The 134,305-nt window shown below is 36.1% G+C and overlaps 13 protein-coding genes across 18 annotated transcripts; 8 read left to right on the plus strand and 5 right to left on the minus strand.

The window, feature by feature from the left end:
- The first annotated feature begins 1,447 nt into the window (after positions 1-1,447).
- On the plus strand, positions 1,448-11,500 carry LOC130722574 (calmodulin-binding transcription activator 5). Of its 2 annotated transcripts, none has more exons than XM_057573338.1 (14): positions 1,448-1,576; positions 1,656-1,829; positions 3,289-3,414; positions 3,879-3,994; positions 5,015-5,103; positions 5,210-5,255; positions 5,824-5,941; positions 6,317-6,433; positions 6,510-6,568; positions 7,646-8,011; positions 8,338-9,038; positions 9,240-9,789; positions 10,756-11,064; positions 11,152-11,500. In XM_057573338.1, exons 2-14 carry the CDS (start codon positions 1,766-1,768, stop codon positions 11,212-11,214), a joined length of 2,724 nt encoding a protein of 907 aa, XP_057429321.1. In that variant the 5' UTR covers positions 1,448-1,576; positions 1,656-1,765; the 3' UTR covers positions 11,215-11,500. The 2 variants fall into 2 exon arrangements, with proteins under 2 accessions (XP_057429321.1, XP_057429322.1); XM_057573339.1 differs by having other exon boundaries at positions 1,473-1,576; positions 1,737-1,829.
- A 1,185-nt stretch (positions 11,501-12,685) lies between these two features.
- Positions 12,686-15,148, minus strand: LOC130723848 (GTP-binding protein SAR1A). The gene is made up of 3 exons (XM_057574984.1): positions 14,853-15,148; positions 14,621-14,752; positions 12,686-13,294 (listed from the first exon to the last, which is right to left on the minus strand). The coding sequence occupies exons 1-3, from the start codon at positions 14,979-14,981 to the stop codon at positions 12,974-12,976; spliced, it is 582 nt and encodes a 193-aa protein (XP_057430967.1). The 5' UTR covers positions 14,982-15,148; the 3' UTR covers positions 12,686-12,973.
- A 2,063-nt stretch (positions 15,149-17,211) lies between these two features.
- On the plus strand, positions 17,212-33,476 carry LOC130722858 (uncharacterized). Its single transcript, XM_057573711.1, has 24 exons — positions 17,212-17,494; positions 18,371-18,451; positions 18,934-19,033; positions 19,151-19,235; positions 19,336-19,385; positions 22,479-22,558; positions 22,861-22,920; positions 23,218-23,317; positions 23,389-23,466; positions 23,628-23,695; positions 23,829-23,897; positions 23,981-24,058; positions 24,146-24,241; positions 25,591-25,661; positions 26,577-26,654; positions 26,762-26,855; positions 27,793-27,891; positions 29,866-30,083; positions 30,182-30,296; positions 31,597-31,728; positions 31,808-31,915; positions 32,008-32,114; positions 32,194-32,298; positions 32,378-33,476. Exons 1-24 carry the CDS (start codon positions 17,471-17,473, stop codon positions 32,892-32,894), a joined length of 2,613 nt encoding a protein of 870 aa, XP_057429694.1. The 5' UTR covers positions 17,212-17,470; the 3' UTR covers positions 32,895-33,476.
- A 1,115-nt stretch (positions 33,477-34,591) lies between these two features.
- Positions 34,592-37,134, plus strand: LOC130722859 (outer envelope pore protein 16-2, chloroplastic-like). The gene is made up of 7 exons (XM_057573712.1): positions 34,592-34,803; positions 34,901-34,952; positions 35,108-35,191; positions 35,347-35,378; positions 35,553-35,586; positions 35,897-35,964; positions 36,779-37,134. Exons 1-7 carry the CDS (start codon positions 34,663-34,665, stop codon positions 36,920-36,922), a joined length of 555 nt encoding a protein of 184 aa, XP_057429695.1. The 5' UTR covers positions 34,592-34,662; the 3' UTR covers positions 36,923-37,134.
- Positions 37,135-38,059: 925 nt separating this feature from the next.
- LOC130722861 (pentatricopeptide repeat-containing protein At4g33990) lies at positions 38,060-43,689 on the plus strand. Of its 5 annotated transcripts, none has more exons than XM_057573714.1 (5): positions 38,060-40,795; positions 41,135-41,276; positions 42,034-42,111; positions 42,215-42,308; positions 43,630-43,689. In XM_057573714.1, exon 1 carries the CDS (start codon positions 38,281-38,283, stop codon positions 40,741-40,743), a length of 2,463 nt encoding a protein of 820 aa, XP_057429697.1. In that variant the 5' UTR covers positions 38,060-38,280; the 3' UTR covers positions 40,744-40,795; positions 41,135-41,276; positions 42,034-42,111; positions 42,215-42,308; positions 43,630-43,689. The 5 variants fall into 5 exon arrangements, with proteins under 5 accessions (XP_057429697.1, XP_057429699.1, XP_057429698.1 ...); XM_057573716.1 differs by having other exon boundaries at positions 42,220-42,308; XM_057573715.1 differs by lacking the exon at positions 41,135-41,276 and having other exon boundaries at positions 38,060-40,817.
- Positions 43,690-45,851: 2,162 nt separating this feature from the next.
- LOC130726627 (DNA-directed RNA polymerases II, IV and V subunit 9A) lies at positions 45,852-48,620 on the plus strand. The gene is made up of 4 exons (XM_057577929.1): positions 45,852-46,010; positions 46,103-46,178; positions 46,556-46,714; positions 48,314-48,620. The coding sequence occupies exons 1-4, from the start codon at positions 45,982-45,984 to the stop codon at positions 48,392-48,394; spliced, it is 345 nt and encodes a 114-aa protein (XP_057433912.1). The 5' UTR covers positions 45,852-45,981; the 3' UTR covers positions 48,395-48,620.
- A 1,072-nt stretch (positions 48,621-49,692) lies between these two features.
- On the minus strand, positions 49,693-66,317 carry LOC130726626 (uncharacterized). The gene is made up of 25 exons (XM_057577927.1): positions 66,097-66,317; positions 65,738-65,969; positions 63,395-63,742; positions 63,124-63,275; positions 62,768-63,007; positions 61,351-61,460; positions 61,167-61,244; positions 60,953-61,059; positions 60,365-60,456; positions 60,169-60,284; positions 59,376-59,479; positions 59,219-59,296; positions 58,980-59,058; positions 58,673-58,841; positions 57,897-57,967; positions 56,547-56,627; positions 56,395-56,465; positions 55,150-55,246; positions 55,010-55,069; positions 53,672-53,726; positions 53,161-53,561; positions 51,239-53,074; positions 50,539-51,111; positions 50,394-50,452; positions 49,693-50,202 (listed from the first exon to the last, which is right to left on the minus strand). Exons 2-25 carry the CDS (start codon positions 65,743-65,745, stop codon positions 50,007-50,009), a joined length of 5,181 nt encoding a protein of 1,726 aa, XP_057433910.1. The 5' UTR covers positions 65,746-65,969; positions 66,097-66,317; the 3' UTR covers positions 49,693-50,006.
- Positions 66,318-75,465: 9,148 nt separating this feature from the next.
- Positions 75,466-77,176, plus strand: LOC130723565 (UDP-glycosyltransferase 79B30-like). Its single transcript, XM_057574669.1, has one exon. It carries the CDS (start codon positions 75,558-75,560, stop codon positions 76,944-76,946), a length of 1,389 nt encoding a protein of 462 aa, XP_057430652.1. The 5' UTR covers positions 75,466-75,557; the 3' UTR covers positions 76,947-77,176.
- A 12,451-nt stretch (positions 77,177-89,627) lies between these two features.
- Positions 89,628-91,486, plus strand: LOC130726064 (UDP-glycosyltransferase 79B30-like). The gene has a single exon (XM_057577284.1). It carries the CDS (start codon positions 89,730-89,732, stop codon positions 91,116-91,118), a length of 1,389 nt encoding a protein of 462 aa, XP_057433267.1. The 5' UTR covers positions 89,628-89,729; the 3' UTR covers positions 91,119-91,486.
- A 1,490-nt stretch (positions 91,487-92,976) lies between these two features.
- On the minus strand, positions 92,977-95,033 carry LOC130722962 (glucan endo-1,3-beta-glucosidase, basic isoform). Its single transcript, XM_057573858.1, has 3 exons — positions 94,828-95,033; positions 93,815-94,378; positions 92,977-93,632 (listed from the first exon to the last, which is right to left on the minus strand). The coding sequence occupies exons 1-3, from the start codon at positions 94,904-94,906 to the stop codon at positions 93,163-93,165; spliced, it is 1,113 nt and encodes a 370-aa protein (XP_057429841.1). The 5' UTR covers positions 94,907-95,033; the 3' UTR covers positions 92,977-93,162.
- Positions 95,034-110,119: 15,086 nt separating this feature from the next.
- On the plus strand, positions 110,120-110,911 carry LOC130725624 (uncharacterized). Its single transcript, XM_057576836.1, has one exon. It carries the CDS (start codon positions 110,120-110,122, stop codon positions 110,909-110,911), a length of 792 nt encoding a protein of 263 aa, XP_057432819.1.
- A 10,399-nt stretch (positions 110,912-121,310) lies between these two features.
- Positions 121,311-123,799, minus strand: LOC130723260 (uncharacterized). The gene has a single exon (XM_057574236.1). The coding sequence runs from the start codon at positions 122,327-122,329 to the stop codon at positions 121,439-121,441; it is 891 nt and encodes a 296-aa protein (XP_057430219.1). The 5' UTR covers positions 122,330-123,799; the 3' UTR covers positions 121,311-121,438.
- A 3,611-nt stretch (positions 123,800-127,410) lies between these two features.
- Positions 127,411-128,017, minus strand: LOC130726588 (abscisic acid and environmental stress-inducible protein-like). The gene has a single exon (XM_057577891.1). The coding sequence runs from the start codon at positions 127,960-127,962 to the stop codon at positions 127,516-127,518; it is 447 nt and encodes a 148-aa protein (XP_057433874.1). The 5' UTR covers positions 127,963-128,017; the 3' UTR covers positions 127,411-127,515.
- Between the last annotated feature and the right edge of the window lie 6,288 nt (positions 128,018-134,305).

Raw genomic sequence — 134,305 nt, forward strand, 5'->3', positions numbered from 1 at the left:
ATTGATTTTGGTTCTACATTAAAATATATGGCATGTCACATCAGCAATCATACATCTAACAAAGTTATTGGAGTCTATTTTGCAGCGATGACCAAAACTGAGTAGTTTCTCATCAAACATTGAAGTAAGTAATATTCAAACTTTACTCTGACGAAAGATGATATTCAAATTTAATTAACTTATTATATATGGACCAAAAGTTAACCCTTTATTATTAATTTCCCACATATTTCTTTATATTCATATTCGTATTTCTTTACTCTCCTTTTTCTCTAGTCAACTATTAATTTCACTGTTATCTTCTCTCTTTTTTTTTAGGTAATTTCACTGTTATTAGATTCAAACAATCATACAACTGTTTGCTTTTCCTGAGTGTCGTATAACTTTGTTAAAAAAGTTGCATGGGAATGGGACATACTAATGACTTTGATGACACCCTTTCTCCCTCAATAAGGACGCAGCGTGGCAAGTCCTCCTTCCCTTGCCCGTCGTCTCACTGAGGCTGAGCAGACAATTCCCTCTACCACACAAAAACCAAAAAGTTTACCCAATTACCTTCTAAAAATTTAATTTAACCAAAAATAACTTTTTCTCTTAAAAAAATATAAACAAATAAACATGAGTTTAATTTTAATACGCCGTTGATGAATTATATTTTAAAAATATGACACATCAATTAATTAAATTAAATTAAAATTTATTTATCTCATATATTTAAGATCTAGTTAGTTAATAGTTTAAAATTATTTGTTAGATATGTGTTTTATGTATCTTAACCATTCTGAATGTGCTACTCATTAATTGTCATTATAATTGCATTTATGCAAGGGAAGTTTCTACCTCATTGAGCTGCCTTCGGTCCTCATATATGCCTTTTTTTTCCAGCCTTGTTTGTGAACTTGGGCTAATTTTTTCGTTTTGCGATTATTCACTGGCAGTTATAACGTCGATACTTCTTTGCGGGTGGAGCGTATTATGCAACAGGTTGCCCCATCTATTGCATACTGTAATGAATTTTTGTCTACTTCTACTATATGAACACTAGACCGCTCTAGCACGCTGCTTTGGTCTTGCCCCCATATATCATAAGTAAATTTGAACATAGATGGTTGTTTTAAGCTGCACAATAAGTAGATTGGTAATAATGGCTTGCTTTGTATGGCTTTGCCACTTAGTTGGGAGGTTTTTCGGGTTCTGTTGCTTGCTCTTGTGCTCTCTTTGCGTCTTTGCTGAGCTTTTGACTATTAAGCATGGTTTTCTCGTGACTTAATATTTGGGCTATTAACATGTCGTTTGTGAGAGTGATTCGTTAGATACTATTAAGATATTGGTGACGCATTTATTTAAACGGATAAGAAAATGCTTTCAAGATTTCAAAGTCGCTTTCATTCATATATTTATTAATATATAAAAGTACTAATAATAAATACAATTTTTTTTAAGAAAATTAGAAAATAAAAAAGGGAACATAAGAACAGAGTCCAGTCCAGAGTGTCATCATCATTCAGCTCCGAGCCTCCGACGACAACCTTTCTCTTTCTTCCCTCAACTAACCCTTCTCCGACAAGTGAACCAGGTAGATAGTAAATTTCTCAACTTTTCCGCTTTCTCTCTCTACCCTTTTGATTTTTTGTCCTGTTTCTTTTCCTGCTCAGAATTATTGCTGCTGCAAAGTCATCTGAGTCTACGTTGACTGTTGTCTTTTGCTTGATCGTGTGTTTGTTGGGTGAGGGAAGAGGTTCTGTCTTCATAGGTTTCTTCTGTGATGGCACACACCTTAACTGGGCAGCTTGTGGGTTCAGAGATACATGGCTTCCACACTTTGCAGGGTAAGCATTCTTTGGATTATGCTGATAATAATTGGTTGAACCTCAAGAAGCATCATCATGTTTCAATTTTGAAGTGTACCCTCTTCTTTTTTTCTATCTATCTTGTCATAATTTTATTAGGGGGTGTGAGATGAAGCTTAAATTTTGATCTGAAAATTCTTCACTTTTTTAGTGTTTGGTAGCATCTAGTGGTAGTTTTACCTGCTCAAGATGCAACTGTGTAGTTTTCAACGCAACCTAGGAGTGTAAATTGTTTCTCCAGTATCAAGTGTGAACTTCTCTTGCTTTTGGGAAACTAGAGGATGAGGGTTTTAGAGATAACTCTGGCACAATTTTGGTTTTTTTTTTTGTGTTAGAACAAACTACTAGTCATTCTTTCACAACTTAATTAAGGGTACCAGTACTAAGGTTTTAAAGAAAAAATGGGTAGCATAACAACTCCTGTTAGAAGTCTCACATTGGCTAGAGATAAGGCCAATCAAGTGTTTATAAGGGTTGTGCAAACCTCAACTCTTGAGCTAGCTTTTGTGGTTGAGTATAGGCCTCCCAATTTCTAATATGGTATCAGAGCCTATCCTAGATCCATTTGTTGTGTGGAGACCTCCCATATTTGGGTCACCCGTTGTTGTTCCCACGTTCCAGTCTGTTCAAATCCTGGACGTGAGGGGGTGTGTTAGAAGTCTCACATTGGCTAGAGATAAGGCCAATCAAGTGTTTATAAGGGTTGTGCAAACCTCAACTCTTGAGCTAGCTTTTGTGGTTGAGTATAGGCCTCCCAATTTCTAATAACTCCTTGTGTTTTGTGTTGTTTCATTATATTAGAAGGCTAGAAGCTACATTTTCCTTTTTTTTTAACTGACTTAATACCGGCGCAAAGTTCTTTTACCATGTATTTGAAATATTGCACTGGCTTCAGCTTAACTGAATTCCACTGAAATATTGATTACAAAAAATTCTGATTATTGTGTTTTCCATGAGAACATTGAGTAGAAGTAGAAAAGAGGCTGTGAAAATTGTTTCTTGTATTAAGGTAACATGTCTAACATGTAATAATTTTACCTGCTAATATCTTATACATTGATTTTGTAAACTATATAAAATGTGCCAACAAAATGATGCAGCATAAAACTGGAAGTTTATGACTTGATACGAGGACTGGTCCCAAGTCTCGTAAATCACCTGAAGTATCAAACTAGCATACTATATTAGTTTTCGTTTGACCATATTGCATGGGAACTAATTAAAGCAAGTAAAAGGTTAAAATCTCAGGATATGAAACTGTGACTTTAGTTTTGGTTTAATATGTTATTGACACTTGTACTTTTAAGACGTGGTTCAAAAAAATCTGACAAACTGTATATCCTCGATGCATTTCTGTTGCTATTTGCTTGCTTCCCACTGCAATGTTTTCCTCATCTCTGTTGACTTGTTCTAAACTACTTTCTTATATATGACCCAGACCTGGATGTTGAGAACACTTTGGAGGAAGCAAAAAGCAGATGGCTTCGTCCCAATGAGATTCATGCTATACTCTGTAACCACAAATATTTCACCATCTATGTCAAGCCAGTCCGTTTGCCCAAAAGTAATTATACATTGCTGTTAGTAGCAACTTGAAGTTTGTAGAGTAGATATGAATTTTCATATAGACTGTTTCCCATCATGTTCTACCTGTCTCTTTTATGGTCTATTTCTTAATTTGCATGAAACATTTTGATTTTCTTGCTCCTTATCATTTCATGTTTTGCCAAACTTATAGACCTTTCTATTACTGTTGAAGCTTTTCTTATCAAATAGTAAAAACTTTAAACAGAAGTTTATGTGTATATTTATGCATTGTTCAAGGGTGTTTTCATGTTTTGTCATGAATCTAAAGCAATGTGAAGCCTCTATGATTTATTTCTGACATTGTTCCTCCGTAGATCTACTGAATGGAATTTCTGTCAAGTAGTTATTGTGCATCTATGTAACATGTTAGAAGTTATATGATGCCAAACAGGATTCGCATGACCCCGCTAATGTTATATTATTATTTTGTGTGCAAAATAGGTGGTACAATTGTACTATTTGACCGCAAGATGCTTAGGAACTTCCGAAAAGACGGGCACAACTGGAAAAAGAAAAAAGATGGGAAAACTGTTAAAGAAGCACATGAGCACTTAAAAGTGAGTATTTTAATCTTCTTGGGTGTTTATTTGAAGTTTTATGGTAGGAAGTAGTTTATTGAATATAATTCCTTGAACATGTATCCTAGGGGCTTCTAATGGTTTCCCAATAATTGAATTTGGTCTTTTTTTAATGGCTTCTCCTATATTAAATATGGCTTTTTTAATGGTCTCCTACATTTTGTTATATTAAATATGACTTTTTTCCTATATATATATATATATATCCCCTTTAATTAGACAATCTAAATGGTTTACGGAAATTGTTAATTTTCAGAGAGGCCACCTCCTTCGATTTCAATCAATGTAGCCGAGCCAACCCACCTAGTTGTATAATAATAAGGCTTGGTTCTTGCTGTAGTTGTACCTTATAACTTTATATCTAGAGGGTTAATTTATCATATGTTTATGACTAAAAGCATGGTAACTGTGGTAAAATGCTCAAATACTTCTCTATGTTCCATTTTTATGGACTGTAAAGGGAATGGAATAAAATTTTGACATAAACATGGTGAAGTTTATCAAGTAGCCTCTTAAGTTAGGTTAAATCTTAAAATAAACCACTAGAATTGGGTCTGTAGTGAGGGGTTTCAATAGTTTTCCATGAGATCATGGGTTTAAACTGCCAGCTACCAGCCTACCATTGTACTAAAATGGTTAAATCTTAATATGTTGAGTGCTTCCTAAAGCTCAGATATGTACTTTTTTTATTGATGCCATCTTAAATTCAATGCTCTTTCTTCCATACATGATAATTTGTTGTGAGTTTTGATATTCACTAGGGTTTCTCATGATTTCCGAATTCTTACCTTAGCCATTTAGGAGTATGAATCAATGCATTCTCTATGCTTTCTACTTGTTCAGTTCGCATACAATATTCAATGATTCTATGATAAACTTTTCTTCCTACAGTTTTTGTTCTCCATGATTCTAACACTGGATTGAATTACTGAAATTCATGTCTCTGATGACTGATTTTTTACATTTTTTCTGATCATGCTTTTTCTCTTCATCAATCAGGTTGGTAATGAAGAAAGGATCCACGTATATTATGCACATGGCCAAGATAACCCTAGCTTTGTTCGTAGATGTTATTGGTTACTTGATAAGTATGTATATCAATGTTTAGCTTTTTTCTTATGTTAAACATAGAATAAATAGAAGTTGCTAATAATACTATGACTAATGATTGTTATCATTTTTTGTTCTTTTCAGGAGTCTGGAGCACATAGTCCTTGTCCATTATCGTGAAACGCAGGAGGTAGTGTTATTCATTTTCCTTCTTCCTTTTCCTCTCAAATTTTCCTTCACCTAACAAACAGTAATGTATATGTCGCTTTGTCGAGCCTATATATTTTCCATCACATATTGAATCCATATGTAGTTCGTGATCCTTATATCAATAATTTAGTTTTGCTCTTTTAGGAATTCAAGCATGTCCAGATGCATGGAAATCATGTCAATACCAAATATGTTTTTCAATTGGTCTGAGTGGAAATTCCTCTTACTCTGTGTCTGTGGATTACACAGTTTTTTTTTGTCTTCTGGCTTTTGCTAGGCCTCTTGTATAGTGTGGTTTACCTTTGCATGTGTCTTAGAGTATCTCTAAGTCTAGAAAAAGCTTTCCTACTGTGAATTTGTCGCTAAAGTGAGCAAGTTTGAGTGTATCAACCCTTAAATCTATGTGGATGCACCTTTTGCTGCTTCCTTTGGAGATAAATTCAATATAGATGTTCCTGGTCCCACAAGTCCCATGATGGATATGTGCCAGTTATGCTTTACCCTATGATCTAGTTATAACCTTCATTTGGTTTTGGTTTATGATACAGTCACAAGGTTCTCCTGCTACACCTGTAAATTCAACTTCAAGTTCTGCCTCTGGTCCAACTGGACCTTTGATTTTATCAGAAGACTTGGATTCTGGGACCAACAATGCTTACACTGAAGGTGAGAAAAGGCTTTTAGATAATTGAAGTCTTTCTTCTTACCAGTTGTCCTCTTGAAGCTGTCAATGTGAAAGGCTCATTACACACTTCAAAATATTTGGAATCTTTCATTCAGAACATGCCAAGGGTTTGTTGGGGAAAAAATGAGATGTGGGATTATTAGTTGAGAGAAAAAAATATGTGTAATATGCACATCTTCGCACATTGCAAGTTCTTATTCTGCCCACTCCCACCATAAATTAGAGTCTTTTTGTTGATTGATTATGATCCTATATATATTTGGTTACTATTGCTGTGGTCATAGATACTGTTACTTTCTTTCCTTGACTAGGTATACATATTCTCATCCCTTTTTACTGTATTTCGAGATAAACAGGGCTTAATGACAATTTAACAACCGAAAGTCATGACCTGAGGCTTCATGAGATTAATACACTCGAATGGGATGACCTACTGGTTCCAAATGCTAACACCTCTAATGTGCCTAATGGAGGTAAGTTTTTGTGCTTTAGCAGAACTGATTGCTTGTTGGGAAAGAACCTCATTATTTTATACTTGACATTTGGCAGGCAATGAACTATATTTGTATCAACAAAATCAAACTTCTCCGAATGACAGTTTTGGCAATGTAAGAATACTATCTTTCTTTGGGTTCTTTATTTTGCTCTATGTTTTGCTTTCTCATTTATGTTTTGTGGCTGGGGGTCAAGTGCCAAGTCCTTTGAAAATATCTTTTAGATAGGGAAAATTAATTCAAGAAAAAATAAGTATAGCCCATATTGGAGATGAGGTAAGATGTTCTCTGAAATAAAAAACGAAAGGTTTAAGAATGCAGTAAGGTTGCTCAATCTCTTTGCATATTGCACATGGAAACTCCCTTGAAACGGCTTTGAGAGGCATGCCAGAGAACCGCCAATAACACCAAACTATTCTATCAAATCTAGGGTAAATAGAGAACCTTGAAATGCAAGCATTCTGTTCCAACCTAACACACTAAAAAGCAGAAAAAGCTGCAAACGGCTAAAAAAGATTCACCTCCTTGTTATTCCTTTTATTTTTTATTTTTTTGGCTTGTTCTTTAAATTTTATTCTAACAATCATTCTCTTAAAGCGTGTGTGATAATGTGAAAATAGAAGGGTTTATATCATTTATTTGACAAAAGGTTTGGTTGATGCTCAGGCATTCAGCTTTGCATTTGCATTTGTCTTGTTTCATATTAACATTTGACTATAGGAAGTTAACAATTTGGTTTACTGTTTGTGTATTATTTATAAAAATTATCAGTAATCGCATTTCAAAAGCCACAGCCACTTAAATGGAATGATCGTGAAAGCACAGTTTTGGGTTTCTCATTATTATACTTTTTACTTGTTTTTTTGGTGTACTCTTGGGTTAAGATTTGATCAATTGTTCCCATTTACTGAGATTGAAGGAACTAGGTGGATAGCATATCCTCTTTCACAATTACATTGCAATCTAAATATATTATATATTGACAGTAATTACATATATATATATATATATATATATATGTATCTATATATGTATACACATATATTAATTACATATAAAAGGTTATTTCTAAAATCTTGTAGCACTAAATTATATCCTCGTGCTTTTCTGCTCTCCCTCTTCTTTCTTTCTTATAGTGATACTTGCTATCCGATAGCTGCTGTTGTAACCTATACAGGGTTTTTTCACCAGGTTGCCAGTAATCCTTCTGCAGAAATACCTTCTTTTGGTAACTTAACTCAGCCTATTTCTGGAAGCAACAATGTTCCTTACAATTTTCCAGAAAGCGTTAATCTTCAGAGTAATTGTCCTATCTCTTCTGGTGGTGTTGGTTCCATAGGCACGGTAGTCGATGAAGGCTTGCAAAAACAGGACAGCTTTGGAACATGGATAAACAACATAATATCTGATACACCATGTTCTGTAGATGGGTCAGCTCTTGTATCATCAATTTCTTCATCAGTAGTGGTGGATAATCAGCCATCTTATCTGCCAGAACAAGTATTTAATCTCACTGAGGTGTCCCCTACTTGGGCATCTTCCACTGAGAAGACAAAGGTTTCCTTCTGCTTTTTCTCATATATTAATTGTTGTTATGTACTTGTGGCCTTCTTTCCTACTAAATTTAATACTTAGCTTCTCAGTTAATTTTTCAGTGTTTTTGTTATTTCCAAAGATTAAAGCCATAAACATAAAAGTGCATGAGAAATAGATACTGTCAATTCTTTTTGAGTTCAAAAAAGGATTTCAGTAGGCATCATGAGTAGCACTCTGGCTTAAGCATGTGCATCTTCACGTTAATACTTGATTTATGGTCAACTCAGATTTGTTGCCATTATTCTGCAATTATAACTAAATGATTCATGTTTCTCTACTTTTTGTAGGTCTTGGTAACTGGATTTTTTCATAATGACTATCAACACCTTACAAAGTCTAATCTACTGTGTGTATGTGGTGATGTAAGTGTTCCTCTAGAATTTGTTCAGGTTGGAGTTTATCGATGTTGGGTATCACCACATTCTCCTGGATTCGTGAATCTCTATATGAGCTTGGATAGCCAAAAGCCCATTAGCCAAGTTGTTAATTTTGAGTATAGGACTCCTATTTTGCATGATCCTGCTTCCTCAATGGAACAGAAATACAACTGGAATGAATTTCGGCTTCAGACGAGGCTTGCTCATTTGCTCTTCACTACAAAAAGGAGCCTTGATGCTTTCTCTAGTAAAGTATCACCTAATGCACTGAAAGAGGCTAGAAAGTTTGCAGACAAAACATCATTTGTTACCAAATATTGGCAGAACCTGATGAAGTCAGTTGACGACAATACAGCTCCATTTCCACAAGCAAAAGACGACCTATTTGAAATTGCATTGAAAAACAAACTAAAGGAATGGCTTTTGGAACGAATTGTCTTAGGATGTTGTAAGACTACCGAGTACGATTCACAAGGCCAAGGTGTAATTCATTTGTGTGCTGTTTTGGGATATACGTGGGCTGTTTCTCTATTTTCATGGTCAGGCTTGTCCCTGGATTTCCGTGACAAATTCGGATGGACAGCTCTTCATTGGGCAGCCTATTATGGAATGTATGATACATGACACACTTGTTTAAACAATCAGCCTTGCTACAACTGTTTTGACCTAAAAATCATTTTCTGACATGGCTTATCTGTTCTAGTTCTTTTCAGTTTCTTTTTTGTTTTTTCAGTTTCTCTCTCACATTACATGCATGTTTTCCTTCTTATCTAGTAATGAGCCTGAACAAATGTTTTCATTGTTGTCTTCAGGGAGAAAATGGTTGCAGTTCTGTTGTCTTATGGGGCAAGACCTAACTTAGTCACAGATCCAACTCCACAAAATCCTGGTGGATGTACTGCTGCTGATCTTGCTTATATGAAGGGATATGATGGCTTAGCAGCTTATCTTTCAGAAAAATCTCTGGTTGAGCAGTTCAATGACATGAGCTTAGCTGGAAACATCAGTGGCTCACTGGAAACAACTAGCACAACTGATCCAGTAAATCCTGAGAACCTCACTGAGGACCAGTTATACATAAAGGATACATTGGCAGCTTACCGCACAGCTGCCGAGGCAGCAGCGCGCATACAGGTTGCATTTAGGCACCGCTCATTGAAATTGCGATCTCAGGCTGTTGAGTTTCTCAGCCCGGAGGAAGAAGCGCGTCAAATAGTAGCAGCAATGAAGATTCAACATGCCTTTCGCAACTTCGAGACAAGGAAAATGATGGCAGCTGCTGCTCGGATCCAGTATAGATTCCGTACATGGAAGATGCGCAAAGACTTTCTCCTCATGCGACGTCAGGCTATTAGAATTCAAGTAAGAGCTACCCTTCCTGTGTCTGTGATTTTTATTGTTCTGAGAAAACATGTCATATTGAAATGAAAAAATTGATATTATTTGTTTGAGTCAGTGTTGTCAAATAGCGGTTATCGCGGCGCTATAGCGCAGCGCTCTGAGGGGTCACCGATATCTGCTATTTGCCGCTATTTTCTGCTATACGCCGCTATTTTCCACTATGAGGGCTAGACATAGCGGATTTTTGGCTTTCCGTGATCCGCGATTAGCAACACTGGTTTGAGTCCTTTTTTGGACCGATTGACTGGATTAATGTCAGTTCTCCCTTGGCACGAGTCTTAACATGGCAGTGTTCACAAATTATGAGGGCAGTCATGCTCATCCAAGCGCTTTTAATGACCATGTGAATGAGCTTGGCGAGTTAATTGTCCTCATTAAGTAATTTTACCAGTCAGTAAAGAAGTGAGTGAAATGGACACAATCAAGGCAAAGAAAGGTTACCCTAAAATAGAATGTGATATAGAGCTTATACATTTGAAAGAATGTTGATGTAGCACCACTGGAATATTGGTTCCAGGAGTGGACTTCTACACTTTCTAAACAAAAAATGGTAATGCCTAGTTGTTGAGGAAAGCAACTTCACATCTCTCTTTGCCTTGGCAGTGAGACCATTGAAGTGCAGTTCAGATGGTATTGGAGATACTTGAAATGTTTTCTTAACTGTTTCTTGTGTTGGGGATAATTTATCTATGGATCTATCCTCAATCCTTAACATTGCATGTGTGTGTGAACATGTTTTTTGATTCCTTTTCCTTAAAAATTCAAATTATAAACAGTGGCAACCAAGGCAGGTGTTATTCAATCCCAGGTTTTCGCCTTTTCGGAGATGAGACCAACAGATTTTGTTCACTAAAAGTTGCACCTTCTTGAGTTATTATTATAATTTACTTCCTGAGAAAAACTTAATTGTGCATATTTTCAATGCAGTCTGCATTCAGGGCCTTTCAAGCGCGGAGGCAGTATCATAAAATCATGTGGTCTGTTGGAGTGCTGGAGAAAGCAATCCTGCGTTGGCGTTTAAAGAGAAAAGGCTTCCGTGGGCTCCAGGTGAATCTGGATGAAGAAATGAAAGACGAGAAGCAGGAAAGTGATGTAGAGGAGGAATTCTTTCGGACTGGTAGGAAACAAGCAGAAGAACGTGTTGAGAGGTCTGTGGTACGTGTACAGGCCATGTTCCGTTCTAAGAAAGCACAAAAAGAGTATAGCAGGATGAAGATGGCACATAGTCAAGTCAAGGTGACTAACATATATATATGCATGACAATGTTGTTCTTATAATTTGATTTGACATGTTTATTTACTGGGTAGAATTGTTTTATGCAGCTGGAACTGGAATTAGAAGAGTTCCTCAATTCTGAAGTTGACATGTCATCAAGTAAGATATAGCTTGCCAAAATAATGTTGCCATGAAAGGTTTTTGTTTTTGAGATGTAGCCAAACTCCTTTAGATTCATGTAACAAACTATTGATAGCTTGGTGCCTCTTTTGTATAGCCTGTAGATCCTGTAAAGTCCATAGTGTAGATGGAACACATGACCCTTTCAAGTTGCTTTAATGTCTTGATTGGGTCATTTGTGAAGCTTTCTTGTATAATTAAGCTCTCTACGGTGGATGATTCTGATGCAACTTGCAAGACCAAGTATGGAGTTTAATCACATAATTGTTAGCAGAACTCCTATTTAATAATTAAGAGTCTGTAGTATGATAATTGATATATCACCATATTATATGTATGGAACGGAACATGTGTACTGCACCCAACCCCCAAAGCATCAAAACCTTTTGTGATGGAGCAAATATGTGATCTTAAATGAAATGTCTCTGCAATGTTTGGCTCTGAAGTAAAAATTTGCACTATGTAAGTACGATGGAACATTTAAACCCACCTATCTAATAAAATAAAACCAAAACTCTATCAGTATATTAATTTTTAATAATTTCAAGAAAAATATTAAGTATTTTGTAGACTCTTAATATACAAGACTTTTCTATTTTTAGCAGGTTTGAATAACTGAAAATGTTGAAGAAGTTATAGGAGTATAGTATACTACTGGTTTAATTATACTTTTAGCCAGTTATGATCTTGTAATTTTAGTTTCTCTAAGTAAATTAAGTCTAGAAAAATTGGTTCTTCTGCCTTTCTTTACAAAACTCCTAATTTTCTAATTAACCATTTCGGGGGGGATCAGAAATTATAAATTTTTGAATTAAACATGTGGATTAAGAAATCAGAAATTTAATGAAAAGTTAATTACCAAATCAAACAAGGCGAAAAACTACATTGAAGTAAAAATCACGGTGGACGGACGGTCACAAAAGCTAAAGGGAAGTTCCTTTAGCCCACCATGATTGACTCACCGAACATGCACCAAGTGTTTGCCTATGAGTTTCATTGAAGGTATTCTTGAGATGATTATTTATAACCCTGATTTTTTATGCATTACCATCTTGGCAAATTACTTAGCCAAAAGATTAATCAATAGTCTCGGCCCTCGGGCATTAAAGTTTAATAAAAAATCATTTGAGTCATTAAAAAGTTTATGAGGATTATTCTTCCACATTTCCTAGATATCTAATTCCGTGATCAAAACTTCCCTCCCATCATCCTTAATGCATCTCACTTTGTTCAAGCCTTTGCTTCTTTTTTTTCCCTAGCTTTAAAAAGTCAGTAGATACTTCATTCCCTGATTTGGTTCTCGATTATTGACAGAAATTTGAGAATGATAGGATTTTTATTCAGATGACAGCATAAAACTTGTAGCATTAAAAAATTATTGAAGGAAAGTTCTTTACACAAATAGCACATAGTTCTCTATTTTTTTTTTTGTAAAAACATAATCGGATCACCAGGTAGAAATATGAGAACCTCATCCCATTCATATATAACAGGGAAGAAAGTGTACCAAGCTTCTTCAAAATTTATTTGTTTCTGCCCAATCATACCATCCTACAATAGAACCAAGTATTCTAAAGGATAAAATAATATTCCCAAAAAAAATTGAAGATACAAATCTTATCATGGAATATTACATCAGTTGTATCAAATAATCCAATCAAAAGCAAAAACAAAGGTAAAATCTCTGGTGATGTAACTGCAGACATGGATAGTTGACCTGGGAATGAGGAACAAAAATGAAGCTGAACTCTACTTGATATATTGGGAAAGCCACTGGAAGCCTTCGCCATATCCCATCTTCCGAACAATGCTGCACATGAACACTTCGAGAGGTCGAAGGTTGGAGTCTGTGAGATTGACCTTGCCTTTGCCTGTGGTAAAATTGGTGAGGCCTAGATGATATCGTAGCTCATCTTCTGACGATGCATATGGGATGTCAATCTTGTTGCCTAGCACAAGAAATGGAACACTTGCTAAGGCTTCATCTGAAAGCAATGCATCGAGCTCCTTCTTAGATTCTGCAAACCTCTCTTTGTCGTAGGCATCAACCAGGTAAACAACCGCATCCACCTGGAAAACCAACTTAGGTTAGAATTTTAAGAGTATGTTTGGCTTAACACTCCCATTAGCGAAAACGCACGTTCAAACACACTTCAAGACAATAATAAATGCGTTTGAACATGCGTTTATATTACACTCAACTGTATACAAACATACACTACAGCCATATAACACTCAGTAGTCAGTAGTATAGGGCTCAGTACAGCTTATATAAGCAATGATAAGTGAAAAACTTAGAGTTACTTAAGAAACCGCCAGCCTGAAGAAGCTATAGAACATTATTCGAATATAGTCACATCAAACAAAGACCAACAACAAATAGCAAGTCAAACATATGCCTGAGAAACTGGTGAATAGAAAAGGAGATCCATCTAGATAAGCAATAATTGCCAAATTTACTTCAAACCTGTGTTGCAGGATACTTCTTCTCAAGTGGGAGAACATATCAATTAAATATTTATAAAACTGCATACTCCAATGCTTAAAGGGATGGTTAAATTTATTAGGTAGTCTAATAATCATCCTTTTTACACAGATCTATGCATCATTCCTTCACTCTTCTACGTGCATTTTATTTCTTATTCATCAAATGAAAACAGGACATGTCGGCAAGGCAGCTAGTAAATGCCTCCCGCGTGCTATCAACAAAATTTACACTGTCAGTATTTGCCTCCCATGAATCAGATAAATAGCTAGCTTTTATCTGGGCTCATGAAGGCAAAAATTTCTGGATCAGTGAGCACTAGAAAATCAAGGCAATAGTTGTGTTATATCAAAATGTAATTGCTAAGAAGATTCAAATATTCACAGAAACAGCAAAATGCATCTCAACAAAAAGATCAATGAACAAACACCTCATCCGAAAATCCAGCATCCCATATAGCGAGCATGAAAGAACAAGCCAGCATGGGGGTTAAAAGGATAGCAGAGATTCATAACATAAACCAACCAATATGCTAGAACCTTTATTTATAAACGCAATAATGCAATTTCAATGAAAGAAAATCCAATTAAACATTTAAACGCGTAAAGCAGCAGCTACATAACCGGTTTTAAATCTCTTAGTTGCATCATACATAACCTTATCAAAAGCAATTAAGGTCAACAATGAAACAATAAAATGCTACAAAGAGCAAGCAAACCTATCAACATTCAACAGCTATGTTCCATCCCATCCATCTGTAAATCACATTGCACAAAGCAATAACAAAAGAATCACTTCAAGACCAACTATCTGTATTAACAACCAAACAAACCCCTCCAACTACACATGACCAGAGACAAATCCAACATTCAAAAACTCAAAATTGCATTACGGGAAATCAGAAATTGAACCTTTGCATAGTAATCTTTCCAGACTCTGCGAGCAACTTGATGACCACCGAGATCAAAGGCTTTGAACTTGATCTTCCCAATGCTCAATTCCTCGGAAGTGGGATGTTGGGTCGGTTGATGCTGAACTAATCTCTGCAATCAAATGAAATGAAATGAAATGAAAATCATCAAGACCGAGTGAAAGAAAGATGAAGCAAGCAATTACGATTTACGAACGAACGAACGAACGAACCTCGTCTTTGAGCATGTGAAGGAGCGTGGTCTTTCCGGCATTATCAAGACCGAGGAAGAGGATCTTGGCTTCTTTTTGCCACAGACCGAGGGAAGCGAGAATGCCATAGAACCAGTCAAACAGGAACATGCTGCTTTGAGAATCGTGAGATCGAAACCCAGAAATCGAATCGGAGAGGAGAGAGGAGGAAGTTGCAGATCGAAGATCGTAGAGAGAGATATCTATCGCACAAGATTGAATCACGTGCCTGTCTGGCTCATGTAGTGGCCAGTTCAGCGTTTCAAACGCATGTGGTGTCAATGAGAATGTATACTCTGTTTTTTTCTTCTTTTCTTTTTTGTTTTGTTTTGAATTTTTATTTTCCAATTGGACAATGGGGGAAAAGAATCAAGGTTGCTAGCTAGCTGGCTTTAATTGGGAGTAGCTGGCCTTTGCTGAGTTGTGATTTTTGTTTTTTTGTTAAAGATAGGTCACATTTTCATCTTTCACACCCCTAATTTCAACATCATTCAATATGAACACCATAGAGATAAATGTGAAATATTAGTAGTGTTTGGTAACCAAGAACAAGGCATAATAGAATGAGCATGTTTTGTCTACTTTTATTTTATTTGTATGTTTAATTTTTTTTAACGGATGTCGCCACTTGTTCGAAAAACAGTTGCATGTCTCTTTCAATAAATATCTTTCTCAGGATTTAAACTTGCAATCTCATCCTTACGAGGTATGACTTACTTATCACTAGACCAACATCATTCTATCTATGAGAATTAGTATAACTTCATAATTTCTTAGTGGCGTGACATGGATTCCCCAAAAGTCTCTCGAATCCCACTCAAAATGAATTAAATCAATATTAACAATCTCTATTCTCTTGAAACACGAATCAAAGATTACGCCAAATGAGTTTCCTTGATCAATAAAAACCTTGCGCATTTTCGTGTTAGCAATCCAGGCCACATTGACAATTGGGCCTTCATGGTCTCACTTGATCTTCTTACCTCTGCTTATTTGAGTGGTTGGTTGAGATTTGCATGACCTCCCTCAAATGCTTCTTTGTAGAATCGGTAGAACTTCTGCCTCTGGCGAAGTCTCCCGCGTTCATGAAGACTGAGATGCATGAGAAGCTAGCTGATTCCCTCCGAAATTCAAAATCCATTGCCTCCTTTGCCCGCTCTTTTGAGCTTTAGTTTGAGGTTGCTCCCTTTCCATGTTTGTCCGCCTTTGACCTCATCCTCAAGGGGACTAGGGTTGTCTTCCCCTTTTCATGCTCCTCCATCCGAGTTCAATTAGAGACTTGCATCATTGGTAAAACTCGTTCCTCCTTCCCCCGACATTCATGTCCTTGTGCACATATCTATCGACTCGTCCTTCTTTAGTAGGTGCTCAGTTGCTTCTTGAAGGGAGACACACTCATTACCCACATCGTCACACTCATTGTGAATAGCGTAATCTAGTCATATCCGCGAAACCATTTGTTTTAATTTTTATAACAGAAACCGACATGTCAAGTTTCCACACATTGGAGTAAACAAGCGAGGGTACTAAAACTAATGATGTACTCCCTCCGTTCCTTAATATAAGTCACATTTTTTGAAAAAAAAAATTGTTCCTCAATATAAGTCACTTTCTAATATCTAGGAAGCATTAAATAATTTTTTCCAAATTCACCCTCATATTTAATATGAAAGAGATTATGAACTTTTTGAATATTAACTTGGAGAGAGAAAATCATAGGAAAGTAAATAAGGGTAGTCTAGGAAAGCTAATCATTTTCTTTACAAATTTATTATTACTAACTACTTTTCTTAATCTAAGAGAATTAGTTATTTGTGACTTATAAATAGAAACAGAGAAAATATTTATAGATTAACACTCCATTTGTTTGTGGTAGAAGGAAAAGAAGAGTATGATAATGGCTACAAGGACAATAAGGAAAATAGGTGGGAGGAGAATAAATTCTCGTGGGACCCACAATTTGATTTCCCTTCATGTAGAAAACAGAAAAAAAAGCTTAATATATTATATTTTAAAGACCATTCTATCTTTTTAATTTACTGATTTATTGACTTGTCTTGTATGAATTATCTTATAAAAGAAATATTGTATTCTAAGGTGTTAAAGTAAAAGAAATATAAACTCTACTTTCCTTTCGTTTCAATTTTTTTTCGATACAAATAACTTTAAAATCATATCATTTTACTTCCTATGTAACAAAAAAAAAATCATATCATTTTCACTTTATTTCTTTCCATTCACACTCTTTTCTCCAATTTTCAATCATCCATCCAAACAAAGCATAAGCTGACACAGCCAGTGGCATTTCCGGTATTCTACACATGCGTGACTGTGTTTCTTCTCCTCATTTTGCTCAATCGAAGCTCGGGGACACTCTTTGCACGGAGAATATCAAACAGTAGAGAGAGAAAGAGAGTGCGAGGAGAGAGAAAGCCACATCAATGGCGGTTAGGGTTTACTGTTGATCCCCCAAACCTTCATTCCCTTACTGTACTTGTTTCACCTCTCTCGTTCTCGTTCTACTTGTCCTCAAAACCCTAATTCGGCCCAAAATTCAGCATCGCTGCTTTGTTTTTGCTTCCAGACTTTGAGCTACTGAGATGGTTGGGCCGGAGAAATCTCAGGCAAGTATGCTTTACTTGTAATTGAAACTTATAGATTATAGTCAATGCAATTTTTTGTTTTCTATTTAGTGTTTTATGTGATTAGAGTTCGAGCTTCGATTTCTGTACTGGTGAATTGATGATGGAGCTTGAGCTTGAGGCATTTAGTGTTAATTAGTGTTACCACTTGTAAATTCAGTTGGACTGTGAAATGGAAGAAGGGTTTTTATGGAATGCAAAGTGAAAGGGTTGGGGGGAAGCTTTAGTTTTATGATTCTTATGCATCATAGTTGTCAATAGTGTGCTATAGCGGCGCGATTGTGGAGGGCTATTCATCCTTCGTCATGGCGGAACTTGCGCGCTTCAAAGGCAGTAACTGAACCGAGAGAAAGCGATATTGAGCAATGAGATGCATTAGCTTTGTGAATTTAGAGATATAATGAATCTACAGAGCTCACTATAGAGCTTGTAACTGAACAAACAGAAAGTGAAAACTAACTAACTGACTAACAATCAGTTGTTACAAACTTACAATAAGATAACTAATTAACTAGCTGAACAATGGGTATAATTCTCTGTGCCTGAGTGTATCTGGGACCTGGATACTTCACTCCAATACCCCCCTTCAAGCTCAGCTGGGGTCTGTGGAAGAATCGTCACACACAGTGAGTTGGATTGAAGAATAGCAAAATGAGCAGAAGGAAGGGGTTTTGCCAAAGCATCGACACTCACAGGCAAATGTTGAGCTAGAATCTGCTTATTGTTCCCTAATGTAATACAATTTTACACATTTGGGAACAGCCAGAGGGGATGTATTTGGAAAACAATATGTTTTTTTTTATAATGGTTTCTTAAGTGGTTGATATGTTTAGTTGACTTCTTCTTATTGGATTTCAGCGTGTCAAGGTCTACCGACTGAATGATGATGGGAAATGGGATGATCAGGGTACTGGGCTTGCCACTGTTGAATTTTTGGAGGTTTGTACATTGTTTTGGTTAAACTTTCATTTGTGACTATCATGTGTATTATATTTGTGTGCACATAGCCATATATCTCCAGGGGAAGTCCATGCATGATGTATCACTTGTCCTTAATTTCTGCTTATTTGTATGCTCAGAGGGTTTTACCTTTGCATTTTAAATTATAATAGTAATTTATATTGTGTAATATCCTTAAGGATTGGTGGTCAGGGCACTGATTTCTTGTGATATGTGATGACATTATATCTTCCTCCCTCTTCGTATTGTGTAATGTAAAGTAAGGACTTAACTTGTAAAAGAAATAAGTGGTTGATTAGTTTCTATTACTGTATTGAATTACATAGGTAGAGTTGGTACTTGGTTTCCATGTTTTATTTGGACAAATGTTGAGTTTCCTGTAATTGGAATATTTTATTTGGATAAACATTGAGTTTCCTGTATTTAGAATGGATGGAATATCACTAAATCTTGTAATGCAGCGATCAGAAGAACTGGGTTTATATGTTTATGACGAAGATGACAATGATATCATACTTTTAAATCGCATCAGTTCTGAAGATATTTACAGGAAACAAGAAGGTAACTAATAGCATTTTATGCTCTCCCTAGCTAAACAATGACTAGTATTCAAATGTGCTTGAAATAAGAGTGCTTATTGTGTTTGTGAGTTTGATGGAAGATATTCTTGTCCTTCAGATACAATAATTTCATGGAGAGATCCAGAATTTGCCACAGAATTGGCGCTTAGTTTTCAAGAACCCGATGGATGTGCTTACATATGGTAGCAAATAACTCGTAAATTTTAATTACTTCAGATCTTCCTATGGTTTTTATTCTTTCTGATGTGGATTGGTCGTAATTCCCGTGCTTGTTTTATTCAGGGATCAGATTTGCAATGTGCAAAGGAATATGCAATTTAATACATTAAACAGTAAGTAATGCAAAATTTGAATCTTGTTATTCCAGCTTTATCTGGATGTTATTTCACATGTGTTATCTATTTTATAAAGATTTTAATGCTTTTTTTTTTGAAGATTTCAATGTTAACTCAATCGTACAAAAAATTATTATTATGAGTTGGCTATTTGCTTCTGATTCAACGTTAACTTAAGATTTCAATGCCAAATAATGTCTTTGTTCTAGTGAGTGTGGGTTACTAATTATTAATGTTAGCCTGAATATTTACTATTTCAATGCCAATGCGGTGTTATATAGAGAGGTCCTCCTTGGACTAGGGTAGATGGATAGCTCCTCCTTTTCTTGGTTTATAATACCTATGATATGATTATGTTGGTCCTAGACCTGGGAGTTCGTAGCCATTATTTTGTGGTATAGATTGCATAGCATGCAGGATATATATATATGTATGTATATGTATTTTAGTTATACTTTATATTTCAATTTTTTTATTTAAATATAAATAGCATATTAATGTTTTTTATTTCAATAATGCTCTCTGAAATTTCATGAACTTGATCAAATCCTCCCAAAATTTGTTATGAAAGTTAACATTTTTTTTTCTTCTGAAAACACCCCATACAATTTTGTAAATTCATGCCCAGGTTCTAAAATTTGGCCCCTTTGGTGCTCCTCCTTTGTGAAAACCTTATTACCACTTGTGCTTTAAGTAAATGAGGCAGCATTAATATGCTTGCTCAAGCGTTGACTAAATTAAGGAAACAAGTAGCTTTGAGCACAACACCATGACAAGATAGAATGTCAGTTATTTGGATGTTGAATCTAGAGGAAGCTTTACTGCTCTATGTTGTGATCATGAGATGCTTGAAGATAATAATTCAACATATTTTCAGCTGCTTGTTTCTTCTCAATGCATGCTCTTTGACATGGTAATGGAAACCCCACATATTTGACATTAAAAATACCATTAAACTTAGGGCGAAACTTGACCCAACCCGTGGATGATCTGCACCTCATCTTTGTCCTGGCAGGTGTACCACCGGTTGTGCCAGTGATGCATTCAATGGGGAAGGTTCCTTAGGGGATTGTTAGAAATCCTAAGTTAGAACCACACACCACCACAAAACCTTAGGCTTAAGGCAATGGGTGTGTGTGTTCTTTATTATATATGCACTTGTGCACTTGCTAATCTAGGCAATGTGGGACTTCTTTGTGTCACCACTTTATTATCTCTATTACTCCCCCTCAATTGGACTCCAATTTTTTTTTTTTGGCCTGTGCCTTGCACTCCAACGGGAACATCATTGGTTGTCGGACTTGTGCTCCTTCGTCTGAGTCTGCCTTTCGACTTTCTTTGTCTGGGCTAGTACTCTAGCGGGAACATCAAAGTTCCTTGGACTTGTGCTCCTTCGTCTGAGTCTGAGGCCTTGGCTTGCGCAAATGGGACTGTCATTTTTTTTTTTGTTTTCAATCTTTTTTTTTCCGGATTTTTTTTTACTTTTTTTTTCGTTTTTTTTTGGAAGCGGAAGTCATGGCTTGGATCAGACCAGCTCTGATACCATGTTAGAAATCCTAAGTTAGAACCACACACCACCACAAAACCTTAGGCTTAAGGCAATGGGTGTGTGTGTTGTTTATTATATATGCACTTGCTAATCTAGGCAATGTGGGACTTCTTTGAGTCACCACTTTATTATCTCTATTAGGGATTAACAGGAAGTTGTGAGGATTCTAATTAGGGAGAAGGGGTTGGGGGAGAGAGTGCGGATGAAGAAGATAAAAGGGTATTTTTGACTTGTTAGTTGTCTTGTACGTGAGACAAATTGTTGCCCTTTGTGGAATATTTTTTTTTATCTTGTATACAGCTCCTTGTTTTGCCCCATCCCATGGTCATTTTTGTAAGAACAATGTTTTGTATTGCAGTCTCTTACTTTTTAGCAGTTCAAATGGACCTTTAGTTTTTATATAGAAAAGGAATTTGGCCCTTTTGTCCTGAAAAAAATGGGGAGGTTGCTAACCTCCATATCGTGTGTAGGTTAACAATCCTCATATATGTACACACACATCTAATGGAAGCCCTGACAATCAGGGCCTTGATTTTAGAGTATTGTTGATAAGGGTGTTCATCTATTTGGTTTAGGAATGGCAATGGAGGCAAACCATCCGGTGTCTGCAAATTACCGTGGATAGGTCCCGTCCTAGGTTTTTATGACCAGTTTAGAAAATACCTGTAAAAAATTGCAAATTAGGTGCAGCGTCGATAGACCTGTATTGCTCAATTTATGCTTTATAATAATGATTTGATAGAATTTTTAATAACATTAATTTGAGTTAGATTTTACACTTTCATTAGTTTTTTTTATTTTTAATTTTGTTTCTTTTTCATAGTCAGGTTTAGTACTAAATGTTCTTTTTATAGTTTGTAAAAACTAAAAACATATTAAAAGGAAAACTTTGAAAAGAAGACATTTTTCATATAAGTAAAACACAGGTAATGAGTTTGAGTATATTCATTGGATATGGATATGATCCCTAAAGTTTCTACTCATTAGGGCTTGGTCCTAGTTACAGGCCTTTATTAAATGCAAATACGGGCTTGGGTATTCTAATAACTAGCCTTTTTCTATTCTTAGTTTTGTTCAACCTAATAATCTCGTAAAATCAAATGTTTGGGTTCAAACACGCAATGAATATTGTCAATCATCCAATGCAATGATCCCACATTTTTTAACCGATTTTTATAAAACATTTCTCTAATCTTTTTTCTCAAAATTTCCTATATTTAGACTAGTTACTTGTTAATTTTTCATTGGTATTGTGCTGTGGACTTTTGACTTTTGTGTCAAATTGTCATTATTATTCTTTTTAAATATGTCAACCTGATCATTCTTTATTGGTTTAGTTATATTTGACTTTCACAAAATAATTTTGCAAACCTTGATCATTTCATTTTGATTGGTTCATATTTTTCCTCCCTGATATCCGAACTAAAATGACCTTTGTAGACCCCTAGTTCGAGTGGACTATGTGCTTTGTCTTTGTTTGCAGAATTCTCTTGTTTGCTGCTTTATGAATTTAATCTTACTGTTTTTGTTGTATATTTCAGGCGATGCATTTCACAGTGTAAACAGTGAGTTGCGGGAGTTGCCGGCAGTTGTGTTGTCAACCCTTCCTTTGATTCTTAAGGTTTGGGCATATGCTTTAGTCCTCTGATATTTGTTTCTGCCTTTTTTTTATTGTTTTTCAATTATTTTTTACTGCGTTAATATAATCGTGAAAAAAATATGTGAACAAATTATAAGATGGCAGTAGAAATATTCAACTATTCGTCTGATATGCATAAGATATGGACTTGGTTTTCTATTTTGAAGTATCTGTACGCCCTTGGTAGAGTATTATAGTACTTCCAGCGAATATTTTGAATTAGTACTCTGGTATCTATAATTCTATATTAATGACTTCAACGATTTTTTTTTGGGTGTTCGCAGATTGTGGTTGAAAATGGCATTGCTGAACAATTGCGGCTTACAGAATTAGTATTAAGTGATGTAAGTTAAAATAAATTTTTATTAATATGCATATGCTGTCATTTATGTGTATGGCACCGCAGTTACTGTAAGGTTTATTTGATGATGGTTATGCTGTTGATTTCTAGTTGCTCTATCATATTGTATTGTTGATTACTATATGCCTATCCTGCTTGCAAAGTGAGGATGGTTTTCTAGGACATTTATTGTTCATTCTAAAATCACATTATCTTCATGTCTAAGTTTCTCTGAACTTTGTGAATTCAATCCTTTTTGTCCTTGTCTAGATTCCTCATTTCATTAATATTTCAAATGCAGCAAGATTTTTTCCGGAAGCTTATTGAAGTTTTCAGAGTTTGTGAAGACTTGGAAGATATGGATAGCCTTCACATGATTTTCAAAATAATCAAAGGAATCAGTCAGTATTCTGCCACTTTGATTTCAATCCCTATGTTGAATTTTTTTTGACATATGTCTGCTCTTATGCAGTTTTGCTTAATAGTACACAAATTTTTGAGCGAATATTCAGTGATGAATTTATAATGGACATTATTGGCGCCTTGGAGTGTAAGTTCATTGCATGTCTTTATTTCATCTATGTGAATTGAGTTTTTCTTTTTCTTCTTCTTCTGTTTGTGCTTAGCCATTACATCCTATGTCCATGTCATATTGATATGATTTATTATATGTCTAATATGGTTCGTTTCTATGATCTTGTGTTATTTCAGATGATCCAGAGGTGCCTCATGTTCAACATCATCGTAAATTCTTACAGGAGCATGCCATTTTTAAGGAGGTATGTTTTGCGAAGTGATTATTTATTCTATTTTGGGAGAGAAGCAAGGTGTGATAGACAGATTTGTAGAATGTATATGCAAGATAAATGTACTTCTAGCTAATATTTAAATATTTTCATTTTAATTTTGTAGGCCATACCTATAAAAAATTCAGTTGTGCTATCGAAGATACATCAAACGTATAGAATTGGTTTTTTGAAGGTTTGACTCCTTCAAAGCCTTTAACTGTTGCCGCTCTTATTTTTGTTTTTAATTCGATTCTTACCTTCTCTGGCTGCTTTCAGGATGTTGTTTTGGCTAGAGTATTGGATGAGGCAACTGCTGCAAATCTTAACTCTATAATACATGGAAATAATGCCACTGTAGGATTTTGCTATGAGTTGAAAGAAGACTTCCCATTTAATATACTGAACATTATTTTTAGTTTTGACTGCTTTGTTGTGTTTTAGGTTGTTTCTTTATTGAAGGATGACAATACATTTATCCAGGAGTTGTTTGCTAGGTTAAAATCGCCCACCACCTCTCCTGAATCAAAGAAAAACATGGTAATTCTTTTGTTTCTCCTAGCCATGACAACACTACTTTACTATTTCCAGCATGGCATTGTTGTTTCATGACTTGATGTTTTCCCCTCCTGGTGATGTAGCCTATTATATTTGCGCAGTCACATTTGATGAAATTTTACTAAAAGAAGAAATGGAATTTCACCAAGAGGTTATGCCTACTAAATGGTTCCTACTGTCCTGTACATTTTCTTTAGGTTATTATTCTATTAACTACTGATTTTTTCCTTTTCTTGTCCCCGTGAACCAGTTGATTTGTTTCATAACTTCAGAAAACTTACATTCTGTAGACTGTTTAACTCTGACATGGTTGTTAACTTGTTATTCGATGTACTAGTACTGTTATAAACACACGGGATTTATTTTTACTTAGTTCTAAACTTTGTGCTTTCAAGGTAAATGTGTCCTAATTAAATTGAAGTTCTAGTTTCCGTATTGGTCAGGACACTGAATGTCCTGCCATCTTGTGATAGAAATTAAAAAGTGTTCTCAATTCTTGTTAATTACACCCTTGTAATATTAAATGTCTTCTTTAATTGAAATATTAGAATTGATTATAGACCAAGCCTTGCTCAACCCTTAAAGCTACCGCTTGGGCCGAGGATCTCCCAAGTCATTATTTTGAGCTCTTGGCCTATCAGCCTATGCCTAGCCATCATGGGATATTAACATACGCCTCATTCCTAGGAATAGGCATTTAGAGCATGAAGTTTGTCCAGAATGGGCACTTGTAGGTTGTTCAACATCAAGTTTCAGATAAACTCCAGCTCCATATTAGAATTGAGCCTAATCAACTCCTAAAGTTTAGATAAGGGGGCCTAAGTCATTCTAAGGTGTATTTCGGACTGAGACCTAGCTGAAGTGGGATCTTAACATGTAATACTGGACGAGGGTTAATTTTTTCTTTCATTTTTGCCGAAGCTTGGAGGAGGTAAAGATATTAAAAGTATTTATGACGTTATGTTTCCTTCTGCCCATTACTTATCACATCAGAACAAAACCAAAAATGAAGTACTTTATTCATTCTTCATCATTTTATTTTTCTTCCAAGAAGAGTTGTGCCGAACGAAGATAAGTATGAACTGGTAGTAGAGAAGTGTTTGAACTAATAGATTGTGATTTGAGTTGGAGTTGGGGTTTTATTTTCTTTCAAAGTGAATCATGCCTGGTTTTCCTTTATTTGTGCTCATATTGATTATATTATTGTAGAGTTTTTCCCATCTGATATTTTATAGCTGCTTTAGTGTTAATGCAATCTTTTTTATGCTTGTGGTCGACCTTACTGCTAATTCTTATCTTAAATATAATGTGCCTCTCTTTGTGATGGACAGGTTCATTTCTTGTATGAGTTCTGTGGTTTAAGCAAAAGCTTACAGATGGTACAGCAGCATCGGCTTTTTAGGTACATAACATTCTGGAGTGGTACACCTTGACATCAGCCTGTTATGCAATCTGTTTTCTCCAATATTTGAAATCAGTTGCTATGGTTTGATTGCATTCTTCGTAATTATTATGGAAGAGTTTGGTATTACTTCTATAGTTTGCTCTTATTTTTATTTTTCAAGAAATGATTTGATTGAGCATCTCAAAGTCTGGCATTGCTTTTTTATTTTTTCTTGGAGTCTTTAATGGCGGAGGCCTGCATTTACTTTTAATTTATAACACTATAATTTTGATTTTTCAACTATAATTATACTTGTTTATAAAAGATTTTATATCTTTAGTTGGGTTTCCCCCAACTGTATTCTTATCATAGCAAGTTTTTTATTAGCTTAAGAGAACTTTTGGAAATAGCTTTTTTACATGTAGTTTGTTAGGTACCAATACAAAACTATCCTGAGAAGGAAGTATATGGTATTGTTTACTCTTTCATGCCCGCTTTGCCTGAGTATAGCAGTATTTACAGGAAGTAGAGAAGAAAAAGAGAAACAAGAAGATGCAGACTTTAGGCACTTCGCTCCCAATGTCCAGTTCCCACTAGTTCCGTCCAACCCCCTTCACACCACCCTTCCCTCCTATATCCCTATTCCACTACAATCAGTTTTCCCATACACTCAGTCCTCACTTCCTAAGCACTGCCCCTGGCTGTTAGTTACACATTCTTTCTCTTTGGCATGATAAGGTGCATCGCACCTCTTTGACCACCTCACATACACCACCCTAATTACGGTGCTTCTTTGAGTCCGTGTCAGTTATTAAAAGTCATGTTTATGTTAGCTCTTTAAAGCAGTTTTTATTAGCAAACTCATACCTTTTTCACTTGTAGCAGTGATACCAAACTGATTATTTTTTTATTTTCTATGTTTGTACGTTGTAGGGATTTGATGAATGAGGGTATCTTTGACATTGTCACTGATGTCTTGCAAAGTCAAGACAAGAAGCTTGTGCTTACTGGGTATACATGCCCCTTTGTCACCTTGCTCTGTATAGATCAGTTATGTCTGTTCTGTTTTTCTATTCATTGTGATTAGTTCTAAGAGGAAAATGTTGTGATGGTTGCAGAACAGATATCCTCATTCTCTTCATGAATCAGGATCCTAATCTTCTGCGGTCCTATGTTGTTCGGCAGGAAGGAATTACACTTCTTGGACTGTTGGTAAGTTTTTTATGCAAATAAATTAATGAGCTGACTTGGTCTTTCTAGATGACATGCATGTATAAAGAAATAGATGAAATCAATTAACCTCAATTGTGTGTGCATGTGTGTATGACATTGTGTATGCCGGTATGTATTTGATAGAGTACAAGAGAGGATAAGAGAATTTCATATGAATATTATTCTAATTTTCATTGAATTCATAGAGAAGGAAGAGTACATCCTTATATATGTTAACTGAAGTTAGTTCCGTTAACAACTAACAATAACTAACCTATGCCAGCTGTAACATACTTAAAACATATAGCAACTCATAGTCTCATACATTTAATAATTTTACTGTGTGGGTGAGTATATTTTAAGTTATAGCTATATACTCTGACAGTATCTACCATTGGTTTAACTTAATATGCAATGTATGTAATATTAGTCTATAACATCCACCTCTACTTTCTCACTTCACAGATACACACACCTTAGTTTCCCTGGAGATTCCATGCTATTCTATGCCAAAGTGATATGATACGTAGTGTTACTCATGTAGGTAAAGGACACATGAATGATTTTATTTCTAACACCAATAAACAGATCTAGAATAATCTCTGATATTATCTTATAATTTGGGCTAGGCATAATTTTTCTCAAAAAAACTAGCTTAAGTGTGAAGACATTTTTATTATGTTCCTAATCGTTATTCATGGCTGTCTGATTCTATTGAACAGTCCCCGTCAATTATATTACAGAATTTGAGTCTATGAATGTAAGAACTTGTCATTGAGTTCGTCAGAAATGAAACACAGTTTATAGGTCTGTGTTTGTGTGTGTTTTCTGTATTTTCCCTGGCTATGCTCAAACTCTTTCACAAGGAAATGCGGAATGGAAAATATGGATTCAGAAGTTTGAGCATTTTTGTTAAAATTAGTTCTTTTATGTGCAGGTTAGAGGAATGATAACGGATTTTGGAGATGACATGCACTGCCAGTTTCTTGAGATACTTCGCAGTCTATTAGACTCATGTACATTGTCTGGAGCACAGGTTCAATTTTTCTGCTATTTTTCTGGTCTCGGAATATTTCCTAGATTTCGTACTCAAAATGTTTCTTGACTTGAAGAGATTTTATTTTTCTTTTGTATTGTTCATTTCTTTAATTGTGATAGAAATGTTGACTTTAACTGATAATGTGTCAACTTCAGTTTAACATTCTAAAATAAATTTTTCAACATACCATGTTCTTGAGTACCACATTTAGGTTTAAAATGGTAAGCTTCTCTGCAAGTTATCATTGATATTATTTTTTTCAGTTGGGGAGTGTCCAGTTTATATTCTGATAGATTCTGACCTAAGGCGTATCTAACACGGGGGATCATCTTCCCAGGTAAGCATGACACTAGCAAGGGGCGTAATGAACGATACATGCGGCATGCATAGCATGAAGAAGAGTAGGTAAAGAGGATATATGAATCCCTGATAGCACCACGTAACAGCCAATCTTGATAACTCTATCGTGATAGCGCATGTGGGATGTAGCTTAGGATTTATCTGATAGAAAATGAAGGAAATTTAAGAGAACTTCTGTGAGTCTCTTCTGATTTCATTAACTGAAGTAGTGTGTACAAGCTTTATAGCAGTGTGAGATCTCAACAGATCTTAACAGGAAGCTGTTGATGTACGATAACTACCTTGCAACTAACTACTAATTGAACCAAATAGGCTAAGATACAATACAATCACGAATATAATAATAGTCTATAACTGAAACTGAATTCTTTATTCAAACAGCCATCTGCAACCTCAAGGAGGGTGAGAAAGGAAAAACATGTCAACCACCGTCCACCTTGAGGCTTGAGCTTCTCCTTGAGTGTGGAAACCGTGAGGGAGACGATGCTTTATTAAAGATGTCACACATTGGTTAAGTGATAGGATGTGCTTCACCATTAGACTTTTATTTAGAACCTTCTCCCCTGCCAAAAAAGATGTGTAATTCTATAAGCTTGGTTTTTGCATTAAGAACTGGATTATGGTACAACGCTGTAATTGTCACAGAAGATTAGCAAAGAGTTTGGAAGTGGTTGGAACGATGCCTGAATAGATTTGATTTTTGTTAGAAATGAAGTTCAGCCATGTCCTTGAACTGAACAAAGGTGGAGAAGATATCTGACTTGTGTTTGAGAAGGTAGATCTAAGTATACTTGGGGTAGGCATTCAAAGAAGTTAAAAAATTATGTAACTGCAAGAGGATGCCATAGCAGCACGTCCCCAAAACATTGGTTATTGGTGGAGGTCAATGGGACTCTGCAATTCTTAGAGTTCGGTGGAAATTAGTGTGAAGGCAAGTCTGGTATCATTATATTATTAGAAATTAAAGGGAGAGGCGGGGGAGTTATGGAGTTAGTTGAGTGGTGAAATGGAATTTGGGAAAGAACCAGGTCTCTCAAATAAGGAAGTTGAGAGAGGGAGTCCCCATTGTAGCAATCTTGCCCCTCGGTTGTGTGTTTTTCCGCTGTTACTCATATGCGCTGTTTTCCTATAAAATTCATCTTTTCCTCCTACTGCTGGGACTATTATCTATTAAGTTTCGCTCCCATGATCCAGGGAGCTCTGTAAAATTCAGTGAAGAATGGAGTTAATAATGGGGATGTAAAAAAAGTAGTCTGAAGTAATTTACAGGTCATTGTAACTTATTAGCAATCGGACGCTGTAGTTTGATAGAGGTCATGCTTTTGGTTGGTTGGTCATGGTGGGCCACCTTATCATTCATAGGGCTACAACCCTGTTTACGATCCTAATGAAGTCTGTCTTTTGCTTTACATTTGGAGTCAAATCATTTCGGTTCGTTTGTGCTGGTTTAAGTTTTGAATGTTGAGTTGTGTTTTATAACTTATGAATATCTGCTGAACTAATGGGGGTACTTGTCTGTTAATCTCTCATGTATGGTAGCTGTTTCATCCTTGGTTTGTTAGATAGCTATTTCAGGAATTGCTTATATTAATTTTTTGTTTTATTTGACAGAAAGACTCTATTATTGACATTTTCTATGACAAGCATTTGGGTCAACTGATCGAAGTGGTAACAGCATCATGTCCTTCAGAAAATGTTGCTCATGTAAGCAGCAAAACCATAGATCATGATCAAGGAGTCCAAAATCGGAGTGGCACAAAGCCAGAGATTCTATCGAACATATGTGAATTACTATGCTTTTGTGTCCTCCACCACCCATACCGGATAAAGTATTTCCTTGTTGCTGTGTGTTATCAGAATTGACTTTTTGAGTTCTTGTTGCTGATCTTTTAAAATTTGAAAAGGGGTTTCTCATGACTGTTTTCAGGTGCAACTTCCTTCTGAATAATGTGATTGAAAAGATTTTGTTACTGACACGGAGAAGGGAAAAATATCTCGTTGCTGGTGCTGTTCGGTTTGTTCGTATTATTCTTTCACGTCATGTAAGTTTATTTGTTTGTTCAGATACTGTCCTAATTTTTCTTTGGCGACTACCTGAGTAAAAGTGTCACCCACTCCCCCAAACATTTCTTAATGAACTTCAATAGACGTGTAATTGTAGTTGAACAGACCTCTCTTTACTGATTTGTTTTCTTTTTTAGGGTAAGGCAATATTGACTGGTTGTTAGTGATACTGATTTAAGGCTTAAGCTTGAGGATGGTCTGAAGTTTGATGAAGTTTATTTTTCTACATTTCACCTCCTTATCTGAGTGGATAATGGAAATATTTTGTACGTGAAATCTGTAACTCATTTTACCGTCTCAGATTTCCTTCCCTTGACTTTAATTTGAACCATATTTTTGTTAGTATTTTTCTGAGGTAATAGTATTTTTCTTCCGATTGCTAATGCTAATAGTATTTTTCTTCCCCCTTATGAAATTTTATCATCAGTGTTTACTTGTACCATCTGCGTGTTATTTTGGTACTCATCACCTATGTCTTCCTTGTTGGAGTTTTTTCTACTTTCTGTTTAATTATCTGAACTAATTACGATATCATTATAACAACTGGGATTCATGGGAACTTTTTAATACCGTTGTAAATATGTCATTAGGTGGGTGCTGTATATTTTATTCATAAACTAATTAAGTATGAGGACCTACGAATATGAATCCTTTGCAGTTTGGGAGCATCAGCGTTAAAATGGGTATACATTTTTTTATTTTTAAGTCATGCTTGAGGCTTTTCACTTTTAGGAGGGGGTGTGAGTATCAGTTAGTAGAATATAGCTTTTGGACAGTTTAGCTAACTTGTTATTGCTGTTTTGAGTTGCTTATTTTGGTAGCTTTTAATATTAACTGTTCTCTCTAAATTCTTTTGTACTTCTTGACTCTTGTTCTCTCTGAATCTTTTGTACTTCTTGACTCTCCAAAAGTCTGCTTGAGGCTTTTCACTTTTAGGAGGGGGTGTGAGTATCAGTTAGTAGAATATAGCTTTTGGACAGTTTAGCTAACTTGTTATTGCTGTTTTGAGTTGCTTATTTTGGTAGCTTTTAATGTTAACTGTTCTCTCTAAATTCTTTTGTACTTCTTGACTCTTGTTCTCATGGTGTTTAATTTGAAATTCCAAACCTATAGGTTAATTGTCTGAATCTTTTTAATTTGACGAAACTTGCAATCTTGTTTGAAGCTATAATAGTGATTCTTGTTTTTATTCCACATATAATTACTTTTTGCTGTAGATTTATGGTGGATTGCTTCTCATATACAGTACTTCTAACAGTTTGGAGCGTTGCCATGCAGGATGACCATCTGATAAATTATTTTGTTAGAAATGATCTTCTCAAACCAGTTGTAGATGTTTTTGTGGCTAATGGCAATCGCTACAATCTGCTAAATTCGGCTGTTCTTGAACTTTTTGAGTATATTCGCAAGGTACTGTTCTTTTGTTTGTATTTTGTCGGGATATTAAATGCCTTAACCAGTTTTGTACTGATAATGTTGTATTTTACAGGAGAATATGAACCCATTGCTGAAATATATAGTTGATTCTTTTTGGGACAAGCTAGTGCAATTTGAGTATTTGGCTTCCATTCATTCCCTGAAAGTAAAATATGAGCAGGTATTTTTTTAGCTTTTATTTATCGATTTATCGACTTCTTGCCCAAGCACATAGTTGAGTCCTGAGAGTTGAGGTTATGTGCTTGCATGCAGTGTTTGGAAAATGATGGGACAAACGGTACTGCTATTATGAATGACTTTCGAAGACGACTTGATGAGCGTGCCTTGGAGAAAGAGGAAGACTACTTTACTGAGGGCAGGTATGTGTCTTCTTTCACGAGTGTTAAGGAGATTTTATATAACTGGCATGAAATCTCGGGACTTTTGGTTGTTTAACAGTGATGATGAGGACACGACCTCTGCATCCATTCCACATAATCAGAAAGGGCAGCAGAAAGAACCTGTATTAACCAATGGAGTTGCTGCAAGCCACACAGATTCAAGGTATAGTTTTTTCTTCTATTTTACTAGCCCTTCTCAAGATCATCTTCTGAAAGGCAATCCTTTTTGTCTTAATTTGCAGTCCAAGGTTTGGTGGACTGGTTGACTATGATGATGATGAGGATGATGAAGACTACAAGCCACCACCACCAAGGAAGCAGCTAGAAGCTTCTGAAGAGGATGAAAGGACAATAGAGTCTCTCAGGCTGAAAAGGAAATCACCTTCAAAGGATAATGAACCTGAGCTTGTACAGAAGCAGAAGTTGTCTAAAAATTCAAAATCAAGTGTTTTTTCTGCCTTGTGTTCGACATTGGGCCAGGCTGTGCTACCAGATAAGGAAACTGCAACAAACATTCATACTGATGGGAGGATGAGCTCAAGTGAAGACAATCGAGAAAATGAGACAAATGTTTCTAGAAGCTGCTCTGAGAATAGCAGCACAACAGCTGACGAGAATCACTTAGATAAAGAAACTGCTGCATATAGAAACTCTTCTGATGGGTTACAGGGCACTACAGATAATGGGCAGTTGGGTGGCGAGGAGCATACATTGGTTTCACCAAAATCCTCACCTGAGATGGCCATAAATGGATCTTAAGACTTGAAAACAACATAGAGGAAGGCAGATTGTGCTGTTTGACCTTGGAATTTTCCGGTGGCAAAGTGGTTGCTGTGCCTTGTGTGAGACAAAAGGGTTCTTACGATGATACCATACAGTGCCATTCAGAGGTGGCTAGATATGATGCAGCAACTTGGATTTGCTCCTATGCTTTGGTTTTCGGGCTTTGAACATAGTAACAGTTGCTTTTCTATAACATTCACCAGCAATAAATCTCGTTTTCTTTTCCTCCTCACAAATTTTTACCTCTTCCAGCTCATTTTCAAAAAATTTGCCCGAGTATAGGATGGGGGGTTGGTCTTGTATTTTTTTTAACCTTTTGACCTTGCACTAGCTATATTAACTTCTTGGTAGAGGGCGCCAATATGTGCCCTACACAGGTTATACTCTTCTGTTCCCCCTTTCTTATGGTGGAAGTGATATAGGGATATGTCATATGTGCATTGAGTTTATAGGGTCAATTTTTCACAAATGAAGTAGGTAGAAAACATTACCTGTTGTAAATCTGTATTGAAATGTTGATGTTTTGTCCTCGTAACTAAAATGAGTTAGTTTTTTTCACTTGACTATAATATTATATTTTTGTTTTTCTGAGGATGAACTCTGTTGTGTCTGCCTGACCTCTAGCAGTATTTAAGGACACATTTTTTCTATCGGTTTCTCAAGGTACAAGCGTACAGCTGAGCTACCTAACTGTAGTGATTTGTGAGCTCTTAGAATTTTTACTGCTTTTTCTAATGATTTTTTTTTAATCTTACTCAATGTTAGTTTTTAGTCCCCGGTAACTTTTCTGGTTCCGTAGCTGGTTGGCAATCTAAATTTCCAACCGAAATTTTATCAAGTGTTTTAAAAGTAAAATATTGATGATATTCCTATGCATTAAGCAAATTCAAACATGGAATTTGTATTCATTTGAAAAATATCGAATTGGAAATTTTAAAATTAGGGATTAAGCGTAACAAAATTACTAGAAATTGTATTATACTTATAAATAAGCATATCCAAGTATTAAGAGTTTTCAACACATCCCCATTTGTAGAGAAAAATTTACTATAATTGGATTAGGGATTTGTTTTTTAGAAGACACCCGGTCGCAAGCCCTAACCCTGATTAGTAGCGAGCGACATGATGAATTCCACCAAATCACATATGTGAGTGTTGAGTGAAGAGGAATGGCGAGCTTTTAGTGTGGGCCTCCATCTTCTGGGGTGGCTCCTCTATTGTCTAGGTGTTCGGAGTGGTACCTGCAAGAACAGTACAATCTTCACCTTCTGGGGTGGCTCCTATGTCGTCTAGGTGTCCGGAGTGGTACCTGCAAGAACACTACAACATTGAAGTTAGAACGTGAGTAAAAACGAGCAGCGAATTATAAAGTAATATGTACCTTGTGTTATTCCATGTCGTATCTTTAATAAAGTCGGGCTTACGAAATAAGTTGTCATGAGTGTCTGATAGGTGTAAGTAATATGATAGGTGTAAGTAATAGAAGTTTAAGTGAAGAATCTAACCTCATGTTTGGATTTTTGATTTGAGTGTCACTCAAATCTATTGCCACCAAGTACGCATTCATGTTTACTTTAGAAAAGCCACGTGTGGATCATCTCTACACGTGTTCTCCAAACCATGCACTACTCTAACACTACATTACGTTTCTTTCTTCCTTCCTTCTTATGGAAAGAGTGAACCAGAAACAGAGGAAGGAAGGAAAAGGAACGATTGCAGTTGCAGCAGCATTGAATACTCTAAGATGAACCTGAAGACGAGCAGTGAGGTGGAGACTCGAGCTCTCCTTGATAAGGTTTCTAGCTTCGACAAAAATGAAGGGCTCTTCAACCTTGGCCACCCTCTTCTCAACCGCATCGCTGAGTGCTTCGTCAAAGCTGCTGGAGTGAGTTCAATTCAATTCAACCCTTTTCTCTTTTTCTCTGTTTCTATTTCTTCATCTATGTGCTTCCATTCATCATATTATTCACCTTCTCTTCCAGATAGGAGCGGTTCAAGCTGTGTCACGCGAAGGTTATTCCATTGCTATTCAAGGTGTAACAACACTACCTCTCTTACTTCATTAAACATGCTAGGGAGTTACTTACAATCTTGATTGATCAATGATTATAATAATTTAAGCCAAATCAAATGTTATGTACTAATTATTTGGATGAAACATTGATCTTGAATATGAAATGGATTCACAGGTACCAGGGGTGTTGATAGCAACAATGGCAGTATACCACCGGAACTTTCAGGTGCCAAGAAAAATCATTTGCCTGGTCTTAGAGGTACATGTTATTTTCCACCCTTAAATTAAATGTGGGGAGTACGAATATATTGAAGAATTGAAGTTGCTACTAAGTTGAATTGTTTCCATTTAGGCCAATCTCTTAATTGAAGGGAGAATATTAATAATTTGTTTCTTTTTTGTTTGTGTATTTAGGAGAGACCAATAGCAAATCTTTCGAAGCCATGGTGAGTTCATAATCTTATAATTTTGCATATGCTTCTCTCATTAACACCCTTAAAAGCCTGTTGTTCCTTATATATGGCCTTATTCCTTAATGGTCTTCAAGTGAAGTATAAGTGAGCCTTTGGTCATACTTTATAGTTTATCTGTTAATTGTGTTTCCTTTTTTTCATGCACAGGTATTGAAATCTGGGAAAGAGTCCTTACAATGGGGTACTGAAATTTTCCCTTTGAACAGCTACAAAACTATTTGCTTCTGTTATATCGTTATGTGAATTTTCTAGTGATCAGTGATTGTTATTAGTTGTATAGTAACTTTGATTTGCCAAAGTTTCAAGGCCTAACTTAGTCTAGCAACATGTTCTACTTTCACTTTTCATGTTCTGTGCTTTATTCAGTTTAGTAGAAAAGGGTTTTTGTTTTGCTTCAATGACGATTTTCTGTATGAAATTGCCAATCTTACAAATTTTAAGGGTATGCCCTACATGGAAATATGGACCTTAAACATTCCTTTGTAATGCAGGGGTGGCTGCAGGAATATATTCAGGTCTAACATATGGGCTGAAGGAAGCTCGTGGTGCTCATGATTGGGTAGTACTTCTTTTCTGGGTTTATAACATGGGTTTGCATTTGAGATCTCAATCTAAATTTTACCAAATACTTAAATGTTTGAACTTTATTTTTGCGAAAAAATAACACACGTAGGTGAACTTGAGCCTATTTGGATGCGGACTAAAGAACACTTATTGGAGCTTACCCAAACAGACATGTTATTCATAATTATTGTGAATCACTGAATCCAACATGACTGAATACAATTTTAACCTATGTACTTTATTTATTTGGATTGAATTCATTCACTCTGTTTCTCTGTAGGCATAATGGATATCCTTTTAATCTCTTTTCAACTCCAATTCATCTTGTTGTGATGGTTGTTTGTCACTTTTTCTTTTATGCAATAATAATAAGTAATAAGCATTGATCCATCATCCATCTTGTTGCATATTTAGATAAGGTTTATGTTTCAGAAAGTTTAAAAGTAAATTTGTTCCCACTTCTTTGCCAATTAATATTCTTATCTGAATGTGAAATTCATCATGTTTATTGCTTTCTTGAAGTAGATCTACAAACATGACCAAATATCGAGTGGAACCCCAAAGATATATAATTTTTAATATGTTGGAGTGTACATAGGGATTAAGGAAATGGGATTTTCAACTTCTAGGGATGAAATTGACAAAATTTACCTTTAATGACTGAAGTGATTGAAGATACATTTCTCATGTATTAATATACGATATTACTATCTTTTAATCTGGTGTTCAACATGGTGCTATATGATCTATCTCTTCTTTCTTTTATTCACAACAATAATAACACCATCCATTCTGTTTGTTTGATGCAGAAAAACAGTGCAGTTGCTGGAGCAATCACTGGGGCATCCCTTGCCCTTACATTGGAAGATGTCAGTCATGATCAGATTGTGCAATGTGCTATCACTGGAGCTGCAATCTCCACTGCTGCAAATCTTCTCACTGGGATTTTCTAAATGGATACCCTGTGTAGAGATTGGCTTTAGAGATTAATGGCTCTCTTTTTTCCTTTTAAATTGTGACAGTGAATCTTGTATATCTATGAAACTTGCATGGATTTCTTATCAATGTTGACTTTATTCTCAAACTTCTTGTCTTGCTTAAGCCTATTTTTCTCCTTCATAACTCTGATTTATTCGCATGACAGGAAAATATGATAAAAATAGAAGAAGAAAGTGAATATCTATGTGTTCTGCTGGACACAATAATATTAGCCTTCTACTTAATTCTAATGTTGGTGTTTCTTTCTCTTACTATAAATCAACCTTTTTATTTCCTGGTGTAACACAGACCAACAATTTACATATGCCTGCCATATGCAAAGATTAAAATCTAGAAGAAAATAACGGAACTCTATAGGGCAGAACATTGCAAAATCATCTACATATCTTGTGTATTCATGAATTCTCCTAAGATGTAATGTAACATGCAAAACATTTCATGCACTTTGCAAGTGCAATGAACACGATTGCACAAACTATATTGCTCTCTACGAAAACCCTAAAGTGAACATGCCTTATAAGATGCATGGAAGAGGCTTTTTTATATAATTAGGGTCTTGTTTATGACATTTCGTGAGAGGGTGAAGTTATGCAATTACATTAATATGAGGGAGGAGATATGCAATTACATTGATATGAGTGCAGAGATTAGAGAATTACACTCATGTGAAAAGAAGAAATCAGGCGAGGTCATTAATGTAGTAAAGGGAATGCACATAGACAACAACCTTAACTTCTGACCTACTTGTTTCTTGCATGGTCCCTGCGTTGGGTAAAAGTTTACGACCAAAATTCCATTCCATTGACTGAGAGCCATTAGAAGTTTTGCCTATGTCATAGACATTTTACCCGTGATTGACTTAAGTGATACATGCTTTATTAATCTTAAACAAGGTCTCGGATTCGAGTCTTACGGATGAGAAAAACCACTGCTCAAAGAGTTAACTCTATCGTGTTGTGGATGTTCCGACTTAAATAAAATTACCACTCGTGAATGATATTTGTACAGGAGTCCAACTATCTAGCAATTGTGTTGAACTTTCTCGATTAACTACGATTTTAAATTACCAAAATATCCCTCACTACTTTTCTTCTCTTTTTACCATCTCTTTTACCGCCGCTGCCCACTATAGCTCGCACCTCCACCGCCAAACTCAGCCATCGTTTCCCTCGTGAGTCGTGACGGAGCTGCACGCCATCGCCGCCGCTGTGGTTCGTAACCGGAATGAACACCCTCACGTAGACCTCTTCCCTGTAGAATCATCGTGTATATCTTCAACATCTCCGCCGCCGAAGTTCGTAACCAATGTTCTATGCATTCTCTTCTCAAACTTCTCCCAACCTGCAAACTCAAACCGTCGCATCATCATCGATGGCTTCACCATTCTCTTCCAACTGCTTCACCTTCTCTCCAATCGACAACATCACGTGACTTCCACAACAACCAAAACGTTCCCGACATTGAAGCTTTCTTCCATTCCTGCACCAACATTGAAGCCGCTAAGCAGCTTCACGCTCGTCTTGTAGTACTGGGTCAAGCTCAAAATGTCATTCACTCTACCAAGCTTATCAATCTATATGCAGCACTTGGGTATGTCTCATTGTCTCGCTGCACCTTTAACCATACTCAGAAGAAGAATATTTATTCATGGAACTCGATCATAGCTGCTTCTACTCGATGTGGACGATACCATGAAGCCATGAATTATGTCAATGAGCTTTTGTCAATGTCTTGTTTAAGGCCTGATTTCTACACTTTTCCACCTGTTTTGAAAGCTTGTGTGTGTTTACCTGATGGGAAGAAGATACATTGCTGGGTTTTCAAGATGGGTTTTGAGCATGATGTCTTTGTTGCTGCTTCATTGATTCATTTTTATTCGCGTTTCGGTGATACGGATGTTGCCCACCAGCTGTTTGTTGATATGCCGGTTCGAGATGTGGGTTCGTGGAATGCGATGATTTCGGGGTTTTGTCAGAATGGGAATGCGGCCGGTGCGTTGCGTGTGTTGAATAGTATGAAAGATGAGGGAGTGAAGATGGATACGATCACAGTGACAAGTGTGCTTCCCATTTGTGCACAATCGGAGGATATTATTAGTGGGCTGTTGATTCATTTGTATGTTATAAAGCATGGGCTGGAAAGAGATGTGTTTGTTTCTAATGCTTTGATCAATATGTATTCAAAGTTTGGCAGGTTGCAGGATGCGCAAAGGGTTTTTGATCACATGAGTGTGAGGGATCTGGTATCTTGGAATTCTATAGTTGCTGCATATGAGCAAAATAATGATCCAACTACTGCACTCGGATTCTTTAAAGAGATGCAACTTGTTGGAATACGGCCTGACTTGGTGACGGTTGTGAGTTTGGCCTCGATTTTTGGTCAATTAAGTGATCAAAGGGTGAGCAGATCTCTTCATGGATTTGTTGTGAGACGTGGATGGCTTGAGGAGGATGTTCAGATTGGCAATGCACTTGTGAATATGTATGCGAAATTGGGTGCCATGAATTTCGCACGAACAGTTTTTGAACAGCTTCCCATCAAAGATGTAATTTCATGGAACACGCTGATCTCAGGTTATGGTCAAAATGGTCTTGCAAGTGAGGCAATTGATGCTTACAACATGATGGAAGAGAGTACAAAGATAATCCCAAACCATGGAACTTGGGTGAGCATTCTCCCGGCATATTCCACCGTTGGAGCTTTGCCACAAGGGATGAAAATTCATGGGAGGCTAATCAAGAATTCTCACTCCCTGGATGTATTTGTGGCTACCTGCCTGATTGACATGTATGGAAAATGTGGTAGGTTAGATGATGCAATGTCCTTATTCAATGAAATTCCACGGGAAACTTCAGTTACTTGGAATACCATGATATCTTCTCTTGGTATTCATGGGCGTGGAGAAGAAGCTATGCGGCTATTCAAGAATATGCGAGCTGAAGGGGTAAAGGCAGATCATATTACCTTTGTATCTTTGTTGTCAGCCTGTAGCCATTCAGGTTTAGTTGATGAAGGCCAACACTGCTTTGATATTATGCAGAAAGAGTATGGGGTCATGCCTACTTTGAAGCATTATGGCTGCATAGTGGATATACTTGGCAGAGCTGGGTATTTGGAGAAGGCATATAATTTAGTGAGCAATATGCCTCTACAGGCTGATGCATCCATCTGGGGTGCTCTTCTTGCTGCTTGTAGAATACATGGAAATGCAGAATTGGGTGCCATTGCTTCAGATCGCTTGTTGGAAGTTGATTCTGAGAATGTTGGCTACTATGTTTTGTTATCAAATATATATGCAAATGTTGGAAAATGGGAAGGAGTAGTTAAAGTGAGATCATTGGCCCGAAATCGAGGACTGAGGAAGACTCCTGGATGGAGTTCTGTTGTTGTTGGCAGTTTAGTTGAAGTCTTTTATACTGGGAACCAAACACATCCACAGTGGATAGAGATATACGAGGAGTTAAGGGTTTTGAATGCCAAAATGAAGAGTCTTGGTTATATTCCAGACTTCAGTTTTGTCTTACAAGATGTTGAGGAGGATGAAAAAGAGCAGATTTTGACAAGTCACAGTGAGAGATTGGCCATTGCATATGGAATTATCAGCACCCCACCAAAAACTCCCATAAGAATATTTAAAAACTTGCGTGTCTGTGGTGATTGTCATAATGCAACTAAGTACATATCTAGAATTACTGAGAGGGATATTGTTGTGAGGGATTCATATCGTTTCCATCATTTTAAAGATGGGATTTGCTCATGTGGTGATTACTGGTGACAGTCACTTAATTATGAAAACTTGAAAAGTTTTCCCTAGCCCAACACAGAAGGTACAGCAGCTTGGCTTTTTAGGTACATAGCATCTAGAGTGGTACATCTTGACACTTAACATTGGCCTGTTATGCAGTTTGTTTTTTAGAAGCAGTTGCTATGGTTTGATTGCATTCTTCATAATTATTTTTGAAGAGTTTGGTATTACTTCTATAGTTTACTTTTATTTTTATTTTCCTAAGAAGTGATTTGATTGAGCATCGAAAAAACTGGCATTGCTTCCTTTCTGGGGGTCTCTAATGGTTGGCCTGGATTTACTATAATTTATAACACTCCATAATTTTGATTTTTTATACTTGTTTATGATTACTTTATATCTTTTTTTTGGTTCCCCCCAGGTGTATTCTTATCCTAGCAAGTTTCTAATTAGTTTAAAAGAAATGTTGGACACAGCTTTTTTACAAGTAGTTTGTTGGTGATCAACACAGAAATATATCCTGAGAAGGAAGTATATGATAATGGCATTGTTTACTTTTTCAGGTATGTGTCAGGTCAGGACCTGAGTTTAGCTGCATTTACAGCAAGTAGAGCTTAACAAAAAAACAGCAAGTAGATAGAAAAAAAAACAAGAAGATAGAGACTTTAGGCACTTCGAGAGGCCTAAATCTCCCCACGTCCAATTCCCACTACTTCCAGACTACCCGCTTCACACCCCCCTTTCCCTTCTATATCCCTATATTGAGAATATTGAGATTGAATAACAGAAAGTTAAAGGGAGAAAACTACGCGAGATATCTCTGAAATGTTTATTTTGATTCAATGAATAATATCTTCAGTACAAGATGCTATCATATACAACAGGGTGAGATTCGAACTGATTGAAAATAACTAACTGCTAGCTGTTAATAACAGCTGTACAACTAACTAATAACAGAACAAATGGCAACTGTACAAACTGACTAATAACAGAAAACAAACAAAGTAATCAGTATCTCTAACACCCTATTCCATTACGATCGGTTTTCCCATATACTCACTCCCCACTTCATGCGCACTGCCGTGTGCAGTTAGTTAAATGTTCTATCTCTCAGGCATGATAAGGTGCACAACACCTCTTTGACCTCCTCACATGCACCCTGGTGACAGGGCTTCCTTGGGCCCGAGTCATAGTTAAACCACATATTTATGGAAGCTCTTTAAAGCAATTTTTAATAGCAAACTAAACTTTTTTACTTGTAGCAGTGATACCATACTCATCCTGAATTCCTGATTATTTTTTCCTTTTCTATGTATGTAGGGATTTGATGAATGAGGTTATCTTTGACATAATCACTGATGTCTTGCAAAGTCAGGACAAGAAGCTTGTGCTTCCTAGGTTGCCCCTTTGTCACCTTGATCTGTATAACCAATTTTTGCCGGTTCTGTTTTTATATTCATTATGATTAGTTGCTAAGAGGAAAATGTTGTGATGGTTGCAGAACAGATATCCCCATTCTCTTTTTTAATCAGGACCCTTTTCTTCTACGGTCCTATGATGTTCGGCAGGAAGGAATTACACTTCTTGGACTGTTGGTAAGTTTTTTTTTTGGCAAATGAGTTGACTTGGTCTTTTCTAGATGACATGCATGTGTAAAGAAATGGATGAAATCAATTAACCTCGTAATGAATATTTGTGTGTGTGTGTATGACATTGTGTGTGTCGGTATGTATTGAATGTTTGAATTTATATTGGACATAGATTGTAATTAAACAATGTAGCTGAATTTGAGTATTTTCTATGCGTAATTTTGAAACTTATTCTTACTGTATGTCAGCATGTATTGCACTTGTTTTCTTCTATAAATGAGTGCTAGTCTGAAATGTATACACTGGAATGGACTAGAGATTTTCTCAAGCTATCACTATATTTATTTTTGAGGGTCAGGATGAATACAGGCTTAATGGTAATTTCTACAGGTTGTTTTAGAGTCAAATGGAAGTAACTAAACTTCGAGACAATGGGATCTTTTGTGAGAGGGTGACGTTAATTGACAGCGGTTGCTGTAAAAAAATGATAGGGGAAAGCTTTTGGGGTAGAGTTAGACCTAACCCTAATTTTAAGATGAGATATCTCAACATCCTCTTAACTGCCTTCCGGTTCTCCTCTAAAGGTTCAAGGGGTGAAGGTGAAAGAGAAGGCTGAGAGAGGGGAGAAGAGGTATAAGGGAGGGAAGAATAAGGAATGCTGCCTGAGGCTGGAAAATGGGAAACAACCAGGGGGGGGGGGGGGGTTGGATCCAGCAGGTGGATTATGCTTTGCCGATGGATTACTGAACAAAACATCGTTGGAAATGAAAATCCAGCCAGTCGAATCAAGAAATTTATAACCCTCGTGGGAAGGGGAGTAGCCTAAGAAGAAGCAGTCCCGAGGCCAAATTAGTGGGGTTGTGAGGATTGGTGGAAGGGTTATAACTGGACATTTGTGTTTTGTTAGTCTAAGCAAAATGAAACAAGATAAAAGATGGAAATTGTAGTACGTTTAAATGTGTGAAACCAAAAGAACAAGATAAAACCATGTGGTTTTTCCCAAAATTACTCACTTTTAATTTAGGAAAATTTCTTTTGGGAGAAATAGCTATTAAGCAGAACTATTGAGTATTGACACAGATCGTTATTTTTATTTTTAATAACTGTTACTTGTATAATCACACTCGCTCTTAGTAATACAAATGGATTTGCATGACAATTTTCATATATTCCAACAGGAAGATATAAAGCCTTTAATAAAAAATAGTGGTAAGGAAGATGCCACGTTGTGGGTCACTTTCTTATTTTGTATTGGTCACTTTCTTTTAACGCTAAGAATCTATGCAGTTTCAGTTTCACCTCTATTAATCTACATGTTGTCTGCCAGGATTATAATTGCGAGCAAACAAAAAACAAACTAGTTTCAACAGCAATGAATGGCAGGGACTAAGAGTGTCATAAGGCTCAAGCCCGGTGCTCCTCCATTGGAAATCAGCAACATACAAAAAGCCACAAACAGCAAAACTGGACTGTTCTCTGAAAGAAGAATCATCACTTACACATTGGGTAAGAGGCTCTTCACCTTGGTCATAACCAAGTTAGGTTGCGAGGATCGTGTTAACATCGTATACCTCGAACTCACCGAGCTCAACGGTAAGGCTTCCTCTGCCAATCTCAACCTGCGGCTCATGAAAAACGACAAATACGGTGTTCTGTGCACCACAAGCAGCAAACTCATAGGCTCCTATGATTCTTTTAAGGAGAACTACTCCGTACCGCCTCTGCCCGAGACGGAACTCACCTGCTACGTTTGTCGGGAGACAGGTTCCGGAGGGTGTTTCACAGTGGAGAAGAGGAAGGTGAACAGTGAAGTTGTGGAGAGTGTGAAGGCCACACACGCGTTTGTGATTGATGATGAGTTGAGTTTCAATGTGAAGATTAAAATAAGAAGCGTGAGAGAGGGTTTGAGTGTTGAGGTGGGGGAACCGGTGAAGGTGACGATGGATTATACGAAACAAGCGGTTGCGAGGATAAGGGGGAAGATGGAAAGTGAGATGGATGGTAGCACGCTCTCCCAGTTCAGAAACTCCATCCCTAAACTTCAGAGTTATGGGGATAGTGCTGATAAGCGCTATGATTCTGAGTGAGTTTGTGTGAATGTAATTTCAAGAAACAAAAGTACACATATATGCATGTAGAATCATGGGAGAATTAAGGGCAGTTTAATTAGTCCTTTATGTTTTCTATTTGATCAATAAAATTGAGCATGTAAGCTTGACTCACTTAGCTTTTGAAACATCTGCTTGTAACTTGTAAGTTATGGCTAATTTCTAACTTAGCCTTGAAACATGTGCTTGTAAGTTATTGCTAATTTCTTTTGTGTTTTGTATTGCAAATTTCCATTTACTTTCTGCATTCTTGGCTGCAGGGATCCTTTCATACATACTTGATCATTCTCCTTAAACAAGTATTTTTTTAGTTCAGTTATTGGGCACATGGTTCAGTTTGAGCTATATATGTTGCTCCTGATCATCATGTAATTACCACTTTCAAGTTTCAATATCATGAATTCATTCCAGTTTTCTCTCTTCTGAATTCTACAACCTCTACATCTTGTATTCAAGTTTTGTGAATGAAAAACTCCACGAAAAGAGCTAGTCCCACATGGACATGAATATTATTAGCTTGTACATATGATGATTGTATCTCATTAGACTTTATTACACAAAAAATGCTGATCCCTTGAATATCACTATAGCTCCTAGATCTTTCTTATATATATATAATGAAAAAGAATAAAATTGAAGTTGAGGAAAAAACAACAAAATTGATCCAAATCAAAGGTGTCAACCGAAGCTCAGTTGAAGTTCGATTGTAATATTAATATATTTTTATATTGTTATTTAATCTTAAAATTATTAGTTTATTTAGTGGTTTTCTTAATATTGAGAGTCATACCATAATTTAAACTCATAGTTAAAATTGTTTATGCTTTTGAAAAAAAAAAGTTAACATTAATTCTAAAGTTATATTTGTATTCATCTACAAATGATTCCAAAGTTAAAAGTCATTACAGATATAAGTTTATGTAAATAACTTCTGGATACTAGAATTAATCTTTAATTGTTTGAGCAAATAATTAAACGCTTATAATTGTTTATCAGATAAAATCTTATTCATAAGTTAATTTTAAAATTTTGTTAAAATAAAGCTTAAATAGATTATAAATAAGTATAAATGTTTATATCTTCAATATTCAATAAACAAATATGAGCAATAATTAAGTAAATAAACTCAAATCAATTGATGTCATAAACACCTGACTCAAACATGATTAAACTTGTGATTCGAGCCTATTTATTATTAGCCGGTAATTTTCACCAATACAACTATATCCCATATTTTCTAGTGGTGTAACTTTAGGGAACACTATTCTATTCCACTTAATATTTTCTCGACTTATATTTAATTTCATTAACATCTAACCATTTATAAAGAAAATTAAGAAATTGTTTGGTTAATTTAATCTATTTTTAATCACATGATAATGGGCAAAATAAGAGGGAAAAAAACATTGCAAGAGAAAATAGGTTAAAAGAAAAAAGGTCTTACGTTGTTCGATTTTGTCTGTAGAGTGAGTGAGAGAGAAAGACAGAGAAGAAAGCGCAGTGAACACACACTGAAGAAGAAGAAGAAGAAGAAGAAGCATCAATCAATCTTCAATCTTCTTCCTTCCAAGATGAGTACCATGAAATTTTGCCGCGAATGGTTCGTTCGTACCCACCCTTTTCATTCTCCTCTTCAATGTTCCCATTTTTTACTACCAATTTTTCTCTTGACATTGATTGTGGTTTTTTCAGCAACAACATTCTGTACCCTAAAGAAGACAGAGACCAGAAGGTTCTCCTCTACGCTTGCCGCAATTGTGATCACCAGGTTCTTCTCTATTCCCTTCACAAATCATCCATACAAAACAAGTAGCGTTTTTTTTTTAATTACTGAACTACTATCAATGACTGAGATTTCTTCATGTTTTCGCCATAGCAAGTGCGTTTTTGCGTTGTTTTATTCTGGGATAGAAAAAAAGTTTATTTTTTTCAGCTTTGTGATTGAGTTTTTGAAAAAAAAAATTAAAAAGAGATTTTTGTTTGTTTGTAGAATTAAGGTGTAACCCTAAATATAGGCTACATTGTTGGTTGTTTTTCTTTTGAAGAAGGTGTTGAGAGGGATGATTTTCCAGTTTTGATGTGATTAACTTAGTTGGGTTATGGTTGTATTGACAATGTTGTTGTTTGTTGGTTGTGGTTGTTCAGGAGGTTGCTGATAGCTGCTGTGTGTATAGGAATGAGATACATCATTCTGTTGGAGAGCGCACACAAGTGTTGCAGGATGTAGCTGCAGATCCAACTTTGCCTCGGACCAAGGCTGTTCGCTGCACTCAATGTAATCATGGTGAAGCTGTGTTTTTCCAGGTCAAGTCACTATTCTATGCCCCTTTTGTTTTTATTTTTTTCATATTAAGAGGTTGTCGCGTGCCAATTGGGGTGAATGAAGAGTTTACTAAAAGATAGAATAAAATAGAACATAAGACACTATTTTTCCGTGTGTGCATGGAAAGATGGGGAGGTAGAGTAATGGGTATTGAAGGATAGTGATGAGTTTTTCTTTCCTTTTTATTTGTGTGCGTGTGTTAGTTTGGATATGGTACAAATCTTAACTGCTTAACATTAGTAATACTCCCTCCGGTCCTATTTATAAGCAGCAAAAAAAAAATTCACATAGTTTAAGAAATGTAGTTAAACTAGATAAAATGCATTAAATTTGTCTTGAATCAAAATAAACTTCCAAAATTACCCTTTGTTATTAGTATTGGAAAGTGGGAAAGAGAGAGAATAATTAATGAGGCACATTTTACAAGTTAGAATTAATAAGGGCATCATTGGAAAAAAAATTAATATAGCTCAAACTTTCATTTGGTTCTTATAAAAAGGACCAAGATTTTTCTTCTCTTTCATGCTTATAAATAGGACCGGAGGGAGTAGCTTTGAACTTTCCCCTATGTTTTAAGAACAGAACTGCAGAAAAGAGGAACAGAAAATATCTTTTCTTTCTGAGGTGAACTATCTGTGCTCAGGGTTAAGCAGTGAATGATAGGTCTCTCTAACTTAAGCTTCAGCCTGAATGATATAGACTGTAGAAATTGTTTTAGTCTTGACTCTTGACAATTTGACAATGTGTACAAGGGTGCTGATATTATACTTTGTGCTGCTTAACTTATTGAATCCTAATGTGAACTATTAGGGTTATAAAGTGAACTGAATCATGACAATTGCTCAGTTATTAGTTACTTGGAGGCATGTGAGTTGATGTATAGATCATGCATAGCTTGAGAGAACTCTCCTGTATGTATCTCGTTTTGGTGCAATGGCATTCATTAATTGGAATGTTAGGCAGACCAAGTTTAAAATGAAAGCTAAGCTTGAACAAGTTTGAATCTTGTTCAGCTTGGTTTGTCAACAAGCTCTAGTATCCGTCATTGTATTGTTCTCGGTTATGGGCAGATTGTTGTAAATTGTAATGAATAAATTTTGCTTTTTTTTTGGGGAAAACATTGTTGAAATGCAGTACTATGATTATTTGTTCTGTCTTGCTGCACTCTTTACTCAAAATAAGAAACAAAGAGGGATTTTCTTTTGCTAAAAAGGAAACGGTTTGTTTTTTTGTAAATTACCTTTTATTCTTGCTCAAATATTCTAGTTCCTTAACTGAACACTAGACACTAGATGGACACCTACATGCTACACTTAACCTTTGAACTCAAAGCATTTCTATCTGCGCACAAAAAGTAATGCAGATATGTTGTGTTGGTGAAATAACTCAAAGAAGTTTCAATTAACCTTTTGAATCCTAAATTAAATTTTGTGCTTCCCTTTGATATAGCATTGAATTAATAATGCTCAATTGCTCATTCCTTGACTGCCCATTTGAATGTATTTGTTGGCAGATCTTCAAACTGTGTGTTCATAAAACTTATTTTAGTTACTCACATCCGAGTTTTGAAATGTATGCAGGCAACGGCCAGAGGAGAAGAAGGAATGACACTTTTTTTCGTTTGCTGCAACCCAAACTGTGGACATCGATGGAGAGACTGAAATTCATTCCTGCTCACTTCAGGGTTTAAGTGTAACATGTTTTGTCGTCCACTATTGGATAGAAGAGAGAAAAATTGTAGTTATATGAAAAACATGGTTGATGCGGGAACAATATTGGTGAAGTACTTGTGCTACTTGTTTAACTGCAGTTCCTGATCAAAGTTAATTATGGACAAATCCTTGTTGGTCAGTGCTGAAATTTTTTATGGATGGCCCCTTATACTGCTTTTGTTTTGTTGAATGGGAAAACAGGGGATGAAGAGCTAGGAATCAAAATGTCCTTTCTTTTTAGCTATAGGATTTTTGCTGAAAACGTTCATTATTCAATTCATGATTGGAAAACCATTGAGAATAGCGTATTTAATGAGAATCGCTTAATTCAGAAGCTTGAGATACTTATCCAGATTGTGGACTCAGGACACTTAAGATGAAATAGAAGTTAATTGGACTTTTCCCTCTTTCAATATGGTTTACTTGCATGATTCTTTTGTATATGTAATTTTTTTTAGGTTTTCTTGTGAAGCCCTTATATCACCGAGTATAGTTTTTATTAATTTGTAGATGAAAAAAACAATGAAATACTTAGTCAGCCACTGTATTTACTCTTTCTGGGAGTGGGAATCAGGGACCACCACCGGTGAGGAGAGGCAAAGAAACGACATAACAACCCCCAAGGCCAAGGGAGGAGATTCGGTGTAAGATTCCAATAGCGGTGGCCAAGCTTTTTAATAGGTTAAGCAAAACTGTTACTTCAGGCTACAACAAAAGTCTTGTTCCACTGAGTGAAATTGCTTCAGACTAATTGTAAAGCAACTGGATTTCACAACATTAAGAGTCTTTTTTTTTGTGTCAAAAAATTAACTTTATCCAAAATCAATTATGACAAAGCTTATCCGAACCAGGGTTGTTAATAGCTCGCTATAGCGGCATAGCGTGGCGGCACGATAGTTGGCGACAAAATTGGAGGCCGTAGCGGCGTGAAAGTAGCTAGCGGTTGTAGCGCCCATGATTGCGCAAAATTCGCATATGGTGCAGCGTAATTGTGGCGCAAGGGGGAAAGAGGAATCAAAAACCCTACTCATTATGAGACGATGCATTTCACTCTTCACCCTGGAGCCTATATGCAATCTCCTTTTTTTCAATGAAGTTGTGCAATCTCCTTCATCCTCCTTCCTCCTCTGGCGTAGCGGCCATTGCGCTACACACTATAGCGTATTTTGGGTTTGTTGCTACGCTACGCTATCCCCCATTAATAACATTGATCCCAACACACGCTAAACATTTGCATCGGACTGATGTCAAAATTGAAAACCTTCAGTAGTATTAGCCCAAACAGAAATCGAGGCCCAGAAATTCTGTATGTGAATTTTGAATTTGCTATCAATGAGGTGTCACTGTACAAAAAATGAATGTAGCCGCAGAAATTTTCCACAGCAAAATGCTACTTTATGCCGATGTTCCTATGTCTACCCTCAGAAGCTAGTAATATACTGAATCAGAAAAATCTAATCCAAAGGACAATGAAGAATCTATCTACAAAAAATATGCGGGAAAATACCCAGCTGGCCTGCTTTAGCCGTTATACTGGCCTATTTCCCATGAAAGCTAACAGCTATGAAGATGATAAGGTCCGGGTGAACCATTCTGATAGGCGTTTGATTTTCGCGGACATGTCTGCGTCCTTTTCAAGAAAAGAGGTCGCATTTGACACTAGAACGGAGACATCGTGCTTCATTGCCTCCAAACTACGGTAGTAATTGTTTTCCAACCTTGACAGTATCAATTCAAGAGACAGAGGAACAGGAAACCTGCAAATTTACCAGATATATTCAAGTAAATGTTGATACATGACATGGTGCATTTTTCGAATTTTTTCTACAATTGATTCTAAAGTCAAAATCAATTCTGGGAGTGGTTTTCAGGTGTCAGAATTGATTTTGAGGAAAGAGAAGCTGATATAGACATAATAATAGTTACGCTTCAAAATGGTTGGATGTACCTGTTTATAAATTTTGACTTGGTTGAAATTTTCTTCAATTCACGCAACCCATAACGATCCTGTATATTAGTAAAAATAAGTGAATATTAGCATTACCTGGCAAACAAAAGTCAAAGTTTTATGCTATGGAATCTTGGAGCCATACCTGCGCAGTGTTGCCTGACTGCTGTAATTTGGTCAGAGAAGATAGCAGTTTATTTCGACTGTTATCATCAATGTGAGGCTGTTCCCATTGAGTATCAGCATCAAAAAGCTCCCAAGGACTGTGCAAATGTGTTTCAGAGAGGTCACTCTTGTACCGAACATTATACCTCTCCCATGGACTGTCTGGAAATTCAGGAGACTTGGCTTTGTCCCACAGAATTCGACCATCCCACCAACTACCGGAGGAATTGTCCTCATTCTTCCACCAAACCCTGCATTTATCCCTCCGGGTCCAGTTTCTTTGCATGGCAGCATCAAACCTAGTTCTCTCAACAAGAAAATCTGGGAAACCGGTCACTTCAGGTAGGGTTAATTTAAAAGATTTGCCAACAACACTTGAATCAGGATCTACAAACTGAAGGGTCATTTTGCAGCAGCTATCACCAGACCCTGGAACATGAGAATACTCAAGGCTTTGAACTCTACAATATTCTACAGCTCTTATATGTCCCTTGAGCAATATCCAAGGCCCCGATTCTCTTTTACGGAGATAATCTATATACTCCTGGTGTCCCTGAAAAACAGATATTTTCGTTGTTAACACATTATCAACCTTTAAAATTAAAACTAAAAAAAAGGAAAAGAGCAAACTTAAGCTAATTACAGAAAATAAACAATCAGATACAATAGGTGCAGCTAACCTGTCTCAAATATACAACTTCATCTCCCTGTTGTGGAATATATCTGCATCCTTCCTCATGCGTCGATAACAGCAACCATGACCCTTTGGAAGCTGATTGTGTCGGTTTTTTAATATTTACAGGACTAGTCTCCCGAATATTATAACTAGACCTCCGACTCCTGGTGGACCTCAAACCAACAGTCAATTTTGAACTACGTCCCCTTTCTTCTTCTGTGAGTTGTCCTCTGCTTGTAGAAGCATTCTGTGGGCTTCTAACCATACAAGATTCATGTCCTTGCTGCACTTTGAAATTATTCCGCTCATTATTTGCGTCACAAGTAGCTGTTTCCAACTCTAAGGAACCACTGGTATGCAGAGCTTCATTTGTGCCATTACTTAAGCCCACAGCCACATTGGAATTACTGTTGCTACCATTTGAAGTGGATTCTCCCAAGACACTTCCATCAGCTAAATTATTCACAGCCTTATGTGATCTTGATCTTCTATAAACAGCTTTATACATTTTATCTCTATTTGGACGTGGCTCTAGTGAATCATGGGAAGTACTAATTTGTTTAACCTGAGCATCTTCTGGAGAACCATTTTCTCCCTGATTAGATGTTACTCTATTATTGTTGCCATCCTCAACCACAACGATATGGTGTTCGTTGTTCAAATTATTATCAGCATTAGTGCTACATGCACTATTCTTTAGCACTGAAGATTTTGTCTCATGCTTGGATGGACTTTCACCATCCCGTGAACCCCTTTTAGACCTTAGCTTTGTTGAAACAGAAGGAAAACCAATATTTGGTTCAGGTAGTTGGTCAGCCTCATGGGTGACGAAAGCAGGAATAGTATCCTGAGGAATCATGCTTGCATTAACTAGTGATTCATCTTTATCCCTGCAATTGCTGGAAGCAGTGAGCACTTCTCCATTCTCAGCAGGATTAAAAAGCTGTGAAGAAGTGCTGACACAATTTCCGCTGTTATCGGTCAAGTTATCTACCTTATCATCATCATTCTGAATTTCTAAAGCAAGGGTTGATGTACTAAAGTCCTTGTTCTCCTTCTCGAGCCCAGTACCACCATTTTCTTTTTCATCGAGTTGATTAGGACATTTTACAGAGTTGGCATTTGCCTCTGATGGCACAGCTTCTCTCACTCTAAGAAGTTTAGATGAACGAGGCCTAACCACTCCCCATCTAATTTTTCCTAGTAAGTCCACGTCGTCTGCTTCCTGGCCTAGGTTTAGTTGATGATTTCTTTCAATTGTTTCATTGCTTCCATTGCCAAAATAATACTCAGGATCCTGAGAACTTGGTCTGTTCCTACTTAAATCAGCAGTTTTTGATGATGAACCAACCAATCCATCCTGCTTGTCAAACTCATGCATGGGTTGAGATGAATCACGAATTGGAAACTTGAGAACCAATCTCCTCCGGTTCACTGCATTCACATGAGTCTCAGTTAACTCATGAGATTTTGTGTCCTGTGATTCAGACAATAATACTTCTTTTCCCTTGGAACAATTCAGTTGGTCATTCTGTGAAGCTCTACCAGATTCATCACTGTCAATATTAGACTCTTGCAACGTTGACTCACTATCTGAAAAATCACCAAGCAAACTATCTTCTCCATCTGTTGGTGCACCCGTAATTTTGGAAAATAAATGCAGAGCATTGCGTGCCGCGGCTCTTTGAGGTCTGGAAGATTTTGACTTAGAAGATTTCCTCCTTGAAGTTTTCTGGACACTTTTTCCCTTCCTATTTCGGTTACTGCTGAAAGTATTGCCATCACACTCATCCAAATTCCTCCTTTTCACACGTCTCCCAGAAGAAGTCATAATCTCAGTCTGCAGAGAAGAAAACAGGATTAGTATGAATTTATTACAATGATAATGAGGAATATTCACCGCATATTTTTTATCCTTATACTTACTTCATTCTTCTGTTTTTTTCTCTTCGATCTACGAATGCTATCCATGTGAATGTCCTCCTCTTCACTGTTATCTGTGCTGCACTCTGGATCACCAGAGTCACTGGAGCTTGAACATCCTTTCTCACCCCGAGAAGAGCAATCTTCAGTGAAATTATATTCTGAATCAGCATCATCACTAAAGACTTCAATTTCAGGCTCCCAATCCATAGCATCTATAAACTCTGGTAATGGTTCTGTAAGCACATCCAAGTCTGCCAATGGAAGCATATGAAAATCGGGATCCAAACTGAAGTCAGGACCAACAGCAAGCCTTAGTGATGACGGGCGCCACTCGAGACCTAAAGCTCCCAATCGTCTTTGCTGAAATTCAGTCTGATAAGGTTCTGGGTATGGTATCAGTGCTGGAAGTTTGACAGCATATAACCAACAGTTTATAAGAATGATTGAGGTATTTGTAAATATGTATACATGTGTGTCTCTATAAAGAATAAATCCAAGAAGAAAAGATAACCTGAATCACAGAGCAAATCTTGCAGATTCCGTCGATATGGAACAATTTGAGTTTCCTGACTCATTAAATATTACGTAAAGTTAGGAAGTGCAGATGCTATAAAATAGTGGATAAAACATGCACTTTAAACAAACCTAAAACATCAAAGAAAGCCATTTTCAAACAACAGGTTTCACACAGTCACAATCCCTTCTTGTGTGTACCTCAACAAAATTTATGACAGCAGGAGCAGTGGATGGTCCATGAAGGACTGCATCAGTTAATGTCAGTGTGAAAATTAAATACTTCACTATACTTAATATTGGGTTTTGTTATATTAATTTTCCTATTGTTGAAGTTATACTTATACCATTTTACATATGGAAAAAGTGAAAAGAAAGAATAAAGATTTTAAATTGTGATTATGTTTTATACAAAAGACTAAGCACCAGCTCTTATTTAACTCCTACTTCTTCTTTCAAAAAAAAAAAAAACTCCTACTTCTAAATAAACAGGGAAACCAAACATGAAATATAAAGAAATATTGAAACGGATCCTACAATATAATCTAAGATACTCTAAATTGTTGTTTGATACAACCCAAATATTAAGAGATATGTTTCATAAATTCTAACACCTATTTAAATTTTCGTCTTACTAATTACTATAGGTGAAAGATTTTGTATTGAAAGTTGAAAATCTTCTATAATATTTATTTTACTAATGGAATTGAAGTCAGTTTCGGCCAAACTGACTTCACTTATGCTTTCCATATGGAAAATAAAAAGATAAACCATTGAGAAGCTGGTTTTGTAAATGCATTGAAAAAGTACTACATTGAGAAGGGATTTGGCCTCCAAACCAACTTTTCAACAGAGCAAAAGAAAAAGTAATTTGGTTCATAAATTCTAACACCTATTTAATTTTTCGTCTTATTAATTACTATAAGTGAAAATTTTTGTATCGAAAGTTGAAACTCTTCTATAATATTGATTTTACTAACGGAATTGAAAGTCAGTTTCGGCCAAACTGACTTTACTTATGATTTCCATATGGAAAATAAAACGATAAACCATTGAGAAGCTGGTTTTGTGAATGCATTGAAAAAGTACTACATTGAGAAGAGATTTGGCCCCCAAACCAACTTTTCAACACAGGAAAAGAAAAAGAATTTTGGTACATATTCTTTCACTTATGATAGAAGTAAAAATACATAATTGTTACTATGAAAACCTAAACGACCCTCTACCTCCCCCCCCCCCCCCGAAAAAAAGAAAAATAGTATGCAACACACTGTCAGCTAAAGCATGTTCTAAGTCTTCATAATTGAAAATAGAAGGAAGCTAGCAATCAACTAACCTGGTCAAGTACATTACCATGGGTATCTTGAATGAGAGGTCGATAATCACCAAGAAAGAACTGTCAAATTGCAGATAACGTTAGTGACAAAACAGTAGCAAAGGGACGATAAACTCATAGTAGGTAAGTGATGTATGTACCTGATCATATTTGGCATCTTTCTGGGACTCACCTTGACCTGTGCTTAATATATAAAGTTGACCAACATCATCTGAAAGTATAATTGATGTCCCATCCCTAAGCCATTCAAATACATTTTACAAAACAGAAACGAACTGATTAGGCAGTATAAAGATGAATTTATGACACACCAAGGACCAAAATATGAAGGCTATGAAAAATCCACATATAATAAAAACCTCCATGTGTTATTATCTATCACAAAATAAGAACCATAAGAACTAAAAATATATGCTTCCAAGTTCCAACCAATCATGATGTCTTTTCATAAAATAAAATAAAAAAAGTATGAAGAAAAAATGATGCCTTCACTAGTCTAGGTTATTATTTTTTACTAGAAAACATTAAACCCACATAGAGTGAAAGTGATTCAACTCATACTTCATAATAAATCCAACATACTCCGTCTTTATGCAAGTCATAAAGTGATTCATGTATTGCCGTTTTAAAGCAACGTCATAACTAAATATAGAATTCAATTTCACTGTGTTTCGCATAGCTTTGGGATTGCACCCAGAGGTTGGATATGATTTAAGCTTCTAAAATGAATGAACAATCATGATACAGAGGGTCCTATAATTCTATCATAGTAGACAAATCAGAGTTAACCCTCTCTGCCTTCATTTTTATTTGAGGGGGCCATAGAAAGGATTTAAATTATGGGAAAAGCTATTTTCTGATAGGTTAACAAGAATAACCCATTTCACTGATTCATATATTCATCCTATTATGCATAAAATTAATTTTTTTTTAACTACATGTACCTATTATATCATAAAAATTCAGTAAGAACACTAAATCCAAGCCATAAAAAGCCTTGACATTTTGTATACACATATAAGTGACATGATACTGTCCACACTCCACAGGATGGCTTTAACTGTTAATTTGAGAGCATAAATAATTATTTTTCTATTTTGGGGAACACTATTACCTATAAATGTATACTTAATTCCTCAAGAATAGTAAATGCTCAAAGGCAGAGCGGACTAACAAGACCACACAAAGGAGATACCTTGACATAAAAAATGCAAGTGGCAAACAATTATAGAGACAACGCGATTCTGCCTATGTAGCAGAAAATAACAACTATGACTTGATTAAGATGATATGAGAATAACTTTCACAAAATACATAAATAACCAAAAACCTAGAAATTTGGTGTGAAATTATGTTATGAGCTAGAGTGCTCATTGTAAACTTACGGAGAAAACTTCCCATCCACTAACTTGAAATGCGATATCTCATATATTCGGATAGGCTTGCCTTCCCATATCTGAAAACATAGTATATGAAAGTCACTCAAAAGATAAAGGAATGCCTACAAACATGTGAATAAAAGTAACGAGTGACTCACATCCCACACAATAGTTCTTCCATCATATCCAGCACTCATAGCGATCCGCGGATTAAAAGGATGAACATCCAGAACATATGTCTAAAATGTGCATAAAAACAAAGTTAAACCAAACAAATCCAAGAAAAAGTTAGCATTCAAAATTGTGATTTGGATGTAACTTAAATTTCTAACATGGTATCAGAGTTGCATATGCCTAACAACTCCTGATCCAAAAACAAATAATTGAAAAAGAAAAAAAAATCTGAGAAAAGAAGAAGAAAAAGATTCAAAAAAATCTGAAAAAAAGGAGATAAGTCATATAGGCCTCTGGGACTTAGACAAAGGAACAGTAGTCTAACACTTGATGGCATTCCGCTTGAGTACAAAGCCTAGACAAAGGAAGTCTAAAGGCCTCTAGGACTCAGACAAAGGAACAGAAGTCTAACAACTGATGAGGTTACGCTGGAGTATAAGCTAAGGCAAGAAGGAAAAAGCAAGTCATAAGGCCTCCGAGACCCAAAAAAAAATGAACAGAAGTCTAACAACAGATGATGTTCCACTGGAGTACAAGCCCAAGCAAAAAGCAAGCCGTTAGGCGGATGAGAATCAAACAAATGAGTACAAGCCCAAGCAAGAAGGAAGAAGAGAAATGGAGTCCCACTTGAAAGGCTAACACAAGTGTGACTCAAAAGAAGTCCCACGTTGTATAAATAAACAAGTGTACAATAGTATATAAGTTATAAGGCACAGACACCCAGTGCCTTAAGGTTTTGTGATGTGGATGTAACTTAAATTTCTAACACATCCAAAATGGAGACAAGGTATGATGGTACCAAAACATACAAAACTTGCAACTAGGCTTTACTTGCATGCGCGAAAGAGCTAGGCTGGTCAGATTTGGGTCATTGGAGCTTCAATGGTGGTGGGTTTTAGGGCCAAGCCAATATATACCTGTGCCAGAGCTTTAATACAGTGGAGGATGGAGAAAAATGTGGGACCTGTTTTACTGCTTTTGAAATTTAAGGTAGGACGAGAAAGGGTATATGTTGAAAATGACTTTCAAATATTTGGGAACTCTAGAACAGAATAGTTTTGAATGATAGAGTTTAGGTTACTCTTGAGTATAATGATGTGATACAAAAGAAAAAGCATTAGCCTTCATTCAAATGAAATTACAATGCAAATCGTGAGCAATATTGGAAACAAAGACTGAGAACCACATCATTAAGCATCAGATTTCAAACTTCTGAGTTAAATGTTGTCATAAAAAGCCATAGAACCAGACCTCATAAATTAAATTTGCAACAGACTGAAGAAAGTGATACTAGAGTGGGGTTGTAAAGAAAAATCAAGAAATTAAACACTTACAGACTCGGTATGTCCAGTCAACGAGTGTACTAAGCTGCCATCAGAAGCATTCCAAACACAAATTCTGCAATCTGCAAGTTGCAGTCAGATAAATAATAGTAATAGCTTTCAAATTCAAGAAACAGGAATAAAAAGGTCGCTGCTGCATTATCATGTCACATACACAAGAGTGGCATGACAACAAACGCATTGTATGAACAACTATATACTCATAATATGCTTTCAGATATTTCCATCATATTGCACGAATAAAGGCATGTGAAAAGCTGTCATAAATTGTATGTCTAAAATGTCAAATTGCAGATACACCTAGACAGAATATTTGACAAGTATAAATGAGGAGCAAGACTAAAACAATGGCCTATAATGTTCTCTAAGATTCTAAGACAATGCCTTCATTGTTCCAAATGGCAAAAGCCTTCAAGTTTTGTTCTATATACTTATCCTCTTCACATGTTTCCGAACTAAACTGATTAAAAATTGATGCACCATTTGAATAAATATAAAACCTGCATTTATTTCTGCACTAAACAGCTGTTTTAGAGGGTGCTTGCCAAGATTAAAAAAAATAGATAACTAGGTACAAAGGAGGTAGTTTTAAAAAAAGAAGTCGTGAGTGTCAATTTAAGATTTCTTTCCCTCTTTTAATTAAACACAATAATATTTTATATATAAAAGATAAAGAAACAAAATGGTCACATGATGACAGAAGAAAAGAAAGAAATCAAGAAAGATTGGAAAGAAGGGAGCAAGGCAGAATGAGAAACACAACTTACCCATAATAGCTGCAAGGACGAAGCGGTTGTCTAGGCTCCAAACAATCATATTTACACCACGTGGAGTTGGTAGAATTCTCTGACGAGGACCACCTCTCTGAGGTTGAGGAGGCATAGGTGGAGGTGGAACTCTCAAATGATATGCCCGAGTCCAGCGACCACTTTTTCCCTACATAGAATAAATTTAAAATTACACTCGTCAAATAACCGAATGGATATTTCAATTTGAAGAATAAAGTAAACATACATCTCTTACTAAAAGAAACAGAGCATCTGTAGAAGGTAATTGTATTTGCGAAAGACTTACATGTGACCTGCGTGATTTTGGAATCCATATAATAGCACTCCCATCACGAGAGCAGGTAACTATGTTGTCGTGATTCAACCTGGAAAAAAAATATGGCCATTTTAATTTATTAGATAACAAAAGCCCTGAGAACTGGCATATAACATTTCATGGGAGATACAAAGGAGAAGAGGAGGGTGCTAGGAGATAGATCATCTAAGACACAATTTCTAATTCCAAATCCACACACAGTCACACACCATGAATTCTTAAATTTGGGTATATTTTCCTCCTTCAAAGTTTCTGCTGCGGAAAATCTAGATGCTACTGCACATCCACTGCAAAACATGGAGTGACAGACATCAGCACGCAAAAATGTCATCTATCAAACATCGCAGCATACTGAAACATACTAACCTGAATTGCACATAATTCACATCATTTTCATGCCCTGATAGCATATCTAACTCGTGATTTGGTTGGTCAGCATCATCCACACTAAATTTACAAGCATTCCAGACCTGCAAAACATTCCAAGTAAGCTTTAAAAATTGTGAAGCTGGAAATCCATTTTAACAAATATAGTGCATGTTTGGTTTTCATTATTTTGCCATCGAAACAAAATATTCTTCTCTCTAACATTTTGATTATAAGTTCTTCGAAAATCTATTTAATAAGCTTAGCAGAGATGTATTTAGATATTAGGATTATGTCTGATTACAGGCGAATATTCTTACATGCTGAAAAGGATCAAACACCTAAGAAACTGTTCAGAGTATGTTTTAGGGTCCATAAATTATCTATTAGCCAATTGGATACTAGCATTTGTCTGCCTAACAAAAATGGCCAGTGACTATGACAAGGTGGTCAGGACGTGGTTAAAGCCTAGAAAGTTGTCACTAACTAACAAGAGAGATCAATTAACTGATAAAGTATGGCCAGAGATCAACCAGACCAAATAAACGTATGGTGGAGGTGATTGGACATGGATATTGATTTCCTATACAAGGTTAGAACAATTACCACAAGAGAAAAAAGAAACTTCTACTACTATAGAAGAAGAATCCATCTTCTACTTCTAACGTACTTTTCCTCAAATCATCACAATTCACACGCACACACAAGAAGATCAAAGGTAAGTGGAAAGAAATAGAATAAAAATAATGGTTAATGCATGTCTACCAACAATGACGAAGCACTATATATTTACCCGAGCAAGATTGTCAGAACTACCAGTGACAAAGACAGTTCCATTAGCATTAAATGCACAGCAAAAAATCTGATGGCTCTGCGGAAAAGTACTTGAAGATGGGCCACTGCTCTTCCCTGAAGCCAATAAGGAGTTCCAAGTTAGTTCTTTTTTACCAAGAAATCACTCGCCATAGTTAACAAAATAATTAACGAACCAAGAGAATCAGGAGGCCTTGGAACATATAATCTTGGAACTGATTGAGTGTGCCTTGCATCCCATATCCTACAAGTGCCGTCATCAGATGAACTGCAAAATATGACGAAGTTAATTTATTGGAGAAAACCTGGAATGCCTAAGGGTAATGATCATCCACAGAAATCAGAACAGAAAGTTGAACACATACAAAAACCAGAACTTGATGCTGAAAGGGAATATTGAATACTCAAACAAAAGGCCGAATCAGGATTAATCATCAAGAATTTGATAGCAACAAAAAAGGAAGAGGACCAGTTAAAACGTAACTGCCTGCAATAATAGTTAAGCAATATATAGTTCACATATTTGCCTATATCGTGGTCCAAGAGGGCTTGCATGTTATATTCACAAACTATTGGTGATTCTGATTACCATCAACTTAAATATACCTCATGACAGGATGGACACCGTCAAATTCAATATCACTAAGCATATTTGTAAAATAGAACAAAACTACTGCATATGTTGACATGGCATGCTTCCTTACTGCAAGGCATATGGCTACATTATGAACTCTTTTACTTTCATTAATGAACATAAGACTTACGATAAAAGCTGGTAAACAGCATTAGGTCTGGGACTAAATGCTATGGCTGTAACAGCTCCAGTATGTCCCCGTAAAATTGATATTGGCAATCCATCTGGCAACCGCCACTATGAAAATCAAATAGTCAAACAAGGTATCCAAAAAAACCCATGGAGAAGGGAGAGAAGAAAATGGAAATAAGAAACTTGATGACTTAGTCACAAGAAAAGCTTACAACTCGAATGACACAGTCATTTGATGAGGATGCAACCAAAGCATTGTTGGAACTCACAGCCAAGTCTGTGATGTCACCCTATCAAATATAGTATATAGTTCAATCTAATGGTCAGCAAAAATTAAAGCTATGCAAATCCATATGAACAAGAGAAAAAAGATTTAAATTACAAATACAGACTCACGTCGTGTCCACGGCAACTGGCCAAACAATATGCAGTTTCCATTGACCAAATTTTTACAAGTCGATCATCTGAACCAGTAATTACATATCTTCCTGATCGATCTAATATAGCTGTAGTATACATGTTAAGGTAAACTCAGTTGCATGGCAAGGAGCAGTACACCTCCAAAAAACAAAGAATTCAAGAAAAGCACCAGAAGCATGAATTTATCCAATCATGGAAAGGTACAGTAATTAGTTCACTCAAACTGTGCTACATATTTGAAAGGGGGAAAATAAGCTTTTCCAGTCCTGTTAATTCAGAGAAAATTATATTCATTTTAAGGGTCTTGATAAACACAACAAAGAGGCCATAATTATATGGTATTGTGCAATTTTTTCAGTTTTATGGTGTCTTTGGTTGGATCAGGAGGTTTGCACTTTGCACCTTCAAGGGTGTCGTGTCCCTTTGCCCTTAAGCTTCCATGTGACAGGATTATGCTTATGGCTTCTCTCTGCTATTCTGTGCTGGCTGTTTCAAGGTAGCTTCTCTTAAATTTGGACTAGACCTAACTCTACCCCAAAAGCTAGCTCATAAGGTGAAGATTTCCTAAACCTTTATACACTCTACTTTGGCCATATCTCTAATTGATGTGGGATCTCAAAACACACCCCTCCCGCCCAGGATTGGACATATGGAGTGTGAAGGTTATATGACTGATATTTTTATTGCATTCGGGAAATTGCACGGTAGGTAGATTGCACTGAGAAATCCATTGGAAGGGTCTACCACTTCCGAAAGCTAGCTCATGAGCTGAGGATTGTTTAAGCCTTTATAAGCTCTGCATTAACCATATATCTAGACGGTGTGGGATCTCAACATTTCCATTTATGATATCCAAAGATACGGGTAACTTCAGTGCAGTCTAGATTTATCCTCCCTTTGGTTGTACTTCCCCTTTTCCTCTAAACTTGGAGGTGCTGACATAATAATGGTAGACAAAATAGAGATAACTAGGTTGGCACCACCTTATTGTGTCACTCTAATCCTTTTTATTGACTTTTATGATATATTTTTTTGTTTTCCTCCCAATCCCCTCTGGTAAGTTTCTTTTATACATCTCAGTGGCGAACAAACAGAGCATCGATAAATCTTTGGGTATAAGAGAGCTCAATTCTTAAGTCAGGTTTTTAAGAGGGGTGGAGTGATGGACTTCTACTTTGAATTAGCATCCCATGACTTACACTCAGCTTTAATATGGGACTCACACCCCAGCACCAATTATCTTCTAAAGTAAAACTGTTCAATAATGTCTCTTTTATAACCATTAAAGGAAGTTATGGAAACAAGATCATTTTTCTTTCAGCTGGTGTATTACTAAGGTAATCAAAAGGTTAAACATGAGCTAGAGTATTTAGTATTGCATCGAATAGCCTACCACAATACACAGCATTGCGGTGTCCTCTTGTCCTCTTGATATTTTGCATCTTCTGTACCATGGTAGAAGGTTTTGCTATGGCATAGCATGCAGCACGTATAGAAGGTGCACGGTGGTGTCTGGGGAAACCACCCCCAATTTCCCTCAAATTGAGCCCATGAACCTGATTGGCTTTCATATGAGGCCAGCGCATATAAGCAGCCGGTCGTTTGGCTTCTTCATTCATTTTATCCCTGTCATCTGCAGTAGAGAGAGAAAAAAAAAGGTAAAGCTAATTCAGTAGAAAGCAGGGTAATACGGGCAACCCAAAGTGTTAAAGTTCGTCACCAATCAAAGCACAAACAAATGACACGTACAGCTCAGAAGTGAAAATGAGCCCCTTCCAAGAAGAGTAGGTACATCGGCTGCATTTGGAGCATTTCTGGTGCTCATGCCCAGCGATGGAGAGGCTGTATTTAATAACTGTTTCAAAAGCTTTACTAAGTGGTCCTTTTCAATGTGAGGATACCTGTATAATAATTAATTATGACATCAATGAAAAGATCATCAAGGAGAAGAGATACATAAAAAATTTGATCACTAGTTACAGAATATAGGTAGCAATCAAAGAAGAAGCAATGTAAATACCTCTCCACCAACTTATCATAACTTAAAGGGAATGATAAACCATCATCATCTGCATTTCCACTACATGCCCCACTCCTTGAATACCAAGAATGATACCTTCTAGGCAAAAGTTCATGCTCAAGAAGCTCATTCCAAAATTGTAAACAAGTTTTATGACATGGCCCAGCAGAAAGGAAGTGCAGAATGAGAAAATAAACTTCCCTAAGGTCAACATCCACATTCATGTTATGATTCTGGTTTGCCACATTAAGCTGAGTTTTCTCAGCCCCCTTAGTGGAAAAACTCAAACGTTTCATGTTAACAGTAGGTGCATCACCAGAAGGAACATACTTCTGCAAAGCCATTTTCCTGTAAAGCAGTAAAGAATCGAATAAAGGACTAATTTAAAAAACAGTGATAATAAAATTGAAATACAATAGTTAAGGAAATAATTAGATAGAAGAGCAACAATGGAAAATAACCAATATTATGATTTTGAATTCAGTTATAAAGAAAGATACAAGATAAAACAAAAGTAATACTGCTTTTACCATCTGATTTCCCATGATTACATTGTCCCAAGAAAAGTAGGATGAAAGTTACCACCCTTCCATCCCGTCCCACCATCTCACCCTCATTCAAAACAACTACACAAATATCTAATTTTATCTCAGAATGAAGCAATTTACAATGCAAAGAGATGTGGTTAATGAGCATTTACAACCATCAGCTGCTTGTCCTGAAGATCAATAACATCCTAAACAGCGTAGTAAACAACAACGGAAAAGTCATTTTAAAGGAAGACGAGGCTTGTTTATAAACCCAGATAAATAACATTTTCTTTCAGAGTAAAGGTTCTCGCCCCAAAGAGGCATAACCAACCCATCTAAGGAAGCAGGACAGTCATAAAGCACATAGAGTTTGATCCAGGTGCGCACCAAGTAGTCATCTCCTCACAAGTCCATCGAATCTCTCTGGTGCCTAAAGCAAAAAGATGTAATGAAAAGAGAGAACATTGGGAATTGATCACCCAGATTGTGAAGGGAAAGAAGAGTTCCTTGTTATACCTCATGCTCAGAGTAGCATCTTCCTCTGTTCTCTAGCACAGAATCAGATATTTATAGGATCGCACCAAGGACAGATGCTACATTAGCATCTTTTAGTTACATTACCACCATGCATTGAGCGTATACCAATGGACCATGCCATAACAGAGTATTCTACTCTAGGAACCATGTCTACAGTGCATGCTTCAGGAAACAAAGCATCATGATTAGAGTTTGTGATAGGGAAGGTCACTATTCTGTTTAATTGATGAGGTTCAATGTGTCAGTAAGCATAGTGAAGGGAAGTATGTCAAATGGTAGCCATGGTGGTGAGGCATGGCAGTTTGGGCAAAACACAACACTGAGGCCATGGCATGGAAGCTTTTTTCTGGTGAGTGCTATTTCAGCGGTAGTAATGGTGGTAATAGCACCAATATCAACTTGAAAGTTGAAACGGGAGGAGACTGGTCACAAAGACCCAACCCAATACAAACCCTAAATACACCCAACTCACTGTGTACGTATCTGCCATCTCTCACTCGCACGCCACCAGTGAACAGCCTATCTCCGGCAAACTCAGTTTTCCGAAGTGTATCCTTTATCTGGTGAACAGCATTTTCTTTTCGTCCTTTACTGGTCGGGATTTCCCTATTTACTAAGTCTCTCAATTCCTTTCTCTTCCTCTTATTTTGTTCAGTATCCGCAAATTATCGTGGCAGATTTCTAACTTGCAACCATGAACTTCCATCAGTCATTAAAAACATTGGCGGTATTGATAATGACAGGTTGATTAAGATTAGTGCGCCAACTGTTAAATGATCACGGGCTTAAAGAGGCCTGTGTCTTGTTAGCATCAGCGCCTGACCTAGTGGCTCAATGAAGGCATTCCTTCATCCCAAATAGGTAAATACTACAGTAACACACAGTAACCAGTTCCTGAGATTAACGGGATACGCCCCTCTATTTGTTACGAGGAATGTAGAGTGTTGTCCTTAGCTCAGCTTTCCTACCAACATATCTTCTGTGTCAAGGTACGGGTACAGGTACACGGTTTTATTACTATAATGTGAACCTAGTATTACACGGGGTGGTGAATTCAGTATGCGGTACCTAGGGTCATCGAGAGAAACCACAAACTATGATCTACCTTTCAGAAATCAGATCTAAAATCAGCTAAAGTTCTTGCCTAAACAAATATCCCCCCATGTTTAGTTTCAAATTTTGTTGATAGCAATCATATATCAATGTAGCAAGCATGCAAACAGAAAAACACAGAACAAAATTCCAAAGCGTAATATAAAAAATTGAATAACATTACTTATCCATGAGTGACAGATTAAACCAAATAAGCAGTATCCAGAACACCAAAACTCTGACCCTCCAGACAATTCATCACACATTCCTCTGCACCATTACAAACACAAACCCTAAATTCAATGCGCGAAGCGTTCACAACCGCGACAACCAACCGCAACACGCAGTAAAATCCTCCACACAATGCCAATGAAAGAAAATCCAACACGCGCAGAAAACAACACCAATGGCAATCCCTGATATACAAAAAACCGAAAATCCAAATTGTAAAACAAAATCAATTTATTGATTCAACGAAACGCGCCACGAACGGGACTGAATTCGCGTAACGATAAACAGGACTATGGTTGGTGATTGTTTTACCTTGAGGCCTTTGGATTGAGACTCGAAGCAGAGTAACGGTGGTGGTTTGGGCTGGGGAAGTTGAGATTGTGAAAGCGGCGTTGATTTGGAATCACGTTCGGGAATGTGAATTGAGATTCATGGAGGGAGCACGGTGCAGTGGCATGACATGGTTCTCTGGTTTTTCAGTGTGGAGAACAACAGAATGGGGAAGCACGGAATGGAGAAGGTAGTAGTAGAGAATGAAAGAAGGGGAGAGATTGATCCAAACGCTGCGTTTTATAGCCTATGGGTTGGGAATATGCTTAAGTGGAAAATTAAAAATTAAAGATAAAATGTGAGTTTAATTTTGACGCACCGATATCGAATTATCTAATGCCACGTACTCAAAATGAAAAAGTTAAAATTTGTTTTAGTTTATTTTAATTAAATTAAAAGCTTATTTTCTGATGTGGTGAGCAATATTTGAGGTAGGTGTAAAGAAATTTTACACTGACGGTGCATATAAATTAAATGGAAAAATGAATATTTTAAGTTTAAATATGTTTATTAGTTTTGGTCACTATTAAATTTTGTTTTTCCAATTAGGGATATATATGTAAATTTTAGTTGAACTATATTAATAATAATATTAATTATTATTATTATTAATAACTGTTTATATTATTCATTATATTAATTACTAATTGTGAAATATTTATCATAATTTTAATTTTAATTTTTAATCAAAACTTGAGAATGAATTCAAAAATTTAATAATGATTATTATAAGTAAAAGTAAAATTGACTCGCATTAATAAAAATATTAATTAGTTACTAATGACTTTTTTTTTTGTTTGTCAAATTGCTCTAGAAATTTCAAGTCAGAGTTACTAATAACACTTTATATTATTCAATATATATTTAATATTTACAAATAATTTCAATTTATAATATTTAAAATTAAAAATTAAAATTATTAAGATTTAATTATTAATCCATGATTATAAAATTAAATAATAATAAGTGACATTTACATTAATAACATTCTAATTAGTAGTTAATAATCTCTTATATATTTTTTTTTAAGCAAAATAATTATATTTCATCGGAAAGTCTCAGAGGCCCTTCTCAAGTGAAAAGAAGGGAAGCAAATCCGACCGAAAATAGGACGCAAAACCTCCAAATAGTAGAAAATAAAAGATCGCCAAAAAACAACCACACTCACAAGACCCAACAAAAAAATTGTCGTATATTTATAACTAACATATATTAAAAAATAATTTAAATTTTAACTAGTAATCACAAATTAATAAATTTTTAAAAATTAATAAATTAAAAAATAATTAATATTTTCTACATATAAAAATGTATTATGTAACCAGAAAAGATTTTAAAGTTAAGTGTAGGTTTTTTTTTTTTTTTGAAATAAAAGTTAAGTGTAGGTTAAATTAACTTTGATATGCATTCTTTCAAAAATAAATCTTTAATTTTGCATTATTGATAAAACTAATTAGTTACTTATCGTTTTTTATTGTTTTTTATATATTAATTATTAATATAATAATAAGTTTTTTTTACGTTAAATATTAATAAGTTGTTTTTTTATGTAAGCCTAAAGGTGAGGGAGGTTTGGGTTTTAGAGATCTTGGGGCCTTTAACCACGCTTTATTGGCCAAGCAGGCTTGGCGCATCTTGATGGCCACAGACTCGCTGCTTCACAGAATCTGGAAGGCACGATATTTTCCTAGAAAATCCTTTTTGGAGGCTGATTTGGGCTTCAGGCCAAGTTACACTTGGCGTAGCGTGTGGGGAACTTTGGCCACAATCAAAGATGGGCTGCGATGGAGAGTAGGCAATGGGGAGCGCATAAGGATATGGCAAGATGCGTGGTTTCCAGGTAAAGGTGATGGTGTGCTTCGGGCTACCCCTTCTCCGATGAATTCTAGCTTGACGTGGGTTGCTGAGTTGATAAATCAGGACACAAAACAGTGGGACAGAACCGTGATTTCTCAAGCTTTTGACAGGGCGGTAGGGAAGGCCATAATGCTCATACCCTTGTCGTGGCGAACCACTACAGATAGAATGTTCTGGAATTGGAGTCACAGTGGTTTCTTTATAGTGAAATCTGCATACCATCGAGTACGCGAGCTTAGCAACTCTAACATTGCAAGCAACTCATCCGAAGACTCCTTCCCTTGGAAGAAGATTTGGAGTTTTGGGGCTCCCTCTAAGGTGAAGCATTTTGTGTATAGAATGGTAACTAACACGCTGCCAAGTCGGGCGAATTTGAGAAAGAGAGGGGTTCAGGTTGACACAGAATGTCCCCTATGCAGTAACCCTGCGGAGGAGACGCTGAGGCACTTGTTTATGGAGTGTAATTGGGCGAGGGCTGCGTGGTTTTCGCACCCTCTGTGTATTCATTCAGATGTTGTACAAGGCCCCCCCCAAGGGATTGGCTTGCAGATTGCATGGTTCGATACACACCAGAACAATTACCAATGATAATGCAAGGTTTCTATGGGATATGAAAGGCACGGAATGAGGCTTGTTTTATTTCGACCATAGTAGATCCGTCAATCGCCATGTCGAATTCTTTGACAGCTCTTGCGGATTGGGTTCAAGCACAGAACAGGAGGTCATCGGAGCATGGTACGACGAGGAGCAACGATAGGTGGCAGCCACCACCTCAAGGCCAGCTTAAAGCCAATGTGGATGCGGGTTGGACTGGAGACACTGGCACTGGGTACGGTATGGTTATCTGTAAGCACACCAGAGAATTTATGTTTGCTGCGACCTATGTGGAGGAGCTGAGGCATTGGGTTTGATGTGGTGTTTGGCAACTTTGCTTGAGTTGGGCGTTGATACTATGATGGTCGAGATGGATGCTTCAGTTATTGTTCATGCAATGAAGTCTGGGAACAGTCATCCACAGTTTGCAGCAATTATTGAAGATTGCAGGGCCTTGGCTCCATGCTTCCAGAGATTTAGCATCTCCCATGTTAAGCGTACAACAAATGTAGTTGCCCATACGGTAGCTGCTAAGGCTTCTGTTTTTAATTCCTTTTCATGGTGGGACTTTCCACCAAGTTGTATTGCTCATTCCTTGCTAGCTGACTCAACTTTTTCTGATTAATAATTTGATGAGCTTCCCTTCAAAAAAAAAGGGTTAAACCTGAAAACCATCCCTGAACTTAGCGCAAGATTTGATATCCGTCCCTCGCCGGAGAATCTTCCTATGGACGCCCTCAAACCTACGTTTTTGTTTGGAAACCGTCCTTGCCGCCGATTTAGCTCCGGCCGCCGTCGCCAGGTGTCCGTTTGGAGTTGATGTGAAATTTTTTTAAAAAATAAATAAATAAATAAATAAATAACATAATTAATTTTTAATAACCCCTAAATATTTCCAAATTTAATTTCTAATCCCAAACTAAAACTAACACTAACCTAACTTCTACTCCTAATTGAATCAGATCAAAACCCTAATTTTCTATTGATTATTTAATAGTGGAGGCGTTGGGACGGTGATTTATCCCTGCAATTGAGATATTGGAAATTCTGGTTTTGTTTCCTCTGTTTTGTAGTTCCCTTCTTTCTTTCTTTCTTTCTTTCTTTCTTTATCTTTGTTTGGCCCGCTCCTTTTTCTTTCCTGTGTAATCTACTAATCTCACTTGTATTTTTGTCTGGTATTGAGTCTGTAATTATACTTGGCACTTCTTGGCAATTTGACTTACCCCAAAAAGAACAATCGCCGAATTCAGCTTTGTAATTTTGATTTGTTTCACCTTCTTCTCTTTTTTTTTATGGTTTTCTTGACAGATCTATGGGGTTGGGTTTGAGTTTCTGGGTGCTGGGGGTTGTTCGATGGGGGTGAGGGTGGTGGGAGTAAAGGTGGTCAGTTTCTGCTCTGGTGGTTGGTGTGATGGTGGTGGGTATGGGTTTCTGGGTTGGTGAGGTTGGGGGTGGTGGTGGGTGAGGTTGGGGACGGTGGTTGTGGGTGTTGAAAATGAGGTTGGAGGCGGTGGATGTTCTGGTGATGTTGTCCAGGTCCATCACCTCTGTCTCTCACATCGCCGGTGAAGAGAAAATGGGAAACACCCAGTAACCAAAATCGAAACTCTTATCAGATTAATCACCTGGGTGTTCGAGTTTGCTCCCCTTTTTCAATCTTCTTCTTCTACCCTGCAATTTTTTTCGTTTTTCTTCTACCTTTTTACTTTTCCTTCGATTTCCTGAAAAATAATTTGATCAGGAAGAGAAGAATAGAAAAGAGGATTGGGGAAGGAAGATGAGGATGATGGGGTTGGATCCAAATATGGGTGAATGCGAGGAATCTGAGAAACCAAACTCTTATTTTACCAAGTTCTTAAACTGTTCTCTGGACTGGGGTGTGGTGATGGGTGTGGTGGGTGGGGGAAGAAGAAGATGATGAAGAATGAAGTTGCTGGAAAAATGATGATGAAGATGGAAGAAGGGGAAGAAGATTATGGGGTTAGAAATTAAATTAGTTAAGATTTATAGGACTTAATTAAAAATAAATTATTTAGTTTTTATTTTATTTTAAAAAAAATTACACGTCATTTCATTAAAGGGTGTGGCATGTCCACATAGGCCAAAAGTGACACCTGGCCACGGCGGCCGGAGCTAAATCGGCGGCAAGGACGGTTTCCAAACAAAAACATAGGTTTGAGGGCGTCCATAGGAAGATTTTCCGGTGAGGGATGAAAATCAAATCTCGCTCAAAGTTCAAGGACAATTTTCAAGTTTAACCCTTACTACTACGACCCACTGTCACTACCACCACTATCAGGACCAACTGCCACCACAACCACTACACCAATTTCCACCATTGCTACGCCACCAACACACCACCCTCCATCATTGCTATAACGACAACCATAGACACCAAGTGTCGCCACTATTGTCACCATCACCACACAACCTTCGACCACCCCACTCGCACCACCCTTTATCACAACCACCACCACCCATCAACGTCACTGCTGTCGTCGCCACCATATAACATTCACCCCCCATCCACCACCACCGTTGTCGTCTTGATCGGTAACATACGCTACCACTACCAATTAATTTTGATAGACCTCCAGAAAATGTCTTACAATGTTGATGACTATTGTGAATTTATAAAGTTGACATCTATTTTTTTTTTTGAAAATGAAATGTATATTATTAATGAAAGCCTGAGCCAAAAACAACTCAAGGCCAGAACCAAGTTCAGACTGAACTGACTGAGACTAAAGCATCAAAATACATCATGAGATATGCTAGAACCAACCACCAACCCACATAATGACTCAGACGGAAACCCAAGAAAGAACCTCATTAAAATCTTGCTTGGAAAACCCCAGTGGGATAAAAACCAAGCAAAGAAAAAGAGTACCACAATCTTGAGATAGTCATTCTAAAACCTAGTTGACATCTATTTTTAAAAGTTGAAAACCACAAAAACCTAAAATAGTATTTATAAAATTGAAAACTATTGTTCGCTTTTTAAAATTTAAAAATATAAAATAAAAAACTACCACAACCTTTCGACATCTCTAGCTCTTTATCTCAAATTCCCATTTTTCATACATTCACACTAAAAAAAAATTCACCTCATTTCCACACTATTTTATTTCTATCTCTATCCTCCTTTCACATCACGTTACATATCAAATATCATGCTTTCTCTCTATTTTCATACTATCACTCTCATCCCCACCTCTTTCCACCTCAAGATGAGGTGTGCAAAAAACATTTTTGTGCAAAATATCATCTTCGATAATTCTTTCACCACTAGGAAAACCCAAAGTTGGATTAGGTTGTTGTCTTTTCTTCCATTATCTATCTGTTGTTATTCACAATTCTGTTTCTTGGGTTATTTCTATTAGAATTAGGAAAGCTAAATCAATCCAAAGTTAGCTCAAGAGTTGAGGGTTGTTTTACCCTTTATAAACACCTGTTTGACCATATCTCTGGCCAATGTGAGATTTCTAACATACCTTCTCACGCCCAGGGCTGGACACCTGGAGTGTGAAATGAATATCAATAGGTAGCCCAAATATGGGAGGTCTCCACAACAAATTGATCTAGGATATGCTCTAATACCATAATATTAGAATTATGAAGGTCTAACTTAACCCAAAAGTTAGCTCAAGAGTTAAGGGTTGTTCTACCATTGATAAACATTTATTTGGCCATATTTTTAGCCAATGTATGACTTCCAACAATTTCAGTATGCTCTAAATTTTGATTTTGATAGTAGCAGATTCGTTATATTGGGTTTGTCCATGAGTTTGTTAGTGAAGGAGATGATGATAAGTGTAATTCAATAATTTTGCAACTTAGTCCATTGAAAAAAGGGATGATTATACCATGGAAAACTTTGAAAATAGTTCACTGTCCACCAGTGCACCACTAAATATGACTGATTATTCCAGTTTAAGTGATTTATATTGAAAATAATTATATAAAATTATTCATGTTGCTCTTACCTAATAGTTTAAGATTTTTTTGCATAATTAGTTATTTCATATGGTATCAAATCCTATATAATCAAGCAGTCTAGAAATCAATTATTGATGCCCCCTGTTTTTTCTAATAAAAAGAATAGAGGTTGAGAAGGTAGCAGGCGGAGGGAGAAGACGACAGCGTTTTCTGTGGAGGATAGTATGTGACTGGCTCGCGGTGCGGCGAATTTTTCCGGCCAGCTATATGGCGGCAACAATACTTCCATGACTGGGGTGATGCTGAGTTACTGCTTAACATTAACATTCAATAAGTTTTTTCTTCCTGGGTTATCTCTGTTGAAAGAGAGATCCTCAGCAAGAGGAGAAAATGCATGGAATGGAAATTTGAGGAAGCTAAGGTGAGAGGTATTCTTGAATATTTCACATGCAGTAGTTATTAGTATTACTAAAGAGTGTGAATTACTGAAAATGAATTCTTAGTTTTCATTGATTAAGAAACCATTTATACAAGTGCTGTACAACTCAATCAGAGTTAGGAAAAGGAGCAAGTGACTAACTAACTTGGAGGGAAAGCTAATTAACGAACTTATAACAAACTTAACAAGCTCTAACTAATCATAACTAACTAGTGACAATTAAATAATTAAGGCTGAAATTTAATAATTTTTAGGACAAGATTGTTTGGTTTTCTCTAATTTGTCTTTGTTATTCTTCTTCTTCTTGTAGCTACCTAATATGGATCTGAGTTACGTCAGAATTCCAAAATTAATCAAAGCTTTTCCAATTTAATTTCCTTCTCTTCCCATAAAAAACAAATTTGATTTCCTTCTCTATAATTTTTGGTAACAGTGTGTTATTTTGTAATTGAATGACAGTAAAAATTACACACACAGAAATGTACCCAAGTTTTGTCATTTGTTTAATACCATATCCTACGGCTAAGAATCTTGGTTCAGCAATGGAACATTTTCAAACTGGTTCATCCTAAACAGGCCACCAACTTGATAACGTAGGGAAATAATTAATTGTGGTGATCTAGTTATGTGGTTTGTGGTTTTTATCTTTCTTTTCTTTTTTAGCCCCGATTCGTTTCGTGTACTAGAAACAGTAACAACATCTCTCCATACACTATTTTTTTTTTCTCTTTATTTCTTTATTTCTGTCACATCATATATCATATTAATTATTTTTCTCTATTTTCTTCACATATTTTAGTGTCTACAACAACAAATGTGCCTACCAATCTTTCTTTTCTCTATTAAAAGCTTAATTTTCTTTTAGATCTTGTTTTCATTCAAATAATAATGTTCTATTAATCTATCACATTTCACATCTTCTCTTCCTATATCTAACCATGAGTAGGTGTGTTTTGAGTGTGAATTATTATTTGACTCTGATATCAATTAATAGAACTAGAAAGAAGATAATAGAAAATGCTATGATATTGATTCAACATTAAACACACGGAAACCTCAAACGTAAGTGGTGCACTTTGGACAATCCTCTTAATTTGTTGTATCTTGTTGGCGTTTGTGGCATTGGAGGAAACATGCTTATATTCCAAAACAAGAATATACCAGCCTCTCGGTTAGCCTCTTGGTTGCAAGGATTTGCAGCTTCAGAACATGAGGCTTGGCTAAAGTTGCGCTCCCTACAATCCCCAGGCCACCACCGCACTCTCACAGGCTTAAGATGGCTGCCTCCTCCACCGGGTGTCTCGAAAAGTAACATTGATGGCAGCACCACTTCAAATCCAAGCCAAATTTTTGCGGGAGGGGTTGCTAAAGATCACATAGGAAATTGGCTTTTTGGTTTTTCAGCCAACGCCGGCAGGGGTAACGCCACTTGTGCAGAGTTTCGGGTGCCTATTATGGCCTTCAAACAGCCATCTAACATGGGCTTGAGAAGAGTCCTCCTCTCTTGTGATTCAAAGATTGTCATTGAATTTATTAAACAATTGTGACTTGTCTTTCCACCCTTTTCATCACTTATGCTATGTTTGGTTGGAGGGAGGGGAAAGGAAAGGGAAAGAAAACACGGAAATCGAGGAGTGAATTTGGACTAAGGTTTAGTCCAAATTCACTCCTCGATTTCCGTGTTTTCTTTCCCTTTCCTTTCCCCTCCCTCCAACCAAACATAGCCTTAGTTTATGAGTGTACGACTTTCATGTTTCAATTGGACTATGGTTGCATGACTCATGACTATAGGAAAACCAACAAAAGTTGGTGATGCTTTGGCTTATTATGGTCATAATGGTAGTCTAGAGTTCATCTTCATACTTGTCCACCAATCTATCACATGACATTCCTGAACGCAGTGATTGTTTCCAATTTTCAATAACAAGTGTTCTTCCTTACATTAGGGAGGAGTTATGAGATTTTAAATGTGCCACGTGTTATTGGTTTTCAACTTTCGGTGTTATGTTAGGTAAGCCGTAGCATTTATCCATACAATAAATTTTACAATTGTGATATAAATTAACCATTAGAACACAAAAAACACACATAGATGAGGTAATAGAAACATAATAAAAAGTTAATAAAAGAAAATTAGTGAAAATGCGATGAAATAGAAATAAAGTGTGTATAAAATAAAATTAAACATCTTATTCATTATTTCCTATCAAATCACACGTCATATCTTACATTATCTTTTATTCCATATTCTCTATAGTTATTGGAGAAAAAGAAATGTGGATACCAATTATAGTGGTTTTTTTACTTTAGCCTAAATATGATTTTTTCTAATTTGAGGTGCTTTTTAGAATTTCACCTAAATATATTCCGATGATAAAAAAGCATATGACAAGATTAGAAGTGCTTCTGTAATTTCATAACTTTGAAACCAAAAATATAAAAAAACCTTAAAAAAGAAAAAATCTTTCCTGTTAGACCCCCTTGTGTTCCCTATAATAAGCAAAGCATACATCACAACAACTCATTCATTCTATTCTACTTCACCTTTTCTGGTTAAGTATCCCCTGCTTGCATCTGGTGTGCATTTTTTTCTTTACCTTTTTGGTTCACAATCATGGATTCACCTTCTTTGCACATAGCAATGTATCCATGGCTAGCTATTGGTCATCAAACTCCATTTATGCAACTATCGAACAAGCTAGCCAGTAGAGGCCACAAAATCACTTTCTTCATCCCTAGAAAAGCACAAACCAAGTTAGAGCCATTCAATCTCCATCCTCATCTCATCACCTTTGTCACCATCACCATTCCTCATGTTGAAGGCCTGCCTCCTAATGCAGAATCCACCTCAGATGTGCCTTACCCTTTCGCAACACACATCATGACTGCCATGGATCTAACACAGCCTGATATAGAAGCTCATCTCTGCAGCCTCAAACCTGACATTGTCCTCTATGACTTCACACATTGGATGCCAAAACTGGCACGAAGTTTGGGTATCAAAGCTGTCCATTATTGCATTATTAGTTCTGCCATGATAGGTTACACTACTGTCCCAGCAAGGAATAAAAAAGGAACCAACATTACTGAATTTGACATCATGCAGCCTCCTCCAGGGTACCCTGATTCATCCATCACTCTGCGTGCACATGAAGCACGAGCCTTTGCAGCTAAAAGGAAAGAAACTTATGGCAGCAATGTTCTTTTCTATGACCGCCAGAACATTGCTTTAAGTGAAGCTGATGCGTTGGGATACAGAACTTGCAGAGAAATTGAAGGACCTTACCTTGATTACATAGAAAGCCAGTTCAAGAAACCTGTGCTTCCTTCAGGACCAGCTATTCTGGAGCTACCAAAATCTGGTTTGAATGAGAAATGGGCTTCATGGCTTGCAGGGTTCAAACCAGGTTCAGTGGTTTATTGCTGTTTTGGAAGTGAATGCAATTTAAGGCCAAATCTATTCAAGGAACTAGTGCTTGGTCTTGAGCTCACAGGTATGCCATTCTTGGCAGCTTTGAAACCCCCCTTTGGGTTTGAGTCTGTTGAACCAGCACTACCAGAGGGGTTTCAAGAGAGGGTTCAAGGAAGAGGGGTTGTGCATGGTGGATGGGTTCAGCAGCAATTGATTTTGGAACACCCTTCTGTGGGGTGCTTTGTTACTCATTGTGGATCAGGCTCTTTGTCAGAGGCATTGGTGAATAAGTGTCAATTGGTGTTGTTACCGAATGTTGGTGACCAGATTCTCAATGCTAGGATGATGGCCAACAACTTGCAAGTTGGGGTGGAAGTGGAGAAAGGTGAAGAAGATGGATTGTATACTAAAGAGAGTGTCTGCAAAGCTGTGAGCATTGTGATGGATGATGAGAACGAAACCAGTAAAAAAGTCAGGGCTAACCATGCTAGGATTAGAGAGATGCTGCTCAACAAAGATTTAGAGTCTTCTTATATTGACAATTTCTGCAAAAAGCTTCAAGAGATTGTGGATGGAAAACCAAACGTTTGAGACCAATGCAAGGTCTGCTTAATGATAAATAATTTAATGTGAGTCTGTTGGATTTGTCTGTTTAGGATTCATGTCTTGTGTCTTGTTATCATCTGTATGTGGTTAAACGCAAATAAGTTATGTAATGCGGTTGTCCTTTTGCAATGTGTTACAACAGTACTGAACTTGTAAACTTTTTCTTGTATTACAAATCTGTTACTTCCAAATTGTCCCAAAGAATAGGAACTGGTTCCCCCTGCACCTGCACAGGCTGATAACTAAAATCTTTAATCATGCACAAAATTGATTTGTAATTCCCTTCTTAGATTAAACGAAGGTTTTGAATACATAAAAGTTTATGAAGCTATATGTATTGAATATAAAATTAATTGAATCCTATTTTGGTTATGTATCTCATGGAAACAAAATAGTTGGAATGAATTTGTATTTCCACAGACCTTGAAATCACACACAACTGCTTTTTTACAGCTCCAAAACTAAGCACTAACTGCCTGAGCAGGTTAACAACACTAAAGGCTGCACTAACTTAGATTCTACTCTACAATATGTTATCAACCATGCCTAGAATACATGGTGTGTATTCTAACAACAAGCAAATGAAAAAAGAAGCAAACCTTTCTGTTGAGATTGACTCATTATATTTTGGGCTAAAATCTTTAGTTTATTAGGATTTAATTTAATGTGGATTGTAAAAGGTTTTAAGGGATTGTTATAGGATTTATTAGGATTTTATTGTAAAATAGAGATCAATAGAATCCACTATAAATAGGATAACAATGTAACCCTAAAAGTTGTACTTGGTACCACATGCTTCATGCCACAAGTAATACAAAGGAGCTATAGCTACTCTATAGCCGCAGAGGTAGGCAATTTGGCCGAACTGCATGACCAAAGATGTTGTGTGCTTTATCTGTGATTTCTCGCTCTACTACTCCGTGGAATCGAGGTGCTTGAATCCCCTACACTTTCACACCTTTAAAGTTCAGTTATTTGTCCAACCTGAATCCCCATGAAAATAACGTTATTCTTCCGACCGAATATAAAAATGTTTGTGTAAGAACCAACAACCACAAAGTTGAACTCACATCAGCATCTCTCTAGCTTTCAAACTTTTGGCTTTACCAAGTTAGGGAAGGGGGCAAGAAGGTTTTGGCATTAATCTTTTACTTTAGCTAATTTTCAGAATTAAAGATGTGGATTATAATTTTACCAAATCCCCCCACATAGATTTTTATAATAGACCAAGCCTATGGTGAGGACTTGGTAATCAAACACTAATTACAATATATGTATGTTACCAATCAAAATTTCTAGAGATACAAGAAAGGGAAAACTTCTGGCATTGAACTGAAGTAATCTTTTACTAAAAGCAATCAAATGGAATTTGAAGAACCAAGACAAAGACACATTGGAAATAGTTAGACAAAGCTACAAGACTATCACTTTCTGCTCAATCTGTCCTAGAAAATTGATATTATGAAATATGCAAACAGAAACAGAACTAATTTGAGAAAAATGGGAAAATGGAGGAGCATAATGTTACAACATACAACCACAGTGCAGAAAGCTCTCTTGCTATTATATGTTCATAGAGTCACTATATACTACATAAAAACTGTTTTGGGGCATTTATTATCTCAAATTGTAGCAGTCTGAAGAGAATTATGGGGCATAAAAATTTTTTAAAACATAACAGTCAATAGCACTGGTCAATGAATTTGAACAGTTTAATGTTTTTCAGAGCTTTAACACAGAATTCTCAGGAGTAAAAAGCGTTAATATAATTTCATTAATATAATTTCTATTTGGAGCTTCAAATGAAGATTCCACACGCTGTCACCCATTTCTTTCGGTGTTTCCAATCTTTCTTTAGAAGGAAGTTTCTGCATCTGACATTCGCTGCAAAAAGTAGTTTTTCGGGTAAAATAGATTTACACCGACTTTGGATCGTTTGCTTTAATTATGAGAAACCTGTTTTGAGTTCTGGAATTCTATCGCCAGAACCTATCTTAGAATTCACGGAGGAATGTGCAGGAAAAATCGGAATCGCGAAATATTCATTTTCCCGCGTTTTCCATTTTCTATATATAGCTTGAAAAATGAAAAAAAAAAACAAAAAACAAAAAACATCACCATTTTCACCATTGTGGCCGTGGGTTTCTTGGAGGAAGGAGGAGAAAAAGATTTTTGCCGATTCTTGTCTGATCGTCGCTCTGTTCGTTGCTACGCGTAGGCCTCGAGGTACTGATGCTTTTCCTTACCTCTGATCGTAAATTCTGTCGCTTTTCTCTATGTTTTTCTGTGCTCAAAGTTTCGAGCTTTTTGTAAAACTGTCCAAATAACTTGATTTCAGTGTCTAAACTTATTGCCTGCATGCCCAAGAACATGAATATCCAGTTGTTTTCCGCTGAATCTCGCCGAATCTCTGCAGAGATCAAATTCTGTAGAAATACCCATTTTTATGCTGAGGTTCCGCTTTTTGAATCAAAAACTCTCGACTGAGCTTAGCGTTAGTAGGATTAGTCGTCATAATCGTCGTTGGTGTCGACCCCATCTAATTTGTTTTTCGAAATTCTGATTTTGAGTTTCCGAGCTAAAAATATTGACCAAAATACCCCTGCGACAGTTTCCGACCCGATAATTTTTCTGAGAGTTTCCCTGGCCTAGATATCGCCTAAGAATACCTAGGAATTAAATTAGATCGAAGAAAAAGTTCGGAAACCCTATTTTTGAGAGTGGCCGAAACCTGTTTGTTAGGGTACCGTGTCCAAAAATAATTTTTGGGTCTCTATGACCTGAGCTATAGCGTAGCTCTTTCGATTGTCGAAATTTTGGCTCCGGTTTCTGTTGAAAGATTTTTTTACCACTCTACGTTTGAATCTCTCAAGACTCAATTGTAGTATAGTAAAGGGTTTTGTCGTATCCACAGGGAGGTGTAATACTTATGCCGTTCAATAGTTATCAAGCTTAAATGATGGTTGCACAATAGTTTGATTTTTGTTTAAAAACATAAAAGTAAATGAAAAGAAGTAAAATAACGGAGAAACAACAAGTATGAGGAATTGTTGGGATGAGATTTCATTGAATGACCTTTGTGCCTTCTAGTGATTCAAATACAACCAAGTCTATGCTTATGACTCATCTACACTAGTTCAACCCTACATCATCGATGTCTGGCATGAGTGGATAGCAATAACTCTCTAATCCTAAACATTGATGTCTCACATGATTAAGAAAGATAATTATCATGAAGCTTTGGTGTTTAAGTGACTAACAAACCTAACTATGTCTAGCAATTAGGATTATTAGGTGATTAACTCTAGTTCGGACTCTAGGCGATATAGCTCTCGCTCTCACGCCGAATCAAGCATATATGTTCTAGGTGCGCAAACTAAAACATAACATGAAGATCAAGAGAGAATCACTAACTCATAAACAAAGAACATGATTTATATCAAGGAGAATCAAATAGAAAACATAAGTATCAATCAATTACATCAAACCCCAACAAAAGAGAGATTAGTTATCCATTTTCATGGATAACTTTACAAATAGTGAAGAAGAATGAGAAGAACCGAAACCGTCGTGATGTCTCGCCGCCGAATCCGATGTCCAAGCCTCTTCTCTAGCCTCCTAAGCCTCTCTCCATGTTTCTCTTGTGTTTCCCCTCTGTTTGGGTTCTGTTCTGATCAAGTTATGCACCAGATTCTTAAAAGAAGCTTTTTATATTGAAAAATAGCAGTACAGAGCGCTGGGCGGCCTCTTTTGGGCGCTGGGCGGCCAGATTCCTTCAAGGTTGGGTTTCTGGAACCGCCATGGGCGCTGGGCGGCCTCTGCAACCCGCTGGGCGCCCAACACATCTTCAAACTCTTTTTTTCTTGCCAAAGCTTGTTATCTTCCTTGAATCTTCAATCCTTCAACACAAATCAAGATGAAAATCAAACTTAAGCACATTCTATTCTAAAGTTCATCTATCAATAAGCTCTAATCAAAAGAAGTAAATTTGGTCAAGATTTATCATGAATTGACAAGGATAAATGCCTAAATTTCTCATCAAAATAGGTAAAATTGGCACTTATCAGTTTCGCGTCATTCCGAGTTTTGTAGCTCGAGTTATGCGCATTTTAGCGAAAACATGTCTTATTGTCCATTCGTGCCTAAATGTCGAACTTTAGAGCTTCGAAAGACTCTTTTCGGGTTTTGATAGTGTTATTAGTTGTTTTGTTTCTTAGCGACTAAGCAATGATACTTTGCTTAAGGTTTGGAACGAGTTGAGCTGAGGAAAGAGACTTTGGAGCAATTGGTGAGGTTTCACAACTGAGGAGGACGCCTGGGGAACTTGCTGAGTTCGGGAGCTTTATTTTGGATTGGACTGGGATGTTGAGCTTGGATGGAGAAATTGGCTAAGGTAAGGGTAACTCAGTTTTAGCGCGCCTTGAGTCTTGCATGCTTTTATCGCACTGCATGCGTTTGAGATGAAGATGTTTAATTGATTGGCATTTGATTATGACTGTTGTGTTGAACTGGGAAAACGTTTTCTGGAGGATTCGGCCGAGTGAACTTATTGAGACGTGTGTCTCCGTTTTCTGAGAGGCTTCGGCCGTTTACTGGTTTCTGTCATTACTGCTTTCTAGTGGATATGACAGGGTTATGTTTTACAGCACTGAATTATTGATTTATCGCTCAATAGAGCTTGATGTATTTGTGCTGATATGCAACTGAGTTGACGTATCTTGTTGATATTAAGAGTAGCATAGGGTTACTCTGTCTTGATTATTGGATTTGAAATTGTTGATATATATTTGTGCATATGCATTGTTGGATTGTACTGTGTGGCCTTTGTGGCGGACTGTGTGGCCTTCGTGGCGTACTGTGTGGCCTTCGTGGCGTTATTAAGTGGCATCCAGTGGTTGTCGTTCCACATGGTTGTCCCGTCTTTCGAGGCGTTATTAAGTGGCATCCAGTGGTTGTCGTTCCACATGGTTGTCCCGTCTTTCGAGGCGTTATAAGTGGCGATCAGGAGGTGTGGTCCTATGATTGTCCCGTCTTGTGAGACGCTAAGTGGCGATCAGGAGGTGTGGTCCTATGATTGTCCCGTCTTGTGAGACGCTAAGTGGCGATGAGGAGGTGTGGTCCTATCATTGTCCCGTCTTGTGAGACGCTAAGTGGCGATCAGGAGGTGTGGTCCTATGATTGTCCCGTCTTGTGAGACGCTAAGTGGCAATGAGGAGGTGTGGTCCTATGATTGTCCCGTCTTGTGAGACGTTATAAGTGGCGATCAGGAGGTGTGGTCCTATGATTGTCCCGTCTTGTGAGACGTTATAAGTGGCAATGAGGAGGTGTGGTCCTATGATTGTCCCGTCTTTTGAGACATTATTGATTGACTCATATTGTTGGTTTTATTGTCATCTGATATGTTAAGTGGTTGATAGCTGAGTTAATCTATATTGTTGAGGATTGTCGATATCTGATTTGACGTTATATTGATGAAGTTTTTGATATCTGATTTGTTGTTATATTGTTGAGGATTATTGATATCTGATTTGTCGTTATATTGTTGAGGATTATTGATATCCGAATTAAGGTTATATTGTTGAGGATTTTGATATCTGATTTGATGTTATATGTTAAGTTGTTGATATATGAGTATAGTTTATGTTGCTGGTTTATTTACCATGATAGGTAATTAAATTTGAATAGCATGATTTTCTCTTTCATACATGGTAATTGCATGGAGTTAACCCTTTCTATTTGCTACTTGTTGTTTGGGCGCTTAACTCTATTAGGCGATGAAGAGCCTTCTGGCGATGCTTAGCCATGCTGAGATGGAGGACTGTCGGTGAAACTTGACCTTTGCACGAGTCGGAGCTGAAGACATGAAGAGTAGAGTCGAGTTTAAGGTTAGAGCCTTGGGTTAGAGAGCTTACCGTTATTGGTTTAAGCTTGCCTAATAATTTTCAGCAATTTGCATTTGAGATTTGGGGTAGGTTCCGATGCATTGCTTTCTTGCGGTTCCCCGGTGTGGAGATCGTAGGGAGTAGGTCGGATTAGGGTGTCGTGGCATAACAGATTCCTAGTTGGATCTGATTTCATTCGTTAGATTTGTAGTTGTGTTCTTTCGTTCATACATTCGGGAACTTGCCTTGGTCAAGGCTTGATGTAGATTTTATTTACTGTTGGGTGTAGGCATTACATGTTTTGAAAACAATTCAAAAGAAAAAAATAATACTCGTGTTTATACATTCGTTTGGAAAATATTGCATATTTACTTTGATAGGTTACTAAAGTGACACCCGAAATTCGGGGCATTACAATAAAATCAGCTAAAAACCATAAAATTGGCCAAAAGCCTAAAATCGACTCTAAACCCTAAAATCGATCGAAAAACATTAAATTGACCCTAAACCCTAAAATTGACCATAACCTCAACCCTAAAATCAACCAAAAAACCTAAAATCAATAAAATAAAATCCCTAAAACTGAAACAAAACCAGACTTGAACCCTAAAATCGATCATAAACCCTAAAATCGGTCAAAAGCCTAAAATCGACCATAAACCTGACCTGAACCCTAAAATCAGCCGAAAATATTAAAATAGACGGAAAAACCTAAAATTGGGCGAAAATCCCTAAAAATCGATCGAAAGCCTAAAATCGACCATAAACCTGACCTGAACCCTAAAATCAGCCGAAAATATTAAAATAGACTGAAAAACCTAAAATTGGGCGAAAAACCCTAAAAATCGGTCGAAAGCCTAAAATTGACCATAAACCCGACCTGAACCCAAAAATCAGCCGAAAATCCTTAAATCGACCAAAAACCCTAAAATAAACACTAAACCCGACTAGAACCTTAAGATCGGTCGAAAATCATAAAATCTGCCCAAAACCCTAAAATTGACTAAAAACCCCTAAAATCGACCGAAAACCCTAAATCGGTCCAAAACACTAAAATTTTAGGGTTTAGTATCGATTTTAGTGTTTAGTGTTGATTTTTGAATTTTGAGCTGATTTTAGGAAGTAGGGCCGATTTTTGAATTTTTAGTCGATTTTAGGGGTTAGAGATCGATTTTAGGGCTTGAGATTGATATTAGAGTTTATGGTTGATTTTTGAATTTTGAGCCGAGGGCGAGGAGGGAAGAGGTCATTCGTTGATTGATGGATTGTTTGAGGGCTTAGGAAATGGAGGGAAGGTGTTTGAAGAAATATGCTAAACAGTTGCAGAACTATCAATATAATTATTGAAGTTGGATTTTCTTTTGTACTAACTCCGGTCCTATTTATAAGAACAAAAAAAATTCACGTAGTTTAAGAAATGTAGTAAGTTAGTTCAAATGCATTAAATTTGTCTTCAATTAAAATAAACTTCTAAAACTACCCTTTGTTCTAGTGTTGGAGAGTGGGAAGGAGAAAAAATAATTAACAAGACACATTTTCATTGAAAACAATAATTAATATAGCACAAACTTCTATTTTATTTTTATAAAAGAAACCAAGATTTTCCTTCTCTTTGCTTTTTATAAATAAAACCAGAAGTATTATAAGATAACCCGATTCACGCACTAGCATCCTAAAATGCCAAAACAACATCAATTACTGGCAGCTTTCTAACTACATACTCCTATATAGTTATTGGTTTTTTTTCCATGTCGCGGCCTTCGACATGGCAATCCTCTCTCCTTTACCTATTTTTGTTGTGTATGGAGTGTCTTGCTATTCAGATTCAGAGGCTAGTTGAGAAGGGCTCTTGGAAACCGATTCGTATTACAAAGGAAGGTATTGGAATCTCTCATCTTTTCTTTGTGGATGATGTTTTGCTCTTTAGCCGAGCAAACTATGAACAAATGGAATTGATAGCAGGAACACTGAATGATTTTTGCACAATTTGTGGAATGAAAGTGAACCTTGAGAAGTTAAGAATGTTTTGTTCAAAGAATGTGGATCAAAGTGACTAGCAAGAGCTATCTACAATTTTGGGCATTACGAGAGCAAGCAACTTGGGGAAATACCTTGGGCTACCCCTCCTCAAAGGTAGAGTCACAAGAGAAAACTTTGCCCCAATTATTGACAAAGTGAACATCCGGTTGGCTTCTTGGAAACATAAACTTCTCAATAGAGCGGGAAGGTTGTGCCTTGCTAAATCAGTGTTGTCTTCTCTTCCGGTGTATGCTATGTAAGCTCTTTGGCTCCTTGAATCCATTTGTGACTACATTGACATGCGGATCCGAGGGTGCATCTGGGCAAAAGGAGGACAATCTCGGGGTTGGAATCTAGTACCTTGGAGGGAAGTGAACCTCCCTAAGGTGGATGGTGAACTCGGTGTGCGGAGCTCACGACTAAATAATGCGGCCTTACTTGGTAAACTAGTGGAGGACCTTTTCATTGATAATGGGAAAATATGGGTCAAGGCTTTGTTCTAGAAGTACTTACAAAATGACTCGGTTCTAGTGGGCCAGTTCAGGCAAGGTGATTCCTATGTTTGGCGGGGCATAATGAGAGCTAAAAACAACGTTATGTATAGGTATAAGGCCCTCCTTGGCAGTGTTAGTTCATCATTCTAGAATGATAACTGGTTGGGTACTGGCAAATTGTGTTCTCGGGTTCCTTTTGTGCATATTACATATACCTCTCTTACGGTTTCAAATATTTGGAAAAATGGTACTTGGTCCTTATAAGGGTTATTACATTGTATTGCCTCTGGATATTATAGCAGAAATTAGTCGTGTTCATGTTCCCTCGAATTCTATTGGCCGAGATCAGCTTCGTTCGATAGAGACGTCGAATGGCTTGTATTCAACACAATCAGCGTACAACTTTCTTTCGGGGCACGATGGAGAGGACCACCATCCTTGTTAGAAGCATATTTGGAGGAGTAAGGTTGATGACCCTAGTTTAGTAGTGTTTTTAGGGTCATTTCTTTCTTTGTTTTGAGTCTTTTTGTTGAGTCTCATGTAGTGTTTCATGCATTCTCTTGCATTTTTATCTTTCTTTGAGTCTTTACTTCGTTTTGGTAATTTTGTAGTTTTATAGGGAGTTTTCTTGCATTTTAAGTAAGTTTAGGACTTGCATGGTTTTATTGTGTTAATTGAAGGATCTCTTGTGCTAATAAGCTCTTTGAGCTTCTGGAATTTTCCTTGGCTTGTTGGTTAAGTGTGCAGATCAGAACATGAAGGTGAAAGAAGGCCAAGAAGCATGGAATTGAAGGAGGACTTAAAGTGGCTTGAAAGAGGAGTTACATGAAGCCAAAAAGTCTTTTCCAACGAGCTTGAGCGCCTAGGCGCCAGCGCCTAGGCGCCAATTACCTTCCAGAGAGCATGTTTTTGGTTGGAATTGGCGCTCAGGCGCTCTGAATTGGCGCATGAGCGCCCAGACTCGCATGTTTTGCCTATAAATTGGTTTTTTGACATTTCTCTTGGAACCTTTTGTCATTTTATCATATTTTCATAAGTTAGAAGAGAGGGTTTGAGTTCTGGAGTTTGAGGAGCTTTCTCTAAGCCCTATGTTTCAGGTTTCATCTTTATCTTCTTTTATGGATTCTATAGCCATGCTTGGCTAAATCCCTTTTGCTTTGGGTTCTTTGTAAGACTTATGATGTTTTAATCTTAATTCCTATTTCTATTCATGATTCCTCTGAGTAAACCCTTGAATCACATATCCATGCTTTATGTTTCAAGTTAGAACATGTGCTAGCTTTATGCTTTTCTATAATAGAATGGAAGTTTGTTATAGATTAGGGACTTGTTGTGGGATTACCTCTTCTATACTTGCTACTAGGAATAGAGGAAGGGTTGGGGTTTGTTGGCCTGAATTGCATGCTTAATGCCTTTAGCAAATGTTTAGGTTATCAAGGAATTGTGCCTATCTTTTGGCTTGAGAGGATTGTCTATGCGAGGCATCGATAGATGATTGATTAGGCTAGAACATCAAGGAGAGACTCAGAGTTTTGTGGATAGAATAGGTTGATTAGAACTGAATTAGTCAAGCAAGAACCCAAGGCATTCTCACCATTGATTATCACACACTTATCTTTGTTAGCTTTCTAATTAAGTATCAAAACAATCAATCAACCTTTAAAACTGAATTTTACTCGCTTTCCTACCGTGAACTCGAGGCTTAAACTGAATTGCCACACCAATTCCCTGTGGTTCGATAATTTAAAACCGGGTGAATTATGTACACTTGCAGATTGACCAACAAAGGTTCTGGAAAAAATTCGGTTTATCCCTTGGTTAATTGCGGAGGAAGCTCTCTCAACAAACTCCAAGAGGCGGCACAACCACTTATGTGCTACAATTGTTTGTCCTAGGTGTGAGGCTGATGATGAAGACCTTGATCATGTGTTCAGGAGGTGTGCGAATTTGCGAAAACTATGGCTCTATTTTGGTTCGAATTACCTTCCATCTTTGATGTCGAACTGTTTCAAGCATGGTTTAGAAGAATCCTCACTCGACCGGATCATTTGCTAGCGTTGATTGTCCTTTGGTGTTCGTGGCGCTAGCGAAATGCCAGTGTTTTTAGTCCATCCCCGTGGAAGTTGAATTGTGTTCTTCTCCAAGTCCTACTGGATGTCAAAAGCTGGAGGCGGGAGGCGTCGATGACGGGTCTACTGCAGCATCCGCCGGCTGAGGGACAACAAAAGCACCACCCAAGCTCCGCTCGCATCATGGTGGATGGTAGCTAGAACCCAGTTACGATGAGGATGGGTTGTGGTGTAATTGTGAATGATGCTTTTGAATGTTGGGTTTTAGGGACGTCGGCGAGCAACGGAGCAAGAACAACGTTTGTGGCTGAAATCCTTGCTATCGAGCTTTGCCTTCAACTTGGATGGGACCTTGGCTGGTGCAATATTCTCTGCTATTCAGATTGTGCCGGTGTGGTGAGCATTTTGTAGTATACTATTGTTGTGGATCACTTTTGAGCGCGGGAGAGTATAGAACGAGTCAGAGGAATGCTTCAATGGGATTGACAGGTTGTTCTGGTGCAGATACCTCGAGGTAAAAACAATGTTGCATATATACATGTTGGCTCGTCAAGGCTCTAGGGACGGGACGTCGCGTCGCGTTTGGAGGCAACTGCTGTCAGATTTGATACCCTTACTATTGGAAGATGATGTTGTCTAGTTTGTTAGCTTTGTTTTATTTTCCTCATATGTAACCTTTTTTTTTTGCCAATACAACATCAAATACTGACAGCTTTCTAAGTAAGAATATAATTATAACGGTTAGAATATAATATAAAATCATTCATGTGACCCTTACCCAATAGCTTAAGCTTTTGGGATAAGTGGTTGTCTGACATGGTATCAGAGCCTCTATGACCGAGAGGTCTAGAGTTCGATCCTTGCTCCCCTCATTTTTTAATTAAGAAGTGAAATTTAATTTAGCACATGATAGGTAGGTTTGTGCATTTATCAACGCTTCGGGCCCGTTTGGTGGTCAGGATAGGATATGATATGTGAACAGGATATCAACAGGATAGGATAAGAGCAGGATAGACTCTTATCATATCCTGTGTTTGAGGTGCTCATGATAAGAACAGGATATGATAAGGAAAAATGTATCAGATTTATATTTGAATAAAAAATACATTTAAAATTGATCATTCTATTAAATTTAATTTCTTTACATTTTCATGAATGAGTCTATATTTTAAAATAAATAAAATTAATTTAAATTTTATTAATTAGCCTATTTTATTGTTTTGAAGATGCCCTATATGTTAAATAAAATTATGCAGTTAACCGATTGGTTTTCACTTAGTTGTGACACGTGATAATTAACAATAAAAGTTAACTAAATTAAGAATATTATTATTTCAAAAGTACTTTATATTTGAATTATAAATTATTATATAAGTAGATAAGTAGTTTTAAATAATAGGAGATGAAAATAAAAAATTAATCTATTACTATTAAAAAATCAATATTTGTATTCAATGTTTTTCACTTAATTGTGACACGTGATAAACAATAAAAATTAACTAAATTAAAAATATTATTATTTTAAAAATACTTTATATTTAAATTATTATATAAGTAGATAAATAATTTTTAGATAATAGGATATGAAAATATTAAATTAGTCTATTATTATTAATAAATCAATATTTGTAAGTGAGTAGTCTATTTTATTATTTATGAATAATAATTTTATTTATTTTTATTTTAGTTAAATTAATATTTTTATATTTATTAATTAATGTTATTATAAATTATAAATTATATAATATTAAAATAAATTAATTTGGAGTTAGGATACTGAAAGAAAATATATAACTGGTATCCTATCCTGCTCTATCCTAGCTCACCCCTCAGGATAACTTTTACACATGATTGATAGGATAGGATAGGAGACAGGATAGTGTTATCATATCCTGCTGGCGCAACAAACAACAGATAATAACAGGATATGATTATTATCCTGTCTTATTCTATCATGTCCTAGTCACCAAACGAGCCCTTCAAGTCCAAAAAGCTCTTACGTGAAGGGGCGTGACTATTACCCAAAAGCTAGCTTTTGGGTTAATTAGTCACGCCCCTGAGAGTAACTTTACTTTAACGATGACAATATATACATTCTACGGCTTATCTAAAAGAAGTACTGTAACGAGGATCACGTGGTGTCCTCACTCTACGTTATAAAGTTTACAACTGTGATGTATTCATAACAACTTATCCATTCTACTTTACCTTTTCTGGTTCAGTGTCCTCTCCTTGCAATCTTGCATCTGGTGTGCTTTTTTTTTTCTTTACCTTTTTGGTTCACAAATCACAATCATTGTCCTCATGGATTCACCTTCTTTGAACATAGCAATGTATCCATGGCTAGCTCTTGGTCATCAAACTGCATTCATGCAACTATCCAACAAGCTAGCCAAAAAAGGCCACAAAATCACTTTCTTCACCCCCCCAAAAGCACAAACCAAGTTAGAGCCATTCAATCTCCACCCTCATCTTATCACCTTCATCACCATCACCATTCCTCATGTTGAAGGCCTACCTCCTAATGCAGAATCCACCTCAGATGTGCCTTACCCTTTAGCAACACACATCATGACTGCCATGGATCTAACACAGCCTGATATAGAAGCTCATCTCTGCAACCTCAAACCTGACATTGTCCTCTATGATTTCACTCACTGGATGCCAAAGTTGGCTAGAGGTTTGGGCATCAAAGCTGTGCATTACTGTACTATTAGCTCTGTCATGGTGGGTTACACTCTCACCCCAGCAAGGTACCATAGAGCAACCAACCTAACTGAATTTGACATCATGCAGCCTCCTCCAGGGTACCCTGGTTCATCCATCACTCTGCATGCACATGAAGCACGAGCCTTTGCTGCAAAAAGGAAAGAAACTTATGGCAGCAATGTTCTTTTCCATGATCGCCAGTACATTGCTTTTACTGAAGCTGATGCGTTGGGATACAGAAGTTGCAGAGAAATTGAAGGACCTTACCTTGATTACATAGAAAGCCAGTTCAAGAAACCTGTGCTTCCCTCAGGACCAGCTATACTGGAGCCACCAAAGTCTGGTTTGGATGAGAAATGGGCTTCATGGCTTGCAGGGTTCAAACCAGGTTCAGTAGTTTATTGCTGTTTTGGAAGTGAATGCAATTTAAGGCCAGATCTATTCAAGGAACTAGTGCTTGGTCTTGAGCTCACAGGTATGCCATTCTTGGCAGCTTTGAAACCCCCCTTTGGGTTTGAGTCTGTTGAAGCAGCACTACCAGAGGGGTTTCAAGAGAGGGTTAAAGGAAGAGGGGTTGTGCATGGTGGATGGGTTCAGCAGCAATTGATTTTGGAACACCCTTCTGTGGGGTGCTTTGTTACTCATTGTGGATCAGGCTCTTTGTCAGAGGCATTGGTGAATAAGTGTCAATTGGTGCTGTTACCAAATGTTGGTGACCAGATCCTCAATGCGAGGATGATGGCCAACAACTTGCAAGTTGGGGTGGAAGTGGAGAAAGGTGAAGAAGATGGATTGTATACTAAGGAGAGTGTCTGCAAAGCTGTGAGCATTGTGATGGATGATGAGAATGAAACCAGCAAAAAAGTCAGGGATAACCATGCTAGGATTAGAGAGACACTGCTCAACAAAGATTTAGAGTCTTCTTATATTGACAATTTCTGCAAAAAGCTTCAAGAGCTTGTTGATGAAAAACCCAACTTTTGATCAGAGCAATGCAAGTTGTGCTTGGTGATAAATAATTTAAGTTAGATTGGTCTCTTTAGGATTCACGTGTTGTGCCATGTGTGTTATAGATATGTGAATTGCATTGGTTGAGATTATGTGGTCAATGGTCATTGCTCATGCAGAGTTGTTTAAGCCTAAAAGTTCAATTCAAGCTGTTCTTGCATTGTGTGCATGTAATAGTACTGAGCTTGTAAACTTTTTCTTGTGTAATAAATGTGTTACTTCCAAATTGTCCCAAAGAATAGGATCTGGTTCCCCCCTGCACCTGGACATGGTGACAACTAAAATGTCCAATCATGTCCAGAACTGATATGTATCCCTTTCTTGTGTTATAAATGTGTTACTTCCATATTGTCCCATAGAATAGGAACTGGTTTTTCCTGCACCAGCAGATGGTGATAACTAAAATGTTCCATCATACCCAAAACTGATATGTAATTCTCTGCTTTGATTAATCGAAAGGTGTGATTATAGTGAAGTTAATTGAATCCTATTTTAGTTCTGTATCTCATGGAAACAAAACAATTGGAATAGATTTGTATTTCCACAGAAACACATTGAAGTCATTGTAAGTTTTACATAAAAAACAGAAGAAATCAAATGAAATAGTGTCTGTGAACAATGATAAGTGTGAAACTCAACTCAGAATGGTATAAAATAAGCCTAACAAAGGATAAAGATACAGCTATGTTCAATAAGAGCAGTGTTTGTATAATCCTAAATTTCAGGATTTGAAAGAAACCAAAAAATGGGTTCTGAGTAATCAGATGCTTTCCTCATTGAATGAGTGATAACAACTTTTGCCAGGCTGTTGTTTCAACTTATGTCCTCTCATATATATCTTTTAGGACTACAGAGAAAAGAGTAATAGAATTTATTGAAAGAAGAAAAAAAGGAACAATGTTACTGAATAATTGAAAATAGGAGAGGTCTCTCCTCCAAGGGTGTACCCTTCACAAAGCATTTGTCCTTTCAAGAATCAAGCACAAGCTATTAACTCAGTGGCTTGCAAATCTGATGCAAGATTTTCAACTTCCTTCATCTTCATATGAGCCTCTTGACTGTGATAATCAATCTAGCTAATGTCTTTACTAATTAGTAATTTTCATTGGTTGAGTTAGTTATAAATTTTTTGTTGGTTTGGTAGTTAGTGAGGGATCTACACTCTCTATGACTGTACTGATAGTAAGTGGATCTAAACAGATGCAATTATTCTCCTCCTACCATCAAATTTAGCTACTCTGTCCTGAAATGGGATCCCATATTCTGTCGCAAACAATTGGATTGTGACATGTAAATTGAAAAATATATGGACATGGCATTTATAACTTTACATAAGTGATTTTAAATTAACATGACACAATTTCATTAGTAGGACATGAAATGAGACCTCATTTGATCACAGAAGATCTCCATCCTCTACCATATGTAACCAACCCTCGTCAAAAAATAACAGCCCACAAAATACAATAATAACCAAAAGCCAAAAACCAATAAACCACAAAGGCCCAATACTTATCCCTCAAACCATACACACTGGTCCCTCAAATTAAACATTATCCACATCAACCACACAACTGCTTCCAGCTCGAAGCCATCAAACTCTATGAGATAAGATATAACCATTACAAGATGAAGTATCCAATTCAGAATAATTTCAGATAGTCATAGAAAATTTAGTCACTCATATGATGTAATTGGTTGGTATATTATAATAGAGATTAAGTTTTTAAGTGTTGCTTAACTTTTTTCCAAAAAGATTCATCAACGTTGCTTGGCACTTAGGTAATTAAGGTGATGTTAATTCTGACGTCAATAATTGTGGTGATGTTAAAACTTCCAAAATGCACAATTATACATATTTTTTCAAACGTCACTCAAGTGGAATTTAGCAATATATTACAACACCATTCTCATCCAGAGAACTAAGGATACAAAACCAAACAAACATGACCGTGTCTTATTTTAAGGAAAAAACCAGGAAGACTTTGAGGACTTGAATCCCATCATCATAATGACAACCTTACATGTCACTCTTAAGGGAAACGGTGGAGGTTGCATTGAACTCATCACCCAAAACTCCCCATCTCCTTTCTCCACCAAATCCAAATGGATACTTCTTTTGTTTGTTAGCAGAGAACAACCCAAAATGCTTCTCATATTCAGGGCTCTTCTGATTCTCATCAAACATGGCAAAAATGTAAGTCTCTGTAGGCTTGTTTGGCCTCCTCGGAGTACCTCTACCAACGTGACGAATCAAATTATCAAGGTAGATTCTCGCGTTGTCATATGACGTGGCGGAGCCTCCATCGGAAGGCCACCCGCTCTCAGACACAACAACCTCCACATAACCAATCTTGGTGTTATCAATTGCTGCATGAACTGCGTCAAGCATTGCATCAAACAGGTTCTGGTACCCGTATTGGCCATCCTGTGCGACGATGTTTGGGGATGTGAAGAGCGCGTAGGAAAGTGAAACGTCACGTGGGTTACCTGCGGAGAATTCAAGTGTGAGTAAAAATAAAATTAACAATATATGGTGAAAAATAAAGTGAATACATACTCTCATTTTAAACCTAGTTCAGTGTGGCGGTGAAGAGATTCATACACCTAATGTCTTGATGTTTAAGTTGAAAAATATGTTACTCTTTGTGATATATACATGCCCCACTTACCAATATGGCTGAAGTAAGGGTACACATTGACAAGTAGAGGTGCTCCTGCATAGACCAAGTAGCCTATGAAAGGGTCAAGGTAGGACCTCACATCACTCCTGAAGGATCCTTGTGATGGAGGGTAAGAGTTTCCAATGAGGGTCGTGTCAATTGCGGTTGTGACCTTGATTTGGTCATGGAGACCCTGTGCTCTTATGGCTTGGTATATGTTTTGGGTGGCAGGGAGAACATATTGTGCCATCCATTGGGTTGGGGCGCCTCCGACAGGGCTCACTTCATTGCCGACCGCGATGTACTTGATCCTAACGCTTGGCCAGAAGTTGAGGACGTTTCTCTGCACCCAGTTGCGTGCGTTGTCGGCGTTGGTGGCGAGGCTTTGGAGGTCGGAGTTGGGAACACCGAGGATGAGCTCGATACCGGAGTCTCGAAGGGCTTGGAGGGCTGCTTGGTTTGGATCATAGAGGCGCATTCTCCGGATGTTATTTGATTTGTAAAGAGCAACAACTTCGTTTGCCGATGGGAGGTTGTTGCCCATCATGCCATAACAAACACCTATTTGAGCATCTGCTAGCCAACAACAAAAATTGAATGGACATATATAATTAGTGTTGGACTTAAAAATGATACATATATACTTCAATTAAGGGCATATGTATATATAATTTTTTTGTCGCTCGAGTCAAGAAATTTCAGTTATAAGATGAGATGATTCAAATATTAGCAACATATATAACACTAAAATTGAAATTGTCCGAACTTCATCATGCGATCGATCGAGATTCTTTAAATATAATAATCACATTGAAAATTGATTGTTGACCAAGCAAGATCCATTGGTGTGTGAGGCAAATTAAAACCCCAAAAGGGAAATCACACACCCCAAAATTCAAACAAATATAGCAAAGTTTTAGTATCTTAGTTCAGCGTGAATTGAAAGGCACAATTCTAGATCAAGCAGCAAATATTTCCCCTAATGGAATGCATGCATGCGCAAAAGAGAGAGATAGACTGACCTGCAATGTGAAGATTTGTTGTCAATAGAAGGAGGAGGGTAGCCAATGAGAAGCACTGGGTTCTAGTGAAGGAAGACATGATTAATTAGCACTCTGAGGAGGGCACTGATCGAGTTTTGTTCTCTTGCATACAAATGTTTATATACACAGCTCGCTGACCATACCTTACTATCAATTTGAATTATTATAATACAAATTTAAGTAGTAAAATATCTTTCAGTTCACCAGCATAATAGATATATATATATACAATGCTTAATTATCTTTTTTGGCTCGGGTTCACCATGAAAAAGTCTTGGTCTTTGACATTCATGATTTCTTCTACTTGATCTTAGATTTGGAAAACTCTCTATACATGCACCTACATTAAAAATCATTGTATTTTTCTTTATTAAATTAAAGTTGTCGACATAGACTGATTAGTCTTTAAATTGATGGAAGCCGCCGGTCGACACACGATAGTTAGATATATATCTCTATCCATGATCCCACTAAGTAATTTCTTAAAATTTCAATTGTCGCTCGTCTTGTATGATCATGTGATACTGATGTGACATTATGATGTTAAAATTTTGTTCCTTTTTTATATTTTATATTTGCATGTATAAGATTTCAGATAACATTAGTGTTATCCTTACATAATTTAAGTTGTCAATTATTTTAATTAAGTTTTCTTATTCTACTGTTGATTGAGTTATTGAGCTATGATAATTCCATATCTTCACCTCTTTCCACCTTCATATTCTATTTATTTTTCTCTTTTTTATCAATCAAATCACTTATCATATCTTTATTTTCTCTCTCATTTCTTTCTATCTCTCTTCTTCCACCTCTTCCCACCTAAAAAATGATGTGTAAAGATATAATTATTCTTGAGTTATTTATGGATAAAACTGGCATTAATTAAGTTCATTATATCTATTCTATCAAGTTCTCCAACGACGTAGTAACATACTTTTTAAAAATTTAACAATTATGTCTTAATTAATATTATTTAATTTATTTTTAGAAATGAAGTTCATTTGTCATTGTTTTAATGAAGAACTTGACTCCCATACAAAAATCGGAGAACTTGAGATAAAATGAAGATAAGGAACTTGATTTAAGTTTTTTCCTTTATTTATTTCTTTTTTATTCTACTTACATATAATTTTAAGTTGAAGGTGATAAATAATTTTTATCTTTTAGTATTTTAGAGAGGGATAGACTACACTAAAAAAAATCTTGGTTTAGTAATAAATAAATGAGAGTTTGTAAGAATAAAAACACAAATTCAAATATTAGGAAATGCATTTATTGTTTCAAAAAAAAAGGAAATGCATTTATTAGAAAAATAACTACAAATTTTCAAAGTGTGGAGAGATCATCCATCAAAAACCAAATAAAATAGTAAGATAGATATAAAATCACTCATGTAATGTGAGAGAACCATAATTCCTATTATTCCATGAAAAATGCATAAAATCAGGATTCTCTGATATGAAATTACTTTTATTTTTTCTCATGTCACATGAGATGTCTAGGAATAAAAGTTCAATTGGGTTTCCTAATTTAAGGGATGCTACGGGTCACCGGCTGCTGCACAGTACGGATAAACTTGAAGAAATATAATGATTAGATTGATTTTCTTTATGGACAAATGTGTTAGTAAATTAGTCATCCTAAGGGTTCGAACTCTGGATCATTCATCTCATTCAACCCTTATGTCACTAGCTCTTACCACCTGAACTATCACCTGAGCTATAGATGAAGGTCACTGTAACAACAAGCACACAAAAAATAACATGCATTAACAAATTAAGAGATGTCGCTCAAGATGGCATCTTTGGCAGCCATGCATTATGATATATATATTATGCATGATAATTGATGATTTTAGACACAGTAATAGTAACAAATTTGTAGAGAGTTTTATAGATCCATCCGCACTTTAACTTGTGGGTAAAAAATCATCACAAAATTATTTTACTGTAATTTTTTTAATAAATTCTTTCTGTGGATTTTTCGGCAAACTTTATATGCGAATTTTCTTACAAAAATAAATTTACGTTTAATCAAATCGGTCATAAAAAAAATATTTAAAAACACATTCATTTTAATTTTTTTTTGTCCTTTGACCAACACTTTCAACGGGAGAAAGTGGTCTCACGTGACTAATCTGACTCGGGATACGGTAGTGATGTCCCTGACCACAAATGTATTATTTTTTATATCAGAGGTGATCGAATCCGGGTCAGAAGCCTAGGTGAAACCCCTTAAGAAAATGCACATTCACCATTTGTGTCACCATTTGATAACACAATTAAAGAGGCATGACGCCAGTCGCCAGTAATCATGAAATTATGTATTGAAAGAAATACAAACACACCCATAGTCATTGCCACCATTGGCCCTGGTAGCTCCAGGTCTTTAATTACCATCAATATTATTTTACTTTTCTCATAGGCTGCCATGCTCTCAAGTCAACTTGATAACGTAGGGAATTATTATTATGGACTTATGGTGATTCAGTGATGTGGTTAGTTCTTGGTTTGTATCTTTCTTCTTTCACATGTACACTTAATATAATTTTGCCAGCTATAGTAGCAACCGCTGATGGCATCTAGTGGAATTTGTAATAATAATGCGGCTGCTGCACTAACTTATAATTGATGTTTGAGCATGCTAAAAGCATATAGTTCTTATTTCTTAGTCCTTAACACTATTCATGTAGGTCTGTATTGCTACATGTGTTTAAGCAACTCTCAAACAATTTTACTTCAACCATGAATTCTTAGTTCTTATCACTATTCATTTGGTCCCACCAACCACATTATTTATACTTTTTATTTTTATAAAATAATAAAACAAAACTCATAAAGTAATAAAGTAATTTGAATAAGAGAGAAATAATTAATATTTTAAGCTAAGAACTCAAAAAGCAAAACTTCTTATATAAGAACTGAGTTCTTATTTTTAAAAATTAAGGAGTCCATGTCAGCACCTCTAATGGTAAAGTTCTTAATTCTTAGTTCTTAACTCCAAAATAAGAACTAAGAACCTTTGCATTGGAGATGCTATAATATAATATACATCTACTTGACCACATGCAATCTTTAAAAATCAGTATTTCAGAATTAAAAACATATCAAGAGTACTACTATATGTATAGCTTGTTCTTGATTTTAATGGTGTAACTAGCGGGATTACCCGTGCCCTGCACGGGTGACTTTTGTTATTTACAATTTAAATTTTATGTAATATTATGTTTTGTATCTTTTTAGTAAATATATTTTAACAATTGTTTCAACTATATGTTCTTAATAGTGATAATTATGTATTAATCTACCACAACTGTTTACTTATAAATTTTTAATTATTTAAATATGAAAAAAATTAAATATTTTAAATTATAAGACTTAAATTCACTCAAATTTTTATATATGCATTAAATCAGTATTTTAATTTTTTTATACATGTTTAATTATTAATATTTGATTGATTATTTTTCATATCAATGTTTCTATTTATAATAGCAATAACACTAATAATAATATATATATTTTGATTCAAAATGTTTGGTGAATGTGCATTTTCTTAAGGGATTTCGCCTAGGCTTCTGGTCCGGGTTCGATCCCCTCTAAGGGAAAATATAATACATTTGTGGTCAGTGACATTACTACCGTATCCCGAGCCAGATTAGTCACGTGGGGCTCTTTTCCCCCGTGGTGACTGGTGGCCAAAGGACAAAAAAAAAAACATGTAACAACAAAATGAAACCCCACTTCTAATAAAACTCAAATCAAATCATAGGAGAAAATCACCAGATTAAATAAAGCAAAATAATAGATAATTTACGAAAATTATTTAGATCCAGAGGCTTCTCTTATTTTTGAATAAACTCTCATGTGACTATTACTTTTAAGTTTGAACTCGTTCCTCTTTTTTGTCCTTGGCTCTTCGATCATACCTTTGGTAACCACCGCCTACCAGGGACGATGGAGGAAAAATTCATTTTATCAATCCAAGCAGATAAATTGAAGGATGTTCGTCTTTCCCCTTCATGATTTAAAAAAGGGGTGAAACAATATATGATGGTGAATAAAAAATGGATGAATAAGTAAATAATAGGATCATGAAATAGGGGTGTTCATAACCGAACCAAACCAATTAAAACCGCTCAAATCGATCCAAAAAAACCAAAAACTGAAAAACCGAAAATAGCAAAAACCAATATTTACGCTAATGGATCGGATTGGTTTTCAGTTCCCATGTTATAAATCGTACCGATCCAAACCAAACCGAAAGTATTTATTTATTTAAATTTTGACATACATAATTACCCATTTAACCATACTTATAATATTTTATTCCATGTATACCCAAACCTTTACAGTAATGTGTTTAACATTTTCCAAGTTAGGAGACATATGTCTTCTTTTCATTCAGCGAAAGTGAAACATATTAGTGCGTACATAATTCATTTCTTACAGTATTGATGTTAGTGTTAAGCACGATATCTTGTCTCTGTAACTTTTACAGTGCTTCTTGTTTTATGATTTTATTTTCTATTTTGTTATGTATTTCAAGATTTTTACTTTCTTTGAAAAACTGAAATCCAATCCAATCCAAACCGATAAAAATTGGATCGGATTTGAAAAAAAAAATTGGGTAGTTAAATTATAAAACCAAAACGATTGATAAATTATTTTTCTCTATAATTGTTTCAAATGAAAGAAAAATTGAAGGTGAAAGTTCCTTATCATGAAATTGAATAAAGAATTGAGAAACAGAAAAATGAAAGGGAGGAAATAGAGGAGTATGAAAAATATGGAAGAAAGTTGAAAATACTTACCATGGAGTAGACGAACGGAGAAAAAAACAGGATGGGTTTTTTTCATAAGAAATTTCAAAGATGGGAGGAAGAAGTATAAGATGAATAGGAAATGGAGGAAAATGAAAGTCCTTGCCTTGTTTTCGAGGAGGTATGCACAAAAGGATGCTGAAATATTTTGATTTATTAATGTTTAATTTTTTCCTAAAATAAAATACTCATTATTGGTCAATGAAAAATTAATCAAAAATTAAACATATCAACAAAATTATTTGTATTAAATGTTCTAAGGATTCATTAATTAAATTATATCAAAATGTTATAGATTAAATAAATAATGTGAGAAATGTCTCAAAAGAGCAAATGAATTCTCTAACCAATGCACATGTATAGCAAAATTAATTATTTTTGCATTAAGATAAAATTAAAGCATTACCTAGCACATGATTGATAAATTATTTTTCTCTATAATTGTTTCAAATGAAAGAAAAATTGAAGGTGAAAGTTGCTTAACATGAAATTGAATAAAGAATTGAGAAACAGAAAAATGAAAGGGAGGAAAGAGAGGAGTATGAAAAATATGGAAGAAAGTTGAAAATACTTACCATGGAGCAGACGAACGGAGAGAAAAACATGATGGGTTTTTTTCATAAGAAATTCCAAAGATGGGAGGAAGAAGTATAAGTTGAATAGGAAATGGAGGAAAATGAAAGTCCTTACCTTGTTTTCGAGGAGGTATGCACAAAATGATGCTGAAATATTTTGATTTATTTATGCTTAATTTTTTCCTAAAATAAAATATTCATTATTGGTCAGTGAAAAATTAATCAGAAATTAAACATATCAACAAAATTATTTGTATTAAATGTTCTAAGGATTCATTAATGTGGAATATTTCATTTTTGAAATTTCAATTCTTTAATTAATCTTGTCTAATTTAATTAAATTATTTCATTGTTCCAATAAATTATCAATTCTTGAGCATCAAGGTTTTTAAAAATTGAATTTCAAAAGACAATTAATTATACTCATTAATTGTAGGAATTAATTAGAGCCATTAATTTCAATTATAAGAAATCAAAATTGTGGTATCTAAAATAGGAATATTTATTCAATTGCAAAATTTTTGAAAAATTTAAAAAAAAAATGATGATAAAAATTTTTAAAAAATATATTTATTTTATTTTCAAAAAATTATTTGCTCATCACACTCATTTTACAACTAATCTAGTAATAATTAGATTTTAAACGATTACTATAGTAAAGGAAATTCAAATTTCAAAAAAATTAATTTATATTTTAAAATCATTTTAACCATAATATTAAAGAAAAACAAATAAATGAATTTTAGAAAAATAAAAATAAAAATATCCAATATTTATTTCTATTTGAAATAATCACGAATATTTATTATAACTATTTAGAATATTGTTAATTAAAATAAAGGGATTGCAATTATTTTTATGAATCGTATTTTCAAATTTGTAATATTTTTTTAAAATATTTGATTTATCTTAAAAAATAATTTCAGGGGAATTAAAAAATTAATTTTTTTTAATAAGAATTGATTCTTTTCAAAAAGTTTAAATCTAATTATGAATTTTTAATAATGGATGAAATGAAATAGGTTTAGAGATGTTCATGTATTGTATCATGTTTTCGAAAATATGGAGGGACAGAAAATAATATTATTTGGAATTATATCCTTACTTTGATAGTTTTTATAAGTATTACTTATGTTTTATTCTTAATAAAGATTTTACCTATATTAAACTTAGCAATTAATGTGACAAAAAAAAGTGGAAATATTATTTTTTGTTTTGGAAGGAAAATGAATTACTTAAGAGGAGACATGTGGCATAGGTCTTCTAGAAGAAAACCTTCTTTTCATATATATATAGATATAGATTGAAAAATTAAAATAACATTTACGTTGAAAATTAAATTAAAAATTATTTAAATTAATTTTATTTTCTGATTTTTTATTATTTTTGTTCTATTTTCGAATTCAATTTTTTTTATTATATTAGATATATTTTCAAATAAAATTCCTAGTAAAGGTTACATAAAAAATTGAAATTAAAATCAATATTAAATATTGAAAATCTGTACTTTTGAAACAGATGAAAAATTAAAATAATAATTACGTTGAAAATTAAATTAAGAAGTATTTTTTCCGATTTGTGATTATTATTTTTTATTTTCGAATTTAATTTTTCTTATCATATTTGTAATGTTTTCAAATATAATTCCAAGTAAAGGTTATATAAAAAATCGAAATTAAATATTAAATATTAAAAAATTAAAACATTAATTGTTGTGATAATTCAATTAAAAAGGATTTAAAATATTTTTGAACTTTTAAATAAAGGTTACATAAAAATTGGAATTACATTAAATGATATTAAATAGGGTGAGTCATGATTGTATGTTGTGACAAAAAAGTAGAATGAATATTTTTTTTCTTGGAGAGAAAATGGATGAATATGGAGGTGTCATGTGTCATAGATCTTCTAGAATAAACCTTATTTTCACATATATATATATATAGATTTTTGGAATATTCCATTTCTTGGAGAAAAAATTCCAGAATATGCTCTAGCTTTTTGGATCAAATAGGATAATAAGGTCCGCTAATGGAAAAAACCTTGGAAATTTGTTTAGTAATGAAATGTTTATTAATGATGTGTGTCTCACATATAAATTATTTGTTTGATTTGTAGAAGTTTTAGCCAAAAAAAAAAGCAAAATTTTTAAAAAATTGACTTTTTTTCATTTTTGAATTTAAAAAAGGTAATTAATTATATCCATTGACTTTAGTTATTAATTAGAGTCATTAATAACAATTATAAGGATAAAATGTTTAATATAGATTAAAATTTCGGAAGAATAAATCAAACTTAATAAAAACATGATGCTTATTTTCCAATTTACCAAAAAAATCATGATGCTGGAAAAAAAAATATTTATTTGATTTGAAAACATTCATTTTCTCATCTAAGTAAACCAACAACCAATAATATTAATTAGATTTTCAACAATTATTATAATGAAGAAAGTTAAATTTCAAATGTAAAATTAATATAATATTTCCTTCCAATATATTTTTTAAAAAATTTAAATATATTTTTTAAAAACATGTTAAAGACATAAATTATAGGTTAGGAAATAATGATAGTTTAAATTAAAAGTTTCAATATTTATTATCAACATTGCTGTTGGAGTTGAACAAACAAAGGATTCCAATTTTTGTTGTGTATTATATTTTTTAATTTGTAATAAAAAAAACTAATGTTAGATTTATTTTTAAAATAATTTCAAGTAATTTTTATATTTAAAATTTAAAAAGTGAGAAAAAGATTTCGAAATAATCATTTTTTTTTGAAATAGATTTCGTAATATTACTTGAATTGTCACAAACTTTCAAAAATATAATATTTAAAAATATACATTCAAGTGTATCATATAGGATAAGGAATTATTAATAATAAATGAAATTAAATAGGTGAGAGATGAAATATGTTGTAACAAAAAAGTGGGATGTCTTTTTTTTTTCTTGGAGGGAAATTGGAAGAATTTGGGGGTGCCATGTGGCATAGGCTTCTAGAAGGAAACATTATTTTCATATATATATAGATTACTAGCTTCTACTTGTCTACAGATTATTGTATTAATAGTACTTAATAAACATCATCATATCATATCCCAAATTATGTAGAAAACGATAAATAATGTTCAGGTGGTGGTTCATCATCATAAAACTAAAATTTAAGCAGTATATATCGTGATTTGGGGGAAAAAACTGATGTCATGAGATCACAGATTAAAGAGAGAGGACTGAACAAGACTTCTTCATATCCAGTAGCTAGGATATACATGGGGTTAATTAGTGACGATAAATAATCACATTCTTTTTAATTATCATCCTATCTAAAATTAGTTCATACAACTGAGCTGATTCAATTCAATCTATTTTTTTCTTTTTATTTTAGTCTTTTTTAATATATATATACATATATATTGAATAAATAATCAAATATATAGTAAATATAATAAATAACAATAAAAAGTAATAAATATTTCATTAATAATTCATAATATAAATAATATTAATTTTTAAAAAAAATCATGCATGCTACAAGTAAAAAAGAATTGTATGATTCTAATATTGTTTACTTATTTTCAAAAAAAAATGTTTACTTTATAGTTCTAATATATAATTTAAAATTTAAATTATATATAATCTTATGAAGTACATATATTTCTACTTAAATAGTAAAAATATACTTTTATTGAAATATGATTTTCTAGATAAGTAAAGATTGTCTGATAATTTAATTTGAAATATAAAAAATAAAAATAGATCGGATATATATGTATGTATTTTTTGTACATTAGAAAAATAAATTACATCATTAAGAGATTGATTCCTGGACCTTTCTCTTCTCAACCCATATGTCACTCAGCTCTTATATGGATGTACGATGGTGGTTTAATTTATTCATTTAGGTTAAATGGAAGGACAAAGCCAAAAAAAAACTTTTTTGGGTTAATTTATTTTTAAAGCTTCTAGTTCAATAAAAACATTATTCTCCTAGTTTATATATATTTTTATCAATTTTCATTAAATTGGATTGGTTAATCAATAGCCTCATTTTCCAAACATATAATGACTACTGGGGTCAATTCATGCATCTGCTAAGGTAGGCATCAAGGTAGGCATCAAGGTATATGCCTAATAGGGGTGACTTTGTTGATCACAATGACGTTTGTTGTTAGAGTCCCACAAGAAATATAGTAGACGATTAATTAACCTTTATAACTCATGACACTATTTTAAGTTTTAACAAAGCGTGGAGTTTGAACACCAATTAATGAGGTTTGGGCGCCGGTGATCATCAGTACGTTCCCCACCACTAGGTTGGCAACAAATAACAATCCATATCACCTTTGATTTTTCTATTTTCCTCTTTTTATAGCAAGGGTGCTCCCTAGTTTACATTAATTAAGAAGTTTATCTCTTTTGATATGAGGGTTAGAGATTATTGAGTTTTGTTTCTACAAACAATTTTTATTCCATGGTCGGCCGCCGGAGGCACCACGCCGGCCTACGTTCAAAGAGAAAGTTTTGGGAAAGACTACGGCTGAGAAGAGCAAGCAAGTAAGGAATTTGGTTGAGGCAGGAGTCATGAAGAAAGAATTGGTGGATGGGAATAGCTTTTTTCCCATGTTTGATTTCAATGATCAGCAATCCTATGCTAAGATTTGTAAACCATTTGAAGGGTGCTTGGTGGTGAAACTGCTTGGGAGACACATTGGCTACAAGGTTTTGTGTAACCGGCTGAAGATGTTATGGAAACCTGCAGACTACTACAAAAACACTAATTTGGGACGGACAAATCCGTCGCTCAACAGTTAAAAATTCCGTCCCTAAAATATTTTGGGACGGAATTGTGACGCGATAAATTGCGTCGCAATATCGCTCGTCGCAAAAAATTTGGGACGAAATCCAATGTTCCGTCGCACATGGGCGACAGACATAGCGACATACTATCATGAAGTATCGTGACGATATTTGCGACGAATTGAATAATTATTTTGGGGACGGAATGAATAAATTTTTTGTGACGAAATATATATTTCCGTCGCAGGGTTGAGACGGAACATAATAAGTTTATTTTTTAAGATGGTAGTGGTGTGACGGAATTGTTGGTGACAGAAATAATAACTTTTTGTGACGGAATTCAAAACAACATTGTCTGTCCCGAAATTTGCGAGGGATATATTCCGTCACTGAGCTGTGAAGATTTGAAAAAAAAAATCTGCTGCTTGTTTGGGACGGAAATTTCCGTCGCAACTTAGATATTCATTTGAAAAACTAATTTGGGTCATTGCAATCAAGGTGTAGTATAAATGAATATCAAAATGCACACATAACAATAAACGCTTTCCATGAACAAACTTAGAAGTCACAACTTATCTGCTTTCAGTTGTCTCAAACACATAAATATCTTACAAAAAGTGAAGATGTGGATCCGTAGTATGCTACTATGCTTGTTGTGTTCATGATGAATAGATAGACAGTTGTGTTTAAAATCATGATGAATAGATAAACACAATCAATTGAGCAAAAAAACCAAAAGAAATATATAGGGGAATTACAATGAGTCACATTGCCACCATATCTCCTACCCAAAGATTGAGTGATTAAAAAACTTAAAGGAGCAAATTCTCTTACACACATGGAAGAACTCAGGATAGTCTCATAGCGTGCTCCCCCCTGCTGGCCTCATGTTTACATCACGCAGACTTCATTGAAAAGCTCCATATATGAAGAAACAAATAAACATCTGTTTGAAAACAGTCAGCAAAAAATAAGATAACAGGCTCATGCTTGCCTAATTAATTATATAACACAAAATTAAACACAAGATAGAAGTCTCTTCTTGACGGCATAATGATCATAATGGATCCACAGACGGACATTGTAGCATGGATTTATTGAAAGGGGGAGGGGGGTTCTAAGCACTTAAGCATTTTCCAAATTCATATAATAATTTGATGACGTGTAGTTACTCCAAAAATAAATTTAAACATACCTGTGGAATTTCATAAATGTATTCCAGAGATATAAGAGCTGGTTCCAAACAGAATGGCAAGAGATTAATATGCCATCCTAAGGAATAGGTTGGAAGGAATCCACAGTGCACAACCTGAAACATGAAAGTTGAAGTTTCATTTTTCACAATACTCAACAAGTGAAACCATAGAAAGATGAGAGCACAAGCTAAAATCCACCTTAAGAAAACTTATCTCTCGTTCCAGCATCTAAACTCTGCCCATTTAACGCCTTTTCCCCATGCAAATCAGGGCACCCCAGTTACGCCTTGGGAGAGGGTGGGGGAAGTGATGGAATGATTGAAGAAGCCACACCATTGTGGGAGTTGATCATCACTACTGTCATTTTAAATTTTTAAAAGAAAGTAGAGGATTAGAAAATAAGGAGAGCACCAATTGAATTTATGAAAGTACTGCAAGAGTCAAAGTACAAATCTAGAAAGACAAATCCCACTACAGTGACAGAAAAAGATCTAGAATCTAACGCCACATATTTGAAGCAAGAGCAGCATTTCGATTAGAAAAATAGAAATTAAAACCAGATGCAGAAAAAATATATCTTAGTGATTCAAACTATTGAGTATTGATTCAAACCAAATATAAGGTTCAATTGAAACTGTCACAATCATAAGAAAATGATACTTTATGTATAAGCAAAACAAGTAAACATATGTGCAATAACTAGAGATGTCAAAGATTATGTTAAAAATGAATATAGGTGCAATTTTAAACACCCTCAAAGGATGAAATCACCAATTCAATCTGGATCCTATAATATAACACAAACACATATACTCTGCTTGGCTTCACTTGCTACTTCTCTGTTTCAATAGATAAGACCATAAAGACAAAGAGAATTAGATTAAGCACCAAAATCAAATGAATACAAAATAGTTCAAACAAAAATGCAATTTAATTTATGCATTTCTAGTGGCCAAGTTCCCTAACCCAAAAATACACTAAGTCGAAGTTCATGGCCAGTGAGAGATCAATGTGATCCCTGCCTCTAAGAGGGCCAATCATGGGTAAATAAATTTCTAGAAACATATAACGAGGATGTCAAAGTTCAATCCATCTAAGCCATAGTGAACAGTGATATTCCTTGTAATTTTGTGAGGGTGTCAAGAGTTATTGTATCTATCTAACCAAGCCAAACTGAAATTGAAAACAAAATATAGAACATAGTGTCGTTGGCTCTAATGTAATGAGAAGAAAAACAAAAGCATTGGGACAAAGCAAGAAGAAATCTCACTTGTTCCTGGAGAGGGAGGGTCGAAACAGGTGTCTTGAACTCCAAGAGGCGTCGTCGATCAGGTGCTAAGAGAACAAGGCACCACCACTGACGTCAAGATCGCACCACTAGAGTATAGGCGGAGAGCAAGCGCTGAAACGTGAGAGGCAAAGAATTTGTGATAATAAAGAAATAATACATTAGTTAAAAGAAATAATATTCACAATAATTCTCAAAATTTGTTTTAGGTTTTAAATAAAAGTAATAATATATACTTAAAAAACATGTTATATAATTATAATAATATATAATAGAACTAGAAGTATATTTTTTATTAGTATAATTTGGAATATTAAATAAGCATGTGTGTCTATATAATTTAAAATTAGACAAAAAAAAGTTAAAATATAAGACCGATATGAAGTCTAATTAAGCTTCATGGATATGAGCGTTCAAAAAAAAAACTTAGTGGATATGAAGATCAACTAGAGGTCTTTACAATAAAAAAAAAAGAACTAGAGGTTTCATCGTACTTATTAATCCTAAATTCAAAATGAGTCTTAATTAAGCTTGATGAGCCTATAAGATCAAATGTTGGACTCGGTGAGCTTTGTAAGCAACGCGAAACCTCGTTGGGTCTAATGGGTCTTTAAAATCAACATGAAACATCATCATGCTATGATGGGCCTTAGAGATCAACATGAAACATAATTAGGTCATATGGACATTTAATGTCAATTGAAGTCTAATTGGCCCCGGTGAATATTGGAGATTAACTAGGGGTCTCATCATACTTGATGACTTCTAAGGTCGAAACGAAGCTTAATTGGACTTGAAGGACCTATAAGATCAATAATCGACTTCTATTTGACTCAATGAGCCTTGTGCGCAATACGAAACCTCATCAGACTTGATGGGCCTACAAGGTTATCATTGATTTGTATTAGGCCTGGTGGGGCCTTACACACGACACAAAGCCTCATTGAGTTTAATAGACATTTAAGATCAACATGAAACATAACTATAACATCTGCATATCATCATTTGAAATGTAATTTGGCTGACAATCCGTTAAAGTTCATTCCATGTGGCTTGTAAATAAACAGACTCAACTGGGTTGGTCCACAAAATATGTGGATCTAACTTTTCATTAGTCAGAGCATGCAACGCTTATGTTTGGGGCTTAGCAAAGCTTGTATGAGACAGACCAACTAATAAAAATGAAAAATAAAGTAAAAATAAAAATAAATATTTATTAGTTATTCAAAATTGTAAAATATTAAAAACAAAATATTTATATCATCAAATAACAATATTCAAAACTTATTCCCTTTGCACTTTTAATTAAACAATTTAATATCCAAAAAAATATTGGTTAGTGTGACCACAAACCACGACTTAAGCAAAGTAACCCATATAGGCCCATATCAAGATGAACAAGGTATTATAAAGTTGGTGCCTTAATTTCCCCAAAACTAAATATTCAAATTGGGACGGAATATAAAAGTTTTCCCCATATGGCGACAGATTATATAACTCTGTTACTAAATTGTGACAGAATACAAACTCCGTCCCAAAAAAAGATAATATTTTTAAATAATCTTTTGCGACGACAAATTATTGCTAACTCCGTCACAAATGGAGACGAAATAATTAAATTATTGTGTCTCTAATGTTGGCGCCTTAATTTCCCTCCAAGACTAATTATTCAAATTGGGACGGAATATAAAAGTTGTCCCCATATTACGACGGATTATACAACTTCGTCACTAAATTGTGACAGAATACAAACTCTGTCCCAAAAAAATATTATACTTTTACATAAACTTTTGCGACGACAAACTATTGCTAACCCCGTCACAAATTGGGACGGAATAATTAAATTATTGTGTCCCTAATGTTGGCGCCTTAATTTCCCTCCAAGACTAATTATTCAAATTGGGACGGAATATAAAATTTGTCCCCATATTGCGACGGATTATACAACTTCGTCACTACATTGTGACAGAATACAAACTCCGTCCCAAAAAAATAGAATACTTTTACATAATCTTTTGCGACGGCAAACTATTACTAACTCCGTCACAAATTGGGACGGAATATTTAAATCATTGTGTCCCTAATATTGGCGCCTTAATTTCCCCCCAAGACTAATTATTCAAATTGGGACGGAATATAAAAGTTGTCCCCATATTGTGACAGATTATACAATTTCGTCACTAAATTGTGACAGAATACAAACTCCGTCATAAGGAAAAAATTATATTTTTAAATACCATGTGTGACAGAATATTATTGCTAACTCCGTCACAAATTGGGACAGAATAATGAAATTATTCGTCCCTAAAGTTGGCGCCATGCTTCCCTCCAAAATAAATCTTTCAATTGGGACGGAATTTTATAATCTGTCGCACCTTTGCGACGATTTACATAATTTCGTCCCTAAATTGTGACGAAATTTGTATTTCGTCCCAAAATGTTAAATTAATGTTTTTATAAACCTTAGCGACGAGAAAGTGTCACTAAATCTGTCACGAATTAATTATTTTGCGACGGAAATTTTTACCGTCGCAAAATTCCGTCATAATTTAATTATTTTCTAGTAGTGAGGAGGCTTTGAGGTTCGAGACATGCACCATGGCTACTTTCTTATTCAATTTGACCTTGAGGATGATAGAGAGAAAGCTATGGTTGGGGCACCATGGATGATCTATGATCATTATCTTGCGGTTAAGCCTTGGACGCCAGACTTTGTCGATGCGAATTCTACAATAAGCACCACTGCAGTTTGGATTCGTATCCCAGGCCTTGGGTTCCAATTTTATGATGAAAGTATTCTTCTGACTCTAGCCTCCGCCGTGGGGACGCCGATCAAAGTCGACATGAATACGACAGATACGCGAAGGGGAAAGTATGCAAGGGTGTGTGTTGAAATTAACCTGAACCAGCCAGTACTGGGAAGGGCTGGGCTCCGGGGTGTATGGTACAATATCGAATATGAAGGGATGCACTTGTTATGCTCGAACTGCGGATGCTATGGTCATCTTGCAAGCAACTGCCAGAGGACACCGGTGCCAAAACCAACGTCTCAACCAGCCCCAGCGACGACGGCTTCCATGGGGACTCCTACGGCGGCGGCGGCTGAACCTAGCCAGGAAACCCTAGGAACGGAGACTCAGATGGCAGAGAACGTTATTGCAGGCGAGAAATCCGCGAATATTGATTGCCCGGATGCTGCTCACGGTGATTGGATGACAGTCACGAGAAAAGGGTGGAAGAATTTAAACGCTTCAACCAAGAAGCAATCAACGCAAAATCAGAAGCAGTCTCGCGCGTCTTCAGGAGAGAAAAATGAGCAGAATCAGGTGGATAGTAATGGAGAAAAGAACAGTATCACAAGTGGGGCCCTAGTATTCGAATGATTACAATAATTTCTCCTCAATCATGGGAGATTCACTACAAGGAAGGAAACGAATCATGAAGGATTCAGCCTTCCAGGGCCCACAAACTGAGACTAATGGTGCGTCAGCATCAATGAGCTATCCTCTTGTTGTGCAGCAAAAACGCACGCAAGGAAAAACCATGCCAGAGACAAGGATGATAGGGAATAAGAAAATGTTTGTATTTGGGGATGGGACCAAGACAACACTTAACTTACAACATCAAGAGAGAAACCGCTTCACACTGTTTGCAGATGAGGAGGCAATGCAAGGGGGCTCCACGGCCCTACAAAGTAATGGAGCACTACCCTATGACCCGGGAGCTACTAACGTGGAGACCACTCCTCTGGGCAGAGCATGATTTCTGCATTTGGGGTCTTACCGCTCAATTGTTGTCTATGAATAACACAAATTTTAGTGTTTTGGCTTGGAACATTAGAGGGGGTGCCGGAACTCGCGGACAACGACAAGTACGGGACTTGATTAAATCTTTTCACCCTTCGATGATTGTTTTGGTTGAGACTCATTGTAGCTTTGTATCAGTGGAACATTTTTGGAGAGGTGTGGGCTATGAGCTTGGTGCCTGTTCAGAGGCGGTAGAGCATCGGGGAGGTATTTGGATATTGGTACCTGTGAACCGTGACTTTGCTATTCAGATAGTGGATGTGCACTTTCAGGTGGTGTCAGTTTCTATCTCTGTGGATCATAGATCTTGGAGATGCTCGGCCGTGTACGCGAGTCCCAATCCTACGTTAAGGGAAGACCTGTGGAGCCATTTAACACACCTTCGACAACAAACCCTTGAACCATGGCTCGCCCTAGGGGATTTGAATGAGATCGTTTCCCCATCTGAGGTGTCGGGAGGTGATTTCTGTCAAGCCCGGGCAACTCGAATGCTAGATATGATGGAAGCTTGTGAATTCATTGATTTCGGTGCCACGGGTAGTAGCTTTACTTGGGAAAGGAGGCTACACGGTCAGAGGAAGATGTCTAAGCGGTTGGATAGGGCTATTGGAGATATCTCATGGCGTCATAACTTTCCGGAGGCCTATGTGGAACATCTAGCTCGTGTTTATTCGGATCATTGCCCCATCCTGGTTCGTTGTAATGTTCGAATGGAGGATCGTGTAGCCCGCCCGTTCCACTTCCAAGCAGCTTGGGCAACACATCCTGCCTATGAGCATGTTATTCGTGACACCTGGGAGAAGCCACCACCGTCATTAGTGGGCAAACTTGATAATGTACGAGCGGCTTCTCTTGTTTTTAATACTAATGTGTTTGGTAATATTACACGCAGGAAGAAGCGAGTAGAGCGACGCCTCCAAGGGCTCCGACATGAACTTGAGGTGAGGGAGACATAATCATTGCTCTGCCTAGAAAAGGATTTAAAGGAGGAATATGAGCAAATTCTGACACAAGAAGAGATGTACTGTACCAAAAATCACGAGAGAAATGGGTGGGACTAGGAGACCGCAACACCAAATTCTTCCACACCCAAACGGTGATACGGAGGAAGCAAAATAAAATTCATGGCATGTTTATCGGGAATGATTGGTGCACAGATCCAGGCTTTTTGAAGGCGGGAGCGCAATCGTTTTTCACTAACTTGTTCTCTATTGATTCACAAGTGATCAGGAATCATGTCATGGAGATCAGAACTCCATCTCTTTCTATTGAGGATCGAGCTGACCTTGTTAAGCCAATTTCCTTAGAGGAGGTTCGCAGCGCAGTCATGGCTATGCATTCTTTCAAGGCCCCGGGTGCAGACGGTTTTCAAGCCTACTTCTATAAGCAGTTCTGGAGCATTGTAGGTCAAGACCTTCACGCCATGGTTGTCGATGCCTTTGCTCATGGGAAACGGGAATCTTCTCTCCTTGAAACTCTGATTGTGCTCATACCTAAGGTGGAGAATCCCCTCCGCTTCAAGGATCTTCGACCGATTAGTTTGTGCAACGTGGCTTACAAGGTGATCACAAAGGTACTTGTTAATAGGTTTCGACCTCTCCTAGATGAACTAGTTGGGCCTCTTTAGGCTAGCTTCATCCCAGGAAGAGGAACCAAGGACAACATCATTCTGGCTTAGGAGGTCATGCACACTATTCATACCTACAAGCGCAAAGGGGGTTTGGTAGCTTTGAAAATTGATTTGGAGAAAGCCTATAACCGAGTAAGTTGGGACTTTCTTAGAGCAACTCTTTATGATTTTGGGTTTCCTCATTCGATTGTGGACTTGATTATGTGGGGAGTTCAGTCAGCTTCAAAATCAATTCTATGGAATGGGTCCAAGCTTGAGTCCTTTAAGCCTCAGAGGGGGCTCCGCCAGGGCGACCCTTTGTCTCCCTATCTCTTCGTTTTATGCATGGAACACTTTGCTCTTCTGATCCAAACAAGAGTAGAGGATAAATCATGGAAACCTGTCAGAATCACAAAAGAAGGAATTGGGATCTCTCACTTATTCTTTGCTGATGATGTGTTGCTCTTTTGTCAAGCCAATAAAGTCCAGATGCGGGTGGTAGCTGACACTTTGAAAGACTTTTGTGAGGCGTCGGGTATGAGGGTGAATTTGGACAAGTCATGGATGATGTGTTCAAAGACGGTTGCTGCACCTGCCCAAGAGGAGTTGTCTACCATCTTGGGTATCCGTAGAGCTTCGAGTTTGGGTAAATATCTTGGGATTCCCCTGTTAAAGGGTAGAGTCACCAAGGATCTCTTCCTCCCCATCAAGGACAAAGTTAATGCCAGACTAGAATCATGGAAAACCTGAATGTTAAACAAGGCCGGAAAGCTTTGTCTTGCAAAATCAGTTCTCACCTCCTTGCCGGTTTACACTATGCAGTCTCTTTGGCTTCCTCAATCGATATGTGATTTTATTGATAAAAAGATTCGTTGCTATCTTTGGGCAAAGGGCTCTAATACACGTGGCTGGAATTTGGTGTCTTGGCATGATGTTACCCAACCAAAGGAGAATGGAGGCTTAGGGCTTCGCAGCACAAGAGCGAACAACATTGCACTGTTGGGTAAATTGGTAGATGAGCTTCTGCATGATGGAGCCAAGCCTTGGGTCCAAGCAATCTCACAAAAGTATTTGAAACAGAACTTGGTTCTTCAAGGTACGTTCAAGCATGGTGAATCCTATATTTGGAGAGGTATAATGCGAGCAAAGGAGTACGTGGGTAATGGCTTCCAGCCGCAGCTAGGGAATGGAAACTCCTCGGTTTGGTATTCCAATTGGCTGGGGACGGGCAGACTTTGCGACAGGATACCGTTTGTCAATATCGCGGATACACAACTGGTAGTAGCTGACCTTTGGCAAGGAGGAGAGTGGAATTTTAATTGTCTCTATACTGCATTGCCCCCAGAAATTGAAGGAGAAATCAAGAATATTTCTGTTCCACATACCAGGCCTCACCCTGATGCTTTACGCTGGATACATGAGCCAGAGGGACGTTATACACCAAGTTCAGCTTACTACAGTTTGCACACCCAGGTGGCGGATGGTTTCATTACGTGGAGGAAAGTGTGGAAAGCAAAGGTGCCTGAAAGAATTCGTTTTTTTCTCTGGCTAGTGTCCCGCGAGGCGCTCCCCACAAATGCACGACGGTTTCAGTCACATCTTACGGCCACTGCTGGCTGTCCTCGTTGTGACTCAGATAGAGAGGACGTTGATCATCTCTTTAGGGGATGCCCTGATTCCCGGAGCCTTTGGAGTTTCTTCAGTTCGGTTCTACCTCCTCTTGCGCCTCAGGTAATTTTCTCCCAGTGGCTTGGTGATCTTCTTGCTCACAGGAACTATATTCTTGGAATCTCAGTCATGTGGTGGTCCTGGAAGTGGCGGTGCCAGCGTATTTTTGAGGATCGGGCTCTAATTGTTAACCAAGTCATTCGTTATGTGCTGAGTGATGAAGCTCTCTGGCGTAGAACTATGGTCCCAGAACAGGGACAGCAACAGCCTGCTATCGGACCTGCTCAGGAGTCTGCTGCGACCGGGAGAATAAGCTTGAAGGTGGATGGGAGCTGGAAACCACAAGTGCAGAGGATGGGTTGCGCGGCTGTGTTAGGGGACAGCTCAAGCAATTGGCGGTCTGCAACCTCCGTGAGTTTCGATCATGGCACAACATTCCTCACGGAGATCAAAGATGTTGAGTTGGGCCTGCTGCACTCACTTAGTCTCGGATTCCAGAATATCGTTTGTGCATCTGACTGTGATAAGTTGGTATCGGTTTTGAATGCTGGCAGGGATATCAACTCGTTTTGGGACCAGGATAGCATAAGGAGGGTTCTTGGCTTAATGTCTCAATTCCAGAGATGTGCAATAATTCATATCGCTCGAGAGAGGAACAATACAGCGGACACCCTTGCAATAATTCATATCGCAGCAGCTAGGAATGGCTCACCAGCTCAAATATGGAGCAGACCTCCATCATTTGTTGCTTCTGCTATGTATTTAGACGCTATTAGTTAACTCTGCTTTTCTGTTAATCTTCCTCCTGTAACCAAAAAAAAAGTTCAAACATTTGTACGCATGAAAAACTACCACAATAACACTTTGTAAGAGTCGTATGGCCTACGAATTCAACCTTAGCAATCCCCTCCACCCAGTTTTTCACGTGTCATAGCTGAAGCAGTTTCATAGGAAACTACAAATACAATTTGTTCCTTATTATAGTTAGCTTTTGAGTTACTGAACGAGGTTGCTCCGTTCAAGTCATTCCTTAACTTTTTTTTTTGGTTCAAAGGATCATAATCCATTCAAAACCCAAAGGGTTGCCTAACGACACTTACAACATGCGAGAATAAATCTCAACGAGTGATAACGCAATGCAAAACATAAGAAATTACAGGAACAAGCATGCACACTCAAATAATAAAGTTGAACATCAGCTAGAAGCATGAAGTAAAAACCCTAAGGATCATAAACAAAAGCCCCTAAACCTCCAAAGCAGCAAAGAGAAACAAGTTGTCTTCTGAGCGGATAATCTTAGGTCTCCAATTTTTTAAACAGCTCTCCCGTTCAAACAACTCTTCGACTCTGTCCTAACTTGAACCCATCTGAAGGTGTAACACCCCCATTTTTCCCATTGTTTTATTTAAAAACGTTTATCAGAGTTTAAAAACATATCAAGGGAGTATTACACTTCTTCACGAAAACTCATTAAAATTAACACTAATTGTGTTAGAAAATTTATAAACTCATATGGTTTTCAAAGAATGAATCATTCCTGCCAATAAAAATTCTAAACCAGCCAGATAATCCTAAGATGCATAAAATCACTTATTTAAATAGGTTTGTCTTCCATGACATTCCAATAAAATTCATCATACTCAGAACTGAATTTCATAAGCACTTCGGCCATCAACAGTACGACATCGCTATAATTTAGAAAATCATTCAACAACTTCCATAAGGAGAGGTTATAAAATCCTCTCAACCGAAATGTAAAAGTAACGTAAAATATCTACTCAGTGTTACATTACAGAGCAAGACACTTATTTTATAATAATAATAATAATAATAATAATAATAATAACATAAGCTAAGACTCTCCGAAGCTACTCCTCATGAGTCACATCTCTACCTCCAGTACCTGAGCGATGTTGCATAGAACATCATTCCAACAGAAGGGTAAGAACTTACATTGTATAAAATATAGCATAACAATGAGCAAGTAAACAATTCAGATTTTGCTTTATAAACTCTTCACCTTTTCTTTAAAATCTGAGTGATTATAATATTTGCTCTCAAGACAGTTTCATAATTCTTATTGTTGTTTCAGAAAATTATAAGTTTTAAGAAGAATAATAATTCGACTTTACCACAACAGCAAAACAATTCACCAACAATTCACCAAACACATAAAACCACTGAAAACGTGAAACTTAGTGTGTCAGACTCTAATGTATGCATGTGGTACCAATTGTTAACCTTAGCGGTATCACCGCGTCTACTCCAGACAGTTAACCACCAATGAAGTCCACTCCAGACTTCCAGAACCACTCCAGTTCTGGGACAAACCTCAGTTTTCCGATGAAAACCGACGCGTTGCCCCTTGACTAAATGAAGTGTATTTCGTGCAAAAACTCATAAATTAAAACATGCAAATTGAGACCACTCCAACCCCAAATATAACATATTTTCTCACCAAATTCCATAACGGAAATCATACCAAAATTGCACAAAATAACACTTCAATATAATTATTAAATCATTCACTATTCCACCAACATAATAGCAACACAAAACCATCAAATGTCTCACATCAATTACCAGAATCAGTTTCAGAATCAATCCCATAAATAAGCAGAAACATAGCAAACTTGCATATAATTCTGGTACTAAATGAGCAGTCCAAAATTATGAAAATTTTACAAAACATAGCCTTATACGTTAGCTTTCATATAAAATTGGTTTCACCAAATTTGGAATTCTGTAGAGAGAGTTATGCTCTTTACAGCACAGACTGTTAGGGTGTCTGCGAGCAGAAATAGAGTTAACTTGCAGATAATTCTGGTATTGAACCAGCAACCCAAAAATTACGAAAATATTACCCAATATAACCCTATGAGTTAGCTTTCATACAAAATCGGTTTCACTCAATTCGAAATTCTGTAAAGAGAGTTATGCTCTCTATAGCACAGGCTGCTAGGGTGTCTGCGGGCAGAAACAGAATGAACTTGCAGATTATTCTGGTACTGAACCAACTATCCAAAAATTATGAAAATATTACCCAATATAACCCTATGAGTTAGCTTTCATACGAAATTGGTTTCACTCAATTCAGAATTCTGTATAGAGAGTTATGCTCTCTACAACACAGACTGTTAGGGTATCTGCCGGCAGAGCAGAACCCAAATTTCCCCAGAACCTCAATTTCGCCTAAAATCAATTTTGTCCACCACAATTTAACACTCAACACAGTATCTCAGTTCTGAATTTTCAAAGAAGTTGGGGGTTCCTTCATGTTAAACTCAACCTCTGTTGTACTACAATTATACAAGGTAAATTCAAACCCTTACCTTTTATGACACCGGTACAAAGCCTCCTAGACCCTTTTCTTCTTGAAGATCAAATTCTAGGTTTTCTTCTCTTTTCTCCTCTCCTTGCTTTTCACGTGTTCTCTGCTAACTTCTCCAATTCTCTAATTCTGATTTCTCTCTTTCTAATTCACTCCTAACCCTTAAATAGTCTTACAATGGGCCTCACTCCCAACTACTCACTATAAAATATAAAACCCTTATTTATCTATATCACATAATCACTTAATTATCTAATTAAATCACTTAATGACCTTATCATGTAATTAAATCACATAAATTATCAAATTACCATATAGCATAATAATAATTAAAATAAAATAATAAATAACTTAATAACGAAAAGTGGGGTGTTACAGAAGGTATCCTCACACATTTTGGACCATTTATTGCCTTGAGGACAGAGCTTGCTAGGGTTGGTATCCTCAAGAGACCAAGTTATGGGCCAACTTTCAACTTTAGTTGTGAGGCCCAAAAGAGAAATAACAAAAGTAAGCTGGCTAAAGAACTACTTACATTTGACCAAAAAAAAACTACTTACATTATTTACCTTAGTAATTTTTTTACATCGGAAAGATAAATTACATTATTGATTTACTTTAGTTATTTTTTTTTATTTTTTCAAGTTATTTAATTCTAGAGAATCAAATGAAGTAAGATAATGCCACATTGTAAAGTTGTTTAAGTTTTTAATTTGTATAAATTGTATTCTTAACCTTTCTAATTTCTGCTCACTGATTAGCTTGATAGGAATTCATACCCTATCACACGATATGGTTTTTGTTAACATTCAATTGACATATACATTAGTTATGATTTTTATCTATTGCAAATATTTGTTATAGTTAAACATCTCTTAACCTTTATGTGGATTGCATGTGCACAAGAAAAATATATACATATATATCATATTTTTTTTTTGATAAGCATATATATATATATATAATATATATTTACTTACTCTATTTAGTATTTACGCGCCTTTCCTCTTTCTGTTCCGAAATTTCCCCGCGCATCACGCAATCTGCATCACCGTCGACACGTTTCAGCCCCTAACACCAGATTTCAAACACCGCTTATAACTCATCGTTTTCCTCAGTTTTTTCCCCAATGCACCGTCGCGACTTTAAGCCCTAATTAAAGGGTCAATTTATGAACCAAAACTTAATAATATAAATGAAGCACAAGTATAACTAAATGCACAGACTATTCTATTCAATCAAACAAATAGCACCTAAAATCCTTACAAAAAATTAGGGCAATTGCATCATTCCCTTGTTCGAGTGTAACAAGGGTGTTTCCCTTCTTTTATTTGAACTTTTTAGGTACAGAAAAGTGAAATACTTCCATATTACATTCCAACAACATAAACCAAAGACTATTAATTATTCCTCTCATCTCTCACCATAAACCACTCCTCTCACCTAATATCAGTGTTATTAAACTCGGTCCGGTGATCGACTCGGTCGGGGCACTGGGTCAATGGGTCATTGGTCTGACCACTGGGTCATTGGTTGAACCGTTTGACTCGGTTTGCACTAAAAAAATTTATAATACCATAACAAAATGTTACAAATATCATACACACAAAATAACAAGAAATGTTTTACCACAACAAAATTTAAAAATTTATTTTAACCCTATCAATTCATGTGCTTCTTAACAAAAAAAAAATTCCTATTAATAATATAAATCTTGATTTTTTTTTAAATACATAATGTAAATCTCAAACACGCACTGTTTTTAAATACATAATGTAAATCTTTATGGCTTTATACATGATACTTTTATGGAATATGAATTAAAATGTATAAAGTGTATGCATTTTTAGTGATTTAAAAGTTAAAACACGCACAGTTTATTGACAAAAAAAAAACGCATTGTTTTAACTTTTAATACTGGCAGTGGTTGTTTAATGGAAATTTGGGAAAAGTTTGGGCTTGGCCTTGTCTATTGAATCGGATGACTTTGACAAAAAAAAAAAGCTTTCTTTATTTCAGAAGAAGCTCAGCAGCTTTCTCCTCCATCACCAAAACCCTAGCACACACCTCTCCTCCAAAGCACTCAGCTGCCGCCCTCTCCCTCTCCCATGGCTGTTTCCACCACCAAACACCCTTTCTTCCTCTGAATCATACCATCATAGGTTCCACTCGTCCAAAACACCACCGCCACCACCTTCAACCTAAACCAGCTTCCATTACCTCCTTCTCTCTCCCCCAACTCGCCCCATCACCATCACTCGTTCATCACCTCATCTTCCCGATCTGAAGCCACCAACACCGCCGTCGTCTCTCCTGGAACCGCGCCGCCGCCACTCCTCTTCCAAGTCCAGATCGTGCACTTTCACTTCCTCTATTTCTTGATTTTTTTAAAAAAATCGGTCCAACCGAAGCTCCGGGTCACCGATTTTTATACCGACCCAGTCGGTTTAATGCGGTTCAAAACGAGCCGATTGCATGCCCGATCCGTTGTTCGACTCGAACCGGTCAAGGGTCCGGTTTCCGGTTCAACCGGTCGAACCGTCCGGTTCGAGCCGAGTTTAATAACACTGCCTAATATGCTCCCTCTATTTAGTATTTACGCGCCTTTCCACTTTCTATTCGAAATTTCCCCGCGCATCACGAAATCTGCATCACTGTCGACACGTTTCAGCCCCTAACATCATATTTCAAACACCGCGTATCACTCATCGTTTTCCTCAGTTTTTCTCCAATGCACCGTCGCGACTTTAAGCCCTAATTAAAGGGTCAATTTATGAACCAAAACTTAATAATATAAATGAAGCACAAGTATAACTAAATGCACAGACTATTCTATTCAATCAAACAAATAGCACCTAAAATCCTTACCAAAAATTAGGGCAATTGCATCATTCCCTTGTTCGAGTGTAACAAGAGTGTTTCCTTTCTTTTATTTGAACTTTTTAGGTACAGAAAAGTGAAATACTTCCATATTACATTCCAACAACATAAACCAAAGACTATTAATTATTCCTCTCATCTCTCACCATAAACCACTCCTCTCACCTAATATGCTCCCTCTATTTAGTATTTACGAGCCTTTCCACTTTCTATTCGAAATTTCCCCGCGCATCACGAAATCTGCATCACCGTCGACACGTTTCAGCCCCTAACATCAGATTTCAAACACTGCGTATCACTCATCGTTTTCCTCAGTTTTTCTCCAATGCACCGTCGCGACTTTAAGCCCTAATTAAAGGGTCAATTTATGAACCAAAACTTAATAATATAAATGAAGCACAAGTATAACTAAATGCACAGACTATTCTATTCAATCAAACAAATAGCACCTAAAATCCTTACCAAAAATTGGCCATTGCATCATTCCCTTGTTCGAGTGTGAATGCCATCATCTATGGATGGAACCAGGGTGTTTCCCAGCTTTTATTTGAACTTTTTCGGTACAGAAAAGTGAAAGATTTCCATATTACATTCCCACAACTTCCAAATCATGAATTCAAAAATTACAATCTATAAAGATGATAGAGTTATTTAGAGAACCAGTAGTGTATCCACTTGAATTAATGAGGCCCTTGTTGTGTTGCTCTCTGACGTTACTTGAGAAGAAACCATCTTTAACGATTTGGCCTACAGTATGAGATTGATCAGCTTTCAACAATGAACCATTGGAATCTCCAGTTTTAGCACCAGTGCTAGATTTTGCTGCTTTACAGTGAGAACAAGCACCAGGCGACCATATACATGTATGAGAAGTCTTAACAAGAACCTTACGCAAATCAGAACTTGGGTGTTTGATAGGGCCCTCCATTTCAACAACAAAACTACCACCACCTTTGCTGCGAAAAATCTTGGCCGAAACAGAGAGACCTACGTCTTTGGTGACATAATAGTGTGCTAATGTGACCATGTGAGCATTTTCAGCGTTAATCTTTTTCTTCATTTCAAGAACAAAAAGCCCTTCCCTGAATGAACAACCGTACGAAACAATAACAGTCTCTATTGTGCAGTCTGGTTTAGCTCTTGTAGAGGAAACTGGGGGGCGGGAAGAATTAACTCCTGCTATCCCTCCACGGAGACGATCACGACCGACCCTTGTGATCTTCAATGAAAATTCAGTTTTGTTCTCAGCAGTGTCGATTAGTCCAAAAAAAATGGTCTCAGCACCATTGTTATCATGGGTTGCCTTCAACTGAAAACCGCAACAGTTGTTTTTCTGTCCTGTCTTGTATTCCACCCCCCAAACATCTGTGCGGTCATTTTCTTTCGTTTTCCCCATGAAAATCTCAAAAGAGCCTCCCAAGCATGCTCTGGTACCGGTGGCGCCAGCTTCGAAAGAAGTACACTCTTTGCTAAGGTTAGTGTGACTACTACTGTAAGCGCTTCCCATTGTGTATGTGTATGTGGCTAGATTCACATAAGGAAGGTTTGGTGAAATATTCAGGCTAGACCGGAGCCACAACAAGTCTGAAATGATTAGTCTCCAAGTATACGTGTGACTTTGGGTTTTGCTTTGAGACGGTGAATTTGTTCCACCATATTCTATACATAATTATTATCTAAAGCATATATATAAATTCAAAGAAACCTGATAAAAATTTATTTTGTTAGTGTGGGTGAGGCATTATTGAAGAATCTGATGCCCAATAAGGCAAGCACTAACAAAAGGTCCAAAATGATAAATAGAATAGAATCAAGGAAATCAAACCCTAAATGACTAGGCCATGGCATATTGGTCAATTCTTGATAAGTGGGTGTAAGAATATAATTGTTTTTGAAGACTAGGTGCAAGAATATAATTACTCTTTCAGATACATAACATATCTTCTTTATTTATCAAATATTATTTTCAATAGGACACACATAGGGATTACTTATTGAACACCCTAAAAAGAGAGTTGAAATTAAATGGAAGAGAAAGAGAGACTTGAATGAATCAAAATAGTCTCCCAAGAATGCTGTGGTACCGGAGGGGCCGGCTTCATGAACTACAACCTTTGCTAAGGTTAGTGTGACTACTGGTGTACGTGTTTCCCATTTTGTGTGTGTGGCCTATTTTCACATGAGGAAGGTTTGGTGAATTATTACCGGAGCCATAACCAGTCTCTGAAGTCAGTCTCCAAGGCCTTGGGACATTCAATTTATTCGTCTAGATCTTTAAATTCAACTTAAGAGAATGAGTGTACCTTGTGGCAGTGGTATGAATCAATGGCAGCATCTCCATTACTGTCATCTACTATCCTATCTGAAGAACCAGCAAAATGTCTTAATATTTTGAGTTTGTTTCATTAAATCTTTAAGGTCAGTCTAATACATACACCAATTCTGAATTTCACTAGTATAGTATTAGGCAATGACGAAGCCAGTTCTTTTTTACCCCCTTTCCATTAGTAGTATATATATTCTAGTCATTTGTTTTTTTTTGCTAGAAGCATAACTGATATTTTTCCAATCCCCCTGCTATTAAAAATACAAGCATTAATCTTAATAAATGACTGTGCTGAAAACAGGGGAGATCACTCTTACTCAACTCTTGGTGTTGGTGAGGCATTTTACTGTCATATCAAATCTCCCTCTCCGGTACTCTATTTCATGTTAACAAGTTAGAGGTATGACTAACAGATTAGTGCACTAATTATAGAGGTTCAAGAGTCTTGTAGAGACATCAGACAACTAAGGACAGGGGAACAGCTCAATAGAGTTTATTATGACAAAAGAGGTTTAGTAATCTTGACATCCACCCCTAAAACACTATTGAAAACAGTTAGATCATAGACCATTAGAGCTATAGCTCCATTTTCACTTAGAATTATTGGTAGTACTGTTACTCACAACTTAGTAGATAAAATCATATGCAGATTCTTAATTAATAGTTGTGGTTCCTTGTTGGAACATTGAAGTCGCCATCGATAAACCCACCATTGCCATGGCCATTGAAATTGCCACTGTTATTTACTGTGCTGGGGCCGCGGTAATTGTTGGTGGTGGTGTATAACTTGCTGTGACGGTCACCAGAATGTGCACCACTGCTGATCTTTGCATGGGAGAAATCTTGGTCCCCATTTCCATGATTGTTGAATGAGCTCACCGTGCCATGGTTGGACTTTGACCCTTCTGCCGCTGCTTCTTCCTCAGCCTCAAGAATTGCTAGGAGGTTCCTGATCAAACGTTTTGACATCCTGACCTTACTATGTGTTTTGTTATTTGGATTTGGATAGCTATAGTGCTGCTAACCAAGTATATTATGCATATACTATATATGTGCAAGGAACTGAATCCAATTCTATTTAAAAGATTTCCGAATTTCAAAACGGTCCCTCAGTTGTGAAATATTTTCGTAGTGCACCGGATAAAATACTAGTTGAACAAACAAATTGGAATCCCCAAAAAAAGTTAAGTTTAGGTGCCTTTGAAGTGGATTAGTGCTTGAGAATAGAATCATGTTTGGATAAGGCTATCTTGAAGAATATTGTCACTCACGCATTTCACTGATTTCAGGATTGTTTGTGTTTGGAATAATTTCATTTTGAAATTACGTTATTATTCGAATGGGGTATGACATTATATTATTGGCGCTGTAATAGATTTTTTTTAGGCCGCTAGCAGATGCATGCCTGAAACAAGTAAAACCAAATAAGCCGTACATGTAACGTATTACTCGTATTTCTTGTTATAGAAACGGGTGTTTATGTAACAAACACTTATTATCATACAAACTTAGATTATCTTAAGTGACAAACGCTTAATTGCCAAAATTATGTTAATCTCTTTACCTCAAGTCCTCAACGCACCTTAAAAATTGTGATACTTACCGTTTGAAATTACCACAAAGTGCGCGAATGATAATAACAGACTGACAAATATTAACCTCCTTTCATGTCACATTATTATTCAACATATTTTAAACAAGTACGTGGAGCTATAACTCCACTTCTTTATTAGCAGAACAACATCACCCAGTGGATCATATTAATTACCCAACATCTACAAATTACAAATAACTAATAACGGTTGTAGTTTGTTGTTGGGGCATGGAAGTCACCATCAATAAAGCCACCGTTGCCATTGCCATTGAAAGTGCCCTGATTGTTGATAGTGCGACCTCCATAGTTGTAAGCTCTGCGGTAGCTGTTGCGGTCGCCGGAGTTTGCGCCGCTGTTGATCTTTGCACCAGAGAAATTTTGGCCACCGCCACCTTGGTTGTTAAATGAGTTTGAAGTACCATGGTTGGACTTGGGCTCCATTTCTCGGGCTGCTGCTTCCTCAGCCTCCAGAAGTTGCTGGCGGAGGTATTGAATCCTACTAAGACCTGCCATTTTAATCTAACTTGCTCCTAGATTGCTCTGTTTGGGTTTTTTCTTGGATGTGCTGGATGTTACCAGCTAAGCAGCAATATAAAGATGCAAGGGGGAGAGAGAGAGAGAGGGGGGGGGGAGGGAATCCATTAAGCACTTTTGAACAAAAAAAAGAAAGCAGAGAGGGAATCCAATGCTATGCTTTTTGATAAACAAGTTGGACTCGTAATTGGGCGGAATAAAAGTTTAAGGGGGTATATATCCATTATCATGGGCATCCCATATTACAAGCCATTCCTAACCGTCCAAGTAGGGATGGTAGGATTATGGGTCATGGAAATAGGCCGAATTGTTCGCCCCCAATGATTTAGCTTTAATTTAGTCTTCATCATTAACTACTAAAATGATTGGATAGAGATCACTTAATTTTTTACAAAATATGTTTTAATTTATTTTAAATTATTTAATCAAATATCTATATTATACATTTGGGACCCAATAGATGCCGATCATAGCGGTAAAAAGTTGTTTAAACTCCTAGGTTAAGGGTTCAATTCCAAGGAGCCGTACTCTTAGATGGATCTTTGGCCTTCACCAAATTTGTGTTAACATTGCGAGAACAATTTAACACAAAAAAATAATACATTTGGGTGCATTTAAGCAAACAACTTAATTAAACACCGTTGAGTCTCTCACAATTCATAAACTAAGAACTAATTGAAATAAGTTAAAAACAAGTTATTTTAAGCATAAACTTTTATTCATAAGCTATTATAGAAACTTATGAAAATAAGCTCAAGATAAGTAATAGGTGGTATACATCATAAACTCTTTACATAAGTTCATATAAACACTTGCATAAAAGATTATATATACTGTAAATAAGTTTAAATAAATTCTTTCAAAACGAGGTTACGAGGTTATGCTTGTTTAATAAATAAATTGTTATTTATACTTTCAAAAAAAAATTGTTATTTATAATGCATATAGTGAAGATTAAGCAACGGATGGAACCAGCCCCCCCTCCCTCCAAAATAAAAGTTAATACTAATTTATATTTTAATTATATTTTCCATTTTATTTTCACTAACTGATCATCTCTATATATCTCTATTTATATCAAATTAAATATCATATACATTCCTCTTGTAACAAAAAAATGTTAAATATCATATATCTTATTTCTCTAGTGAATAAATTAACGCCTCGCAAAAAAGGAATAATTATATCTTCACACCTAAAAAATGAGGTGTGGAGATGTGGAGGAAAAGAGAGATAGGAAGAAAAGAGAGAGAAAGTAAAAATATAATAGGTGATTTGATTGATAAAAAAAAGAAATAGATAGAAATGAAGGTGAAAAAGAAGTTGAGAGATGTGTATATATCATAACTCCTAAAAAGCGTTGATGGCTTCAAAACTAAAGGTGGGAATGTACATGAGAATGGAATAATTTTCGGTTGGGCTATAATTTATAAGAATTTGTGTAGATATTTCAAGTGGTTGATTAAATCACCATTATAAGTAATCTAACCATATTTTAGGTAAACTGATAAAAAAAAAATTGAAATGAAAACTGATAAAATTTAATATAAGTGGATAAGGGATTTTGAATTTTTTCATAGGTAAATGACCATAAGAAAATTTGAGTTAAATTATTATAGTTTTAGGTGGACCATTAGTATTCAAGATAAGTGATAAGAAGTTTCATATATTTTTAAATATTATTGGTCCGCCTAAAACTAAAGTGATTTAACTCGAGACTTTCTTAGGATTTTTTTTTTTTAAGTTCCTAGGATTATTTAAACGAGAAATTTTTTATAAATGATTTTATTATATATATTGATCAATAGGGTGAAGTTTTTTTTTTTTTGATATAGGGTGAAGTTTTTTTTTTTGACAGAAATAGGGTGAAGTTAAATCACGAAAGAGACCAATATTTAATAATTTTCTTATTGGTCCCCGATACATAGGTTTCGATTTTTCAAACATTAATCAACATACACTTTGTGAGCAATTTCCAACCGCCAGAAGCCACAAAGTTAATATAAAACGAATTAAAATTGTGATATTCACCGTTTGAAATTGGCACGAAGTGTGCGGATGATAATTGCAGAGACTTCGAAATATTAACCTCTGTCTCTCCTTTCATGTCATTATTCAACATATTTCAAGCAAGTAGTAACAAGTAGAGCTATAGCTTAGCTTCTTTATTAGCAGAACAACATAATACAGTGGATCATATTACCCATCTTATATCAAATACAAATACAATTACAAACAACTAATAGTTGTAGTTTGTTGTTGGGGCATGAAAGTCACCATCGATAAAGCCTCCGTTGCCATGGCCATTGAAAGTGCCGCCATTGTTTAAAGCCCGACCTCCATAGTTGTTTGCTGTGCGGTACCTGTTGCGGTCGGCTGAGTTTGTGCCACTATTGATCTTTGCATTGTTGGAGAAATAATCTTGGCCATACCCGTAGCGGTCGCCATAGTTTGCGCCACGATTGATCTTTGCATCGGAGAAATAGTCTTGGCCGTAACTGTCCTGGTCGCCGGAGTTTGCGCCACTATTGATCTTTGCATTGGAGAAATTTTGGCCACCGCCACCGTGGTTGTTAAATGAGTTTGAAGTTCCATGGTTGGACTTGGGCTCCAGCTCTCTTGCTGCTGCTTCCTCAGCCTCCAGAAGCTGCTGGCGGAGGTTTTGAATCCTAAGACTTGACATCATTGATCTAATAATTATTTTGCTCCTAGATTGCTGTTTGTGTTTTTCTTGGATGGTCTTGATGTTAGTATATAAATATAAATAAATTGAAGATGCAAGGGAGAGAATCCAATGCTCTACTTTTTAACAAACAAGTTGAAAAACTTTTCAATATACCCTTCTACTTGATGTTCTCACTCTCATAATTGACAAATACGAGGTTGATTGCTTATATTCATAACATATGACATATAATAATGAGCTTTAAAGAATGAAATGTAACTATATATCTAAATTAAAGCGAAATTAATTAATGATTTATAAATATACGGTTTCCATCAACTTAATTAATTGATGTAAAGATTATATTAGTGTTTAATTGCCACAAATACCGCTAACTTTTATGTTGATATTATATCAAGGTTAAACTGTATGTTCACGTATAAGAACTCAAATTATAAAGGGGTACCCAATTAGAAAAAGGTTTAGGAGTATATATCTATCATCAACTTCTTCCCATTCCACATGATTGGTACAAATTAAGGGCATCAAAGAGGTACCCAATTAAAAAAGGTTTGGGAGTATGTATCCATCATCATCTTCCCATAATTCCACAGGCCATTCTTATCCGCACAAGTTGTGCTTCACCTAGAAGTAATAATGCATGAAGTATATATCCCATGATATCATGTGTTATGTTGATGAGATATTGCATATATCCACACTAATGGGAATATAAATATAATAATTGAAATCTTTCAATCAATGTCACACATAAAGTGATAAAGTGATAAATGTAAATCACTAGTATTAAAATTTTATGAATTAAATCACCTCTTGATATTTTCAAAATTATAAGTTTTAGATATTTTGTAAATTTATATTTAATTTCATTTTTCTTCATTATTAATATCATGGTATTCAACCATTTGTAATTTTGTACATAACATATTTTAATTATTTTTTAATATTTAACCTAATATCTATATCTATCTATCTATATAATACATAAAATGCTTGTTGATAAACTATATATTGTTTATGACGCATAAGGTGAAATTTAAGCAACTTGGAACCCCCAAAAAACTATTGATGGCTTCAAAACTAAAGGTCGAATTTTAAATGACAATGGAATAATTTGACTATGTTGAAGAATTCTATTGTGTAACATACACTACATTTTGTCTTGCTAGTGGAATAAAAGTGTGCAAGAAAATATAAATACAAAATGGAGTGCTTTTAAGGCTTTACACAGTTTAAAAAAAAAGGCTTTACACAATCGAACGCAACAACTTTGAAAATTGGAAAAAAAAAAAATATTGTCGAAAGATTAGAAATGAAGCAATAATGAAAGAGGTGACCGAGTGAGACACGATTCAATGCGCATGAGAAGTTTTATAGAGATCTTGGAATAAAAAATTGAGAATGAAAACTTTATTATAAGCTTACAAAAAATAGAGAAAGAAAATCAAGAGATTTAGGCCCTGTTTGGAAGAGCTAATTTGAGCTTATCTGATGCATAAGCTCTTATGTCAGTGTTTGGGAAAACTTATGGTTTACCATAAGCTATTTTGAGCTTATTTTCATAAATTATTCAAGATAGCTTATGAAAAAGAACTTATGTTTACATGTAACTTATTTTCGATTTATTTCAATAAATTTTTTAAAGTAGCTTATGAATAAACGTTTATGTCATATAAATGCATAATTAAATTGTGTTTTCAAACGGGGTCTTGGACCAAGTGGGATGTATTAAGATGATGATGGAAGAGTTTTGGTTACTAATAAGAGTATGAGAGAGAAAGAGATATGAATTATTACATTGAAGAAGTTCTCAATGATAGACGAGGAAAGCTTAAAAGTGAGAAAGAATGAACAAATTTTGACTTAATTACTATATTAAAATTGAGTAAGATAAGTTAAAGAGACTCTTAAGCACATGTAAATTGGTAAAACAGTAGGTTTTGATGATATATATCTCAATTGAAGTTTGGAAATTTGTAGAGGAGTAAGGTATCAATTCATTCACTAAGTTGTTCAATGAGATTTGGAGATCTAAACAAGTTCATATGTGTGGAGGAGAAGTACTTGCACTAGTGCTCATTGAAGGTAGTTGTCAACATAATGGTTTAGCCAGGGGAAAAATCTGTCGCCTACACAGATTTATCGACGGACTTTTCAAGGTAATATTGTCGTCATTTGAATCTGTGACGGAGTTGTTCTATCTCTAAGTTTTCGTCGCTAATTCCATCTTATTTAATGACGGATTTTATTTTCGTCACAAACTACCCGTTTCTCTTTCCCCAAACTGCCCATGTTGGTAAATTGTTTTTTATTCAAAATAATATTTTAGTAAGAGTTCAGCAAATTATTTGAGTCTTTAAAAAAAAACAATAAATTCTTTGAGAATTTTTATTTGTTTCCTATATATAGCTTACAAATTATAGGCTTCTATCTTTTCTAAACATTAAGAAAGGCAAAAGGAAAGGAAAGAGAGTGATGAATTTGAGTTGAAAATTAAAAAAAAAAAAAATAGAGAAAGAAAAAATAGAAGAGGTAAAAGAATACAGAGAAATATCATGATGTGTATCAGCATTCAGCAACAACAGCTAACTTGTTGTATATTATTATTAAGAAAAGAGGTTTCAGCACCTCGTGGTAAAAAACCAACAAATTAATCAAGTAATCAGAGCTAGCTATTGCCCAAGATTTTTTCAGCGATTCAACACAGTTGATCACTTGATCTTATGAATTATGATGGTTAGTTTTTGTAGCTTAGAAAGTTAATTGAATGTCCTTGTTGAGGAGTCAAAGCTGCCAAAGATGATGGATCCGTTGCCATTGCCATCAACATAACCAGTGTTGTTAATAAGGCCGTTCAGCTCACGTGGGCCGCTGTTGGAGAGAGAGCCACGGCTAGGCGAGCTGCTGCAACGACGAGCATCAGCCTTGGTGTTGCGGTTGCGTCGGGGCGGTGGTTGTGGGGGTTCTTCCACAGGAGGAGCATCCTCCTCGCTTAAGAAACGCAGCAGTTTCATTAATGAATCTGCCATGGGTTGTTTTTGTGCTCCCAAGTAAATGTAGTCCGCTTCTATATATAGGACTAGAGGAAGCCTTACTTGGGGAGTTTAGGATCGAATAGCTCCTACTTTTTTTTTTGGTCCTACTTGCTTGAAGAATAAGCCAACTTTGGACTTGGGGTTTTTAGAAATTTATTTAATGGAAAAAATATTTACCAGCACCACTATAATAAATCGAAACTTTGTGATAGACATTTATGACCAATATAAGTCACTTAGCAACTAATAGTGATGAAATACATAGGGAGCCTGAGTGTGCTCACCGCGAGTAGGGAAATAGGTTTCGCTATTATTGACGCCCACCATACAATTGATTTTTTAATATTAGGATCGCAGATAGCTAAACTACTTAAATTTTTTTTGAAAAAGAAAAGTTAATTATTCGGAAATCCATCACATAATGCGTCACCAAAATCATAAAAATCGTCACACTAACTGTCACTAAATTGGTTGCATTGGTCAAAGAAATCTATCACAAATTTGCCAGCAACGGTCAAGGAGAACTGTCGCTGATTTTGTCATAGAATCCATCACTAACTTTGTCAAAGAAATCCATTGCTAATGCTGATCCGTAGCAAAGTTTGATGCAAATATTCGTCACTAAAGCCATCATAGAATACACTATTGAATTGATCAAAGAAATCTATCACTAAACTCAGGAGAGAATCACTAAGGCGGGTTGAATAAACGACATAAATTGAGGGACTCAATAAGCACTTGTCATATGAGAGCTTATGTACATAAGCGCTTAAACAATTTGCATTTGAATACGAGCTTTAGCTTATATAAAATTTTGTATTTGAATACATTATTATATTTTGCATTTGGATGCATCATTATATAAGTGCATATAAATATATAGTTATGGTTAAAAGTTTAAAATGAAAATACAAAAGAATTAAAAATATTATCATATATTTCTAAAGTAAAAATTAAGAGTCATCATTCACATACCAATAATTGGTTGGTTCAAGTAATAGATTATTAAACGTTTCCGACTTAAATATGAGGACATATACGTGTAAGCATTAAAACAAATAGTCATCATTCACATGTATAAGCTCTAAAATAATTTGTTGTAATAAGTTTTCAAACAATTTTTTTGAATCAAACCATGATAAAAAAACTAAAGAGAATTAAATATTACAAAACTATGATTAATTTTTTTTTTTTGAAAAAAAGAGCAGTTATGTTTAACTATATGTCTAGTAGGACTATCTAGTGGACTATTTGGGCCAGTTTCGGTCACCCCAGTGTCAGTTTCGTCAGTGAAAAACAATACTCAACCATGACTGCCACCGTACATTCGCATCTTCAGTTTGGTCATATCTGAGATTTTGCGGGTTGCGGGTTGCGGGTGCATCGGGTTGGTTAGACAGTAACCGAGAGTAAAATCACATGCAAGAGAGAAAATAATACAGAGAAATGAGAAGAGAAGGAAGAAGACTCACATTTTTCACTAAAACTTCGTATTCCAATCCAAAAGATGAACAATAAAGTCATACCAGAACAAAGTCAAAGTGAAGCCTCAACAAAAATAACCTATCGGATAATTCTAAGGGTTTCCTTCGGGAAAAAATAGAGATGTCTCCTACGTTACCCGTACTATGTGGAAGTAGCGGTCCTCGGAGGGACTTCCCGAATGACCGTACCGGGGAATTCTACCGTACTCCGTGCAACTATTGTTGTTGATTCTGCAGAGCCTACCCAAAGGTTCAGGCCGGATTGTAGGTCAATCGAAATAACCCAGCAGGGAGGAATCGAGAACCGTATATGAACCCAGAACTCATAACCGCCTCTGTTGTGACGAGGTGACCTCTACCGGGACGAGATCGCCTCCTATTTCGAGTTGCAGCTTCAACTCCTTAGGTAAGATACATGAGTGAGCTTTTGAGGAGATGAAGCTTTCACACTCTCAGATCTACGAGAGAGAGAGAGAGAGAGAGAGAGAGAGAGAGAGAGAGAGAGAGAGAGAGAGAGAGAGAGAGAGAGAGAGCTAGAGAGAGAGAGAGATGACGACATTAATCGTTGGTGTTTATGATGAAGACAGTGAAGAAAAAGAAAGAGAAGGGAAGAGACCAAAGAAGACAACGGAATACAACAAGGATTGTTGTGGCAAAGTGGAGAAGAAAAGAGATGAGATGGGGTGGCTAGGTCATGGTGGGAGGAGGGTTTGGCCGCTGGTGTGGGTGGGGAAGTGGGAATAGAAGAAAGGAAAGAGAAATTTGGCTAGCTAGGGTTTGCTAAAGGTGTGTGATGACTACTAGTGAGCCTGAGGAGTTAGTGAAAGTTTAAAAGGTTAGGAGTTACTTATTGCAGAGCTTCGTTTTTTTTAAATACACTTACTTTGGCAATTGGTTCGATTGGGCTTAGGTCCAAACCGAAACTGACCACCTCAAACCACCTAAGGGCGTTTTTCCATTGGTTCGAAACCGCACCCAACCTAGCCCAACCCAATGTCAAAAAAAGACCAGTTAGATAAGTTTCGGGTCGGGCCATTTAGATAGGTTTTTTTTCTTGGTGTGTGCATGTTGAAATCTGATCGTAAGTACAAAATGATTAAACACGCTTCCATCACGCAGGCAAGAGCTCTTATTCATATTGATGACCTAAACTTATTATTCTAAAGTTGTAAATAAGCTCTTAAAAGTTAGAACACATATTTGTGTCATCTGCAAAAGTGCTAAAGATAGTCTAACCTCCTTGAGCTCTTATTTTCAAAATATATACATGTCCTTGCATGCACTCTACGATATATAACTAACGATATTCAAATAACAACTATTACTTTTGTGATTCACATCTTCACGTACGTGGAACCCTTGAGTGAATGATTAAACACTCAAGTCCTCAAAGATGATTGCTCATTTGACCCGTTAGCGTTGGCTTTATTGGTGTGGCCTGTTTGGTAGTTCATCATCTTTTGCCTCCAACCCCAATTGTAGCCATAGCGGTTCCTTCCGGGCAAAGGAATTGGGAAGGAGCTAGGTGGCATATTTGGATGATTTTTTGGAGCTTCTTTATCATCGATGCTCTTTAGGACACCAAAGTAGCCCTTGGATTCAGCCATGACTATAGGTATGAGTGTTGTAAATTCTTTGTGCTCTCGGTCAGGTTAGTTATGTGATCTGGTGACAATATGAACAATCTCCTTTTATAGATGAAGAAAGAATATTATCTCAATCCACATAACTATGCAAGCTTAAAACGGAAGTATTGACCATTTAAAAATTTGGAAATTATTCTCTTAGATAAAGATCTATATATTCTATATTCTCAGATGATAA

This window comes from Lotus japonicus, chromosome 6 (assembly GCF_012489685.1).
Source record: "Lotus japonicus ecotype B-129 chromosome 6, LjGifu_v1.2".
Taxonomy (NCBI): domain Eukaryota; kingdom Viridiplantae; phylum Streptophyta; class Magnoliopsida; order Fabales; family Fabaceae; genus Lotus; species Lotus japonicus.

Excerpts from the sequence above, each read along its gene's own strand:
- LOC130722861 (XM_057573715.1), top strand. The coding sequence starts at position 38,281 with ATGCATTCTCTTCTCAAACTTCTCCCAACCTGCAAACTCAAACCGTCG.
- LOC130723260 (XM_057574236.1), bottom strand. The coding sequence starts at position 122,329 with ATGGGAAGCGCTTACAGTAGTAGTCACACTAACCTTAGCAAAGAGTGT.
- LOC130722859 (XM_057573712.1), top strand. The coding sequence starts at position 34,663 with ATGAACCTGAAGACGAGCAGTGAGGTGGAGACTCGAGCTCTCCTTGAT. Across the intron at positions 35,379-35,552 it reads GCAAATCTTTCGAAGCCATG|GTATTGAAATCTGGGAAAGA; the intron begins GTGAGTTCATAA and ends TTTCATGCACAG. Across the intron at positions 35,965-36,778 it reads CTCGTGGTGCTCATGATTGG|AAAAACAGTGCAGTTGCTGG; the intron begins GTAGTACTTCTT and ends TGTTTGATGCAG.
- LOC130722858 (XM_057573711.1), top strand. The coding sequence starts at position 17,471 with ATGGTTGGGCCGGAGAAATCTCAG. Across the intron at positions 22,921-23,217 it reads CAGAATTAGTATTAAGTGAT|CAAGATTTTTTCCGGAAGCT; the intron begins GTAAGTTAAAAT and ends TTTCAAATGCAG. Across the intron at positions 24,059-24,145 it reads TACATGGAAATAATGCCACT|GTTGTTTCTTTATTGAAGGA; the intron begins GTAGGATTTTGC and ends GTTGTGTTTTAG.
- LOC130725624 (XM_057576836.1), top strand. The coding sequence starts at position 110,120 with ATGCACCATGGCTACTTTCTTATTCAATTTGACCTTGAGGATGATAGA.
- LOC130726627 (XM_057577929.1), top strand. The coding sequence starts at position 45,982 with ATGAGTACCATGAAATTTTGCCGCGAATG. Across the intron at positions 46,011-46,102 it reads ATGAAATTTTGCCGCGAATG|CAACAACATTCTGTACCCTA; the intron begins GTTCGTTCGTAC and ends TGGTTTTTTCAG. Across the intron at positions 46,179-46,555 it reads GCCGCAATTGTGATCACCAG|GAGGTTGCTGATAGCTGCTG; the intron begins GTTCTTCTCTAT and ends GTGGTTGTTCAG.
- LOC130726588 (XM_057577891.1), bottom strand. The coding sequence starts at position 127,962 with ATGATGTCAAGTCTTAGGATTCAAAACCTCCGCCAGCAGCTTCTGGAG.
- LOC130722574 (XM_057573338.1), top strand. The coding sequence starts at position 1,766 with ATGGCACACACCTTAACTGGGCAGCTTGTGGGTTCAGAGATACATGGC. Across the intron at positions 5,256-5,823 it reads ATTATCGTGAAACGCAGGAG|TCACAAGGTTCTCCTGCTAC; the intron begins GTAGTGTTATTC and ends TTTATGATACAG. Across the intron at positions 9,039-9,239 it reads TGGGCAGCCTATTATGGAAT|GGAGAAAATGGTTGCAGTTC; the intron begins GTATGATACATG and ends TGTTGTCTTCAG.
- LOC130726064 (XM_057577284.1), top strand. The coding sequence starts at position 89,730 with ATGGATTCACCTTCTTTGAACATAGCAATGTATCCATGGCTAGCTCTT.
- LOC130723565 (XM_057574669.1), top strand. The coding sequence starts at position 75,558 with ATGGATTCACCTTCTTTGCACATAGCAATGTATCCATGGCTAGCTATT.
- LOC130726626 (XM_057577927.1), bottom strand. Across the intron at positions 61,245-61,350 it reads CCAGTTGCCGTGGACACGAC|GGTGACATCACAGACTTGGC; the intron begins GTGAGTCTGTAT and ends TATATTTGATAG. Across the intron at positions 60,285-60,364 it reads AAGGCCTCCTGATTCTCTTG|GGAAGAGCAGTGGCCCATCT; the intron begins GTTCGTTAATTA and ends TATTGGCTTCAG.
- LOC130723848 (XM_057574984.1), bottom strand. The coding sequence starts at position 14,981 with ATGTTCCTGTTTGACTGGTTCTATGGCATTCTCGCTTCCCTCGGTCTG. Across the intron at positions 14,753-14,852 it reads TTCACATGCTCAAAGACGAG|AGATTAGTTCAGCATCAACC; the intron begins GTTCGTTCGTTC and ends ATTTGATTGCAG. Across the intron at positions 13,295-14,620 it reads GGAAAGATTACTATGCAAAG|GTGGATGCGGTTGTTTACCT; the intron begins GTTCAATTTCTG and ends TTGGTTTTCCAG.
- LOC130722962 (XM_057573858.1), bottom strand. The coding sequence starts at position 94,906 with ATGTCTTCCTTCACTAGAACCCAGTGCTTCTCATTGGCTACCCTCCTC. Across the intron at positions 94,379-94,827 it reads AACAAATCTTCACATTGCAG|ATGCTCAAATAGGTGTTTGT; the intron begins GTCAGTCTATCT and ends GTTGGCTAGCAG. Across the intron at positions 93,633-93,814 it reads CCCTTACTTCAGCCATATTG|GTAACCCACGTGACGTTTCA; the intron begins GTAAGTGGGGCA and ends AATTCTCCGCAG.